Genomic DNA, 144179 nt, shown 5'->3' with positions numbered 1-144179 from the left:
CAGTTTGAGCTGTAAACTGTAACAATAGATAATGATGGCCAAATATGGGGGGGGGGGGGGGGGGGGGAAGAGAGAGAGAGAGAGAGAGAGAGAGAGAGAGAACGAAATCCCTCTTCCTCCCCTTCCCCTCATTAAATTTACTATTTTATGCTATGGGTGTGCGCTCTCTCTCCCCTTTTTTATATATATATATATATATATATATATATATATATATATCTACTATATATTTCTGAAAGCACTGTATGTCTGCGTCCCTAGCGGCAATCTCATTGGTCCCTTGGCCCGCCCGCCCTCGCACACCTCTCATTGGCCTGAGGAGGAGTGACGGGCCAAAGGACACACAGGGACGGACACACACACACACACACACGTAGGGGGGGTGTTACCTACATTAGCAGGGCTCACAGTGTTAGCAGTACCCGCGCGCACCTCCTCCTCTCCCCGTGTCTCCCGCGCTTTCACCCTGCCCCCCCCCCCTCCCCCGGCACCGCTACAGTCAGCGGGACACACACACTATTATTACCCCTTCAGCCCCCCCCCCCACCCAGTGTTAGCGGCCGTGCGAGACCCCCCCTCTATATCTCCCACCTCTCCCCCCCCCCACACATATACATGCCCCCCCCCTCCCCGGCGCTACAACTCACCCCTTCCCGGGCGGGGGAACAGCCAGTGGCCAGGCAGGCTGCCTCACGGCGCCGAGTACCCAAGATGGCAGCGCCCGCCTGGGACACAGCGGGGGAGCGGCCACAACACGCTGCCTCCCGCCTCAGATCCACGTGGGACCTGCCGGATGGGTGAGTGAGCGGCCTTCACCTCCCTTTCACCCCCCTTCACCTCCCCTCCACCCTCCCCTCCCCTCCAGTGTCTGTGTCTCCCCGATACCCCCCCCCCCCCCGGCGCCGCTACAGTCAGCAGGGGAGCGAGCGAGCGCCCGGGACACAGCGGGGGAGCGGCCACAACACGCTGCCTCCCGCCTCAGATCCACGTGGGACCTGCCGGACGGGTGAGTGAGCGGCCTTCACCTCCCCTCACCCCCGTTCACCTCCCCTCACCCCCTTTCACCTCCCCTCACCCCCTTTCACCCCCTTTCACCCCCTTTCACCTCCCCTCACTCCACTTCTCCTCCCTTCCACCCCCCCTTCACCTCCCCTCCATCTCCCCTCCACCCCCCCCTTCACCTCCCTTCCACCCCCCCCCTTCACCTCCCTTTCACCTCCCCTCCACCCCCCACTTCACCTCCCTTCCACCCCCCCCTCCTCCCCCTTCACCTCCCCTCCACCCCCCCTTCACCTCCCCTCCACCCCCCCCCCTCTTCACCTCCCCATTCACCCCTCCCCTTCACCTCCCCTCCACCCCCCCCTCTTCACCTCCCCATTCACCCCCCCCTTCCCCTCCACCCCCCCCTCTTCACCTCCCCATTCACCCCCCCCTTCACCTCCCCTCCACCCCCCCTTCACCCCCCCTTCACCTCCCTTCCACCCCCCCCTTCACCTCCCCTCCACCCCCCCTTGATCTCCCCTCCACCCCCCCTTCACCTCCCCTCCACCCCCCCTTCACCTCCCCTCCACCCCCCTTTGCCTCCCCCACCCCTTCCCACCGCCTCCCCCCCTTCCCACCGCCTCCCCCCCTTCCCACTGCCTCCCCCCCTCCTTCCCACCGCCTCCCCCCCTCCTTCCCACCGCCTCCCCCCCCCTTCCCACCGCCTCCCCCCCTCCCACCGCCTCCCCCCCTCCCACCGCCTCCCCCCCCTTCCCACTGCCTCCCCCCCTTCCCACCGCCTCCCACCCCCCTTCCCACCGCCTCCCCCTTCCCACCACCTCCCCCCTCCTCCCCCTTCCCACCACCTCACCCCTCCTCCCCCTTCCCACCACCTCCCCCCCCTTCCCACCACCTCCCCCCTCCCCACCACCTCCCACCTCCCCCCCTTCCCACCACCTCCCCCCTCCCCCCCACCTCCCCCCACTTCCCCCTTCCTACCACCTCCCCCTTCTTCCCCCTTCCTACCACCTCCCCCTTCCCACCACCTCCCCCCTCCTCCCCCTTCCCACCACCTCACCCCTCCTCCCCCTTCCCACCAACTCCCCCCCCTTCCCACCAACTCCCCCCCTTCCCACCACCTCCCCCCTCCCCACCACCTCCCACCTCCCCCCTTCCCACCACCTCCCCCCTCCCCCCGAGCTCCCCCCCACCTCCCCCCTCTTCCCCCTTCCTACCACCTCCCCCTTCCCACCACCTCCCCCCTCCTCCCCCTTCCCACCACCTCACCCCTCCTCCCCCTTCCCACCAACTCCCCCCCCTTCCCACCAACTCCCCCCCCTTCCCACCACCTCCCCCCTCCCCCCCTTAACACCACCTCCCCCCTCCTCCCCCTTCCCACCACCTCCCCCCTCCTCCCCCTTCCCACCACCTCCCCCTTCCCAGCACATCCCCCCTTCCCACCACCTTCCCCCTCCTCCCCCTTCCCACCACATCCCCCCTTCTCCCCCTTCCCACCACCTCCCCCCTTCCCACCACCTCCCCCCTTCTCCCCCTTCCCACCACCTCCCCCCTTCCCACCACCTCCCCTTTTCTCCCCCTTCCCACCACCTCCCCCCTTCTCCCCCTTCCCACCACTTCTCCCCTTTCCCCCCCCCCGCTCCCCTTTCCCCCCCCCCCCCCCGCTCCCCTTTCCCCCCCCCCGCTCCCCTTTCCCCCCCCCCCGCTCCCCTTCCCCCCCCCCCGCTCCCCTTCCCCCCCCCTCCGCTCCCCTTCCCCCCCCTCCGCTCCCTTCCCCCCCCCTCCTAGAGGGAGGGCAGGGCTGACAAAGGGGTGTGCCAGGGCTTGTGACAGGACATGAAGGGGCAGTGCCTTAGCAAATGGCTGTTAAAATAGAATACAAGAAAATTGGTCTTTCAAAGTTGTTTTTTTTAAAACAGAAAATGCTAAAAGTCTTTTTTCTTACTACAGAACTGATTTATTAAAAAAAAAACACACATGCAGGATATTGACTGAACTGCAGCTTTAACTGGCTACTCGTTTGGCTGAGAGATCAAAACCTGAGCTGCTTCCGGCAGACTCCACATTTTGTGATCCTGTTATAGGGTGGGGCACTACACTAGAACTGGGGTGTTAATGCTTTGATGGCTACATTTTCCCCAATCTTTTACATAATAGAACAAACATACATATGTGAACGATATACAAATGCTTTTGGTGACTCTAGCTTGGGAAAGAGCCTGCCCACCGGCCGAAGCTGGGTCAGGTGTCTCAGATGTCCCCTGGTTGTCCTGTTTGGGAGAGTGAAACGCTCGGACAATGGGGCAGACAATTGGGTAATTGCATTGAGGATCTTCCTTTGCCATTCCTTGCAAGCAGCAATAGTGACTGGGGAGAAAACAAATCAGGGAATGGGACCCCCATGTTGGACCTCTATGAGCTTCCAGACGATGGAAAGACTGTCAATGCTCCTACAGGCCAACTTTGTCCTACCTGACTGTGCAGTCGCCCTTCATTGGAACCATGAATCGCTGCTGGCATTAAATGCACACTATCTGCAAAGTCAGCCTTTCCCCGGATCTGTCGTAGAGGAAGACCGCCATGTAAGAGGTATCAGATGCAGTGCATTTATACATTTTGTAATTGTACTTATATGTATACTAGATTTGTTTCTTAAATAGTTCTGACAGGGTACACAGTATAGAATTTTGCAGGCCGTGTGAGTCACTCCCCCATAGAGCTTACAATCTAACTGTGGTGTCTGAGGCACATGGAGATTTCACACTGGGATTCAAACCAGGTTTGAGTCGCTTCAAAGGCAGTGATATTACAAGCGAGCGACTCCGTCAGTTCTAAACAAAATGCAAGTATTTTTTATCTATCAAAGAAAATGCTGTTCATCTTTGTACTTACACAGATCCTTTGTAATTTGCTCTTCTGAGGAGGTGCAGAATCACTGGAGAAAAGACAGGTGCTGACGTGATATCTTATAGGTGAGAAAAGCAGGTGTGGACATGGCATTATCTAAAGAGCCAGATTATGATTGTTGCTTTAAATGTGTTGCCTCCCTCCACAAGACTTGAAAATGGGGTGAGAATGAGATTTCCTTTTGGTAATAATTGATAAGACACAAAGAATAGCATATTTTACACTCGTAGGCCGGGGAAGCTGGCTTATCTGTGGAGCAGTAAACTCATTGGGTTTACTCAATGAGAAAAGACTACTGGTATAAACAAAAAAAATGACAGAAACCAGGTTATAGTGTACTGTAAAGCAAAATAAAGTGCATTAAATCACTAAGTTCACTAAGGTGAAAGTATCCATAGTGGGGGGTCTCTATGCAGAGCACCCCACCTGGCACCCACCAGTAAGCAAACTCTGCTCAAAGACAGTAGATGGTACTCACCCTAATAATATACAAATGTATTTATTTATAAAACATTTTACCAGGAAGTAATACATTGAGAGTTAACATCTCGTTTTCAAGTATGTCCTGAGCATAGTTACAATGACAAATAATTCATGGTTACAAATACATAGTAAGCCTTTTTTATTGAGAAGAAAATACTTGAAATTCTAAAAAAAAAAAAGAATTATCTGAATGTAAAATATCTCAATGTGATTGCTGAACTTGCGTTTCCGTGACCAGTTTCTCAATGCGAGGATTGATTTTCGAGATTGATAACAGGAGCAGACGGCGCCCACCTGAGCGTCTGTCAATACAGCGCTCTGCTTATTTTTTAACAAAGTTCGTTGCCGAAAACATCTGCTCACAAAACAAATATGGGGAATAACTTAAATTTGATTATAAATGAAATTATTTAAATTGATTTTGATTTATTGTATGTCTTAAATTGTTGAAGGGTATTAAAATTGTTCATTTTCAAAATGTATGTTCATTATTCCTACATTTTCCCACGGCATGTTTTTGCATTTGAAAGATTTTGTATTGTTCTTTTCCTTAATCGATTTTTCAGTCGACTTTTTCCTTTTTTTTTTTTCTCCTTCATCAGGCGTCCATTCCAAAGTGGCCGGCGGTTCGCAGGTTGACCACACCTGCTCTAGTAGAACAGACCTACCTTCCCTCCCCCACTCCCCACACAGCAGTCAGAAACTCTTATTCATTCTCAAAAAAACACCAGTAGTGTTATCGAAACATTTGCCAAGGAGAATTACTTTCTCGGAGGATGAGCAAACCGCTGTGACACTAGTTCAACAGTTTCCGAGGGAACGCAGTAGCTCAAAGTCTATTAGTGCAAAAAATATTGCAATCAATGTTTCAAGTGTAGCCCCCTGTAAACAGCACAGGCTATACCTATCTTCCTTCTACTGTGGTAAGTCCTGTTAAGATCAGGCACCAGTAATCATCATGGGTTTTCCCCCTTCATAGCCCTGTCCTGAGTGGTAGATGTAGGCCTGGACTCTGCTGCAGGCGTGAGCAAGAGGGGAGGTTCTGCTGACATCACGAGAGGTGGGGCTAGCTCTATATTTAGCAGACAACTCCTGTGAGTAGAGTTAGTTATACCGAGAGTCTGGAACTGCCGGTTAGTTATACCGAGAGTCTGGAGTTGCCGGTTAGTTATGCCGAGAGTATGCAGTTCAGTTAGTATGCTGTGAGTCGAAGAATCCTGCGGAGCGGTCCGAGGAGTGCAGGAGACCGAGGTCTCCCCTGCGCAGAGTGCAGGAGCAGAGAGAGAGGAGTGGAGAGATTCAGCTTCCTTTAGTAGAGCTGATAGCATTATAGACTTGGTGGACCAATGCCCTCACCCCACTGCCAGGGGTGATGGGGAGAATCCAAGACCCACCGCGAGGATAACCTCGGGGGTGGTCCACGGGGTATTGAAGCCCTAGCCCAGACCATCCTGTCGGAGGAGAGACTTGGAGGGAAGGAGAGGAGGAATTATCGGTGTGGGAGGAGAGCGGAGTAATAAGTACCGCTTGGCGGTTGTTGTTGCGGCTACTGGACGCCACTACCGTGGAGAGTTGCTGATCTGCTAATAAAAGAGACTATCCTTTGTTACCAAAGACTCTGTGTGAATTGGAAGCTATTACCCTGGGACCCAAGGGGTTCTTCTATATAGGTCCTGTCCCATATTCCTGGGAGTATAGAAGATGGAGGCGCTGCACCCCTAAGAGATCATGGAGGCTACCACCCCAGCCCTACATCCAAGCATATTTTAAAGCCATTCTGCTGGTCAAAAAGATAAAGTTAAACTAGTTTTTTTCAAATGTAACCCTTTTTGTGAACCGGCCGACCCACCCAATCTCACATTGGCCCCTCGTGGTCTAACCGGTCCCTTTCCCTGCAACACACCTGCTCCTAAAGGGTTACTGGTACTGCATAACACCTGTGGCTCCAGGAGATCTGAGCCTCCGCTAGCTGGGAGCCTGGGGAAACCCTTACCATTACCTGGTGCAGCGCCTCCACTTACCCAGGATCCCCCGTTATGAAAGATAGCCCTGTGTAAGAAATACAATAACACACGTATACGATAAACCAATAACGAACACTTTACTTAACACACACATATAACTCATTACATAACATAACATCACCTGATGCTCTACCCGCATCACCTCAGCCCAATGTCTGGTGTTCCCACCCAGTGTCCTGGGATCCCCCCACACCCAATGTCCCGCACTCCTACGGAAGGTCGTGGGTGACTGCGCAGTCACTAAATTAAGCTAGGGCCCAGTTGGTGCACTTAAAATACTTCAGAGGTACCTTCCGAGCACTCCGATGCTCGGGACCGCAACACACTTCTCAAAGGGTCAGACGTCCGTCTGATCCTTTCCAGGTACTTCTGCCGGTGGACCCCAACGAGGGTCCCACCGCTCCACGGGAACTGCAACCGGATCACGGCAACACCAACCGCATGGGAACAGCAACCGCCGCTATCCCTTCCTATCACTAACTACTCCTAGAGTGACAGCAACCCTAACCTAGGGCCTGTCCCTGATGAACCGCAACCTGGGATGGCTTGGGGAAAACTCCTAGGGCCTGTGGAACAATAACCTGCCCCCCTTCCCCTAGCTACCCAGTCCTATCTGTATCTGGCTAATCCTAACAGCCTAACTCACCTACAGCCTACACACAGCTCACACTGTCAGCCTGCAGGGATTCACACACGCTTCACACACACTGCACGCACTGCGCCCAGCACATGCAGCGACAACACACACAGACAGCTGCAATCACACACAGCCACCTGGATCCCGCAGCAAATCCACTGCTTGCACACTGTGCCTCTTTGCCAGTGCCCACAGCCCTCTCCGCTGTGGCACTGCCAAACTGCACCTTCCACACCTAAGGGTCACCTCCCTAGCTATGGCCGTCCCTCTTCAGTTACCCCCTGCCCTTCCCGGGAATTGGGGCCTGCCTGGGGATCAAGGGAGAACCCTTACCTCGGTACAGGAGCCACGCGCTCCCTGCACCCTTCCTACTCCTTCCTTCTCCTCTGCCTGACTGATGCATGCAAAGCCCGGGAAATGTATCTATATTCCCGGGCTGAGCTTCCTCCAGCCCTATTGGTCACACTCAGGCACCTGATGCCTGTCTCCCTAAGCCTCCTGGGAATTGTAGTTCCCAGGGGGCTGTCTAAGCATTGGGGCCGCGTGCGCGCTTGCCCTGCGCATGCGCGAACTCTCAATGGCCGCCTCAATCCTTTCCTCTCCTGTCCTACTCTCGCGCGATCTCCCTGGGGCCTTCCTGCACCTACGCGAGCACTGCGCATGCGCGAGACCCCCTTCAATGGCGGCGCCCTCTGCACAGGCCGCCGAGCCGGTGGCAACGCCCGATCGCGTCCCTGGCAACCGGCCTGCGCCGCAATGCATCGCGCTGCTCCCTGCACTGGCCCCCACCCTTGCGTTCTCCCGGCGGGTCCGTCAGAGACAACAGCGGCAAACGCGATCCCCCGGCACACGCAGAGCAGGGCCAGGGAGCGAAAATATACCTCGGGGATACATTCTCCCCTTCGCAGAATCCCAACGCCCTCGCTTGGGTAGCAGACATACAGTGGGTTATATAATGGAAAATGCATTGTAAACAGTACATCACATACAAGCAATTCCCCAATTGTACCCAACATACCCGCATGGATACCCGAGGCCAGCTGAGTCTCAGAGTGGAGTACCCCTAACAGACTGGGTGAGGGTATCCCACCTTGACTCCTGTCAGTCTTTTGGAACTCTAGACCTGTCCCTTGCACCAACCCACCTTCTCCCTCTCGCAGAAAAAAATGTACGGGGTCCTGGGTGTTGACACTTGCCGGATCCTCCGGTCTCATCTCACGGGAGACAGGAAGGTTCAGTCTCTATCCTCGGTCCACCACATGGTGAACATAGCGCTCCATCGCGCACCTGGGAGAGGCCACAACTACCAGAGCGGTCTCAACAGAGTCTTTGTCCTTGTCTTTGTCAGCAATCCCTTTAACGGTGACACCTTCTGCGGACGGCACCACTTCTTCGGGTAGGCCCGTTTGGAGACTCCTCTCACAGGAGTATGTGTCGCTCCGGTCCGCTACACCGGATACCTTGATGAGGTCGAGTTCATTCCACGATCTGCAGAGATCTTCTGGGGGAGACACCTCCACCAGGACGCGATGACGGGGTGAGCCCATCGCCCGGGTGACCCTACCTCTGGAGTCACCAGGCTCCACGATCACCGGGGAGCTCACACCCGACACCCCTGGGGCAGTCAACTTACCCCTATCGTTGTCGGCAGGTACTGATCCCAAGCCTGGGACCGCTGGTACCTCGGTGGTAGGCCGGACTGGCAGTTGCAGGGCACACGGGCCCACATCATGGTCTGCATCAGTTGAGGTGGTTGCCTCGGTGACCTCACTGGAGTGGTCCGCCGGCAGGCGCATCACCACGCTCGGTTGGTCGCTGGACTCATCACACATGGGCGGGGGTACAAACACCTTACCCTGGCCTTCCGGGATCTGTGGTTCTGGTCTCGGTGGTTCTTGCTCAGGAACCGGGTCTGGAACCGACATCTGGGGTTCCGACATCTGGAGCTCCGCCTTCAGCGGCTCCGCCTCAGCGTCTGGTAAGTTCATGTGGGCACACGGGCCCTCCACCACCTCCATGGCTGAAGTAGAAGCATTAGTAGCGGCTTCACCCACCTCGGTAGCACCATCAGGCGCCTCTTTCTCCGCAGGTTCCGCCATCAGAGATTCCTGCTCCTCCATTTGCACGTCCCCTTTGAGAGGGTCTGCAACAGTGGTCTGGACACACGGGTCCCCGGAGGCCTCTGGAATCAAAACAAACTGAGGACAAGTATCATTTACTGTAGGAGGGAGGTCCGGCTCCTCCTCTTCTTTCTCGGCTGGTTCCGCCGCCTGGGGCAGGATAGGCTTTAGGAACCAGGCCCCGCAACACTCACATTGGGGTTCCCACGCCAGTGCCTCCATCCGGGAACAGCCACATTTGAGGTCAAAACACTGGGTAAACGCTTCTCCGTCCACCTCAGTTGGCCTGAAACCTAGTTGTAACTGAGACGGTTCGACTCCAGCTTTAAGGGCTTCACTCAGGCAGGGGCACATTAGCATCGTGATCTCCATTCCTGGCAAATTCCAGGGCTCATACACATCAGGGTGTAACCCCTGGTAGTCTCTCTCATCCTCGGGGATGGAACACTCCATTTCTGCAACAGAGTCCTCTGCCGCTGGCGGTTTGGGTTGCAGGAACTGCGCCGCGCAGTCAGGACACTTAGGCCCTTGGGTCAGCTCGCCAACGGCACACTCACATTCATTCAGACGGCCGTGCAGGCATTCTTCCCCGTCTACCACGGTCAGCGTGAGGGCAACTGGTGACTCAGATGCTCCGTCCAGCCAGCCACCCATCGCTTTCCATTCTTTAAACGCACACGGGCACACCACCATTGGCAAGACTAAATGGGGGCCCCGTACGATTCTATACAGCCAAGGGTGGTTTTCTCGGCATCCCTTGCTTTCCTTAGGGGGAACAGAAATTTCTGATTTCTGCTCAAGACACTCCCTCCCCCTGGTGGACTCTAGAGGAGGGACAGCACAGTCTTTTGGGGAATGTTGCAAACTCGGTACTGAGTCACTCACAATGAGGGGGCGGGGCTCGGGCTTTCCCGCCAGTCCTGGATAACTGTTGGCAACATATTCCCGCACGGCCGGGAGCTTAGCACGTGGCTTCCTCCGCCTTGAGGGCTTTCCCATGGCGAAACAAAAATAGGACACAAATTAGAAAAAAAAACATACGGGGCACCCCAGGTCTGATATCTCAGCAGCGCCTCCAAATGTAACCCTTTTTGTGAACCGGCCGACCCACCCAATCTCACATTGGCCCCTCGTGGTCTAACCGGTCCCTTTCCCTGCAACACACCTGCTCCTAAAGGGTTACTGGTACTGCATAACACCTGTGGCTCCAGGAGATCTGAGCCTCCGCTAGCTGGGAGCCTGGGGAAACCCTTACCATTACCTGGTGCAGCGCCTCCACTTACCCAGGATCCCCCGTTATGAAAGATAGCCCTGTGTAAGAAATACAATAACACACGTATACGATAAACCAATAACGAACACTTTACTTAACACACACATATAACTCATTACATAACATAACATCACCTGATGCTCTACCCGCATCACCTCAGCCCAATGTCTGGTGTTCCCACCCAGTGTCCTGGGATCCCCCCACACCCAATGTCCCGCACTCCTACGGAAGGTCGTGGGTGACTGCGCAGTCACTAAATTAAGCTAGGGCCCAGTTGGTGCACTTATAATACTTCAGAGGTACCTTCCGAGCACTCCGATGCTCGGGACCGCAACACACTTCTCAAAGGGTCAGACGTCCGTCTGATCCTTTCCAGGTACTTCTGCCGGTGGACCCCAACGAGGGTCCCACCGCTCCACGGGAACTGCAACCGGATCACGGCAACACCAACCGCATGGGAACAGCAACCGCCGCTATCCCTTCCTATCACTAACTACTCCTAGAGTGACAGCAACCCTAACCTAGGGCCTGTCCCTGATGAACCGCAACCTGGGATGGCTTGGGGAAAATTCCTAGGGCCTGTGGAACAATAACCTGCCCCCCTTCCCCTAGCTACCCAGTCCTATCTGTATCTGGCTAATCCTAACAGCCTAACTCACCTGCAGCCTACACACAGCTCACACTGTCAGCCTGCAGGGATTCACACACGCTTCACACACACTGCACGCACTGCGCCCAGCACATGCAGCGACAACACACACAGACAGCTGCAATCACACACAGCCACCTGGATCCCGCAGCAAATCCACTGCTTGCACACTGTGCCTCTTTGCCAGTGCTCACAGCCCTCTCCGCTGTGGCACTGCCAAACTCCACCTTCCACACCTAAGGGTCACCTCCCTAGCTATGGCCGTCCCTCTTCAGTTACCCCCTGCCCTTCCCGGGAATTGGGGCCTGCCTGGGGATCTAGGGAGAACCCTTACCTGATGCAGGAGCCACGCGCTCCCTGCACCCTTCCTACTCCTTCCTTCTCCTCTGCCTGACTGACGCATGCAAAGCCCGGGAAATGTATCTATATTCCCGGGCTGAGCTTCCTCCAGCCCTATTGGCCACACTCAGGCACCTGATGCCTGTCTCCCTAAGCCTCCTGGGAATTGTAGTTCCCAGGGGGCTGTCTAAGCATTGGGGCCGCGTGCGCGCTTGCCCTGCGCATGCGCGAACTCTCAATGGCCGCCTCAATCCTTTCCTCTCCTGTCCTACTCTCGCGCGATCTCCCTGGGGCCTTCCTGCACCTACGCGAGCACTGCGCATGCGCGAGACCCCCTTCAATGGCGGCGCCCTCTGCACAGGCCGCCGAGCCGGTGGCAACGCGATCGCGGCCCTAGCAACGGCCCGATCGCGTCCCTGGCAACCGGCCTGCGCCGCAATGCATCGCGCTGCTCCCTGCACTGGCCCCCACCCTTGCGTTCTCCCGGCGGGTCCGTCAGAGACAACAGCGGCACACGCGATCCCCGGCACACGCAGAGCAGGGCCAGGGAGCGAAAATATACCTCGGGCTACACAAATATTTATTTGCACTTATAATTAGAGATTAACCCCCCACGGGTATAGGAGCATGGTTGATGACACCATTATGTTGCTACATAATGACATACAATAATGATAGCCGTCCTTAAGCATTCCTGGTCTCCAGCAGGGCCAGAAATAAATGACAAAGAAGGCGGTTTTCAACCTGTTAAGAATGATGACCACTTTCACATTTTTATCCATCGATGCAGACCCTCGCTTCCTACATGAAGTATCTAAAAGAGCAATCTACGCGAGCACATTTTATACCATGTATACAATTACAATCTGCCAGAACTTTAGAACGTTTATGTTAATTCGGTAAATAATTATTCTGCGTTCAAATGTACTATATGTATTGTTACCAACGTTTATTTTCACGCAGCCCCATGGGGGGCGCACGGGTGTAAGCAAATTAAGCAATTGCTTAGGTCACCGTATGAATATTGAGATGGAGAAATCAGAATTATTTCAAGAAACAAAATTGGTGTTTAGACATGAAACCTCAATTCTACCTCTTTTGGGGTACAATGTTGCTCTTATACCCCAGTTTGTATGAGGGATTGGGGAGGTATTGGATGACAGGTATTTGAAGGGCCTTCAAAAATATTCCTGCTTTTCAAAACAGCTAGCACAGACAGGGGTCTATAGCAGTGGTTCCCAAGTCCAGTCCTCAAGAACCTCTAACAGACCTGGTTTTAAGGATACCCCTGCTTCAGCACCGGGGGTTCTGTCAAAATGACTGAGCCACTGATTGCGCTACCTGTGATCAAGCAGAGATGTCTTTAAAACCTGTTCTGGTGGGCAGGGATGGACTGGAGGTGAAATGTGGCCCGAGGCATTTCGCTTACCTGACGGCCCTACTCCAGCACGATCACGTGATGACACGTTCTCATAGCAACGTGGCGTCATGACGCCAATGGAGGGCCGCTCCGAAAAAGGCAAGTCTAACAGAGGCCCCGCTTTCTCCCCTGGCAATCAGTTTCATTGTTGTGGGAAAGAGTGTGAGGTCTTTGCAACCGTGATGCATAGCGCAGTACCGGTCCACAAAGGGCGTGCGGACGTGCTTTGTGCCGGTGTTGCAGGCCTGCTGTGGCAAGCCCGCACGCCCGATAGTGCAATCTGCCCTTGCTGCTGGGTGCTCTTGAGGATTGGGTTTGGGAACAACTGGTCAACAAGAATAACTTGAAAACTACTCTCCCTGTCATTACCACTGATGTCAGTGAAGGCCCCTTACATTTGCACAGATGGACATGTTTGCTGTACATCACAGCATACTGGGGCATACTGCATGCAAAATAAGTCCCACCAACACTTCCATCACTAGACATTTTATATCTTATGCGTTTATTTATTGTTTCATAGAAGGGGTGCTTGATTGCTGTGGGTCTTTTTAAGATCTTCAGTGCAACATGCATTTATAAATAATGCGACTGTATCCTACTACGTCGGTATTTACTAAACAGTGTTATCAAGAAGATTCCTATATCTCTTTCCTCCCTCTTTCTTTGCCTGTCCTTTTCTACCTACTCCAAGAAGTTAAGAGGAGTACCTCTATCTGTATGTCCGACACAGTCTACCTGTTAGGCTCTTAATGACTTTTTGTTTTGTGCATTCTGTACCGGGTGCATATGACTTTCGAAAATGATATTGAACTAATGTTGTACTCCTCCTGGAAAACCAATAAAAATGTTTGTCATAAAAAAGAAGACATGCTACTGTACGTTAATTCTTCTAGACCAGAGGTGGCCAACTCCAGTTCTCAATGGCCACCAACAGGTCAGGTTTTAAGGATAGCCCTGCTTCTGCACAGCTGGCTCAATCAGTGGCTCAGTAATTGACGGAAACTCCCATTGACTTCCGTTTAATGCATAAACCCTTCTACCTGCAAAGTTAACAGATAACACTCTGCACACAGCTGGTTCAGTGAATACTGTGCAAAGAAACATGTCCCAAGGTACAGAACATACAATGAAGCTGTCACAAGTTTCTAACAAAATTTAATTGAATGGATGGAAACAAAAAAAGGATGGGCGTCTGTAATACACACATTTGTTTTTTTTGTTATTGCAAAGTAAAGTATTGCGTTTTATGGGAGGATAATGGACAATCCAAAAAAAAAAGGGATGGAGGGTGGATTCCATCAACGTCATAATACAGAAAACAATAAGAACCATGCACAATATCATGATTTAGACAAATAAAATAGTTAGAAAATGAAGAACGGGAGTAAAAGCTTAATCGTGTTAGGGTCATTCCTTTCACCCATTTATGTTTAATCTGACCTTGTCCTGAACCATCCCCAAAATCTTTAAGGCTTCTAAGGGTCTGTGTGGGTGGATATTTATCTTTGGATCCAAGGATCCCAAACATTATGGAAACCTGCCATATTGTGTCTTAGGAAAACAGCGAGCCTCTCCATCAGCATTATCCCATTGATTCTCTCTATAACAGTATTTATCGAAGAGGTGAGATGGTTCTTCCATGCGTCAGCAATCCCACACCTGGCTGCTGTAGACATATGAGTAATGAGTTTCATGTAGATGGGTTCACCATTTCGATTGGTTTGGCCAAGATAAATATAGTTTGTTCGAGAAGAATTCTGACCTTTCTTGTTTCTTCTATTCGAGGTTCTGTATCAATGTGCAAAATCTTTGAACCTTTGGACAAAGTCACCAGATATGTACCATATCCCCCACTTGACCACAATTTCTCCAACACCTATCTGATACAGATGGAAACGTCAGACATAATCTTTTTAGGGTGAGGTACCATCTGAACATTATTTTGTTAATGTTTTCATTGTGGTGAATATTGATGTTCTGGAAGGGTTCTCCCATATATCTGACCAATCCTCATCTGAGATCTCTAACTGAAGGTCTGTTTACCATTTCCACATATAGCTATGATGAGCAGACATTCAATCTCTAGTTAGAGAATGGAAGTCACACCTTTTTGGTACTGCCTTTTTCTGCAGACATTTTCATATGTGGTGCATCGTGGGAATTGTAGTGAGGGAGATAACAGAATAATACTAATAATAGCATGTTCTTGTATAGCGCTGCTAGATTTACGCAGCGCTTTAGAGACATTTTGCAGACACAGGTCCTTGCCCTGTGGAGCTTACAATCTATGTTTTTGGTGAGTATGAGTACTTGACACGAAGATCAGGGAATTTTAAGAGTTTTCCTTTAGATAGGTAACCTATGTCTCTAATTCCTTTATTCTTCCAGACATTGAAGGCGTTTGTGTCCCTCCCTAGGGGAATTTTGGAATGATCAAACAGTGGTGTAAATTTAAAGGGGGTGGCCAGCGGACGGAATTTGGGTTACATTGAGGGCCTTGGGTCTTACATCTTTGTCTATTCTTGGCCAAATTATAGAAGGAAAGGGGTAAGGATTTGACATTGCATTTTCTATATCTACCCATCTATAAACCTTTGAAGTGGAATGCCAATGTATGATTTGCCCTAGTTGGGATGCCAAGAAATAAAGTTTTATGTCAGGGACAGCTAATTCCCCCTCCTGTTTTCGGAGCGAAAAAGGACAGACCTAGCCAGACATGTTTGTTTTATCTTGACAGATCACTTTAAAAAACTTATTCTAGAGGTCTTTTAATACCTTTTATAAAGGGATAGAAATTAGGAGGGTTGGAAAATGATAAAGCAGTCTAGGCAAGAAGTTAATTTTAAGTGAGACTATGGGCCCCATTCTATAAGCCTTGATAAGCCACTTATTGTCCAAAAAGCCTATTGCTATTCAGTAAGCCTCGATAAGTGGGCAATAAAGGCATGAAATCGACATTTTCCAGCCATTAAAAAAAAAAAATCAAAAAAAAAAATCGCTGGGTGAGTGGAGATAAGCCCTTTATTGGCAGGTTCTGAAACTCGTGCAATTCTAGTAGCCGTGATTAGCTTATTGAGGCGAATCGCGGCTCTAGAATGGTGAGTTTCTCCCAAAAGCCTCATGCAAGGAAAAGTTGGTGAGAAGCTGCTGAGAGGCGGCGAGACAGGACTTGGGGGGGGGGGGGAAAAAGCATCCCCCCCCCCATCAGATTGATGCCGGGAGTCTCCGGAGCTGATATCCATTAATATCAGCACCGGAGACCCCCGGCATGAATCCCATGCAATAAAAATGCATTTACAGGCGACTTCATTACATTAGCGGCTAACCACTAAGGCAATGAATGGGGTTAACCCCGCTACGCACCCACCAAGGGCCAAATACCCCCTTCACCCACACAGTGCTTCCCTCCTCCCCCCCTCTGGTATACCTGGTTGATGGCACCAGAAGACGGGCCCAACTTCCGCCTGCGTGGTCGACTCCACCAGAGAGCAGCAGACTGTAGCAGCGCTGCAGCCCTCTTCACCACCCCTCCCCCCAAACCAAGGTAAAATTATATGGGGGGGCAAAGAGAATTGATTGTGGTGGAGGGGGGGTTGACTGTGAGAAGGGGGAGAGAAAGAGAGGGGGGTGATAGAGCAAAGCGTGAGAGGGGGATGAGAGTAAGAGTAAGGGGGACTCCGATGGAAACCAGATTTAGCATTTTTTTATTGGGGGGGCCTTAAGTGCCCCAGCCCTCTCCCCCCCAAACCCAGCACTGTGGTGTATTATGGGTTAAATCTGTCTGGGAGGCGAGAGGTTAATAGTATGTGATGAAGACAAGATATGATCTGTTTATTCATTGGCGTTTTTAAATAAAATCGTGCCGAGGCCTTACCCCCACCTTTAAAAGCGTGTCTTGTGTGTTTATTTCTTTTGTCTAGTTGTAGCCAGATTAAGTTTTTTTTTTTTTTTTTTTGCAGGATAAGTGAATCATACAAGTCCTATGCTGTCAGTTCTAGCAATGTCCTGCTGTGTTCAGCTGTTCTCACCAGACAAACTAATAAAGGTTATACTGTAGATTTAAAGAAAATCTTTAATTGAAAGTATTCTACCGAAAAGGACTTATTTGCATAGAGCAATGAGTTATTAACTTCTACTTGGACACCGACCCTGGGCACCATGCTCCTCCTGATTTCATACAAGTTGTACAGGCAACTCCAAGTGCAGTTTTTCACACTGAAACACACTTGTACGTTAAGGTAATGCAAATATATATGATACAGATGTCAAATGATAGCAAAATGTTGAAATAATAATTTGAAAGTATTTAAAGTTACATTGCAATAAGGTTGTGCCAGAGCAGGCACACAAGCATGGCCTTTGTGTTGTTATGATAATGGCATGTGATGTTCTGCAATACTGGCAGCTGTAATGATATCTTAGGAATGATCACATGATCCTGGAGCCAAAAAAAGGCTGCGGCACTGTTCCACTAAACAATTTGGCAATGACAAAGTGATAACCATGAGATTTTTAGGAACACATTCTTAGAGAGCTATGATGTATTAGTGGACACGGTCTGCGATGGTATATTGAACCCTTCATGGACAGTGATGCTTCTAAAATAGTTTTAGGTCCCTTAGCCAGGAAAAGGGTTAAAGCACCCAATATTATTACATGTAAACATTACGTTGACTTACTATACACATGCTTACACTTTTCCTATTAGGACATTTCCTACTTATTGTATTACAGTATATAAGAAAGGATTTGGAGAATTGAAAGATCTACAAAAGCAAATATTCCACTTTATCTGGCGATGTAAAAAACCCAGAACCGCTAGGTCAGTTCTGCTCACGTCAAGGGGGAGGAGGCCTTGGAGTCCCCGACATACTAAGATACTACCAGGCCACACAACTTAGACAGGTAGTAGAATGTGTAACCCTGCTTCCCCTCTTCCCCCAGACTCTACGGTGGTGTCTAGGGTGCATGAGGACGGATTACATGCGGTGTGTACCTGTAAGGAACAGGAGGGCCTGAGCTTCCTGCGATGTTGTGGGGGAGCCAGGACCGGGCTTCGGGGATGGTAGCCTCCATGATCTCTTCGTGATGCAGCGCCTCCATCTTCTATACTCCCAGGAATATGGGACAGGACCGGTATAGAAGAACCCCTTGGGTCCCAGGGTAGTACTTTCCAAGTCACACACAGTCTTTGATGATAATGAATAGTCTCTTTTATTAACAGAGCAACAATATCCCAACGATAGTGGCTTCCAACAGCCACAACACAATAGCCAGGACGGGTTATACGCCGCTCGCCTTCACCCAGATAATTCCTCCTCTCCAAGTCACTCCTCCGGCAGGATGGTCTGGGCTAGGGCTTCAATATCCCGTGGCCCACCCCCGAGGTTAGCCTCACGGTGGGTCTTGAATTCTCCCCATCACCCCTGGCAGTGGGGTGAGGGCATTGGTCCACCAAGTCTATCATTCTATCTGCTCTACTAAAAGGACGCTGAATCTTTCCGCTCTTCTTTCGCCTGCACTCTGCGCAGGGGAGACCGTTGTCTCCTCCAAATCCTCGGACCGATCCGCAGGATTTCTTGACTTATAGCATATTAACTGCACTGCATACTCCCGGCATAACTAACCGGCAACTCCAGACTCTCGATATCACTATAAACTCTCTAACTCTACTACCCGGAGTTGGCTGCTAAATATAGAGCTAGCCCCGCCCCTCGTGAGGTCAACAGGACCTCCCCTCTTGCTCACGCCTGCAGCAGAGTCCAGGCCTGCGTCTATCATTCAGGATAGGGCTATGAAGGGGGAAAACCCATGATGATTACTGGTGCCTGATCTTAACAGGACTTACCACAGCAGAAGGAAGATAGATATAGCCTGTGTTGTTTGCAGGGGGCTACATATGGAATGCTGAACCAGATCAATATTGCTGGTTAGATATAGAATCACAATACGACGGCACGCCCTCTCTGCCAGCTTGTCTTTGGTCTCGGAATAAGGGAGACATGTTACCTAGTAAATTTAGCCTTGGGTCAATGAGGCACACATGGGAGATCTGGACAAAAACTAAACTCAAATTTAAACTCGCAGCCACCAACTCTCAACTCAATCCAATTTTCAAAAACCCTAAATTCCCCCCCGGCTGTGAGCCCAGACAATTCGACCAATTTAAATCAAAAACATCAGAGTAATCGCTGACCTGCTGAGCTTAGGGCAATTCCTGAGGTATCAAAGACTTAAAAACAAATAGGAACTTCCAGAACTAAATGCGTTCAAATATCTCCAAATTCGGCACTATTTACAATCATTGTCTCCCACATTGGAGTTTCCCACTCTCACTAGGTTCGAAAGGCTGTGTCAGAACACTGCACCCCAGAAAGGCCTCATAACGCAGATCTACGCTGAAATGGAGACGGCAACAGATCCCCCTACCCATGACTATATGCATAAGTGGGAGGCGGAATTAAATATAACCATAGAAAGAGAGGACTGGGAAAGTATATGGGAGACTGCCTCAGGAACTTCCATATGTACCACGACTAAAGAAAATATATACAAAATACTGTTCCACTGGTATCTTACCCCAGTCAGATTAAGACAAATCTACCCTCTGGCCTCCGATTTATGCTGGAGAGGATGCGGACAAAAGGGGGACATGGCCCATATATGGTGGTCATGCCCGGAGATTCAGAAATGTTGGTCAACTATACAAAATATAATAAAAGAGGTCACAGGCCTCACCATACCTGTTGAACCGTTAACCTACTTGTTGGCCAGGCCAACAGAGATTGCTGACCGCCCAACAAGAAAATTAATCTCCTTCATTCTTACAGCGGCCAGATATGCGGTGGCCGTCTCGTGGAAGAAGGTATCGCCCACCCCAAAGCAAACAGTGAAGAGAAGAATTCACGAAGTAATGCTCATGGAAAAACTCACAGCCTTCTTGAAGAGATCCACATGGTCCTTTTTATAAAATTTGGGAACCATGGCTGACCCAACCCAAAGCATAGAAGACCCCATCTGTTACCAGAAGGGAAATAATGACCTACTAAATATAAACTAGATAGAGTATGTTTGGTTGACTAGTTAAGGAGGGAAGACATCCCCCTCACCCCCCTCCCTTTTTCTGTTTCTCCCCCTACCCTCTTTCTCTCTTTCTCTCCCTCGCCTGCCCTCCTTGATCTGTTAATAGGACCGGAGCCGCGGCGAGTCTATTGGTGTGTAAAAAGGAAAAAATCTTGTATTAGGCTAAGGTTATGTTGAAATGTATGTACATTGTATAAATGCCTAATAAATTTTTTTGGAAAAAAAAAAAGAAAGGATTTGGCAAATAGGCCAATAATTAATGCAAGCCAACAGCAGAGTTGTTTAGGACTAAAACTGAATGTCCTCTTGGTAGCACTCCTTACCCAAGATCGGTGAAATGCACCAATAAATTACACAATGCATCTTGCCTCCCATCTCCAACTTCCTCCTTTAATCTGCACCAATGGACTGCTTCCATCAGCCACAAGGATGGCTCCGTACCTGAGCTTGTCTGAACTAAAAACTGCTCAATCTATCTTTCCCCACTCCCTGACCATCACCTCACCTAATCTTTCCTCTCATTCTTCCCACTCAAGCTCCAGTTTCTCCTTCTTATACTCGCCTTCCATTGACCGTTGACCTTTCTAGAAAGTTTAGATTTTAAAATGGATCCAGGCTCTCTACGCCTCCATGTATCTCAACTATGATCTCATTACACCCCCTAAATCAACCTCTTACAGTTGACCTCTCCACCTCCTTTTTACCTCCAGGTTCCTCATCATAAAGCAGCAATACCTCAAATACAGTTTAATGACAAAGAAAAATAAAAACAGTTGTGTATTAGATACGTACTGCATTTTTTTAAATTCCCCCACCCTTTATGCCCTTTTTAGTGAGTGTTAATGTATTGAGCTTAGATTCAAAACGTACATTTCAAAGCATTTACAAAGTCACAGCACTTCCTCTTTTGAAGTAGGCAATCAGTGTGAGCCCAGGGAAGCACGATCTTTGCCGATCGATAGGCAGCTTAGATAATTACATTTCCTTAAAGCTAAGCAACTGCTGCATCTAATAAAAATGAACAAACAAAATGCAAACTGTATTGCCACTTTAAACCTTTTTCACTCATCTCTCTGCTTACGAAACACTCTTCCACTCAATATTTATCAAGCATCCCCTCTCCATTTTTAATGGCCAGCTAAAAATCCCTTTAAAAAAAAAAAAAAAAAAGCCTCATTGAATTCTACATTTATACTACCAGACACACTTTATCTCCCAGACTTTCACTTATCCTGTTAATAAATGCACTTCTATGCCAGTGTTTGTAAGCCTCCCACTATACCACTTGCATTTTAAGCTCTTAGGGATAGGACCTCCCCCATTGCCGTAAGCAATGTATATCCCAAGTCTATTCCATCTACTCCCCCCCCCCCCTGTAAAAACAGACAAAAATTGTTCCTCAAAAAGGCCCAGAGTTCAATAAGTATGTGTTAACTCTCTTCTACAATTGAGTAAGAAAGGTTCCTTAATAGCTAGTGCATTTAATGCAGGGTGGGAAACACCAGCAAAAGACAGGGGTGCCCAATGCTACATCCAATTGACAAAACATATAAAATAATAAGTATAAAGTTTGAATACTTCAATAATAATAATATTTACTTGGTTATTTAGTTAAACCCTTTGGCCAAAGCGTCTTAAGCCTGCATACCAGCGTCACGGTATAACCAAAAATGCAGGTCCTACACTACACTGTGAACCCTTCCCTTTAGCTCTGTATGAGGGGAAAGAACCATAGTAGATCCTGTTCTTTGCAGCAAGTGAAAAGACCTCCCAAGTTAAAGGTGAGGAGGAGTGAGTGTCTTTTTGACAAATATATATTCATGATGTGGTGGGTGTGGGAGTTTGAGCTAGTTGGGAATGTGTGTGGGAAACGCCAGTCCTCAAGGGTCACCAACCTGTCAGGTTTTCAGGATATCCCAGCTTCAGCACAGGTGGCTCAGTCAAAGACCGAGTCACCTGTGGCTGTAACTGGGAATGGCTGAGCCACCTGTGCGGTACCTCCGATATCTTGAAAACCTGACCTGTTGGTGGCCCTTGAGCACTGGAGTTGCCCAGCCCTGGGTTAAGGTCACTATCCAGTCGCAAGAAGGAGGAAAGACAAATACAAGGGACTCGGCCCTCAAAGACGGAGTCCGCGCAACGGATCAAATGGAAAAAAATAAATCACTGTGATTATTAAATCCACGTGATTGACAAAAATAAAAGGAAAAAAGGCACCTGTAAATTATTCTGAAAGATGAAGATATTTGTAAACATTGTAACCGGAAGTGCGTTTTAGTGCCCTTATCTCTCATCCCAATAGGTCATTTGACAGTCAGGTATGGTGGGGGAAATAATGTAAAAACATATACATGACCTTATAGCAGGGTTTATTTAAAAAAAAAAAAAAAGACAATGCTGTTCCTCTCTTTTTTCCTTTTTATTTCTGTATCCCAATTATTAAATTATGTACAAAACGTGTAAATACAAAGTACAAAAAAAAGCCAAATCATAAAATTCTTTTTTTATTTTAGTCCCATGAGAGTAAAAACTACGGGTGGGGAGGAACCCTCCTGTTTGAGACGAGAAACTTTCAATGAATCAAGTCCCACCAGTCCTGTAAATGCTTCCCGAATCTCCTTTCACATCATTTGAGCATGGATCCAAGCCCTACAAACCCAAACAAGCAAAGCAGAGAAATATTGGATTCCAAATCACTTGACAAAATAAGAAATCATTTGTTCCAGGTACATATATTTATGTATCAAATCAATTTGGGAGGGAAGTTGGACTGGCGTAGAAGGACTAAAAGAAAATGAACAGCAAGGAAAGAAATGCCGTTCCTCCAAGTCCCTTCTATTATGCTAGTGAAATCAATGGAGATGTACCAAATCAATGTGGGAGAAAACAGCGTCTTTTATCCTACAGAAAGGTTACTTTATTGGAAATTTTCCAATGACACAAATGTCTATTAACGGGAGTATCGATTAAAATTTTCTAGATGCAGAAGCTTGAAACCAAACAGACATTGTGTACTGTACAGTATTCAATTGTAGATCTGGAAAAGTGCTCAGTACAGCCCAATTTGGCTCAAAAACAGGGAACTTTAAAATGGCTGTTAACAGAACTGAATCACAAATAATATGAGTAATATAGTTTTTTTTATCATTGTTCCTAACCTTCAAAAATATGAACTGACTTGCTTTACATAAAGTGAGCAAAGGCATCTAAAGCGATTTCAGATTGACAATTTGGGTCTTCAGTTTACCAAATTCATGTCTGTGGTACAAAAAAAACCCCAAACAAAACAGAAGCCCCTTACAGGCAAATACAGATGATAGATACTTATTAGTTTGCAGACGACAAAACATTTTGTTTTGAAAATGATATTTAAGAGTGACCTATGACCTCCTATTGCAGCGACTAGGGTATAAATCCTGTCTGCACCAAGATAGACAAACACAAAAAAGGCTAGGGTCCTGCCGTCGGCCGATGGTGAACTCTGAAATGTGGCAATTTCCACTGATGAGAACAACTGTTGGAGAAGATCTTTGATATCCGTAGCCACAGCAAAACGATAATATACGTTTTTAACACCAGCATTACCTGTAGAAACCCACTCCCTCTCTCCCCCTCCCCCCCCCCAAAAAAGCAAAACAAACCAGCATCCCTGAAAGTAAATAAGTTGTGCTTATGAAGTGGTGACAGGCAAACCCAGCAGGTGTGGAAAAGGAATGCTATACAGTACTGTGCTACAGTGAAACAGGGACTGGTCACAATGGCTCTGATGCTAAGATAGCACTGATACCCATAGAGCGCTTATAAGACCACCAAGACTGCCCAGCACCAAAGCTGTCTGCGTGACAGCAACCCCCCCCGCTGCCTTTTAGACTGTGTGGCAATAAGAACACCATTAAAGAAGGCAGCAATTGAGTGGACACATTACGGGCAGCATCCAAATGCATCAAATACATAGAGACGAATAACAAAGTACAAATGAAGCAGCAAAGTCTTTTTTTATTCAACTTTTAGCAGAGCCTAAGCTTTGATACTGCACCTGAAGCACTGGTTCCTTGTTAGGCGTTCTATCTTCCTAGGGTCCAGGACTGGTGGGTCATGCGTTGTTAAGTGTGTCCTAATGGGTGAATCTTAATCCTAACGGGGTTGTAGCATCAGAAGGACAAGAGCGAGAAATACTTGTAATTGATCAAAAGAAATACTAACGTCACTATTACTACGTCAAGTAGAACTGGTAAACTAGGATCAAACTAAAGACCGCTTGTATTCCAGCCCAATGCTCTTACCACAGGCCTACATTATTTCACTTTAAAACATTTCCTTAGAAGAATAATTTATAAAACGATCATGATAAAAGCAACCTGTGACATACTTTATTAAGACATCCGTCATTTTATAAATTTCTGTGGTCCAAATTCCATTTAATTGCAAATGTAAACCATTGTCTGATGGGAGGGAACAAACAGGTAAAACCGTGCTCAAGAGTCCTGCAACACAACCAAGTGAAGCGTATACAGTATTAAACAGTATTTAAACAGTGGAAAATGTAAACATGGGATGGCTCAACCATGTGCAGCAGGCGTGGCCAACTCCAGTCCTCAAGGGCCATGGACCGGTCAGATTTTCAGGATATCCCTGCTTCAGCACAAGTGGCTCAATCAAAGACTGAGCCTCTGATTGAGCAACCTGTGCTGAAGCTGGGATATCCATAAAACCTGACATGTTGGTGGCCCTTGAGGACTGGAGGTGGCCACGCCTGCTGTACAGTATATCAAGTTGTGCATGTTCTACTCCTGAATGCAACATACAAAACAAGACAGCAGAAGGGTAAAAATAAAACCACGTTACATTAGACATTGACTGCAGAATGCGGAACACAAGAAAATACGCACTTGAGAAAATAAAAATATTGGAACAGTCATTAAAAATGTTCCAAAACTAAAGACAATAAATAAGAAAGAACACGCTGCTGCTTCCTGTCAGGAAATAAAATTGCATGTACACTACTGTATATGATGTGCTGCCAACACTATTATCCCATTGCGTGCAATTGTCAAAGATTATTTGATGCTTAATCTTTGAGACGGGATTAGAACAATACAGTCTCTTAGATTGGTTCCTGTCGATAACGGCTTTTGAGAGAATGACAGCACAATACATGGATTTCTGTTTAGACACAGCATAACATAAAAATAAACCATTACGCCTGTTACTTCCATGACATGGAAGCTTGTTACTGTCTTGAAGCTTGTGTCTTTACTTAACCACTGCGTTTCAACACAGTAAACAAAAAAAAAAGTACCACAGGTTTAATTACATCACTAAACCTCTAAAAATATCTTTTTTTTTTTTGTAGCCCACCACCTGTTGGTAAAACAGATGTCAGCTCGATTTCATCTTTCCACAGGAACAGGCGGGTTCTTGTTGGTGTTAATTTTCTTCATGGGTAATCCAAAATCGACATCAAGTTCTATCCTAAACCAAAAATGTTTTTCCCCCATTTTACAGAATGTGTATGACCAGAAATTACTTAAGAACCACTCGGGAAAATTACTTGCCCAGAACTCCAGTCCACAGAGAAAAAAATAATTATATATATATATATATATATATATATATATATATATATATATATATATATATATATATATATATATTTCTACATCTTTTGACCTGTACAACAATGTATTAATACACACGTGAAATGGTAATAAGTGGCAATTCTGTGCTTTATTATTAGGTGTAGATCTAACCGTGAGAAAGGCTTCGGTGAAGAAAATGAAAGTAGTAAAAAGAACAATAAATTCCTGGAAGAACGTCAGCTCTGAGGACCAGTTGGCAGTTTTTTGTGCGTCGTGATTGCAACATAGGAGAAATCCCCCCAAAACAATTTGAATTGAATATATGGAAAAGTTAGATCTAACATACAGTGAATGCCTACATTCCTTCTTCAGACGGGCAGAACAAAACAATATAATACACAACGTGTGCGATATCTTGGCTGCCCATATTAATGCAGATGTTTCGTTATGCTTACTTTGCCGTGTAATAAAAATGGGAAGTTACCTAGTGGCTCTATCAAATAAATGTTAAAGATGTTCCCCAAATGCAATGCTCGAGTGCAGTAGGTGCCTAGGGTTTTACACCACATGCACGTCACTATGTTGTACCAAACTGAATTTCTACATTTAAAGTCGAAGAGACGAGAGTATATAAAGAAGGTAAAAGCTTCGCCACACAAATCTAAAATATTTGCATGGTTAATAAAAAAAAAAAAAAAACAATAAAAACAATGTCTACCTCTGGCCAATACACAAAAAAAAATGGATATTTGGCCAATGTCCACTTTTTCGTCAGTAATCAGTATGCTAAGGTTTTCTAGTGTTATAATTCAATAGTTCACTGTGCTCAAAAAAACTTCCATTTAATACCATTCCTTGTAGGACTGGAGAGAACACTTGAGGCAATTCTGGGCTGCAAGAGTTCAAAAGTTTTTTTTTTTTTTTTTAAACCGTCCTCTTTTGCTTTCCAACCCAACAGCACTAGATGAACTTGAAACATTTTGTCTTGTCATGGGGAAGTCGAGTCTTGAAGAGAACAGAGTCCACGCGAAATTGGGTGTACAGGAGTGGCATGTATCCATACACCTTGACAAAGAAGTTAATGCATTTGTGGCGCTCGTGGAAGTGGGAATCGTCATGTGAAAGGGCTTGAGGGCAGCCGGGGCAGCGGAAAGTCCAGCGAGAAGTGACCTGAGGAAACACAGGTATTAGCTTAACGTTATAAAAGGCTCTTAAAGAAGCAATGTATCTACACACACAGCGAGTTATTCGCTGGAAATGATGGCGACCTTACATTTGACACAAGTGATTTCTACTCCCTGCTGTAGCTTGTACAATGATCATTAATCATTAAGGCAGCCACTCAAAGCAGGTGATACGGTTATAAACACAAGTCACACTGGACTGCAGATTTCTTCCAGCACGCGGCTATCCAAATCAAGCATGGTGGCATCTCATTACATTTCCCAGTATAGTGCCAATGTATGATAATTGTGTATTTTACATAGAAAGTCTAATTGTAAAAAAAATTAAATTTACTAATAATTTGTTTATCTAAAAAAAAAAGCCAATAAATTTAAAGCAAACTTACTTTCAAGGCAAAGACTAAATGGTAAGAACTTACATTTTTGAGGTATCGCATGCAAAATGAAAAACAATGCCAATTGTTCTCATCACTCCTGATAGTGTGACAAATCATTAAAGCTCATGTTTTTTTCTCAATCAAGCTTGTTTAAAAGATGGTTCACTTCCACACACAGCTCAAACCCTTCCAGGGTCTTTCACTTTTACAAGCACCTTCCTCAAACATTACTGGACAGAAATAGTGACTTATCAAGGTGCTTAATTACTGCCAAACCATACTCTCTCGTCTTCCTGGTTTCAGTTTCCAATATGTATTGGGTTAGAAAGCTTTCAGCCATCTTACTGCATATTTTATGGCAAATTAGTACTCTGCTTCACATATCCGCTCAGGAATAGTATCATACTGCAATTAGGTCTTTATTTTTAGTTGTCTGTAAACAGCATTAAAAATGCTGAGACACATGCTGGAGCTGAGAAAAGATCAGGTCTTTAGTTTTCTGTAACAGCATATGGGGACGTTCAAGAAAGGAAAGCAAAGTATTAGATTCAATTTGAGCAAGAAGTTGTCCGTTCCCTCAACCCCCCAAAATATCCCCGCGTTTTAAAACATACGTGTGTAGGTTTACCCCAAGGTTTGGTGGTGCAGTTCCACTTCCTCAATTTATGTTGTTTTAATATTAGGGCTTCTTAGAAATGAGGCTCTCAAACTGTGGTCAGTGAAACGTTGAAATCACCTCAAAATCTACAGTGATCACACACTCGCTAATGCATCATGAATTGCAGATTGCACAGCCTTTGTGTCTTCAGCATTAGTTTTTTAATTACATTCTAAAGGCCTTTTACAAATATCCACAATTATTAAACAGGCAACTATGGCAAGGTGGTGTGTAGCTACAACTGCAGGTTGTGTGGTGGCACTGAACCTTTAAGCTAAAGGATGTTTCATGTTGGGATCTCACTTGGTAGATAATCTGATGGGAAGAACACGATCCTGCCATGTGAACGGGGGAGGGTTCCATTATGCATTGTTTTGACAACATAATTAAAGTAACTTCCAAGCACCTGTCGATTGTTTTTTTAAATATAAGGAATAAGAAAAAGAACTTGTCCTTCAAGTGCACACCAATTTTACGTTATTAAAAAGTTAGAATTGCACAAACCATCCCTTATTTAGTGGGGTTAAAGACTAGAACAGCTTTCAACCCTACATGCATCTTACAGTTGCTTTATTAAAGTATTGTAATAGATGTACATGAAGATGATCATTGTGAAATGACAATATGATGTTAAAACAAAGCTGTGCCACCTGCAGCCGTTGCAGAATGATGCTGCGACGTTAACTAATTGTACCCGTTCCTGACATCAAAACAGTTCTCAGCACTGGTGGCCTGTAGTGGCAAATTTGGCATGTTGACATTTAGGGCCCTACGTAATCAGGGTCCAAACAATATTAAAGAGCTACTGGTTCCTTCTACACACAATCAACGACTAATCCACAGGTGAAGGTGTGCTTACAGCTCCCAGAATCTCTCTTGACATCCTTTGGGGCTCGAGCCTTTAAACTACTCTGCCTCATATGGTTCGAAATGCCTCCTCCCTCGACATTATTTAAAACCAGTTCAAAGTCTGTTTACCCAGGCATTTGATTAAGGCACAACCAACCACAACCAACAATTCAGCATTTAATACTGACATTTCCATTCTGTATTTTGTCACGTCCTATATGTGCATCCAGTGTTTGTGTCTATTATAGTTTTAAATGTTTTTCTTTACTTTGTAATTGTGAAGGGATAAAAGCTCTATATAATAAAGTTATAACTATTAAAAGGGGATACAGACATTTTTCTGCTAAGTATTGGCAATGTTTGCCTAGTAAGCAAGTAAGATTTGGACACGTGCCCAGCACCCGACGTTTGGGTTAATTACAAAGTATTTAAATATTTTGGGAATCTTTAAACATGCTACACTTGCTGTGAATGCTGCCTGCCCAAAATAGCCAATTTATCTAGTGACATCAATACAAAGAAGAAAAACAAACACTTGCAGCAAGGGATATGTACTTTCAACTTTTTCTGCAGTTCTATTAACCCCTTGAAGTGCCGAAGGGATCACAGTACCAATGCCACTGCCCCTCCGGCACTGGTGGTCACCTGACCACTACTTTGAAGCGGTCACGTGCTTGCTCCCCCCACTGATGACAGGGAGGAGCTCGCAGGAGCGCAGAACGCGCTCTCACCTACACCTAACACTTATTAATAATGTGACGTAGCTGCTATGTCGTGGGGCCCCAGGAGGGCCAGACCCCATAATGTGGTGCAGGGCGAGGCCAACTCCAGTCCTCAAGGGCCACCAACAGCTCCGGTTCTAAGGATATCCCTACTTCAGCACAGGTGGCTCAATCCACGACTGAACCACCTGTACTGAAGCAGGGATATCCTCAAAACCTGGCATGTGGGTTGCCCTTGAGGACTGGAGTTCGCCACCCCTGCACTAGTAGCTATGTCCTTGGGCACACAGAGGGTTAAAGTCATTGGATAGATCATCACCAGTTACTTACCTTGATGGGTGGTTTTCTAGTGATATGAGAAACAAGAAAGTTCATGGCAATATCCTCACAGTTAATGTATTCATCTACCATGTCTCTGATTGCTTGTGGCATCACATAGGAATACAGGTAGGCGTAGTACTAAGAATTAAAGAAAAGAAGAAAAAAAACACACCTAATAAAGCTGCATTTTCTTTGAAAACACACAGGAGGGGTAAATAATCAGTGAACCATTTTCACTCTTTTTAATGTTCCTCCTTAGAAGATACCACACAATTTTCCTTTTAGAAATATCTTCAAAGACACCATATTAAATAGTTTCACTTAATACACCGTTAAAAATAGCAAACACCACTAAACAGATTTTCATTAAAATGAAACATTTGCCCTAATTAAAATGCTTTCAAAGTACATACACCGGTGTTCCAAAATATTTCCAAAGTTATTTTATGGCCGCAACGATGAACAGTGTTCAGCTCTTTTTACCATCTTGTTTCTGGTTATCAATGTTTATATATCACTTATAAAATGGTATATCCATGGTACTCTATAGCAATAAACACATACTGTACAAACACATACAGTACTCATACAAACATTTACAAGACATTTATTTACACCCAATTTCAGCTCCAGTCAAGTGAAGCTGGGCGGCATAAACTGAGCTAAGGCAGCAAAACAAATCAGAACATCTTTAATTTGCTCATATAAAATCTAACGAGTGTAATGGGTCAGAAACGCTGAAGCTAATAGAAAGCCAAGGAGGTGGTTTATTTAAGAAATGTTAAGTCAGCAGCTCACCTTGTGAAAGAAGGCGGCACCTGTCAGCACCATAGAGAGTTCACATGAATAGTTAGAGTTGTACAGCCAGGACTGATGAGGGATGTCCCAGGCATGGTATCGCCCAGGAAAGCCAACAATTCGATCTCTTGCCTCTCTCCATACGCTTCAAGAAGAAAAGGTAAAGAAAACGGTGGTTATTTGTAATGACTCGAAGAGAAAACATTGCGATTCCTTGCATTTCCTCTGCTTTAGTGCATGCCATGTATACCTCACCCTCTTTTTTTCTACATTCCCTCAGTGACCCAAGTGAATAATTTGCCCTAAAAAATAATAATATATCTACCTTTTAATAAACAAGGAGCAATGCAACTTCAATGCACATGGGCTTGGTGGCATGAGTTGTAGCTCTAATACTTTTCATCCACATAATATACATATTTGCCATCTATTTTGAACTTATAGTATTGAATTGGAACACAAAGAACAGTTGAGAAAACTTACCTGTTACAACACTGAACACTAAAATGTGTGTTGGAACATGCAATAATCCTTCAAGGTGTTCATTTTGTGCGTGACCCAGTATTAAGTCAACAGCTGAACAAAGTTATTAGAGAGGAGGAGATGCCAAATGGCAAAAGCACTGTATTTTTTTTTTTTTAAACTTGGTTTTTATTGGAAGATGTTTCACAACAGTACAAACAGTTGGGGGGGGGGGGGGAGGAGGGAAGAGGTGAGGACGTGAAGGGGGAGGGGTAACAAGAATAATATTGGGGAGGAAGGGGGGCAGTAACTTGCGTAAGTCCCCTTAGATCAGCAATAAAACATTTTTTTGAGATTCCCATGTTATTATTTTGTTTTGTATATTTTGATCTGGTGGTTCACTTATAAAGGAACATTTTTTTTCTACACTGGGGACATACATGGGTGAAGATGGTGGCCACAGGTTATTCGTACCAGTGGCAAATAAATAATATCGTAGGAGCGACAGTTTTAAAAGCACCGACTCTGAAAACAATGAGTGTGTGAAGCAGGGGAGTCTGGTTTAGATCCCAGTGTCCACTTCTTGTTACCCTGGGCAAGTATGTATGTATCTGTATTTATATAGCGTCATTAATGTACATAGCGCTTCACAGCAGTAATACACGTGACAATCACATAAATAACAAATAATACAGATAACACATAATGGGAAGAAGTGCTTCAGACATAAAAGTAACATTTAAGAAAAGGAGTCCCTGCCCAGAATAGCTTACAATCTAATTGGTAAATTGGAAGAACGTACAGAGAAAGTAGGAAGGTGTTCTGGTAAGTGTGTCTGCAAGGGGCCCAGGTCTATGGAAGAGGGGTAAAGTATAAGTCACGGAGCTGCTCATATGCTTCGTTAAGGAAGTGGGTTTTATGGTGGGTCTTAAAGGTTGATAGAGAGGGTGCTTGTCGGATAGAGGGGAAGGGCATTCCAGAAGTGTGGGGCAGTGAGTGAGAAAGGTTAAGGCAGGAGAGGACATTAGATACAAAAGGGGTAGAGAAGACATTCTTGAGTAGAACGCAAGAATCGGGAAGGTGTATGGCGAGGAATTAGGGCTGAGATGTAAGGAGGGGCAGAAGAGGGTAAAGCTTTAAAAGTGAGGAGAATTTATTCTGCGATACGGGATTTGATAGGAATCACAGGAGAGGGATTTCAGCAGGGGAGGCGCAGGGACAGAATTAGGAAAGAGTAAAGTGATTCTGGAAGCAGCGTTTAGGATAGATTGTAGGGGAGACAGGTGAGAGGCAGGGAGGCCGGACAGCAGGAGGTTACAGCAATCGAGACGGGAGAGAATGAGGGTCTCTGTAAGAGTTCTAGCAATAGAGCAGCAGAGGAAAGGGTGTATCTTTGTAATATTGAGGCGGAAAAAGCAACCGGTTTTAGATACATTTTGAAGATGTGGAAAATGTGAGGGAGGAGTCAAATGTGACAGCTAGGCAGCAGTCTTGTGATACTGGGTATATGATAGTGCTGGCATCAGTAATGTAGAAGGAGGTAGCAGGGCCAGGTTTGGGAAGAACGAGGGGTCACTATCTCTCTGCACCAAAAATTAGATTGTAAGCTTTACAGTCAGGGACTCTGTGCATGCAAAATTCTATGTACAGCACTGTGTACACTGGCAGCGCTATACAAGAGGGGGAAAAACCCAATTATTATTATTAATGGGGAACAAATGATGTCCCCACTCAAGATTAGCCCGCCCAGCAGGAAACTGTTTTCCTGTGCCCAGGACATACTTGAAAACGAGAGGTAACTCTCAATGTATTACTTCCTGGTAAAATATTTTATAAATAAATAAATAAAATAAATAAATAAATAAGAGACTTGGGGGCCTATGCAGAGAGCAGCGAATTTTCGAAATTCGCCATTTTTTGGAGAAAATCGCGCAGAAAACAGCAGAAAATGGCGAGTTCCGAAAAACGCGCCAATTTTTCTTTTCTATTTGTAAAACTCGCCTCGCGGCTGGCGAGAACCTCAATCTCGCCAGTTTAAAAAATATCCGTATGCAGAGAGGCGCGAACGGCATCTAGCGGCTGTTCGCGCCAATAAAATGGCGCGATTGTCTCCGTTTTGCCTCGCCAAAAAAAACTGCCGCTCGCGGCCATTGCAAAGGGGAAAAAAAAGGCGCGAATTTGTTTTAACACATTTCTGAAGCGCGCATCTCGCCAATTTAAACTCGCCACACGCATCCATGTTAAACATAGCAGAATTCGCACTTTTCTGCATATGGAGATTAAAACTCTCCAAAAAAGCTACTTTTTAATAAATTCGCCAATTTTAAAATTCGCTGCTCTCTGCATAGGCCCCTTGGTCGGGAGAAAAGTTGATAATCCGAGTTCCCCAATAACTATACTTGGGAGCCTGGCTGCCACCATTTCTTTGTCAGTCTCCAGGGATTTTCCACTACCCCTCTGTAGTTCGAGTGGGAAACAGCGATGATAAATATCGGCGAGAATTCCCCAAGTCACCGTGCCAACACAAAGCGAGATCTCCCTCTTACAACCCCAGGAATGTCTGTTTTCAGCCAGGGTTGCTGCTCTAACAGCTGGTTCAGATCTACGCCAACTTGCCCTGGCCCTATGCAACTGAAACTCAACAAATTCAGTTTACTGTACTGAAAGTATTATGGCAGAATTAATTTATTCTAGAAGATTATGCAATAGATTCAGGTTGGATACTGGTAGGGAACAGTATGTGAGAAAACTCATTATTTAAATTAACTGCTCAAGTTCAATTTAGAATATCATTACAGAGTTATTTTATGGTAATGAGAAATTCATGTCATGCATTTGCTAGTAGGCCATTAGCTACCAGTGCATAATTAAAATAAGTTGCTCAGCAGTGCACAAGGGCTAGATTAGATTGTCTGAAAGTAATATCAAGCACACAGTGAACCCTACAGTTTAATATTTGCACAATTAAGACCCCATACCACTATTGTTATTTATAAAAAAAAATAACCTTACTAGATTTTAAAGCAGCATTTCCTCTTGGCCGTTTTTCGTTTGAATAAATGCAGCAGTTCCTTACATTTACGGCAATGTCATTATCTAAACTGCCTATCAATCAGCGAAGATCCTGCCTCTCAGGGTTCACAATATGGCCGCCTATGTCAAAAGAGGAAGTGCTATGGCATCAAACGGTTTCTATAGCAACCCAAGAATGTTTAATACATTTAAAGACATTATAAAGGACAAAGAGTGAAATAAAAAAGAAACAAAATGCATACTATACAACTGATTTATAATAAAAAAAACACACATCTAGGATTTAGAATGAAATGCTGCTTTAACAGAAAGTCTACAGATATAACATGCTAAAAGGTCATACTGTACATCATTCCAGTCTGACAGTGTATTTCCTCTATTTATAAAACAATCATGTCAAGTAAATGTAATAGGCCAATCTTAGGCATGTCAAAACATTTGCATTATGTGGGGCTGCCCCTTTAGTAAAAGGCAAAGTTAGCTCATGCTTATTACAGATTTCCCAGGTTAAAGTTAAATATCGACAATGAATACAGAAAAGCTAACTTCACATAATTTGTTATACAGTACTTGTAATGCTTCTCTGGTGATCTCTTCTTGTGTTTTCTTATTTAACAATATCCTTGTTATGTGGGGGAAGCTTAATTATAACCGAAACAGCATACATTTATACACCAAGAAGGGATCATTAGGTAGCAAATGAGTATAATCATTGGTTCCATTGGCGGTGACAACCTATTGTTACACTATCCAGCTCCACTGTACTCCGTGTCGAAGCAGCCAACTGCGAAATGCGTAGGAGGTCTTTACAGATGCGGAAGGACCCCCACACACTCAGCAATAAGAACGTGGTTCAAACAAGAGACTGCACTACCATGGGAATAGTTCACTACGGAGTCCAGGTTTATAATTTTTGCCAGTGAATTTTGATTATTTTTTATTTCACTAATGTCACGCTAAGGAAGTTATTTTTTGCACTTTTAGGTTCTAAATGTTTAGGTTATATATACTATAGCTCTCTCTATATAGATCTATATATATTATTAGACTTCGGAAAAATTTCAGGCAAAAAAAAAAGCTTTACAGCACCCCCTACTCTGTCAAGCTATTGAAGGGGGATTTGTATGTTGGGCCATCTACTCCCCTTAAAACACAATGTCACACCGTGTTCTCTGCTTTAACCCCTCCTTTACCTCAAAGCTTCCTGAACCCAACGGAGCTCTCTCTCAGCAGCAATACCAATACCACAATACCTGTAAGTAAATACACTTTGGATAGCACTTCATAAAGACTGTGGTGTAACTAAAAGTGAAAAACATACAACTGGGGCGGGGAAGGGGAGAGAGGGTGGGAGGGGGGGAAGTGGAGAGAGGGTGGGAGGGGGGGGGAGAATTCCCTTGGATTTCATTAAAATTTAAGCCCCACATTAAAATCAAGACAGCTTCGTTGCAGCCACTGCTAATTAGGTAAAGGAAAACTCCACAATTGTAATGAAAATATGAATTATTAAGTCTATATACCTCTGAACATTTTCTGCAATAAAAATTTCTACTTCTATTAAACTGTACTACACTTCAAGTAACGGAGAACAATTACAGTCTTTAATCTGTGGCCTGCAGTAACAACTGCATCTTGATTCAAAAACATTTGCTTCCCTCCAGCTGTGTGCACAGCTATTACGATGATCAAGCCAGAACATTGCTCCTCTCCAGCTAAACAATATTGTTTTTATATTATATGAAAACGCAGCCTCGGGCTATGGTGCTGGCACAGTAAGAGTTGCACAATATTCAATAACTGCTTATACTGTATTTCCCACACTGTTGTGGCAATGCACTTTCATTGCTCCCGGTAATAGGTTTGACTCCCAGCAGAGGATGTGACAAATGCGCTCGTCAGGTGTTGACAATACAAGCATTTTAGTTGCAGGTTTATTTATAAATTGGTTATCACAAAAAGCAAGTTAAATAGATAAGCTGCACTGCAGAGGGCACACCAGCAGAGGGCATGAAAACAATGTAGTAAATATTGAAAGAGAAGGCTTATACTAAACCAAATTGTACTGTACTGTTATATGCAATGAAATGTGCACATATACATAGCAAACTGGGTTTACAGCTCTGCTTCTCAGAATACATTTTACGCTACATAAAAAGGGGTATACATTTGAACGTTTGCCATTAATTCCAATATGGAATTGTGACAAAACTGTACTATGATATATTTGTTGCATTAATATAGATTTTGCATTTCTAGCACAATATCAGATACTGTATTATCAAAGAGAAAAATGGCCCGGCCTTTGAGTAGGGACCGTAAACCCATGGGGAGAAAGGTTCATAGGTTGTGATTCATTGTATGCAATGAACACGAATGTCTTCAGATTAGAAGATTTATAAATAACTTGAAGCATAAATAAGCTTCAACATAGACTCCTCGTCTCTCATTTTTGTTTATCTAAATAGAACAGACTACCCACTTATGATGAAAGTGAACTAATGGCAGCGACCTGTTTCTTGTAAGCAATACAATATCTTAAAAACAGGCACAAGGGGTTTTAAAATATTTTTGCGCATCTGAATTCTTCCACGGTAACCAATGTTTTGCAACCTTTATGTTATTATTAATATGTTAACGATAGTGCTAATCTTCCATGTTTGTGACCAGGACATCTCTCTAGTATCCTAGGAGAGGCTGGTGACAGGAACCCTGGCTAATGTGTTCACTAGAACCAATAGTTTAACAAGGGAGTGTGCAACAAAGGAGGAGATGAGTACAGAAAGCTTGGCTGGTTTCTTTATAGAAGGGACCATCGCTTACCGGAAACCGAACATGATCTCATCGTGGCGAAGATGGGCATCATCATCAATGGAAAGAACGGCTTCTGTCTCGATCTGGTCCCAGGGCAGGAAACGGTTATTTAAACTGTTCTTTTCTGTGCGGACCACCTATCAGCGGAAAGAAGTTGGTTCAAATCTGGTTGACATGGTTTTAGCCCTGTAACTACTCAATACTAAAACGTCATTCCCAGAGGTCTCTTTAAAGCACCACAAAGACCTGTGTTAAGATTACATACATTTACTTTATAGAAAAGTTAGCAATAGAAACAAAAGTTAATTTCCGATTATTGGTTTATAATATGATAAGGCTGCTTTAGGGCCTTATTCTATAGTGTCCAAAGCGGCTGTTTGGCCTGAAAATCCCTATATATAGAATTATTTCTTTAGTGGCTTAGAAACATAAACATAAGAAAACCTATTTCAACAAACATAGCTCCAATTTACACTACCTCTAAATCTCAATGTTACCTTAACTTGTCTTGTATAAACTGTGTATTTTTTCACATTAATATTTTTTTTACATAAAGGTTTGTAATCAAATGTTGCAGGAGAGCATGCTACATTGTGTGGTATTACTCCTTATCCATTTAAAAATGGAAGTTTAATGTAACGAAGGTAAAAGAAATACAGGACCCTTTCTTTCTGGAACACACATGCTACTCGTTGGGAATATGAGAAAATGGAATATGGCAAATAGGAAGTACCCCGGCAGCCATTTTGCTAGACATTTTGCCACTGGATACTTATGTGTGCTCTTGTTTTAAGTAAACCCTCTATAATCAGACTATATACTTTATAAAATGAAAAGAAAAAACAGAATGGCTGCTCAAAGAACGTTCTCTCCAGAATAACTACTTACACAAACTGTTTTATGTAACTAAACGAGTGCTTACTACAAGTGAAAAGCAAACCAGCAACGACATCAAAACATTGGATTAGGTAAGTAGTAAGACCAAATATGGTCTGCATGAAGTGCAATAATAGATATGAAACAAATGTGGTTACAAAAAGATTACTAAGCAAATCCGTGCTAAATAGTGGCCAAGTTATTAGATCTTACTGGGGATAAAAATGCAAAAGTATCAATATTTTCTTAAATTAACATTTAATGTATTTACTGTATATAACCAGGCTTGCAGTCCTGCTTGGTTTTTAAACCCAAACTTTGACATTCAATACATAAGTGTGCCAGACCAAGCAGTTTATGAGGCAAATGTATGTAACTGGGAAGAACAATGCAGTAGAAATGTATTTGTTTTCGATTCATATGGTATTTGCATTAGGCGATTACAACAACATCCAACTAACAATAGCAATAGAGGAAACAACTCCCATCTTTTGCTTCTCTTATACTACATCCTTAAACTATTCCTGGTTTCTGCAGAGCTAGAGGGCATACAACCACTTGTGAAATCTTAAATCACATTTAGCAACATATTTTGGAGTTGCAAAATAGTGATAGTGTATGCTTCGTGTAACAAGATTCATCTTCGTAAACGCTTTGGTTTCATAATTTAAGAAACCTTAAAGCTGCAGACCAAGCAAAATCATACTTTTTTTTAATATATAAATCAGTTCTGTAATGAGAAAATACTTCTAGCATTTTTTAAAACTCTGAATTACATTTTTTATGTATTATAATATAACAAGTCTTTTTTGTTTCTATAGCAACCATTTACAAAGTCACAGATACTGAGTTAATACTCCTCCACAGGCATTTAGTGAACACCCGAGCCGAATCTTTGCCGATCGATCGGGAACTTAGCTAATTATTTATTGTGTGGATTGTATTGATGCACATATTAAAGGGGGAAAACCAAACAAAATGGCAGCTTGGGCTGCTGCTTCAAGTAGCTTTGTAAATTTAGGCAGAGTCTGGGTCAGGATTGTACTATAAAATAAATAAAAACACAATAACCACTGTTACAGGAAAGGCTATTTAAGGCTCATACATTAAAATACAATTTTTAATAACAGAGGTAATGTGCAAAATGGTTTCAAAGTTGAAGTGAGGAGGATCCAAGAAGTTTAGAAAATCAGTTCTATGGGAGATGCAAATATCAGGATTTGATCCAAATAATAATAATAATAATAATAATAATAATAATAATAATAAGTAATAAAGGATATCCCAATGTGATCAGGAGGAAAGGGGACAAAAATAAGGCACACAAAACATATGACCAATGTCAAAGCGGCAACGAGGCTTTAAAGAGGCAAACTAAGCTGGGGATTTGTAATTTCTTTGTAACAGGATTGAAGCAGCGAGTCTCTGGAGCTGAACGCCATTCATTCCAGCTCTGGGGATTCCCTGCTTCCCGAGATACTTACCTCCATAGGGACCGGCAGTAGCGGCTCAGCTAGTAGGAAGCATGCAACGGTCGCCTTTCAAAGTTCCTACGCCTTACAGGCCAATAGGAAGCCGCGATGTCACCTGGTGCAGCTTCCTACTGGCCCGCATGACGCAGGAGCTTTAAAAAGCAGAGAGAGGAGAGAGGAGAGAGGAGAGAGATAAGTATCTCTGGAAGCAGGGGGTCCCCTGGAGCTGAAATAAATGGGACTCCGCTCCAGAACCCCCCCCCCCCCCGCTTCAATACGATGTTTAAAAAAATAAAAAATAGCCCGCTTGGATTGCTCCTTTAAAGGAATAGTCCCTCTCAGGAATAACATGCCCTAATGGCAGTGACATGTTTTGGGTGGTAAAACCACATACTGGACATACGTATTTTTAAATTATTAGTTACAATTGTAAACCAGGGCAAAGTAAAGGTTGGTACGGTTCACAGTGAAAAAAAACAAAAAAAAGGGGTCAAAATATTGCATTACATTTAATTTGGTCCCTCATTTCTGTTGTGAACGACTAGGAACCATCCAATTAGAAGGCAAACATACGTGTAATCTTGCAACATACGTTTTTTTTCCTCAAAAGATACATTCAAAAGTGTAGAAAAATATCTTTCAGATTTGAACAAAAAAACAAACAAAAAAAGTGCCAACTTTTTATGACTTGTAGCAAGTTTAATCGTGCGTGTATTCCAGATATTTTTGCATGTATGCGTATATCGTACATGTATGTGTTATATCAGGGGGGCGCAAACTTTTTTCCCTGCGCCCCCCTGCCGGCTGTCCCCTCACTCCCGCGCCCCCCCAACCCCAACTTACCCTCGCACCGGCGTAATGACGTCACGTTGCCATAGCAACGTGACGTCACATGACCTCGCAGCGTCATTTTGACGCCGCGTTGCCATGGCGACGCCGGGAGGAAGCCGCCGGAGCCACGGGTAAGTATGGTTTACAGAGGCCCTGCAGCTCCCCCGGCACTTAATTTAAGTGCCTTCGGGAAGCGCGCGGGGCCTCTGTAAACCCCGCGCCCCCCGTCGGCAGTCTCGCGCCCCCCCTGGGGGTCGCGCCCCACAGATTGCGCACCGCTGTGTTATATATTGCCTATATCCATGTCACGTGTGCAGAGTAACTTTTTACATTTATTTTTATTGATCTCACCTTTCAATAAACATTGTTTGCTGCTTAGTGACCTTAATAGACTTGGGAATGTGGTGTGCGGCTTTGAATTCAAATTGCAAGATTGTGCCAAAAGTATTGTATGCTTTCACAATGGGAAAGAAAATGTAAATACCAGAAAATAAAAAAAAAATAAACTATTCAGCATAGGGAAAACAAATTGCAGCAGAAATGATATCATATTGATGGTGCTGGCAGAATTGCAAACAAATGAAAGATGAATTTGAAAACTACAACAAAGGAATATACTATTGGTTGTATTGGAATGACAATGTATTGTTTTAAATAAAAGGGCAAATGGTGGGGGGGGGGGGGGAGTGATGTTTTTCTGTGGTTTATAAAATGTATGATCTCCATTCTCTAGTTGGGATCTGGGAAGATCCTTTATACGACTCCCTGATTATAATGGAGTCATTTCAGTTTTGCTTTTATTAGATGACATAGAAGCACTGTGTACTTCTTGCGTATGGGGATTAATCAAAAAGGTCACGACTGCGGCCTCTCTCTGCAGACACCACAGCTTCTGAAATATCCTTTCACTGTTTTCCCACTTCTGCCGAACAGAGGCACAGAGGGGAAACACACAAACCATTCACTGGATAGATACAGGATGCTTCAAGAGTAGCAGAAAAACAATGACACCAGCTCAATTGGCATTGTAGCAACACAATGCTCAGGCCTCGGTCCCGCTGCGCTCGTTGGCGCGGGCGGCGGGTCGCGAGTTCCCCACCAGCAGGGGAATCCTCGCGAGCCGGTCCCGGTCCCCCCTGGCTGCACAGAGCACTACACGCTGTAGCGCGTCAGCCGCTGGAGACACCAGAGAATGGTGTTTTCTAGCTTTGACGCGTGACGTGTGTGGCTGTGAGCCAATGGGGAGGGGAGGCTTCGGGAGGAGGAGAGGCTTCGGGGAGCGGGGAGGAGTGTGGAGTGAAAGCAGGTGAGTGCCTTTCTCTGTGTGTGTGTCTGAGTGCGTGCCTGTCTGTGTGTGTATGTGTCTGAGTGCGTGAGTGCCTGTCTGTGTGTGTGTGTGTGCCCGAGTGCCTGCCTCTGTCTGTGTGTGTGTGTGTATGAGTGCGTGAGTGCCTGCCTGTGTGTGCGCGCGTGTGTGTGTGTGTATGAGTGCGTGAGTGCCTGCCTGTGTGTGTGTGTGCGCGTGTATGAATGAGTGCCTGCGTGTGTATGTTTAAACTTACCTTCCAGCTCCAGCTCCAGCCCGAGTCCGTGGAGGGAGGGGGGGGAGAGTAGCGGGTCCCTCCGCTCAAGCCACGCCCCCCCTCCCTGTCAAACCGCCCACCTCCCGCCCACCTCCCTGTCAAACCGCCCACCTCCCGCCCACCTCCCGATCAAACCTCCCACCTCCCGCTCCCGCTCCCTACAGACCGCAGATCGCGGTCTGTGTATCTCAGCGCACCGCCTGTCAGCAGCGCAGGTGCGCTGACTCTGGGAGCGGGGCCTTAGCCTTAGTGTGCAACCCTGCTTTCCTTGGTGCTTCATTTAAACATGCAAGCCCATATAGGACCGATCTCAACTACTGGCAATGACATTATAACCGATGCCTGCTGTGAAGTAATTTTGAAATCAAATTGAGATACACTCATGGGTTCTTTAACGTTGCAATATTGTTGAGTGGTTCGTAACTTTTTTTACCCTCTATAAACGAAGTGCCTCTGTGACCTGGTGATCTTCCCTGCACGTTGCGACACCCCGGCAATCTGGGAGACGTTGTGACGTTCCAGGATAGTCTTTGGCCTTTTTTTAGGGGAGAGTGTTTACCGTTCTATAGGACGCGCGCGGGTTTGAGTTTGATCACAACAGGGATGTTGCGATAACGCAGCCGCTTCGGCACAGAAAGGGTTAAAGCCCTTCAAAATAAAACCTACGGATGTTTGAAATCTAAAGTTTAGTTTTCTTTCGCTTTTTATTTTCATTATCCTGTACGGTTTCAGAACTAGTAACTTGACGTTGAGTGGAAGTGAATCTAATTACCTTATCAGTGGGGTGGAACAAACAGAATTTCAATTCACTCCCTCCAATTCAGAGTCCTTGTAAATACACACACACAAAAAAAGGATTCCCAGATTTAATTTAAGCATTTTACTGCCATTACTCGACTGCGCCTCTCTCTGTAAGCCCTTAATTTACATGTTTTTTTCCAGGAACCACATGCTGGTGTTAGCCTCATTTTCAAAGTATTGTACCTGCTTTTTCTGGTTGTGTGAGTCACTTATCTATTGTACTGTGTATTTTAGTACTGATCATGCGTTCTCTGAAGCACGGTGACTCCAGAATAAAAAAGGTGACAAATTCTGCTCTGATTAGCGAGTGCATGTCTTCGTGATTTCTCTTCCGCTCTGCGCAGGTCAAAAGATGCAGTCGTCTCTCTAGCAGTTTTAGATTTTGGAGAACAGAAGCAAAAAAAATTTGCAGAGACTAATAATAGTGGTCGCCATTAGGAGTTTTGTAAAGTCCTTTAAAGGTCAGTCTTAGTCACCTGGGAATTACTGCTGCATTCCCCTCTACCAAAACACACACAACACACACAACACACACAACACACACAACACACACGGTCCTAGGAAAATACAGGGGTATTTAGGATAGAAAAGATTACTGCTGACCAAGTGTCACTTTTCCCCTTAGCATAAAATGTCTTCTTTGGGCTGCTTAATTTCTGCTCTGCTACTTTTCAACAAAGTCTGCAGTATTTCCTGCATTTGCTGAAAACTAGGCATCTGCTGTTTAGAAATTATATATATATACACATATTGTATTGTATGTCTTTATTTATATAGTGCCATTAATGTACATAGCGCTTCACAGTAGTATTACATGTGGTAATCAAATAAATAACAGAGCATGGGAATAAGTGCTTTAGACATAAAAGTAACATTAAGGAAGAGGAGTCCCTGCTCCGAGGAGCTTACAGTCTAATTGGTAGGTAGGGAGAACGTCGAGAGACCATATACAGTATATATACAGTGTTCGACAAATCCATTCACCTACAGGGGCGTGGCGACTGGATTTGACCCCGTGGCGACCTCCTCATGGCAGGCAGGGCGGGACTAGGTGGCGAGTAGATTTTTTGGTTCGGCAAGTAGATTTGTGGGTGATTTTTCAATCACTACACACACACACACACACACACACACACACACACACACACACACACACACACACACACACACACACACACACACACTACTGTAAAGCATCAGAACAGGCGGCATTGCGTTTTATTTTATTTATTACGGGTATGAAGCAGGGGGTCTTCAGACCTGAACTACCTCCATAGCAGTGTCGCTATCCCTGCAAAGTTTAAATGTCTCGGTCACGAAGGCCAATAGGAGGTGGCAACGCATAATGTCTCGGCTTCCTATTGGCCGGCATGACACGGGACATTTAAACTCCGCCATTATGTTAGGCGCACAGTTTGTCTGACTGCTGAGATACCGGCACCGCTACCGAGGTAATTATCGCTGGAAGCAGGGTGTCCCCGGAGCTCAAATTAACAGTTCAGTTCCCGGAGACCCACCACTTCAAAACTGTAATTAAAGAATATTTTCTTTTAAAACGCAATGCAGGAGGCGCATGCGCGACGGCAAGGAGTATGGACGCATAGGTTTAATGCTCCGTGCCTCGCTCAAGTAATAAACGATAAAAAAAACCCACAGAAAAGAGTAAAATACACAACACACAGCACGGCTAGAACACACAACAGTCCAGGATGTCCAAAAGAGGATTGCGAGTCACAAAGAAGAAGGGGCTGCCCGAATATTTTGGCAGAGCTCAGCCGAGCAGCGCGGAGTCAGAAATGGCGCCGATTTCAAACGTGGGCTCGGAGACGGAGCCAGACGGAGAGGAGGAAGAAAACAACAGCCAGGCCCTATAGGGATATAGTGATCAGGCTGCACCACTATCGGACAAAGGAGGCAGTGCTCCAAAAAATGAGGCCACTGCCAGCAGTGGAGTTTGAAGGGGCCCACTTACTGATATTCCAAGTTCTTCCGTCTAGCCAGTGTTACCGGAGCTAGAACTTAGGCCCAATAACCAAAGCACTGAGACAATGGCGTGAGATACCGGTGGACCTTCCCCTTTGGCCTGTCGGTAACAAGGGGCGGCAAGACTCTGATCATGAGGGAGCCGGAGGAAGGCCCTGCCTTCATGCACAAGTTAGGGCTAGGGGAGGCCCCCGCACACACGAGCCCCAGAGAGCCAAACCTGGACCCAATCTGGTCGCAAAGCCCCAAAGCTCCAAGAGCGAGAAAGTTCGGTATTTACTCTGTTACCAAGTTTGAAATGATCCCAGCAGTTACAGATGTGTTGTGCTACATATCAGCCAGTTCTAAGGTGATAAACACACGCCACCAAAGATTCACTAACCGCGACCTGCAAAAGAAATAAGTGAACCTGGAATCGCTGGCCTTCAATCCCAAGGTAATGAAAACGTGGTCCGAAAAGATGGCGGTGCAGATGGAGGCATCCCTGGATCCACGGTGAACCGCAGGAGCAGGAAGGTAAAGGATGGCGGGAACCTGGAGAGAGCGCGAACACCTCCGTCCGGTCGAGAAACAGAATCCAAAATGGCGACGGACCGGAAGGACGTCATCACCCCGAGTCGGAAGATCGGACGCCATCTTGGAGGTGGCAGTCACGGGAGTACAAGGCGGGCGCGGAAGATGTCAGACGGGGAGAGAGGCGATGAGGAGAAGGAACCCAGAGGTGGCCGAACAATGCCGAACCGGCTTTTTGCCTTGGGGAAGGGGAAGAGGCTGGCGGGAGAGAGTAGCGGAGGCAAGAGGGAAGAAACGGGAGATAGGAAGGGAATAGTAATAGTGGAGTAGGGAGGGAAGAAGGTAGGAGAGGCAGTACACAGCGGAAAGAACAGCGGAAGATGATAATGAAGGATAGAGTAGGTTAGGCGGAAAGGGGAGCTGAGGAAGAGAGATAGGCAGGTAAGGGGATAAGGAGGAAGGGGAGTAAGGAAGTAAGAGCTGGGGAAGTGATTAGGCGGGGCGGAGAATGATGAGAGTAGGAGGAAGTTAAGGCAGGGAGGCAGCAGGTGTACAGAAGGGTCAAGTAGGTAGATAGAAGGGTAGCATAAGGGAAGGGATGGGTAACGTTAGAGAGGAAGAGGCTGGACTAGTTAGAGTGAAATATGGGAGCTGGAATGAGACAAAGCTAGAAGGGAAGCTAGGCAAGGAGCAGAAAGTCGGAAGCAACAACGATCGTAGCAACGAGCACCAAAGCGACAGGGGGTCCAGGTGAGAAGGAAAGACCAGGGAGGAAGGTGCAGGATTCAGGAGCAACGGTGGTGGATCAAGGGTTTTAGGGTGGGATCAATAAGTTTATACGTGGTTTTAGTTTAAAGCTTAAGTTGTAGAGCGGGGCAGGAGTAGAGGGAGGTCCTACTCCAAAGTCCGCTTGGGCCGCACGTTAGGAGTGAGGAGGGAGGCTCTTCACTGGCCTAACGAAGTCCTTGGAGCCATCGCATCCGGAGGAGACTACACACACTCCAGGATGTCGGAACTAGCCCCGCAGACCGGGCTGAAGTTCAAAGGCAGCAGACTCGGAGCCAGAGGAGGAAAGAGGAGGCGCCGAGAAATGCCATTCTATGTGAAATGTCTTGTGTTTATGTTCCCCCAGGTTCCCCCATTTGTGTGTTCCCCATTCATTGTTTCCTCAGGGAGGAGGGTCAGGAGGAGTGAAAAAAGAGGAAGCGGAGAGGATCAGATACATGCGAGACCCATAAGATTACGACAGATCAAAAGGCAGAAGTTCACAAATGAGTAAGGAAATAGTCTTAATTTCACACAACGTTAAGGGTTTCAACAGCCCAGCTAAAAGAAGGGTTGCATTCAGGGACTACAAGCGGAAGGGGGCAGAAATTCTGTTTATGCAAGAGACACACTTTTCAAGGAATAATAGGCCCAAGTTTCTGGATAAAGATTTCAGGACGAGTTTCTTGTCCTCGGCACAAGTTAAAAAAGAGGGGTAGCCATCTTAATCCATAACAGACTACCATTCATAGCTGACAGAACACACACGGACAGGGAGGGACGGTACATAATAGTAACCGGGACTATCCAAGCCCACCCCATCACTCTGGCGACAGTATACGCCCCATGCGAATCTTCCACAGACTTTTTCAATGTATTTTTTTGCAAGTTACACAAAGTAGTGAAAGGCAATATCATATTGGCAGGAGACTTGAACCGAGCACTTAACACTGACCTGGACAGATGTTCTAACACTAACAAGGCCCAGAGACAGGACTTACTAACAATATCAAAAGGGTTGAAACACTGCCAACTCTTGGATATCTAGAGGGAACAACACCAGGGAGTGAAGGAATACACGTTCTACTCCCACCCTCACAACAGTTACAGCAGGATAGATTACTTCCTTGTGTCTAATAGATTGGTTCCTGGGGTCACTCGCTCAGAGATACATGATATTTCATGGTCTGACCATGCATCTATAGAGCGATGCACCTTAATTCCGCTAGACAGACCTAGAGCGAATTGGAAACTAAATGAGATCCTTTTAAAAATACCGGATTTAGAAAGAGAGGTGGGGGAAAAAAATCAAAGAATATTTTCTGGAGAATGAGGGGAGTGTAGACACACACTCCACGCTGTGGGAAGCCCATAAGGCAACCCTCAGGGGGATACTAATTAATTTGGCCGCCAAACGACAAAGGGAATGAGAGAAAAAGATAAGAGAGTTAGAAAAACAATTAGCAGACCTCTCAGCCATTCATAAAGCGAGCAAGCAGGATCATATCCTGAAACAATTACTAGATACCAAAACAAAGCTCAATCTCCTGCTCTCCTCCCATGCAGAGAAGGAAAGGACTTGGTCTAAATGCAAATTTTATGAAAAAGCTAACAACAAGCCAGATACCCTACTTGCCAACAAGCTAAAAAATAAGCTTCCAAAGTCCCACATTCACGCGATACGGACCCAGAGTCGGGGTACTGACATCCATTCCTGGGAAAATAGTAGAAGGATTTAAAACTTACTATGAAAAACTATATAATGGAGATAAAGTCACCCACAACCTAAAAACACAAGAGATGTTACAAACATTTCTGAAAGAGGCAAAACTACCCACATTGAGCAGGGGAGAGAGATAAGCACTACAGGCTGACTTCATGTTAGAAGAGCTATCAGAGGTAATTAAGAACCTAAAACCAGCTAAGGCCCCGGGGCCGGACGGCTTCTCGAACCTGTATTACAAAAAATATCTGAAATTATTAGCCCCCACATGTTAAGATTATTTAATGAGATCCTAGTGGGGGCCTCCTTCCCAACTCAAATGCTACAAGCCTCAATTTCAGTGATCCACAAACCTGGAAAGGACCCGGCAGACTGTAAGAGCTACCGGCCTATATCTCTGATTAATTCCGACATTAAAATATACTCCAAACTCATAGCCAACAGAGTGGTTAATGTTCTTCCCAGGCTGATTCATACGGATCAAGTAGGGTTTATCGGGGGTAGGCAAGCGGCAGACAACACCAGGAGAATAATTGATTTAATTGACCTGGCCAAGCAGAAAAATATTCACTCCATGGTGTTAAGTCTGGACGCTGAAAAAGCCTTCGATAGAATAGACTGGCCCTACCTAACAGCAACGCTTGGGGAGTTTGGTTTTGAAGGACGCCTCCTAAAAGCCATTATGGCACTATACGATGGTCCAACGGCACGGGTGAGACACCAGGGATTCCCCTCCGAGCAATTTAACATTAGAAGCGGAACAAGACAGGGGTGCCCGCTGTCCCTACTGTTGTTTGCCCTTTGTATTGAGCCCCTTGCAGCCCACATCAGACATAGCCCAGACATAGCAGGAATTTCGATTGGTGATCAACTACACAAAATAGCCCTGTATGCAGATGAAGTCATTTTGACGCTGTCAAAGCCTCTCACATCCCTGCCCAATGTATTCGGGATCTTAAGTAAATTCAACCAAATCTCGGGCTTTAAAATCAATCAGACCAAATCGGAAGCCCTCAACATAAATCTACCCAAAGAGGTGGAGAAATTGATAGAAATAAACTTTAATTTCAAATGGCAACCCTCCGCAATCAAATATTTAGGGGTATATATTACACGGGACTACAAAACGATATACAAAGCCAATTTTTCCAGGTTAATTAAGACTTTGAGAGAGGATCTCAGAACATGGATGAAAGGCAGTATCTCGTGGATTGGGAGGATTCATAGCGTGAAAAAGAACCTCCTCCCAAAGATGTTATATCTTTTCCAGAGTCTACCTATACCTATAGTAACGGCAGACATCCTCTCTCTACAGTCCCAAATTATGAAATTCATATGGAATAAGAGAAACCCAAGAATTGCAAAAGGGATCTTAAAGAGACCCACCATAAGAGGAGGACTAACGGTACCTTGCTTGATAGCTTACTACAAAGCGGCCCAACTAAGTCAAATTACACAATGGCACATGGACCCACACCTAAGGAGATGGGGAGAATTAGAGAAACGCTGTTGTGCACCTATCGATATACACAATTTGATCTGGATACCCAAGAGAGGATTAATCAGGATGGGCACGCCACTTCAGACCATAAGTCAGTTCACTAAAGGTATGGGAGGCCACTAAATTCGGATGCAATCTAACCTCCAAGGACTCACTTATGACACCGATTATTGGCAATCCAGACTTCGCTCCAGGGATGAATAGAAATAATTTGCTAGTTTGGGAACAGTCGGGTATTACACGGCTCAAGGATCTGGAGGGCAGAAAATATATACAAACATTTGACCAAATTAAGTCCACAAAGGCGATATCAAATAAGGAATTTTTTAGATACCTTCAGATCAGAGATTTCTATAACAAAACCCCAATCAGACCTGCAAGAACAAATTTCGAGCAGCTGTGTTCTAGGGGAACGGACACAAGGGGACTGACATCTAGAATGTACAGGGAAGTGATCTGTCCAGAGACCCCCAATGACCAACGACTCATGTACATTAGACAGTGGGAATCAGACTTAGGCGAGACGCTAGAGGACGAGGAATGGGACGAGATCATAAAGGGAGCGGCGAAAAGTTCAATATGCACCACATTAAAGGAGAACGCATATAAAGTCCTTATGCGCTGGTATTACAGCCCGTTAAGGTTAGCTAAATTTGTCAGGGGCTACTCCCCTCTCTGTCCAAAGCAGTGTGGGGAGGTGGGAGATTTGCAACACATGCTGTGGTCCTGCAACAGAGTGGCCACGGTTTGGGAACAAATTCGAGATTGGCTACAGAGGATTCTCGGCTTGGAGATCCCCCTGGACCCGTGGGTGTTCCTTCTGGGCAGGCGGATCCAGGGTATATCAAATGCGACGCATAAATTGATCGCGCACTTGGCGACAGCCACGAGATGCGAGATCGCAGCATTATGGAAGCAACAGGAAGTACCAATCATCCCCAAAATTAGAAATAGGATTTGGCATGTCTGTCGGATGGAACAATTAACAAGTCTAGTTACTGACACCGGCGAAAACTTTCTAAAAGTCTGGACGCCATGGCTGGCATAGACAGATATCCCAGGGGTAAATACCACAGCAATATTCCAATGATAGTAACAAATGCGTTCTCCTTTGAGGGCAAAGAGACACGACACCACATAGCGACGGACAGGTAGGCAGAAAACAGACGACAGCCCCGATCACACAAAGAGTACAGAAAAGCAGGGCACAGGCGGAAACCCACCGGGACAATGATGGAACAGGGCACCACAGGAACCCAAGACGGATCCAAAAAGCCTCAGCGGTCGGCACCATAGCTCCCCTTCGCACAATGATTCCTCCTACCCCCCCCTCCTCTTCCCCCCAGGCCCTATGTCATGTATGTCTGGTGTGTCGCGTCTAATGTGTTAGGTAATTCCCAATGTCTGTCATGTTCAATTACTGTGTTCATTGTTCTATTAGGAAAAGAAACGGTGTACTTTACAATGGGTTGTGATATATTGTATGCTTGAAAACACCAATAAAAAATTGAAGTTAAAACGCAATGCAGCATGTTCTGCTGCTTTAAAAGATTTTTTTAGGGATGGGTTTTACAAGAACATGTTTAAAAACTCACAGCCTGGTCTTTCTCTCCATAGAAATAGTTTCAACATCCTGGAAATAACAAAATACTTGCATACTGTACAAGTCATAATGTTCAAGGAATTAAAGAAACTGGGCATATCAGGAATATTATTATTATTATTAACAGCAAGAGGTGCCAATCATTTTTAATAAGCATAAAAGGTCCTACGTGAAGAAGAGTAGCAATCTCCTCCAAAATGCATTTAGGGAAAAGTTCTTTCTTGATGCTGCCGTGTTCTTCAATAATTAGCCTTTTTAAAATGTAATGCCTAAAGATGAATTAGTTTAATTTCTTGCTGTTTGGTTATGCGTTCTATGACAATCCCGTCTTCCCTTTTAATCCTTCCCCGGAGACTTTCTTTTTTTTTTTGGAGTCCTGGAGATTAAATTGCACACGTACAAAAAGGTGAGCAGAAAGGTGTAGATGAACAATTTGAAAAGGTAGTCACAGTAACAGATGAGACCATTTGTAATAATTTAATAAAAGAAAGAGGCTTAAAAAAAAAAAAAAAAAAGTTAAACATTTCACTTAATCACCTGCAAAATTGAGAGATCAAACGCTTAACCCTTTGCTATAAGGGCGCATGGGCAATAACATTGACAGGACGGAAGGACGACTACTCTTCCTCCGTTCCTCCTGGTAAAATTACGTCCGCGCAGAACGCGTTCTCCCGTACCAAAAAAAAAAAAAACGAGCAGGTACATTGACGTAACCATTACATAATGGGGCCCTGGAGTGCCATATACCACTCGGCACTTGACTGACAAACACTTCCCCCATTTACAGGCCCCCAAGAAAACCAACTGGCCCACTATGTGGGACTGCCCCTTTACGTTGCACAATTCTTTTCATAAGGTCTGGTTGAACCTCTTTGGCTCTGTGAGAACTAAAAGCCAATTTGTCAGCTAAGGAGGCACAAGTCTAAGTAACAAACTTTGCATGCCCAAATCTCTTACATGTATGACTTGTAAATACGGCTCATCAATAGAAGTCTCCGGTGGTTTCCAAAGCAAGGAACCTAAAATAGTCTTGTGAATTTTCCTATGGTGGAAAATGTTTACTTTTTTGGTGGACACGTGTATTGTATTGTCTTCAAACACTGTCTAGATGTAATATAAAAGAGGGCATAATTAGGATGTGTAGATGTTGTAGAAAAGTATTTATGCATATTTATTTCAATTTTATTGTAATGTACTTGCATTCAGTATTCAGCTGAATAAGTATATGGAAATATATTTTTTTCAAGAGCTTTTTTTTTATTTTTTAGGCGTGATGGTTACCAAATTTGCATTTTCTACCAAACCGAAACATAATGTCAGCACATAACTAAGTTAGAAAGAATTGTGTGCATGCAGGTGCCTGCCCTAGACAATACAATTAAAATGCCTTTACCACATGCTATAGCTGCTTGTCTTTCAATAGGTGAAGCTAAAACGATTCCCTTGCAAAGAAGTGTGGGACAAATTTCAGCAGTATAAATATTAGCGAGAATTGCATTCCAGCATCTACTTTACAATGAAAGCGTCCTATGTTTCAGCAGCTATTTTACAAGCGCAAGAACAAAGCTTTAATGTGAACTTGGTGATTTGCTTAATGTGTGGCAATTCCATATTAAAATAACTCCCACATTCTTCATCTCTGTGGGAAACCCTCAAATGTATTTACAAAATCTTTAAACTAAGTGCTTGCCTATGTAAGGGCCGTTCTATACAGCATGCGGCCGTGCATGCCTATGCCAATGCGCGTGCCGCATGCTTTTTGTATGTATAGTGTGTGAGTATACAGTGTTGAGTATATCCGTGTTTGTTTGTGTGTGTGTGTGTGTGTATATGTGTAATTTATTATTTATTAAATAAAAAAAACTGTTAGAAATAATATATTTATTAAATGTGTGTAGACTCACAAATACATACACACACTCATACACACACTCATACACACACACACACACACACACACACACACACACACACACACGTTAGCGGAGCGAAAAGATGATTTTCTTCATCTTCGCCGCCGTCTGTCGGCTCCCCGCTCCCTGCCGTGCGCGCGCACGCACGCGCGGCACATCTATAGAAAGGCTGACTAACGTCAGCCAACTAAAATTCCGTGCACGCGCACGGCACTATAGAACGTGCCTAAGGGGGTGAAGGGAAGGGGCTTGCTAATCCAGTAGAGATTATTATGGAATCCACTAAATGAAGTTTACAAATTATTATTATAGACCGTGGTGGACAAAAATCTAAAAATCTTGGGCCAGCCAGAAATTTTAGGTGCCAGATTTTGGCCGTCATTGCCCTCTTCCCCTCCCCATGTTCGCGGCTGTGTGTGTCAGTGTGTATCTGTGACACACGGACAGACATGACACACGGCAAAGTAATTATCAGAACTGACGATCTCTTCGTTCTCTCGTGATCGATCAGCAAAAGATCCTGCTTCCCAGGGCATGCAATATGACCGCCTACTTCAAGAGGAAGGGATGTGGCTTCCTAAAAATAGTTGCTATAGCAACCCAGGGAAGCTGAATACATTAAACAGGACATAAATTCAGTAGTATCCAATACTATACAACTGGTTTATTAAAAAAAAAAAACACACAGGAAATTGAAGGTCATGCTTTAAAATGAACAATTGGGCACAATGACATGAACTTCAAAAATATTAAAGAATATAACAACCCCAATCCTAAATATTGTGTCGATATTGTAAAAAAAAAAATTGTGTTTTTTTTTGTACAATAGCCAATACATTATTGATGTATAGACAATTGTATCAAATGTAGCTGGTATAGTAATCAGTCGCTATTAATTGTTTAGGAGTTGCCGTTATGTCGCAAGTCAGAGTAGTTACAGTCTGTCAGAGAGTGGAGATCATGGGATTTATTCTCGCTGTGCTGCTCTTTAGTTTTTTTTTTTTTTAAACTTCATTGCTTAGTCTCGAGGCTCTAGTATTCACGTGATTGATCTGTGGGCAGTTCACCGCCCGGATGTGTAGCCATGTGGTGGGGGCCGAGACCTTCCACATATACACTTGACTTCCAACTGCTGACAAGCTGCGCACACAGACGCTGCTCCTGATAAATCTGCTAGCACCTCTTGTGATCGCCTAACTTAACCTTGCATTTTGAAACCCTGAATTAGCCTGGCCAAACTAGCTTGTGGGCTCACTTATCCTCAATCTATGTGGAGCATACCCTGCATGAATTGCTGGCTGCTGTGGAATATACCGAGGTAAACAGAACAGAGACCTCACTTTCTAACAGGACAGACCCATCAAACTCCTCAAGTGTCCACTAAGTTTTACTCTCGCCGGCGCTTTGTCAGAGGCTGCGTGCAGCATAGATGACAGGACTCCATGTTTAGGCCCTAGGGAGCCTTTTGCTTCCATCTCTGATTATAGGAACGCTCATTTGAACCGTGATATTTAAAATAAATAAATAAATAAATCCTGCCTGAGGTTGCACCGTGCGCAAAAGGAAACGTTGAAGACACTGTTCACATTTATAAGCAGATGTAAATGCAGAGCATAGAAGTTTCCCCTTTTAGATTAAAAGGCGCTATATGAAAGGCTGGTGTAGCCCCGCCAGCCCAAATAAAACATGTAAAATATTATGCACTTTTAATGTTTTCTTGCTTTGTCGACACTTATTACTCAGGATTTATCAAAGCAGGAATAAGGATGGAAATCGCGCGTGCAATAAAAGTCCAAATGGTTCTCTGTCAGATTTAAGTGAGATTAGTCTGCATTGGTTGTCAGGCAGGTAGGGGACTGCACAGTAAGAATCATGGGGCATCATTTATTTCCATGAGGATACGTTGCTATTACAGTATGGGAAGGTTCCTGGTATTTTAGTCAGCTTTTGAAACAATATCCTGAGAAACGGAGGTTGTACCCTCAAACGTAGTGCTTGTTTTTCTACTCTGCATATGATCTAATAAACAGGGCAGTTTGCACATATTAAACAAACTGTTTTTAAACACTGACCAGACTGTACCAATGGTATTTGGGACGAAGGTTACATTTCTAAAGCTTCCAATGATGGAGCTCCAGATCAGAACCAACTCTAATACCATCTTAACCCGTTACTAGCTTCAAATATCTGGGCATATGGTTGGACTCCCATTTCAAATTTGGGTTGCACATTGATACCCTAACATCCAAAACCTACAGTATGCCAAACTAGGGGTACTTTAAAGGAACAAATCCTTCCTAAGTCAGCTGGTCAGAAAGCGCATCGCACAGCAGATGTTGATGCCAATTATAGACTATGGAGACATAGTAAATGGCACGGCCCCCCAAACCCACCTTAGCAAACTTGATGCCCTCTACAACTCAATATGCCGCGTTATCCTCCATTGCAACTACACACACATCACTGTAAAATGCTCAAAGAACTAGATTGGTCATCACTTGAGTCTAGGCGCAAAGTTCATCTTTCCTGTCTTGCCTTCAAATACCTGTCTATCTGAACAAGCTCCTCACCCCTACCACATGCAGCACGTCTCAGATTTGACTCCAAAAGACTGTTCGTGGCCACTCCTCCTTTTTCCGCGCACCCCACAACGGGAACAACCTACCGGAGACGCTGAAAGCCGCCACCAATCTAAATTCTTTCAAAACTAAAGCCGTCTCACATTTTAATCTTGTCTGTAACTGTTACATACGCCTATAACATATCTTTAACTGTGCATGCAATGTCTTGTATATAATGTACTAGCTGAGAGACCCGGCGTTGCCCGGGATGTATCCCCCTTCACAGCTGGCTGGCCCCCACGTTCACAACTCCGTTCCCCTTCAAAACTCCGCCCCCCCCCCTCTTCACAGCTCCGGCCCCCCCTCCCTGCCCCCCACATCACTCCCCCACCCTTCCATCTCTCTCCCCCTCCCCTGGCTCCCACATCACTGTCCCCGCCTTGCATGTCACCTAACTCTCCCCCCCCCTGCACCTCACATGAGTCTCCCCCCCTTGCACCTCACATGAGTCTCCCCCCTTTTGTACGTGACATCACTGTACCCTCCCTTGCACCTCACATTAGTGACACCCCCCTGCATGTCCCCCGGCCCCCACCACACAGACTGTCTGCCATACACACACACAGTGAGACACATACACAGTGTTACGCGCGTGTAGGAGGGCCGCAGCCCAAGTGTGCTTCTTGTTAGAGAATAGCTGGTCTAACCAACTGTATCTCTATTTTTGAAAATTACTAAGGGGATTTTGTTTTTTGCTTGCATTAGAAGGCTGCCCATGAAGGATTTCTATAACTCATCATATGTGATTACAAGTACAAATATTTTAGACCAAAATCAGGTAAATAACATTTTCCGATGTTTGTAAAACATTAGGGTTTAGTACTAGACTCAATAGCGATAGGAACGTTTAGAAGGAAAAATTGCTGCTGTTCTTTACCTCAACAAAAGGTTTGGATAAATCGACTCGCTCATGTGTAGTTAAGAAGACGTTAGTGAGCATGACCAGGCAATTAGGGGAAACATGTTTTGACCTGGATATCATGTTGTATAAATACAAGGCTTGAAAATAGTTTTTTGTAATTTCAAGTATCTTAGACTTTTTTTTGTTTTTCCCTTTCATTTTTCACATGACAATGGACTAATCTTCAGAGTTTAAATGGAAAACCATAAGAGAGAGCATAATATGGGAGAGCATATTCCAGAAGATAAAAAAGAAGGAATTAATTATTTCTTTGCTGAAACGGTGGTACAGTAGATAAATGGAATACTTTTCCCAGCAGAAGCAGTTAGGGCAAATATAAATCCGAAAGCTAAAACCCTACAGAAGTCAGAAAGATGTATACAAAATGGACAGACCGTGACCTAGGAGGTGGTCACTATTCATGGGCAGCTGGGTTTCTATTTTGGAAAACAAAAAGTTTGGCAATTGAAATCTTACAAATAGCTTAATTTTTTATTTTAGCTATACTTTTTTTTATTAAAGGCTCAATAAATAGAAGTACATAAAACCTTTAAACCATGTGTATTCTTTAATATGTGCATATGGAAATTTTGCTTGGAAATGTGACAATGTTATACTTGCATAAACTAGTCAATAAATACAGTGATATATTTTGTCTGTATACGAGGTATCCACCACTTTCAATCAAAGAATTTTATGTTCGGTAAATACAGCGTTACTGAAAACAAAACAAAAAAAGATAGGAGTAGTGAACCGTCTCAATATTCAATCTTGTTGAATAAATGCAAATAGCACTCAATATGTCCTACATGTTTTATTTGGCAAAATAGGGGTTCCCCAGGCACACTATGAAGGCAATCAAGCAATGCCAGTGCGCCTGCTTAAAACAGGCCTTCCTGGACGGAAAGTGGTATGTATAGAGCACGGGTGGCCAACTCCAGTCCTCAAGGGCTACCAACTGGTCAGGTTTAAAGGCCATCCCTGCTTCAGCACAGGTTGCTTAGTCATTGACAGAGCCACTGATAAAGCCGCCTGTGCTGAAGCAGGGATATCCTTGAGGTCTGGAGTTGGCCGCACCTGGTATAGAGTGATGAAGCGTGCAATAGAAAAAAACCGTAATCGGCCAAAAAATAAAAAGTCCAACATTTCGGTTGCAACACCTTGATAAAGGTTGCATGTTGCAACGGAAATGTTGGATTCTTTTTTATTAAATCTGTTGTGTCCTCCTCTCCATCACTCTATGCACACATGTTTTATGGAACATATACAAGACTGTGAAGCCATAGAGCGCAGCCTATTTGAATGGAGAGCAGAGGCTTTAGTGACGGAACTGGTTTCCTTGCCTACTTAATATACTTGCAATGCGACGTGTGGGAAATGCAAAAACCACAACCGTGTGTCTCAGAGCCGACAACCACTCGCAGCTAGAATTCAATACCCCACATGAAACCGCAGCCTGCACAATACAGTAAATAGGTTAAAGTATGTCTCTTGGTACGCCACCAAAGTAATATGCTAAACATTTAATTAAATACATATTCATGGGGATTTTGTTGCACAAAGCAACGTTGTTTTAACGATCATACAGAATTCCAGCACCTACACAAAACGTCACTTTAATATACAGCAACTAGATAACTCAATATTAACAAAATGTAACATTCAAAAGTACGGACAGTTAAAACAGTACGGCTAAACTGTTGCTAAATATACTTAACTTGGGCAACATTTATAAGTAGCAAAAATCTAGAAAAATACAAGGGAAGTGTAAAACAGAAAAGATATGTAATAAAGTAGGCATGTAATAAGTGATTTTGCACTCATTTGTATATTGTGATCATAAATAGACTATGGAATGCTCCATATATCTGTTAAGTCTGGTCATAAGGAGTATTTGAACTGCATGTTTAAATTCCATAATAACATTTCCTTTCAGAGCTCAAGTATCACTCATACATATGCTGTATACAGGATTTCAAGAGCTGAAAGGAGGTAAAAATACACATGAATATTTGTATATTATTCTGACTCACCTAAGATGCGCTCAGTCTCTTAAAGCTGCAGTTCAAGCTGCCGTTTTTAATTTTATTCTCCATTCAATATTTGCATCAATACAATCTGCACACTGACAAGTGATTAGCTAAATTGGCGATTGATCCGTTCTCCTGTAATCAAATCGCTGAAGATTCGGCTTGGGGGTTCTTTAAAATCACTGATAGGGCTGCAGAAGATTACCCAAGATGCAAAGTTCTCAAGATCATGTGACCAGGCAGGCACTAGTTACAATTGGTACACTGCTAGAGAGAGGGCAAAAGGGGTGTTGCCAGAGCCTGTCTCAGTAGAGGAAGGGGATGTGTATTTGTAAATGGTTGCTATAGAAACAAATACTTGTTACATTAGAATATATTGTCTTAAAAAAATGCTACAAGTATTTCTCAAAGTACAGAACTGAATTATTAAAAACAAAACAAAAAAACCCACAATGTAGAATATTGCTTGAACTGCAGCTTTAATAAATGTACATGCTGAGTACATTCCCATACAGGGATTCATTCACAGATGGAATTGCACCAGCTAACGCGATATTAACAGCACAGTTTATCGCACTGCCACAGAAAACAATGGTAATGCGCTCGCTCCTTAACACAAGTGTTATTCTTTGTGGGTTTCTCCTTAATGCACGCAATAAAAAGATGCAAACACATCTGCTACATCTGCATACACTTCTGTCACCTGCAAATGCTGGATTTTCTGCGAAATAAATGATTACACATTTTTCCACAAGGTAAAGCCAGATGCAAAATGCAAACAAAGCATGAATTGCAGTGTTTAGTAACACTAGGAAGGCTGCACAGGTTACATTTCTATTGAAAAATCACCTGTTTTTCTATGGATTGCCAAAACAAGTTCACCAATGTGTCCGACAACCTTAATTAACACGTATGGAGTCAGATCTGGGGTGCATTTAGACGGATGTGTCTAAGAAATAAATACAAGTCTTGCCTGGGGAGGTGTCATTAAAGGAGGACTGGTCATGTTATTTGCTTAGCTTAACAGGAATGTCAAGTGTTATATAATAATAATAATAATAATAATAATATATTCTCAAGCTGGAACAGCTTTAAATCAGCTCCTAAAGTTTGAAGTTTCTTATCTACACATGAAAGAAGTGGTTTGGTGGGGTGGAGATCGGTGGTCATTGGAGGGTCAAGGGGCTAGGAGGGACCTTCCATAAAAAAAGTAACTTATTCAAAAAGGGTTTGCCCCCTTTCAGTGCCCTCATATCGATGCTCTACCTCCTCCATGGCCAGGGGGGTTGCGATCATTGGCCTTAAATGGGGCTGCGTGGGGAGCAGACTGTCACCCGTGGGTGAAGTCAGAGCGCGGAAATGAGACCAAGCTGCAGGACTCTGACTACAGAGGTGGTAGGGTGCAGGTCATTGGGGAAACTAGGTGTTACTTTTTTTTTGCACCTCGCCCTGACACCCTAGGACTGACAACCCTCCCTTCTCCCCCCCCCACCAGTCAAGGTGGAGGCGGGGGGGGGTGTGAAATCATAGTACAAGGGGGAGAGAAGGAGGGACCCTCCATTTACAAACTTTTTTTCTTTTCAACTTCTATGCAAGCAGAATTTTTTTTTTTAAATAGAGGTCCATCCTCTCACGCTGCCCCCTCTATGTCCAACAGCCTCACAGTGGCATTGTAAATCATTGGTGGCCAGGGGGAAGAGGACCTCCACTCAAAAAATTACTCCCCCAAGGTGGCTGGGGGAAGGAGATTATCATTGTTGGGTGGAGGGGGGTTATTGTAGAGTGGAGTCAGGGGAGTAAACCACACAACACATTTTAGAGATTGTGTGTACCACAAGGACACTGCCGCAGATGGGGGGGGGGGTGAGGGGGGGAGGGTCTTTACAGCCAATCCCCTACCCTCCTTCCCCCACCACCACTTTTCTTCAAAATTAAGGTCTTAAGTTCTCTTTATTTTTCTCCACCTTTTAAACCCATATTTCTGATCACCACAAAGCAGTGCTTCCCTCCCCCCCTCGTACGCACTGCGCATGCTATGTGCTATAGGAGGGGTCTAATTCATCACTGAAGATCAGAAGAAGTTAATAATTCTGAGGGTAACCCCAACAATTGAGAGGGGAGCCCACCCCCTTTGTGAGCTGTGTGCAATGCTTCTACTTTTTCTAAGGACAGGCAAAAATGGAAAATGTAATATTTATATTTCTTTGGGTTTGAGGGAGTCGGGGGGGGGGGGGGTTGAGAAAGGGTCACAGTGACAAATTCCGAGACAATTTTATTATTATAAGTACCATTGATAGAGGACTGAGTCCCTGTCAATCATGGGTACTTCTAATGTCGGGGGAGTAAAACTGTTAATATGGTTTCTTGTGGCAATTAGCTACAGAGCCCGCTGCATATACAAATTGATTTCAACACTTCTATTTCAAAAGACCCAACAGGGACATTTTTTATAAATATGGAGTCAGCCTTGGTTGACATTGGTAGTATACTGCATCAGTTAACAATAAACTCCATATTTGTAGTGCTAAAACCTCCACCATTGCATAAAAGTATATGACAAAATGTAAATGATCTGTTATAGAAAGGTACAGTAACATTTATGAGAGACAGCTTAAAGTGACCTATCCCAGGATTCCTCTAATTATCTACTTTCACAATATATAAGTAGTGTCTGGGTGTATTACTGCTCAGTTACTGTAATTAAATACGAAATTACCTGTGCATCAAATTCTGTCTAATGCTACTTTGCAGCATTAAAAACATTAACCAAGCAAAAAGTTAAAGTAAAATGTATTACATGTTATATTTTCTAAAGTAGACAAAATGTCGCTTTGTGGTGAGCAACAGCTCATCCAGACAAAATTTGGATAGCCATTTTACATACTGCATTGCAAAGTTACAAAAAATAAAATGAATTAAATATGAATTTAAAATTCAACTTTTTATATGCTCTAGTCTGCCAAGATACACCACAACACTGACACAGAAATCCCGATTTAAAATGTTTTATTGCAAATTTTTTAAAATTACAATAGCCTCATAGCTTACAACCACCCTTAGGCTGCGGTCCCAGTAATTACTACAGCGCACGTCATGGCGTGCTCTGTGCGATTAAACTCCGCCCCCAGTACCTTCGGTCCCAGTTGCTACCCTGACGCGCAATTTCCTTCTGCTCTGCACGACAGCTTTTCAGGGAGGCAGGGGAAATTGAATTCACTCCTAGCGACAGAGGCGTGGCCACGCCCCCACCGGCGGTTCACCCAATGAGGGCGAACCAGCCACGTGACGTGATGGCCACGCCCCCGCAAATCCCCGACCACGCCCCCTCCCGTCGCAAGCTCCCTCTCCCCGCAGACCGCTGTTAGCGCTGTGCACGCGACGCCCCCCCACCCCCCCGCCGGGCGCGCGTGTCACAGTCATGACTGGGACCGCAGCCTAAGGCTGCGCTTATAGTGCATTGCGACGGTGCTCCGAAACAAATACATTTACTCCGTTGCAAGCGCTTACAGTAAGCGCGACGGAGCAACAAAAAATTTTGAAGCCGGGTAAATTTGATTTTTTAGAGACGGCCACCACATGTGACTGTCTCTAAACCAATCAAATTGCGCGGCCCGCCCCTTTTAGTGACGTCACTGGCATTGTCGCCAGCGACGTCGCTAAAAATCAAATTACAACTTTCGCCAATGCGACGGGTGAGGTCATCGGTCGCGTCGCCGTCGCCAGCACTATAAGCACGGCCTTAGTAGTGAAGAGTTAATTCCCGGCAATATATTCTCGTAGGAAAGACAAAATACCCATAAAATCGGCACTTCATTGGGTGTGTACTTTCAGAAGATAAACACGTTAGTGGGGGGTGTTTTTTATGCTATACTGTAGCTGCTTTTGTCTTGCCAAACAAATATCAAGACCACGGTTTTCAACAAATAGCCCTCGCTAGAAATATTTTTGGGGGAGAACATTACCCACGTCTAACAGCTTATCGTGTATACACGTAAACAATAAATACTTTAATTAGGATATTTTTATGCTAGAGTAGTTTTGCTTTCCCAGCGACTGTGAGCACCTTTTGCGTTCAGCCCTGAAACATTCAGGTGTAAAGAGCCTTACAACGTCTTACTAATTTGGAGCCTTTATTTGGCCAAGTAGTATGGAAAGCTATTCATATCTGGTATCCATGTACTTGGGGCGATAGATAAAATAAGTATTCCTTTCCATAAGTACTTCCAGTGCAAGTAATGTACATAGCACTTCACAGCAGCAATACACGTGACATAATAAAAAAATAACAAATACAGCACAATGGGAAGAAGCGCTTCAGACATAAAAGTAACATTAGGAAAAGGAGTCCCTGCTCCGAAGAGCTTACAATCTAAGTGGTAAATAGGAAGAACATAGACAGGAGGGCGTTCTGGTAAGTGTGTCTGGAAGGTGCGACAGTCGATGTATGAGGTGTATAGTATCAGGGGTTTTAAGATAGGACTTAAAATGTGGCTAGAGATGTCTAAATTATTTTGGATGTGTTTTCAGAAAATACTTTTATATGTGGGTATTGTTATGCTAGAGGGTAGTTTAGCCTTTCCAATCACGTTGATAGCCTTTTGTCTACATCTGCGTCGCCCCAAAAGGTGGACGCCTGAAAGGGTTCCCCGAAAGCTGCTCCTGTCTGCCCAGAGCCAGCATGCTAAGGGTTAACATCCACGTTTGCTTATTGCTGTGTTTTGTCAACCCCACCCATTGGAATGTTAATGACCCAGGAGAACAAGGACTCTCAAACCACAACTGCATTCATTCTGAACCCCTTCAGTCTACATCTACGCAGCCCCAAAGGCAGACAGCCTTTGGCGCAGCCAACGGGTGTGAGACGTTTACTGCCATTCGCTGATGTTTGTACTATTAAAGCTGCTCTACTGCAGTCTGAAACTCCCCAGCCCTCTCATCCCCTGTACCCAATGTTTCAACTTACGCGGCCTTATAGATTGTAAGCTCCTTGAGGCAGGGCCTCCAACACATTGCAGGCTTATCCTACCTCTCCTAACACCATTTTAATCCTGTCTGTAAATGTTACTTATGCCCATAATCATCTCTCGTAACGGTCCATGAAATGTCTGTAAATTGAATGTATAACCTCTGTTCATTTATTGTAACCGTGAATTGTTTACCATAGCTCTGCACAGGACATAATTGAAAACGAGAGGTAATGCTCATTGTATTACTTCCTGCTAAAACATTTAATAGAAAAACAGAGTTGCATGGTGCTCAAAAACAAAAATCACAGCAAAACATTGTAATGATTGGCTAGAATTTAAAGCGGATTACCCCTCCAAAGACAGCAACAGATAAGGCTAGGATGTTGAATTAAACCCACACACCTATTAGATGTGTAACGGGAAAATAAAGTCCCACAGGCAATGAGGTAAGGACAATATGCACCTGCCGGTGTCCAGCACTAGAACAACATCATGGTGATAGCATAGGGTAATTAACAACAATCCTTGCAGCCACTTATGGAAAAAGGAGGGTGGAAAAAGCTCACTAAATAGTAGATCTCGCGTAGTTTGGGAGCCTTGTCATCCACTTCTCCTGGGGTACACCGTGCCTCCGTTCATGTAGATAGACAGGAAAAAGAAGAGAAAAAAACGAAGCACTGGTTCCACTACTAGCTAAAAATAAACACAGAGGTGCGTTCCCACAATAAAAAAGTTTAATGGATCAAAAAAGTACAAAAAACAGAACACCTACGCGTTTCGGGCTTGTGGCCCTTTATCATTATTATTATCTTATTATTATCTTATTATCATATCTTGATAAAGGGCCACAAGCCCGAAACGCGTAGGTGTTCTGTTTTTTGTACTTTTTTGATCCATTAAACTTTTTTATTGTGGGAACGCACCTCTGTGTTTATTTTTAGCTAGTAGTGGAACCAGTGCTTCGTTTTTTTCTCTTCTTTTTCCTGTCTAAAACATTTAATAAACACATTTTGCATGATCATTTCAGGTGTAAAAAGTACTACTCATTATTACTAATTTGGGATCTGTTTTTGACAAAATAGTATGTAAAGCTATATATATTTGATATCAATGTACCTAGAAGACACAGGGCGATACCATTTTGTATTTATGTCCAAGATTGGCAACTGTCTTGAATGTTTTCCACTTTTGAATAATCTTTCTCACTGTAGAATGATGGACTTTAAATTGTTTGTTTATAACCCTTCCCAGATTGATGGGCAGCAACAATTGCTTCTCTAAGATCATTGCTGATGTCTTTCCTCCTTGGCATTGTGTTAACACACACCTGAATGCTCCAGACCAGCAAACTGCTAAAACTTTGGCTTTTATAGAGGTGGTCACACTTGCTGATTATCAACTAATCAAGGGCATTTTAATTAGCAGCACCTGTCTGCTACTTAGCATCTTAATTCCTATGGAAGCAGTAAGGGTGTACTTAGTTTTTCACACATGGCTTCTCCATTTTGGCTTTATTTTTGTTAAATAAATCATGACACGGTGTAATATGTCATGTGTTATTGTTCATCTGAGGTTGTATTTACCTAATTTTAAGACCTGCTAAGGAACAGATGATTGTTATTATGTCCTGATATGTAAAACCATAGAATTCAAAGAGGGTGTACTTTCTTTTTCACACGTGTGCGTGTGTGTGTGTGTGTGTGTGTGTGTGTGTGTGTGTGTGTGTGTGTGTGTGTGTGTGTGTGTGTGTGTGTGTGTGTGTGTGTGTGCGCGCACACACACACACTTGTGTGGCGGTATTTTTCTGCTAGGGGTAGTTTTGCATGGATAACGATGGCATGCACCTTTTACATTCAGGACTAATCATTTCAGATGTGAAAAGTATTGCTATTTTGGTGTCTGCATTGGCCATAAAAGTATGTAAACCTATACGTATCCAGTATTAGTGTAATCAGAGGAAATAGGGAAATCATATTTAGTATTCATATTAAATTAATTTGTTACATATCTAGGACAATATTAAGTACAGTTGATTTTTTTTCCCTTCACCTTTCATATTTAGTACATTTCTTGGTCACATGATAAACAATCCACCAAAAACATGTACCAATTGAAAGCTGAACTGAAAAACAGTTTTCATAGGTACACATGAAGCCTGGGACAGGAAACATATTAAACAAATGCATACCAAAAGTTAGGAAGTGTGTGTGGCCACGCAGGTAGTAAACACCCTTGGCACTGAAGGGATTAAGAAAATTTGCTCATTGCTAGGAAGCTGGCAGGTGGGCATTGTGGCATAGGGAAAATGCCCTTCTCAAATAACATTTCACTTACAATCTTTGCCCACCACCCCCACTTCCTTCTGTGGGAAAACTTGGAGAACTACTCAGAAAGAAGAATACACCTGATAATGAAATGCTGCCACGGCTCACAAGCCTTTTAACAAACCTTTGCATTAACATTTGGTCTTGGCTACTAAGACGTTTAAAATGCATGTAATACGGACACACAGAAAAGCAACACAAAAAAAAAGCGTAACTTGAACATTGGCATGAAAAAGAAATACTAAAAACATTCAGCTCCTCCACGAGAGACATATTCTGAAACGCAGCTATTCCCAGGAGTTACACGGCCTCTTTGAGGCTGCCAGGCTTTCCCCCCCTTTAGAGATAACAGCTGCCAGAATTGGTCTGCACAAAAACGAGAACGGAAAACATGGGGAACAAAACCGTCAAAGTTGATGCTTCAACCAAGAAGCCTTTTTGTAAATCTTTGCATGGGTGATCCTCAGCTGGCCTAAAACAAATACTGAACTTTAAAAGGGAGCTAAATGTGAGACAATTGATCCCCGCTGCCTCCGAGCACATCTCACTGCAGGAAGTATTCAGTCTTACCACCGCTACACACTACATTTCTAATTCAGCAGCTGCTGAGACTGCAAACCCACCATGCAATGAAACTCCGCACCCAGAAAAGCAGCTGCCCAATTCCATTGCGTTCGATCCAACTTCTATTCCTATACCGCGGTTGTCTTTTCTATATGAAGATTTTCAGCCCTCCTTACCATCTGCTTGTGCGTTTCTGTGTATGTATTTTGTATTTACAGTGGGGTGGGGGAAAAAACAAAAAACAACTTAGGAGCCAGTTACAATTTTTAGGAGGCAATGTTTCGTTGTGCGGTGGGAAGCAGTAGGGGGGTTGCTGGCTGTTTCTGCTTCCCATCGTTGGCGGCTCCATGTCACAGTGTGTGTGTGTGTTTATCTATCTATATATATAAGTCTCAAATAATGTTTGTGTGTGTATGTCTGCTGGACAGCTCATTGGCCTGCGGGCCAGGCAGGGAGGAGCCAGAGTGTGTGTGGGGACGACGACGACGACAGTGTGTGTGTATGGGGAGGGACGGGGACAGTGTGTGTGTGTGTGTGGGGGGGGGACAGTGTGTGTGTGTGTGGGGGGGGGAATGGGGACAGTGTGTGTGTGGGGGGGGGGGACAGTGTGTGTGTGGGGGGGGGGACAGTGTGTGTAGGGGGGGACGGGGACAGTGTGTGTGTGTGGTGTGTGGGGGGGGGCAGTGTGTGTGTGTGTGTGGTGTGTGTGGGGGGGGGGGACGACGACAGTGTGTGTGTGTGTGGGGGGGGGGACGACGACAGTGTGTGTGTGTGTGTCGGGGGGGGGGACGACAGTGTGTGTGTGTGTGGGGGGGATGACGACAGTGTGTGTGGTTGGGGGGGGACCACAGTGTGTGTGTGTGTGGGGGGACGACAGTGTGTGTGTGTGTGGGGGGACGACAGTGTGTGTGTGTGTGGGGGGACGACAGTGTGTGTGTGTGTGGGGGGACGACAGTGTGTGTGTGTGTGTGTGTGGGGGGACGACAGTGTGTGTGTGTGGGGGGACGACAGTGTGTGTGTGTGGGGGGACGACAGTGTGTGTGTGTGTGGGGACGACAGTGTGTGTGTGTGTGTGGGGGGACGACAGTGTGTGTGTGTGTGTGGGGGGACGACAGTGTGTGTGTGTGTGTGGGGGGACGACAGTGTGTGTGTGGGGGGACGACAGTGTGTGTGGGGGGACGACAGTGTGTGTGTGTGGGGGGACGACAGTGTGTGTGTGTGGGGGGACGACAGTGTGTGTGTGTGGGGGGACGACAGTGTGTGTGTGTGGGGGGACGACAGTGTGTGTGTGTGTGGGGGGACGACAGTGTGTGTGTGTGTGGGGGGACGACAGTGTGTGTGTGTGGGGGGACGACAGTGTGTGTGTGTGGGGGGACGACAGTGTGTGTGTGGGGGGACGACAGTGTGTGTGTGGGGGGACGACAGTGTGTGTGTGGGGGGACGACAATGTGTGTGTGGGGGGACGACAGTGTGTGTGTGGGGGGACGACAGTGTGTGTGTGGGGGGACGACAGTGTGTGTGTGTGGGGACGACAGTGTGTGTGTGTGGGGGGACGACAGTGTGTGTGTGGGGGCACGACAGTGTGTGTGTGGGGGGACGACAGTGTGTGTGTGGGGGGACTACAGTGTGTGTGTGGGGGCACGACAGTGTGTGTGTGGGGGGACGACAATGTGTGTGTGGGGGGACGACAATGTGTGTGTCGGGGCACGGCAGTGTGTGTGGGGGGGAAGGGACAGTGTGTGTGTGGGGGGGGAAGGGACAGTGTGTGTGTGGGGGGGAAGGGACAGAGTGTGTGTGTGGTGGGAAGGACGACTGTGTGTGTGTGGTGGGAAGGACGACAGTGTGTGTGTGTGTGTGTGTGGGGGGGACGACGACAGTGTGTGTGTGTTTGTGTGTGTGGGGGACGACGACAGTGTGTGCGTGTGGGGGGACGACAGTGTGGGGGACAGTGTGTGTGTATGTGTGTGTAGAACACTGTGAGGGGGGGGGAACGGAGCTGCGCAGGGGGGGGAACACAAACAGAGAGGGGGGAGCGGAGAAACAGACAGGGGGAGTGGAGAGAGAGGGGGGAGCGGGAAATTGTACTCCCGGGCAACGCCGGGTCTCTCAGCTAGTCTGTGATACACTCGCTGACACTCCTCCCCCTTAACAGAGAGCAGGGGCGGGCAGAGTCCTGGAACGCTTGGCTTTGCACTCTCCCACAGCCCTCGTGCTCCTCCGCCTCCCCCTCAGTAAGCGGTGTCGTGCCAGTAAAGCACGATCCTGCATGCTATTTCCCGGTTGTGGCGGTGACAGCTCGGTGCTGTTCTGCATCACAGGCACCAGTGGCAAAACGTTACGCACTCGGGATATTCACATACCTGAATGACATCATACTTCACGGGGGGCAGCACAATATTCAGAACACTGGTATCAGTGCACATTGGAACAGACTTGTTAAGTGCATTGTGATAATGAAAGAATGGGAGCTTTTATACAGTAGCCCAATTTATTCAACACTCTTATCCCTGGTCCTGCCTCACCCTTTCCAGTGCTACCGTTTACCAATGATATACCCTCTGGGTCGCTCTCTTGCAGACAGAGTCCTCCAGGTCTCCGTTGTTACAAATCAGAAACACAACAGCATCCAATAATGTGTTTTGGCTCTGCACTTTATTCCTGCTTGGGGAATTTGTAAAGCTGAAAGTCATTTCTGTATCTTTTATTATAGTTCGTGTCTTCGTAACAACGCAGACCAATCATTCTGTAGACTTCACAAAAGTTGGGGTTTTAACCCAGTAGCTTAATAGAATTGATATAGAGTTTATAGACAGAGCATCAAATTATCTACCTATGAAAGCAGCATATACTGGTATCCTGAGGTACTCTGCAATAAAACATTGTAAATGATACAGAAACTATTATTGCGGCACCAAGTGTAATTGCACCTTTGTGCAACCTTTGTGTTTCTGCAACTTTAATCCCTTCATGGGGAATTATTCACTCATCATAGTGATGAATTACTGAATTACTGAGGAGTATATAATAGAGCAGGAGCCGCCAACTCCAGTCCTCAAGGGCCACCAACAGGCCAGGTTAAAAGGATATCCCTGCTTCAGCATAAGTGGCTCAATCAGAATGACTGAGCCACCTGTGTTGCAGCAGAGATATCCTTAAAACCTGGCCTGTTGGTGACCGTGTAGGACTAGAGTTGGCCACTCCTGTAATAGGGTGACGTAACTGAGAACATTCTGTGCTTCTGCCCCAGAACGGAGGGCTGGAAAACATTTCCTAAATATTTCTAAGGTTTCTAATCACTTTGCAGTCCCCAAAGCCACAGGAAATGTCTGCTCTGCTCTTGGTTTGCAAACACTAAAAAAAAAAAAAAATGTTCAAGATTGTTAAAAGCATCAAAAGCTTTTGGGTACCAGAATTTATTTGGCTTAGAACATAACTCGAAACAGTGGGTTGCTCTGCAGCTGAAATGCTCAAGGATAATTACCGGTTTAGGTACCAGTGTATCAGCTCCAACACGCGGAATCAAAATGGCAGAAAAATCCTGTGGGCCAATAAGCGGCAACGTCATCAGAGGGGATGGCGTTGCAGCTTCCTATTGGATGACTGTGGGCACCATCTATAAAAATCCAAGAAGCAACATCAGCAACTAAATGGATAACACATTTTAACTCTGTAAAAAAAAAAATACATTTGTAAAATAGGTAGTAGCAATTACTGCATACGAACAGTCATACTGTATAAGCCTGTATCTGTAACCAAATGTAGGACGATTTGTAAATGAGACTGAACTAGTATGTCTTTTTTTCAACCTCATCTACTATGTAACTACGATCATCCAACTATTCTAAATTAAACAGGCAAATTAGCAGTCATGAATACCAACAAAAAACGAATCTTAATAATTAAATCAAATCTCATCAGTCGTATACACAACAAACTCCTTTCCGATCTCAGGCATTACAAGACAAAATAGAACCAAAACGAACAGGAGAACAGACTGTGTATCTGCCCACAGTGCTGGGACTCAGAGGTTTCAGTGCTTCCTTCAAAACGATTCTTTGAAAACAGACTGAAGCCCTAATTAGAGAACAAAAAAATCCGTGTACAAGCTCCAGGTGGCCCGGCTGGAAATGCATTTATAGCATGGTGATAAATGTAATATAGGGAGCGGACACCGGAAAATAGGGAATAAAGGGTTAAGCAGTTTTGTAATAATTACGGATGACTGGGGGTAACAGGAGGGGAACAAAACAGGGACAAAGTAGTGTGAAATATATTCACGTAGTCCCCATAGCCCCGGCAAGCCCGGTGTGGAGTAACCTTTACTCACGATAAGACACCGTCCTGATCCTCCTCCTTCAAGTTGCTTCCCTAACGCTGCCAGAAGCGTGTCCCGTATGGCCTCCGGTGGTGTAGCAGATCCTCTCAGACGGCAGAGTAACAAGGTAAGGATCACATGAACTACCGCTCCAAGAAAAAGGTAAGGCGCTCACAATGAGTGCCTTACCTTTTCCTTGGAGCGGTTGTTCATGTGATCCTTACCTTGTTTCGCTGAAGCACTAATTATATTTCTCAAGTGCTGCTCAAGGGAACCAGTCCCATAAATATATGTCAACATGGAAGCTACACATTGAAAACACAAGCAATTTTACAAGCTAAAAAAAATAATCCACACCAATAGAAGCCGTGTTTTCCTTTATATAGTTTAGTACACGTTCGCGGAGCATCCATATTCATCCATATTCATTGTTTACAAGACAAATTCAATCTGCTTCAAGACGCTACCAATTTCCATCGCTTTTGCATATTTCCTCACCATAATCATGTTTTGATCCTAATACAAGCTGGGAAAATGAAGTACTCAGACAATAAGAATGACACTATCGGAGGCATTTTGAGCAGATTGAAATAAGAAGCCTGTCGGTCATAACTGCTCACTTTCGATTTTCTGAGAGTCTGACCTATAATGAAAGAACTGTACATTTTGTGGCATAAAAGCAAATCTCAGTTTGTTAAACGCCGTTTGAGAGATGCATTACATTCACAAACGGGACTAAAGAAGTGATAACATTTACAGTGCAGTTGAATTTATATTGTGACATACCAATTCCATGGGAAACAAACATGTGGATTTCTTTTGCATCATGCGGGCCAGCTACATGACGCGGGCTTCTAAAGACCAGGCAGTACCAGCGCTACATATACTGGAAAGTATGCTGGGAACCAGGAGACCCCTGGAGTTAACACTGTTGGCTTCCGGAGACCCTGTGCTTCCGGTTCTGGTAACAAATAAAAGGAAGGGAGGGGGGGGAGGGGGATGGGGGGACAGGGGTGCAAGAATCTGCTCCTTCAATTGTGAAATCCTCCAGTTCTAGTCGGGAAATATTGATTTGATAAAACCTGGTTTGTAACAGTACAATAACTGCAACTTTGAAACTATTTTTGCATTATTTCTATTTTTGTGCTAGTTACACACGAGCCCCTTACTAGCTTTTAGCAAAGTCAGAACTGCTTTTGTCTCATGTTTACATGTACTAATTGCAGCTATCCTAAATAAAAGAATACATATTGAAATGCTGCCCGACTGCCGTGTCCTCAGAACGGACGGCTGCTTAGCACAGGTAATTCCGGAGCACACAAAGTACAGGCTATTTTTGATATAATCCTAAGGGATGCAGGACCAAATACTAGAGGTAAATATTAAAGAGCCTCTTGAAAATAGTGAGCACAATGTTACTGATAACAAAATGAATGATGTTGCAGAGTAATTAAGCATCTACACGAAAATGATCATTTTTGGGCAGAAATTGCGAAATAAAGTTAAAACAAATAAGATATTCGGGAAACATGGTCTATTTGTTTATGTAATTGATGTCACTGTACTACACTACAGAATATGTTGGAGCTTTACAAATAAACGATAATAATAACTACAATTCCCGAAGACAACAAAATAGGAATTCGCAACGCCATCCTTGGTGGCTTAATATGTAAGCAATGAAATGAACAGGAAGCAATGTAATTAACTTCACTGGTGTTAATTGGAGGAGGGGGCGGAGGAGGGGGCGGAGTGAGGTCTCGAGCGGAAAAAAAAGGGGGGGAGGGGGTGGAGTACAAAAAAATAGTGGGATTGTTGAAGTGTAAGGCTGAGATTATAGTCAGGGGCGCGCACTAGGGGCGGCCTCAGGCATTCTGCCTGATCATGTCGCGTGAGCGCCACCACGCGGACTATAATCTCAGCCTAAGAAGCAGGGGCACTATAAAAAGACACTGGTCCCCACAATGCCATTTTATAATAAGGTGTGCAAAAAAAAGGAAGTTTAGTCAACTGCAGAAAGACCTATTTAACACCTCATTTGTGTTTAATGGAGAGGGTGCCAAGAGGGATACCCAGACAAGAAAGCCATACCCTTTTCACAGACCTCTCTAATTTAATGGTTTTCAAACCTCCTCTGAGAGACCAGTCTACAGCAGGTGAAAACATCCAATCTGCATGTGGATAGTATGTTGTTGGTATGTCCGGCTCAGGATCTAGAGGAGAGGTTGGAGAGCCACTGGAAAACATATATATATTATAATATATTAGTAAAGGAGTCAGGGCACACAACATCAGTAATAATCCAAAAGATTAGAGGGCGTGCTACTGCTAACATACTAAATTGCACCATGTAGAAAAGGATATATATATATATATATATATATATATACATACACACATACACACATACACACCAAATACCGTAGTACAATAAATGTGTCTCTACTAAGCTCAATGTGTCGGTTTCCCAATGGAGCCTTTTTCAAGAGCTCCACTGGGAACCCGAAACGTTGAGCTAGTAAAGACGCCTTTATTGTACCATTTGGTGTGCGTGCTTTTTGACACACTGACACACACTGCCCTGGTGCACATGTAAAAAGTCAGCATTCAGCAGTAAAGGACGACAGGCACTCACGGGTCTATATGTGAGACAATCCAGTTTGTAATTATCATAACTTTTTAGCACATTTTAAGATAATTGAACACTCTTTAAATAGGCCTGCGGATGTACTGCAATCTCGCCAATCTGTAATAATCTAAAGTATGCAGGGAAGCAACAAAACACCCACACTGCCTCCAGTTTCACAACTGCAGGTACTGCTTGTATTCAATTCCAAACTGATCGCGGTATCCAAGAGTATTATCAGTAGGAAAGCTAAACATTGTTTAGATCAGGGGTGGTAAACTCCAGTCCTCAAGGGGCACGAACAGGTCAGGTTTTCAGGATACCCCTGCTTCAGCAAGGATGGCTCAGTCTTTGACTAAGCCACCTGTGCTGAAGCTGGGATATCTTGAAAACCTGACCTGTTGGTGGCCCTTGAGGACTGGAGTTGGCCACCCCTGGTTTGGATCCTTTCTTCAGGAATCAACTAAGAGAATACTGCCATTGTATCTGCAAGTACTAGACATACTTTCATAAATTCCAAGAGTACAGGCAATCACACCCTTTTTTTGCAGTTGTAGTTGCCAACGAATCCACAATACAGATGAAAGGCACCAGATAAGCCATTTGCCAGCCCACCTGGTTGAAAATGTACAGTTCTGACTAATGGGAACACAGACAAAGAAAGATAAGGGAGAAAAAAAAGCGACTCAGAAAAGAGTTCTGAAATTTGCACACACGCACAGGTCTTTGTTACTTAAAATAAAATACATTGGTATCCCGGTTTTATAATTTCTTGGAATGTATCTACACCAAGAAAGCTACACGGAGATATACAGATGTAGACAATATGGTTCTCTCTCTCTCCCTGTATTATATGCACAAGGAATTATCCACGCATTACACTTTTAGAGCAGTTTCCTTCAACATATTGAGCCTTGCAGAAATTTGGTATTAATTAAATGCAAACACACACACACACACACACACACACACACACACACACACACGTTGATCAATCAAAAAGGAAATTAAAGTCACGCAGTATTTGATGTGGTTTTTAAACTGTGCAGTGAGATAAGGCTAGTCTGCTATAATTATTGCATATGCAGTATATTAGTATTGCAGAGTAGTATTTAAACCAAAATATGAAAACTCCTTTTATATTCATTCTTGAAACAAGCACATTGCTTGCATCAATGTATTGGTGCATTTTAAATATTTTCTTATTCGTCTATTTTGTTTCAAAGGAAACAAACGTTTATCAAATAAAAAAAACGGACATTTTTTTTGTAACAGAAGGCCTCTGTGGTACATTCAAGTTGCAATACAATGACAACAACTCAATATTTAAACAAAGAAATACGAATTGGTTGTGTAACATTCGGTAACACTTGGAACATTTGTTTAAAGCAACAGTCCCGTCTGTTTTTTTAAATCTTTTTATACAGGATAGGAACCTCTGGAACTGATCAGCTTTATTTTCAGGATTAAGGACCCCTCAGCTGCCGAGACACTTTTGTGGTCACAGTATTCTCTCTCACTGGAGAGAGAAAAAAATTGCTGCAAAAATTAACAGATCCTGTGGGCTAATGGGAAGCCTTATCCATTGCGGATTCCTATTGGATGGTCATTTAAATCCCGAGCAAGAACACCGTAACTTCATAATTGGGGGCCCCTGGAGGCGAAAATAACCCGGTTCAGTTCAGTTCCAGAAGCCACCCCGACTCCCATTCTGTAAAAAATAAAATATCTGTATCAAAGGGATTGGCACATCAAAAATATATATATTTTAGTCAGCTCAACGTTTCGGAGACCCTCTGGAGTCTCTTGATAAAGGCTTCAGAGGGTAGCCAAAACATGGGGCCAATAAGACATTTTCTTGCATATTTTTGGTGTGCCTATCCCTTTGTTATTTTTGTACTGTACCTTACAGTATATGTACTCTGATAGCAGCACCCTCTCCAGTAGTCTGATCAATACCAAGTGTGTGCCCCCATACCTAGATAGATAGATAGATATATATATATATATCTATCAGACACACAATTCTTTAAGTGTTAAGGATATGTTTAATAGATTTTAAATTTAGGGCCAAGCAACATTAGGGTTAATAAGAAGGCAAACACCAGAGAATGTGCTATGTATCGCATGCTCTATCTGGGGACAGAATGATGGAGCATTTGCTTGTTTCAAGAGGTACAAGTCCTACTTATTAGGTCCAAACAGATTCTCTTTATAACCAGTCTATGTATTATTCATTATGATCACATATATTTGAGTTCAGAGTATTCTTTAGAATATTTTGTGGGATTTGTAATGACGGCTGCTGCGGTTTACTACTTTCTGTACAATTTGCATCAAACTATTATAAGCCAGTAAAAATACCTTCTTACGATTTGAATCCACAACAGAAAAGATATAGATGTGTGAAGTAGAAGCCAATAGATATGTACTTATACAGTATTTACAAATCACAATTTACTGCAAAGAATACACTATCACCCCTGTTCTACTCCATAGCATTGGAACATGTCCTCACCACTAGTGTTAATACTTCAAATAATCTTTCCTGTGCCCTATCAGACATGGTCCTTAAAATGACCAAAGTGACATGTGTGACGGTGAGGGGGTAACCAGGCTCACAATAAAAGGTTAAACCGTTTGGTTACCTCTGATCCATGTATTGGGGTTCGGGAGTGTCAGCTCTTGAGCCCAGTGATTGTCCATGCTTGTTGTAAAATTATGCGACAATCAAGAATGTGTGTGTTTTTACCTTTTCAGGAGAGCCAGCAAGCAGAGATTGCTAGGCTATGAGTTTCAAGGGGGGTTTTACGGAGAAAGCGTTGTCAGAATGTGCGTAGCTACTCGTGGTCCAGAGTTGCTGGATACCCCAAAAATGTACCCGGGAATCAGGCTGGATTCCCGGACACATATCGGCCCATTGCTCAGGCAAAGTCTCCCCTTGAAAACGCTTGCGCGACTCACCGCTAGGATTCCCTGCTTCAACACAGACCAGAAATGTGAATGGGGCATAGGGATGCGAGGTGTCCCTGAACTTGTCAAGGGGTCTCTACATTAAGGGGGGTGCCCAGGTCACCCAGAACCTGTATAGGGCTTCTGGGGTACTCCAGCCATACATAAGGTTGTGAGGGATTTTATAAGTCCAAGTCCATGTTATAGTGTGTGGGGAATATGGCTAGTAAGAAATAAAGTGCAGCTTTTTATTCTATTCCCCATACCAGAAATACGTTGAAAAATATCCAAAGTGTATATATTTATTAAACAGTGTGTTTTAAAACATTTATGCTTGTGCCCAGTAATATGAGCTGGGACTTTCAGATCCAATGTTCTGGGTGAGTCACTGGGCTACCAGCTTGGTGCCACTGTGTCTACCCAGACATCAGACATGAAAGCCACAGAGGATGCCAGGACTACCATTTGCCCCACCAGACTGTGTGGAGCCTAAACCAGCGGGCGGCTTCTGAATACCAAGTTGCAGAGGGGGCAATTTTGCGCATTCCCTTGGTTGATTTAGAAAAATCGCTTGCCCGTCTTCAGAAGACTGGCATCGCTGATTGGTTGGTGAGAAAGTTCCCACGCTAGGATTGGCTGTAGCATTTCATGAATGAACTCTGAAATATTATAAGAATCCCTCAGCCAATCCGGACATTAGATTCTTAGTGCCAGAATAGCAGCGGCAAATTTGAAATTACCAAAAGATGCTCTGACAGAAATAGCAAAGACACCGGCTTCAGAAATCCAGAAGTCCAGCTTTTTGCAGCTAACTTCTGAGAATTGAACGTAGCGGTAACGGCTAGGATTGCAAGCCGAATTTATTTCCAGGACGTTTGGATTAACTTCCGGTCAAGTGATTTCAGCACGGAGGAAAGAGAGCGGTGGCGTCAGGAACTTCTTGCTGATTTGAGATCCAGGACATTTCGGGCTAAGTCCCGGTCAACTAAAGACTCTTGTTTTGTGCTATATTAAACTAGGAAAGTCTAGTTTTTTGCCCCAGGTCTCAAGTAAGTGTGCTCTTATGTAGTTTGTGTTCCACAGTGTGTATGCCTTTTCATGCAAATACATTTCCAATTTATTTCACTTATCTTGTTTTGCTCAGTGAATGATCCCGGTAAAAAGGTGTAAATGCTTGGTCTCCCGTGACATGATTTCAGGCCATCAGATGGACCTTGCATTCCTGAAACTAGCAGAGACCTACATATATACAAGTACTGTAGCAATGATCGGTAGCCAAAAAGTGGCACTGTTGCTTACAAATTAATAGTACTTATAAAGGAGCTGTTCAAACTCAGGTGGGCAAGTACGTGGGTACGTACCACACCCAAGTTGGAACTGTACATTTTAAAGTACCATTCATTTTTCTCTCACTTTTTTTTTTGTAGGGTGGGAACAAAAACTGCAGTATTTTCAGCTCTGGGGACTTCCAAGTTCCTGGGAAAAAATACTGGTTAAATTACTGGGTTTAAATCTCCCTCAGGAGAAAATCTGCCACATTTCGGGACAATAGGAAGCTGCAACATTATCGGTTGTGGCTTCTTATTGGACGGCCATCTAAATCCTTTTTAAAAATAAAACAAAAGTAATACCAGCAACTTCACCACAAGCTCGGGAACAGGAGCTTCCCCCCAGAACTGTAATGTGTGCGGTTCAACTCTATGGGAGAGACAGAATCCCTAATGATGCACTCCCCTCCACTGAATGAAAATAAATACATGTTATTATATTCAAAGAAAACATATACTAAAGTTAAAACCTCAAAACTAGCGCTTGTGTGCACGCCATAAACTTTTAAATGAGTCGTCTTCACCACAAGGTGTATTCCCCTGGTTGATTAAACCAGAGATAGATATTGTCCCCCGGGACAATCACGGCATGCATATAGTACTCTAAATCATATACAGAACCACTTTGATCTAAAAGCTAAGGGTATAACTGTCTTCCTTTTTTACCCAAGTAGCAGTACCTGCATCTATTAGAACTGCTTTAATTGTTGGTAGGGAATAGGTTATCGTTTATTTTATATGGTATAAAAAAAAAGCAACAAAAAAAACCCCCCACTGTAGGAGGAGTCTACTATAAAGTAAGTCCATCCAAATGATCATGTGCTAAAGCTTGCATGTAAACTGTAATACAATTATTTTTAACTTTAAAATCAAGTCTCGATGTCATTCCATATAATGAGGCTTTTTTCATATCCGCTCTACTGATACCGGATCGCCGCTTGTCCTCGCGGTAAAATCGATTGCACCGGAAGTGACGAGACGCGTCACCGGAAGCACAGCAGACCAGGAGGCACTAACAGCAGGCGGATCTGTGAGGATACCAGATTTCCCAGCATATGCAGTTTTGTACTATGGTATTTTTTTCTTCTACATTGAGGAACATCACACCCAGACCTTGGACCATCTCCGAAACCAGGAAGTGAAGCTTAATGATCCAGAGCCACATTTATTGTGAGACATGCTGGTTTTACATTAAGAAAATGTGAGTCCCCATTCTATTGAATTCCTAATTGAAGCATATTGCGCGCTATGTAGTGTTTATTTGCTTAATTTTCATATGGTGATACCTGCGCTCCCCAAACCTTCCAGTACATCCATATAATAAAGCAATGGCAGGCAACCAAATTCAATTACAATGCCACAGGTGCAGCCCTCGCATACCCCATAAGATATGCAGTTGATGTTGTCTACTTAGATTTTGCAAAGGCTTTTTATACGGTTCCACACAAGAGGTTAGTGTACAAAATAAAACAAATTGGACTCAGTAATAATATATGCACCTGGATTGAAAACTGGTTAAAGGACAGAGAACAGAGGGTTGTCATTAATGGAACTTTTTCAGGTTGGGCTAAAGTCGTGAGTGGAGTACCTCAAGGATCGGTTGGGACCCCTGCTTTTTAACTTTTTTATTAATGACCTTGAGGTTGGGATAGAGAGCAAAGTCTCCATCTTTGCTGATGATACTAAATTCTGTAAGGTAATAGAATGAGAGCAGGATGTAATTTCTCTTCAGAAGGACTTGGAGAGACTGGAAACGTGGGCAGGTAAATGGCAAATGAGGTTTAATACAGATAAATGTAAGGTTATGCATTTGGGATGCAAGAATAAAAAGGCGACTTAAAATTAAATGGAGATATATTGGGGGAATCCTTGATGGAGAAGGATTTAGGAGTGCTTGTAGACTGCAGGCTTAGCAATAGTGCCCAATGTCATGCAGTAGCTGCAAAGGCAAACAAGATCTTATCTTGCATCAAACGGACAATGGATGGAAAGGAAGTAAACATAATTATGCCCCTTTACAAAGCATTAGTAAGACCACACCTTGAATATGGAGTACAATTTTGGGCACCAATCCTAAGAAAATACATTATGGAACTAGAGAGAGTGCAGAGAAGAGCCACCAAATTAATAAAGGGGATGAACATTCTAACTTATGAGGAGAGGCTAGCTAAATTAGATTTATTTACATTAGAAAAAAGGCGTCTAAGAGGGGATATGATAACTATATACAAATATAGTCGGGGACAATACAAGGAGCTTTCAAAAGAACTATTCATCCCACGGGCAGTACTAAGGACTCGGGGCCATCCCTTAAGGTTGGAGGAAAGGAAATTTCACTAGCAACAAAGGAAAGGGTTCTTTACAGTAAGGGCAGTTAAAATGTGGAATTCATTACCCATGGAGACTGTGATGGCAGATACAACAGATTTGTTCAAAAAAAGGTTGGACATCTTTTTAGATGGGAAAGCTATACAGGGATATACCAAATAAGTATACATGGGAAGGATGTTGATCCAGGGATTAATCCGATTGCCAATTCTTGGAGTCAGGAAGGAATTAATTTTTCCCCTTAATGGGGTTTTTCGTTTGCCTTCCTCTGGATCAATAAGGAAGTATAGATATAGGATAAAGTATCTGTTGTCTAAATTTTGCATAGGTTGAACTTGATGGACCTATGTCTTTTTTCAACCTCATCTACTATGTAACTATGATTCCATGCACAATAATTCCCTATTTACATTTAAAACGTTAAGGTATAGAAACCTGTATCTAAACATACCAAGACTTACTACAAGTCAAAATACTTTTTTTTAAAGTTTCCGAAGTCCGCTGGTTGCCCTTTTGCAGCTCATGTGTAGCCGTTGGGTTGTAACGGACCAGTCAGGCTCATCAAGCATCAACTCCATAAATCTCTCTGTGCCCTGCAGCACGCGCTTTGTAGTCTCAGACATACGTATTTCATTAAATAACTCCACTGAGCAATGAATTGGGAGTCTAAGGACCATATTCAATAAGCTGTGGATCATTCTCCGTGTTGGAGAAGTGATCAGCTGCATTAAAAAAAAGAATGGGACTTCTGAATATTACAGAATATTAAATAAAGGGCCTACGGTGCATACGACAGCAACGATGTTCAACCAGAACAACTGCAAGACTGAAGATTCACAATCTATACTAAACTACAAAATTATTATTCATACTACACATTACATTGGAATAAAAATAAAAAATCTGTTTATTGCAGTTTTTTTCATTTGTTGCGCTTACAGTATTCAGTCTTAGTTTTAACAAGCAGTTTGAGAAATGCTAGTGTGCGTCAGGAACTCATGTTAACTTTATCTACCAGGTGCAATGTGCGATTTGAGAACTTAAAATATATAATTCATAAAAATAAATGATCTACAAAGCAAAACATTAAATCTATATGGTTCTTGACATGTCTTCAAGGCACAGCGTATACATATTCTGCAATTAATATTGATTCAAGATAAATTGTACAGATCTCTACCTCCTCAAGCGAAAAAATAAATATATTGCTATGCAGATGTAACGGTTTAAATACTGTACCTTTGCTGATCTAAAAAAAACATTAATTTTCAGCTGTTAACTAGGAGTGTTCATAAAGAGTTAATTAAATAAAATCTAAATCTGTATATTCACAAAGCACTGCGAACAAATATAAAATGTTGTGGGGAAAAAAATATATATATATTACAACACAAAGCAGATATATTTTTATTTAATAGAAATTGTAATAAGTTGTCCATAAAACTTACCACTATAGGCACACCAATATCAGGCCATAGCAGGTCTTCAGATGGCAGCTTTGGAGAATTCCACACTACCACAACTTTATTTAAGTAGGGGAGTCCATTTAACCGCTCCAACGAGTTCATCAACACTTCCTCACGCTCATAGGTTAACATAACTACTGTGAACTGTTCTCTAGGCACATTTCCACCAAGGGCAGCTTGAAACTCTTTTCCCGAGCCACCAGCTCCACCACCAATTGGCCGAAATCCAGTTCCAGAACCCAGAAACTTAGCTTCAGAGGGTAAGAGAGGGTCAAATGGAGTATGAGGAAAAAGGTGAAAAGGACCTGGAGCTGTATTCCAGTTTCGGTAGATATCCATTGCAGTTAGTGTGAAGTTACGGAGATATTTAGGAGATGCATATGGTGGTTCTGTTTCAACTGGACCCAAATCTAAGTCTCCATTGTCTGCCATATTTGGGTCTGTACCTGCAGCTTTACCAGACCGATGAGGAATCTCCACTGCTGGTTCTTCTTTAATGGGAGCAGCAGGAATTTGGATTCGAGTCCTTACAGCTGCCAAGACAGTATTAAACACTGTATCAGATGTGGAAAAGTAGGTCTCCCACAAAAAACGTCCTTGTCTCCGCATAGAGAGAAGGTCATTATCAAAAATGCTTCTCAAGAGAAAATGCACTTCTGTGATACGTGGTTTTGGTATAATTAACACTGCCTCGTTCCACCGAATCAGGTCGTGATAGGGTAGCTGGACTTGCTCACCAAGAATGACTGGAATGGCCCCAACCTCAAGCGCCTCAAAAAGTCTCATGGCACTGCCTGCAGATATTACAAGGTGAGAATCTCCTGGCGTAATGATCAGTGCAAAAGTGGATTGCTTCAGTAGCTCTAATCTGTCTTCCCTTTCCCCACAAAGAGCCCACTCAGTGGGCAGACTTGCCTTTGGCTGGTTTTTACAAGTAAATTCAACCATGACAAAATCCAACTTACTGTCCTGGACAGCCTTAAGAGTGGTAATGATGCGGTCATCATAGTCAGCTGGTGCATTGCCTTCCATTTCCTCCTCAAATGAACGTGCCTCCTGCAAACTCGAACGAAGAGATTCAATTTTCTCTCCCTGGAAGCTGAACAGGAACTTCCGTTTAACTGGCACCTGGGGTGGTATTTCCAGAAAGTTAGGTTCAGACATTGCATGGACCAACGGCGATACCACAATATCAAAACCAGGTCGATACTGTAAGTCATAAAATGTGGACTGAGCAATCATGGCACGTCCCGTGCTGATGTTATAAAGAAAGTTCTGAGTTTCAGATTTTCTGGACAAATTAATAATAAGATGGTTGTGTCCATCAGTCCTCCAATATGGCAAAGAGTGCAACTGTTGCTCCAGTTCAGTAGGTTTTGGCATCATTGGCTCCTGCATTTCTCCCATTAAAACTACATATATACAAGCAATATTTGCATTTTCAGTCACATACACATTAGTTCTGACACTTGCCTCCAATGATTGCTTGATTAAAGGATCTATGAAGTTACCAAAAGGGTATTTATCACTGTCGTAGACAAACACCGGAAAACCAGATGTGAGTGGGCAACGTGAATAGTCAAAACAATTCTGTAGCCTGCAGTTCCTTTTGGACTTTGGCAAGGGTATGTTAGCATCATCTTTCTCTGGCAACAGCCGTATTGGCAATGAGAGCTTTGGCTGGTTTTGTGCCATCAGTTCTTTATATGAATGCTCCGTCTGACTGATGACATTCTTAAGCTGAAGAAGATCCTGCTTAGCATTTTCTATGCTTTTTTTACAAGTTTCAATTTTTAAGTTTAATTTAGCAATCTCACTATTGAGATCCTGACGCTTGGCCTCCAACTGGAGGAGCTCTTCGCTTACAGACTCCCGGATCCGGCACAGGTACTGTACATGCTTCACTTCACAGAGTTCATTCCCTGTTCGTGGGCCAAATATTCTCTTGCCTGCATCATCTGCATCGTCAATGGTGGTGAGGTAATAGTGAGCAATCAGGGGGAAAAAAACTAAGATGATGAACAATGTGAAGCTGAGCCAAGAGAGTCTGATTCGACTGGACCAACGTAACATCCAAGGCTGACCTCCGTTCCCCAATCCCCCATTTCGCAGCATGGTATACCCACTCATGAGTCTAAGAGTGATCCCAACCAATCACGTTGGATCAGTAGCCATGCCCAAAAGATTTTGGATTAGCAAATTTTGAAAAGTAATTACTTTGGTTGGGTTATTTGCGACCAATAAAATGGAAATTTCATTTTCTTTCACATAGAATAAACACTAATGAAAAGCTGGTTTTAAAACAACAAATATTATGAAAGACATCCAGGGCCTGCTCAAGTGTATTTTATCCAAGATTTGATGACAGTGTTAAGTTGTTGTTATGGTGATTCAAACTAACAGGTGGCGGAGTGAAACCCAGCTGGAATAAGAAGACATTTTCTGCTGCTCTTGACATTATAAAGTGTGTGTTAAATAACTGTGTAATCAATATCCATGGTACAAAGTAAAAATGAGGGGAAAGGTAAACGTCCACTTATGGTCGCTAATACTGGACTCTTCTTCAACCAGCAGCTTTCCAGACCTAAGAAAGAAAAGATTAATAAAGTTAAAATGTTAAATGATCTGCACAGTTTTAAGAAGATTATTGGCATTAAAAACAAGGAAAAGTACATATCGCACACAACTCATTAATCCCAAGCAGCAAGAACATTTCAAGGGAAGGTTGAGCGACAGTAAGATAGTGATAGAACGCATAAACATGTAAGCACTTCAACAGCTTATGTTTATTTTCAGAATGTAGTGCTAAAAACACATAGACTTTCCAATATTAATGGTTATGTAACACAAAATGCTTTATTTTGAGAGCAAGCTAGATCCTGTAATTAGTAGAGGAAAAATATTGCTGGTACATACTTAAATCCCCAAACCTTTTCAGAAATGTTTCTCCAAATTAGAAAACTACGAAAGGATCTAACAAATTAAGTCTGTAACCATCCTAATAAAAAATGAGGCACCATTTGTAAAGAAAATGAATGTTTTTGGAGTCAGTAGAGCTGCCCCTTTAACTGATTCGTTTAGTGGGACTCAACACTACCTAAATCAAATAAAGACTTTTTGTATTAACTTATTACCAGCCCTATGAAACCGACACTAAAAATGTCAGTGTTAACCAAACTCACAAACAAGTACAAAAATATGTATGTTAAATAATGGTTGACGTATACAGGCAGTCCTCGGTTATCCAACGGAATAAGGTCAGTGATAAAGTGGCTATCTAATCCCCGTTGACGGTGTGGCTGTGGGTATGCCTATGCACATATTCATGAATGTGCTCCACCATCAGGGATAGTAGTGCCACTTACTGGACTCAGTGAATGGGGAAGCAAGCCAAGCTCTGCCCTCACCGTATGCTCCCGAGTGAACTACCAAACTCCAGCCCAGTCTGGAAGGGGGTGCACGCGTGCGGTCTGGCAGCTACTCGCTCTGCGAGGTAGGAGGCTGCCACGTCAATACTGACCGCGTGCGTGCACGTGACGGGTGCCGACGCGCGCGCGTTTCGCAGATGAAACGCTTTCTCAAGGCTTAGGTATGCGTATCACTGACCTTTTTCCATGTTAGCTAGACTTTTACTATCTAGGTTACATTAGCCTTTCATGGGCAGTGTTCAGTGAAGTGTACCTATACCTAGGGGTGTGCATGATTATTGCAATTACCGACAATTGTGGAAGTACAGTACCTGACGGTTGAGCACATTTACTAATATGTGCATAGGCATACCCAATTGCCACACCGCTACCAGGTATCTGTTATCTGCTCCACGCCTCAATTGCACTTAACCCATAGTTGCCTTGGGTCATACCTGTCACTCCAGACAGGTTTGCACCGCTCCCTCACCCTTGCTCGCACCAAAGTAACTATACCTAGGGAATACTGCATATCAGCTCCCTCTTGAACATTTGATCTAATTCACCTCATCTGTTCATACTCTTATATAACCCGGAGTGTCATATACGCTCATCTTAGGGTTAATATATATGTGTGTCTTTTGCTGTATTTTAACACTCATTATTTTAATCAGTTTAACATTAAAGATTATATTTTAATATTGTCACATTACATTATTTTGAGGGTACTGAGTGCTACTATTGGGTTCTTGTCTCTTTGCTGTTTACCTTATCTACCTTATTTACTTATCTTGTCCATGTGTCTCCAAGGGTCAAATGACGCCGCGGGTCACGTGACGTCACGACACCACAGCGTCATTTGATGCTCCACTGAAGGTAAGGGGGGGGGGGGGGCGAACGTGAGAGGAGCAGGCGCAGCGCAGAAAGTTTGGGCATCCCGGCGTAGAAAAATGGCGCCATAGAATTGCAGCGTGACGCATTGGATATGCCGTCCGTCGTAAAGTGAAACGACGAATAGCGAGGACCGCCTGTAACGCCTATCTTTCTTGATACATCAATTATCTTATTTCAGGCTCATGTATCTACAATTCACAAACACGTTGTGGATTGCTCAACACATAAGCAAGTAACTTTAAGCATGGAAGTGATAAGAATCCATTGATGGGGTACCCTTTATGTATCAGAATAACGAGGCAATCTCACATATAATCAAATCAACTGGTAGTATCCCATTTGGCATTATAGTATGGTAAAAACACAATAAAGTGTCCAGACACATATATAATAATATAGTGTGACGAAATGATGAATGAGATATATTTCAAGGACTCACGTATAGTGCAGCATCCTTGGGTGGTAATCCACGTCCTCAGGTACAGGTGTGCTTCCGTCTTTAATCAGGTACAAAAACAGGAACAAAAAGACACAGCACTATTCCAAATAGGACAGATCAAAAAAAAGGAGAGCGTTCCCAAAGTGAAAAAAGGCTAATTTATTAGATTCATGGAGAAGAAAAACAGCATACACAGGCAGGAGGCCCACACCTACGCATTTAAAGCGTTAGCTCTTTAACAAGGTGGATCACCTTTTTTCACTTTGGGAACGCTCTCCTTTATTGATCTAATCTATTGGGAAGTAGTGCTGTGTCTTTATGTTCCTGTTCATGTATCTAGTGTCTATTTATATTTAATTACTCTGTATCTCTTCCTTTATGTTTTGTTTTTACTCCATACATCCCCATGTTTTTCACCACAAGCTTCCTGAAAGACTTAGGCCACCACCACGCCAGCACCAGACAAAGAATGGTTTGAAAGTGAAGTCAAGATACGCCTGAGCTTCTCTAAAACATAAATCAGTCTCAGTGAGCTAGCCCAAACCATACACACATATAAGCATTGATATCCTGATGACAAAATAGTCATATTCTGCTTTAAAAAGAGAGTAAAAAAATGATAACCATGGCAGATATTTCAGAGCAGTTCCCTGGTAGGTGGCGTGCCTTACAACCTATGATAAAAAAACAAAAAGGAATTTAGGTCATTACCTATTCTAGTGATATTTAAAGTAGAAGTGATCTTCAAAACACAACTCGTGTGGTTCGGAAGAAAAAGAGAACCCTTCTAAAAAACGAGAATAAAAACGAGTTTCAAATAAAAATAAATAAAAAGGAAACAAAACAAGAGTGAAAAGTGAATAGAATTTAGATGACCGTAAAATAAGAAGCGATTGTGCGCTGGCAAGTGATTTCTAAACGATGGGTATAAATATTAAGGGATCATACTACTGTTTGTTGGGACAAATAAGATTATTACGATTGAGGGAAAACTTGTGGCGGCAGCAGCAGGTAAGAAAAATAATTTTAATTTCTTTTTCAGTAAAATACATTTTATGAAGTTCCATACTAAAATGTCCTGAGATGATTAAGTAAGACAACAATTTTCTTCAAGAACACAGCATTACATGTATGTACATGGAAACATTCCCTAAAACGCTCATGTACAGTAAAAAAAAATCTCAACATCAATTGTGAACAGGAACAGGGAATGACATTTCCTCTATTGCAGTTGTATAAACAATACGAGCAGAAATAAACATACATTTATTACCAGTATTTACTGCAGATGTAAATGTTTCTTTTTACCATTGCCAGCCTAATTTAAGATAAGCAAATTCTGAAAAGTAATTACTGTAGCTTGGTAGTAAAGAACCAATAAATTAAAACAATTCAAAATTAACCATTCGTGTATAAATACCAGTGCTAAATACAGTATGTACAAATACTATCCTTAACCATGGAGTCACAAAATATATTATACAGCAGACCCTCTATTGATACTACACGATACATTCACATTACAGCCCTTCCTTACATACAGTACAGCAAGTGGAAAAGTTTCTCCCTTCCTAAAACATAACCACTGGTTCACAAGCTATTTTTAAAAGCATCAGAAAAAAAAAACTATTTAGGCACTTAAACCTAATCTGGAACTGTTTTGCAGTACACGTTACAGCCCCAGTAATGCTGGGTCTCAATAGACCAACATGCCACAAAGCGGTTGTTGCTGTGGAAATCCATGTTTGCACAGCACCCTTTATGAAGGTCTATGCTACAATGAATCCCAGCAACATCATCTTCACCAATATTAACAAAACATTAGCAAGTTACAAAATTAACTGTGCACTGAAGTGGAAAATTGGGATCAACTTCTGTTGTAGACATTAAAACCTAAACCAGTGCCATCAAATAATAAACATTTTATATTTTGGGTGAATATGAATATAGTACAAAATTATTATATTGCTTCAATAAGATGCAGAAGTATGATTTTTATGTGACTAGGCATTAGGTTAAAACCATATCACATATTACTGCCATGCCGTGTCAAACAACCAACAATTCACAGTAAACTCAGAGTCAAAAAAAAAAAAAATACTGTTTAAACAAATATCATTGTTAATGGATTAGCACATAACATGAATTGTACGGTCATTAACAATAGGAATAAAACATTGGAACTCCTGGATAAGTGAATAAGGCTGGGGCCATGGTGCCGCAGACAGTGTGGAGGCGTCCGCACGCTCCGCGGTCAGACTGCCTTAAGGCAGTGATCGCGTCCACTTTGATTTCTTGGCGCGACAGGCCGGTCACGTGAGCGGTTAGCCCAATGTGGGAGAACCAGCTCCGTGACGCCCCTCGGCACGCCCCCCACTGGCCACAAAACGCACACGCTTCACGCGGGTGACGTCACGGCTGCGCACGCCTCTGCACGGGCAAAGGCACCATGGCCACAGCCCAAGACAGAACTCCTATACACATACTCGCCTCAGCCATTGCTTTGCAATACAAAGGAGGCAACAATTATTGGATTCATTTAGTCAAAACCTCTTCACACTTCAGGCCTATTTCTCCCTACATTTTTGCAAGACAAACAATGTCAGCTATCATTAGACAGACAATCACGGATAAATTTCATCCCTTCACAACAAGAAACCATCTCCACACACACGATTTTATAAATGTTGATGCTTAACAAAACCCCAACCATAAAAACAAACATTAAATTGCATCCGGTATACAATTATCTTAAGAATAGCTTTGCGAACAAATAACATTATTTAAAATGAAAATGAGTGTTCCTTGACAGATCACCTATAGGATAACTATGTTTAGATATGATTTATTTTTGTAAAAACACCTGTCTAGATTACACAACCACTTTAAAAACCTTGTCCATTTCCATATCACTAGATTCGAAATCAATGTAGGACAGGGCTCTTCAACTCCTTTCCCAAAGGGGCTGGATAAAAAAAAAAAATGGAGCAGAAAGGCCACAAGTGCTGTATGCAATTTTGATACATTTAAAAAGGATTGAAAATTGATTATACTTTAACATTTTGCATTTATAACTTCTCCACTGTAAGTATTTATATTATCGTAGCTTAAAAATGAATGTGAAATATAGTATTTAGCTGCCTAGCTGCAAAGAAAATAAGCAGGAGCACAGTCCGAGGCCCTTCCCAGGATGCATCTGGCGCACAGGCTGCAAATTGAGATCTGCTGTAGATTCAATAAAAATAGATTTGTTAACTTACTTTATTACCCTTTACATGCATCCAACTTTAGTCATGCTACAAAAAGGGGCCTAATCATCAAACTGATCATTTCATTTCTGGGCAAAAACGACTGTTTTCGTATGGACTGGCATTGTGTCGTAGTCATTAAGCGTGCATTGCATTTCCAGTCCATGTGACACCATTTGGTTACATATTCATGGCCTATTGATTAATCTGCAGGTAGGCGAAATGGTGCGCTTGTTGGGGAGAGAAATGAAGGAGGGTGCCCATTGACAGACATCTAGGCAGAAAAATATACCTCTAATCCATGCAAGGAAACAGAACACACCTGGGAAATATGTACATCTATATGTAACATTTATTAAAATGATGTATTTGCATATCTCCCAGCTATTTTCATCTCCCCACATAGCGTATCGGTTAATCTATTTGGAGGTAAATAAGTCAATGGGCTCTGTCTCCAAGAATTCTCTATTGACCTATTATTACAATGGTCGCTTTAATAGAAATACCATTTTATTAAATCTGAACATTTGTCAGCTGCTACATACGTAAAAGCAAGATTAAGGGCATTAACTCCTGTGTCTATAGCTACACCTTGGAAAATGGAAAGAAAGGCACACACCGGAGAGAAAGTTACATAGTTACACAGTACAGTAGATGAGATTGAAAAAAGACATGCCTCCATCAAGTTCAAAGTTAAACAAAAAGAGATACACAAAGGAGAAATGGTAGAGGCACTATGCAGAAAGAGAGAGCCACAGAGCATGAGATAAAGACCACACAAACATAGGAGAGGAAAAAATAAAGGGAAGAGAGCATTAAACAAACGCAGAAGAGCACTGTAATTGTACTGCTCCCTGAGGAGTGACCAGGACATCCGCTGTGCACAGCTCCAGGGAAATGCAATGATATATTGTGTTGTGCCTTGTTATATTGTTTTATGTTGCCGTGACATCAGTTTTGCAGCATTGTATTACATCCTGTGTTCTACTATGTTGTTGTGTAGTGGTTTATTTTGTCAGGGCCTGTAGTGTTAGACTCTGTTGTGTTATACGGCCATGGTGTGTAGTGTTATATCATACTCAGCCAGGGTATATTGGTTCATGGTATGTATGTCTATTGCAGGGGTAGCCAACACCAGTCCACAAGAGCTACCAACAGGTCAAGTTTTCAGGATATCACTGCTTCAGCACAGGTGGCTCAATCAGTGGCCCAGCCAGAGCCACTTGTGCTGAAGCAGGCTCAACTTAGCCACCTGTGCTGAAGCAGAAATAGCCTGAAAATCTGACCTGTTGGTAGCTCGAGGACCGGAGTTGGCTACCCCTTGTCTAGTGTGTTATTTTGGACGATAGTATGCAGTTTTATATCACATTCCGCTGCATACTGAGAGACATGGTGTCACTTTCCATCATATTTAGCAGCGTGATATAGGGTGTTCTGCTGTCATAATGATGTTATAATCATTAGCTTTGTTATATGGTTGTAACTTCTGCGGTTAAATTTAGTCACGTTCTGTCAGGTTATTGAAACAGGAAGCAGACAGGTAAATGCAAGACAGGCCAGGAAGTTTATTGCATCTTACAGGCTCAGGTTTCAGCATTTTGGTAAAGACTTCTTTGTCAGGAAAAACCTCAAAAGGCAGAGATTTTACAGACGAAACAGCAAAACATGACATGTTCGTGTAAGGTGGAAAAAAAACTCCCTGGAGTATCTTGTGACTTACGGTACCTGTTTCTCTGTGTGAGTATGGGCAATGATGTATGTATGTATGTATGTATAAATGTGGCTTGTTTAGAAAATTTGACCACAGAGCATCAGGACCCGTTTTCTTTTAAGGCTTGATTCCTAAAAGGAGTTCATGATTAAACTACACGAGTACCCATCGGGGCACCACCCCAGTTTAATAAATAACCGTTACGTTTCCCTTCTTTTACTAATGTGCCACAGCACTCCATACCATTGGACTTGCACCAAGTAGTGATGTGCACATTTCTCCAACTAAAATAGGTTGAACGTTGTGCTGTAACATGCACAGGTTTAATCGGTTCCCACTGTCATGCTTTGTTAGTGATGTTAATGTCAAGGATTGGAATTCTGCGTTATATCATTTTAACTCCCCCTATGTTAAACAGAGTCAGGTTGCGCAGCATAATATATTGCGCTATATTGAATTATTGTTATGTTGGGTCCTCTTGCGCTGTTATTCAGTAAACCTTGTGTACAGTATCATACGGCGTTTCCCCAAATCGTGTTTTAACTTCAGTTATGTTACATGCCACCATGCATGTGTATGTTGTCTTGTTAAACTCTGTGTTAGATTGTGTTCCGTTGTCACGCTGTGAAATAATGTGTGTGTGATATATATATGTGTGTGTATATATATATATATATATATATATATATATATATATATATATATATATACACACACACACACACACACACTGTGCTGTTGAATTACATTGTGTTTTTTTCCTTCAGCCATACCACAACGTAGCTAGTGTTGTTCTGCTGTATGAAGTCATCACATATTAACACGGCTACCTTCAAGCTGTGATGTTGTGCTGTTACACTGGAGTGTCACGCCGAGTCATGGGCAGTGCTGTATTATTATATTTCTATGCTGTGCTGTTACAGTGTGTGCCTGTTTGAGCAGAGTTATCACTTGAGCTGTGGTGTTATATACCCCCTTATATCGCCCTGGTGTATGCTCTATACGGTGAGATTGTCACCAAGGCACAAGCGGAGACAATACTGTGTGCACCGAAGGGAAAGTCCCACTGAGATCCGCAGGGTGTATGTGTGGGGTACACACAGGGCGCAGCCAGGCTGCCCCACTTCTCAGGGTGTATGTGTGGGGTACACACAGGGCGCAGCCAGGCTGCCCCACTTCTCAGGGTGTATGTGTGGGGTACACACAGGGCGCAGTCAGGCTGCCCCACTTGTCCCTCCGTGCATTTGCCGCCATGTGTTTAATAGCGCTGCTGTGTTATCTGGGATAGAGGGCAGCCTGCGCTATACCGCGCATCACACAGATTCCTCCCTGGGGGTTGCGCCTCCGCTGTTATCCCCCCCCCCCCCCACTCCCCAGCCCATTACCGCCCCGTCCTAACCCCCGCCTCTTACCGATACCTCAGCCTCCTTCTTCTCCTCCTCCTCTGCCGGCGCTGCCGCTTCCTCTGCCCTCCCTCCCGCTGCTAGTGCCTGTGCGCGAGACCGCGCCGCCAAGCCTCGCGAGACGGGTATGTGCCGCCTCCTCCTCCTCGGTTGATCGACACTGCACGGGCCGATGTAGTCGCGCGAGATTGGTCGCGAGCCGCCAACCGCCGTCACCATGGGGATGGTGAAAAAGTTCTATCAGTGCAGGCAATGGGAAGAGTAGTGTGTGTGTGTGTGTGTGTGTGTGTGTGTGTGTGTGTGTGTGTGTGTGTGTGTGTGTGTGTGTGTGTGTGTGTGTGTGTGTGTGTGTGTGTGTGTGTGTGTGTGTGTGTGTGTGTGTGTGTGTGTGTGTGTGTGTGTGTGTGTGTGTGTGTGTGTGTGATGCAGTTATAATAAATCAGACACAATCAAATAAAAATAATCCAATAAGAAATGTGCTGCATTTTGCTAACAAATGTCCCTGAATATATTTATTTCACATGCTGCCCATAATAAGCCAGACCCATATGGTATGTGAATATTAAAGCTGCAGTCCAAGTTGCGCTATAAATCTGCCCTCCTCCTGGCAGTAATCCCTAGTAAGGGTAGGTGTGCCAGGAGTAATCATGGGTTTTCCCCTCACCTTGCAGCTCAGTGAGTCAGAGAAGGTAGTGCAATCAGGCCTGCTGTCCAATCAGGGACAGGGGTCTGGTTCTTACTGGAACTGACTTAGGCTGCGGTCCCAGTGACTGCCACATGCGCTGTGCGCACAAGGACCGGCCCCCCAGTCACTCAGGGCCGAGAACATGCGTCGGCGCACATTCAGCAGCCGCGCTGTACTGCAAGATACCACACACACAAACAAATTGTGTGTGGAACTTGTGACGGAGCCGTGGCCACGCCCCCGCTGGCGGTTCAGCCAATGAGGGTGAACCAGCCACGTGAGGTCCTGGCCATGTCTCGCAAACTTCCCAACCACGCCCACTCCCGTCGCAACTTCTCCCTCCCAGGACCGTGGGTGCGGGTGCAGCTCTGTGCACGCGCCGCCCCCTCCCCCCCCCCCCCCCCGCCTGGCGCGCGTGCACTGAGACCGCAGCCTTAAGGAGCTGCACTTCCTATATTTAGCAGTTGTGGCCTCTACCGTGATAGAGGTGTAGTCTATCCAACCTAGTGTAGCAGGGCTCTGCTTACTGGGGGCCTTCCCTGCGGGGACAGGTGGAAGACTATTCCCCTTACCCTACCAGGGGGCAAGGGAAGAGCAAGGGCTGGTGGCCGGGAGTGTAGGTCCAGGGACATCCTAAAAGGTGAAGACCTGATTGATAAGAATTGATTTGGTGTAAGCTGTACACTGTTCTTGATTTAGAGAGAAAGAGCCAGAATAAAGATCATCTGTTCCACATACTTCTTGCCTGAGACTGAAATCTATCAGGGAGAAGAAGAGGTAGTTCTCCTGCAGAGATTTCTCCCCACATCTCTGGGGGCTGCAAGAAATGGAGGCGCTGTCACCGTGAGTACGATTCGGGCAAGACCCCAGAAGCCTATCCTGACCTTCCCCATAACACCAGGCGGGAGACCCAGGGCCCCCTGTTACCATCAGGTATGCACCACACTACCATGAGTAACTTGAGCAGGTTTCTCGGGATAGACCTTATGTGAGATTGGGTGGGGGAAACTGGGTTACATTTGGAGATGCTGCGGAGATGAAAACAGGACAGGCTTTCAGCGAAGCAGAACAGAAAGTTTGGATGTATGCTTTAAGAGCAAGTGCTGAGGAAGGAGGGAGTCTAGGTGTAGTCAGGAGGCACATTAACCTCGCAAAGCATGACCTAAGAGGTGAATAGAGCTGGCAACAGGGCTATAGCTGTTCTAGTCCCCTGAGGCGGGTAGTCGTATGACTGCCAGGGCTTGCTGGCAGTTGGAGCTGGGACACAGATAGGGGAGGTTGTATAGGTGCAGGGGTCTGTGACCCTCTGCACTAGGACAGAGACCCCCCTAGGCCCCAGCTAGGCCCCATTCATTTATATATTTTGTGGCTGCTACAGGGACAGGCCCTTAGATAGGGACCCTGCCCCTTTAGTATTGATTAGGTTGAGGGACACAGCTGCGACGTTGAGGAGCCTAAGAGAGGTCTGGGACCAGACCTATTTGGAAGGACAAAGAGACTGTCTTCAAGGGATCACCCCAAAAAGGACAGCAACCCACGCGGAGACCAAGACGTCCCGGAGGATATTGCCGGATCAGCGGATCCCTTGCTAGTTCATCTGCGTGCCCGGGTGCTAGAGCACCCGGCAGGTACCTTTATTAAAGTGCACCAACCAAAGTACACACACTTAGTGGCAGCACTGACCACAGGACAAGGGTGGGGGTTATATTGTAGAACTCAAGTGTAGAGTGCCCAACGGCCTCACACTGAACAGTGGACACGGTGTAGGGTACACAGTGGAGGGTTATGGCCTTGCCGGGTGCGTGGGTAGTTGTATCCATAGTACATATCAATATAGAGTTTTAAGATCGTTAAGTTGGCCAGTAAAGGTTACTACTATATCATACGTTGTGTTGGTTTGTATTGAATTGTGTCCTGTGAGGGGCTCCTCCCACTCCGTTGGGATCCCTCTCAGCTGGAGGCGCTGCGCCGGTATTTGTAAGTATATCACCCCAGGCTCTCAGTGGCAAAGGTTTCGGCTCCTGCGAGTCAACAGGTATAGAACAGCATCAGTAGCTTCTGTGTTCAGGGGAAAACAGGGCTACATGTATGTAACCCTCCTTACCTGGCTCTAAAGGAGGTCACATCAGATTGACTATACACATAGATAAGAACCAGCACTAATGCTATCCTAGCCCCTGTTACTAGTTTTAAATACCTGTGTAGACGGACGTTCACGGAGGTACACAATTGGAGGCTTTTATAAGGTGAAATTATAATAAGGCTTTATTGTGCCTTTTCCTTTTCATCAGGAAATCATCCAAACACAGGGGGGGGAACAAAGCTTCTATTCACTTGGGAGTATCTGTAGTGAAAATACCATATAATTAATTCACAACTCCCTAAGTCAAGCATGTCTCGCAGCCCCAAAACATATAGCATGAAATAAGCAGATATAAGCAGTCTCTTAATAATGAAAGTCTTATCTGTTAGCTGCTGTAGAGTAAGCTTCTCTGCTCTCCTGGAACCGCACCCGTGCGTGCACAGAAAATCAGCATCCAGGTTTAGAAGTCTTATTTGGTGTCTTGCAATCAGCTATGCTGGGCAGAGCTCAAGACCGGTCAGCTCCAGAGATCTGTGTTCTCTTGGTCAGTCTCTCCTGGGAGACTCAAGAACACTGCTCTGTCTCCAAAATTCAGCTCTCAGTCAGAGCTAAGGAGTCACTTCCTGTCTCAACAGACAGGCTTTTGTAAGCAACCAAATCAGGCAGGTAGTGTTTATTAATTGACTACCAGCAGTTAACCACCACACTGCTAGATTAAAGGCACATTACCTGAACACGGATAACTCCCCTGTTACAGTGTCCCACTTAACATCAGGAAACCATCCAAACAGGGGGTAAACAAAGCTTCTATTCACTTGGGAGTATTTCTAGTGAAATACTATGCAGTTCACAACTCCCTTAGATAAGCATGTCTCCCAGCCCCAAACATATAGCATGAAATGAACAGATATAAAAAGTCTTGTAAATAAAAGTCTTATCTGTTCCTTGTGGTTTGGAGGGAAAATCTTCTCTGTCCCTGGTTGCTACCTTTTCTTCAGGGTTTGTCAGCATTCAGGTTTAGAAGTTTCCGCTGTGTCTTGAAAGCAGCTCTGCTGTTTCTTCTGGAAGGGGCTCAAGACAAGTGTCTCCAAGTTCAGCTCAGGTGTGAGCTAAGGAGTCTCTCTTCCTGTCTCAAAAGACAGGCTTTTCTAAGCCATCTAATCAGGCAGGTGGTGTTTGTTAATTGACTACCAGCAGTTAACCACCACACTGCTGGATTAGAGGCACATTACCTGAACACGGATAACTCCCCTGTTACATACCTCCCCTGTTTGTGGGAAGCTCGGGCTTGCCACGGCCAAAGCCCATCCTTCCACTCTCATTCTAGATATCTCAGTGACTTGAATGAGAGTGGATGGAGGAAGAGAACCCTCAGTCCTGTTGGGATTGGAGCCCTTTCTCCAGTTTATTCGTGTCTCCTCCTGAAGGTGTTTGAGATCAGCACCCCTCAGTCGCTCGAGGAGGACTTTCTCCAAGTATAGTCTTTTTTCTACTTCCGCGGTCATGAGATTTCCCTCGCGTCGGGTGCTCGTCTTATTGTAGGCATACTGTATGGCAGCAGTTGCAGAGCGTTTAAAAACAGCCCTTTGAGTTTTCCGCTCTTGAAGCTGTCGCTCTGCCCTTTTCCCACTCAATGGGGTTGCTAGTTCAGCCCCTTTTAGATTAAGTTGCAATTCCACACCCACTTCCAGAGAATGTCCCATCTTTTCAGCTTCATCAGCTAAGGATTCTTCTGGTTTTAATTCAGCACGTGTACCTTCTTTTGTTGCCTGCTGGGTGGCTGAAGGTTTTGCTAGTGCTTGTTTAGGTGGTTCAAATTTTGCAACCTTGTCTTTCAGATGAGCGGTATTCCCAGCTCTCACTGTACCCTTGTCTTCATGGGTTTTTGAGGCTGTGGGATACTGACGCTTAGTCAGGGTCAATACTTGTCCTTGTAGGACTGTAATCTCATCCGCGAGAGATCCCTGGTTTTTGAGTGCGTCTTGCAAGTCTCTTCTCAGGGAATTTATCTGCGCACTTTGCTTTCTCTGAGTCTGTATCAGTGTCTCCTTCATATTCTGGAGCTCTGTAATTTTTGTCGTCAAGGTTGCCGCTGCGTCTGTTTTCTCCTTGGTGTACTGACTCAAAGGAATGGAACAGTCTCTCTGTCTCTCCAGCTCTTGCTCCAGTTTCTGAGCCTTCTCACGCTCCCTCTCATACAGAGTCACATGGTATCGAAGCTCCGCCTCCAATGATGCTCTGGTGACATGCAGCGTGGCCTTTAGCTCCTCATACTGCTCTGTGGGGACGTACTGGGTATTCAGACGTTCCTGCAGCACTTGTACCTCTTTAGCAGCCTGCAGCTTTTCTTCCTGCAGCGTTTGCTGCTTCTCCTCAGCATACTGGAGGTGTGTACGCAGACCTTGCAGTTGGTTCTGCAGTCGGTGCTCTGCGTCCCTTGAAATGTCCAGCTCCTCAGTGAGACTGTGTAGTTCCTTTCTGGAAACTTCCAGGTCGGTGCGGCAGCTGTTGGTCTCATGATGTGAGGCATCCAGTGCTCTGCGGAGTGTCTGAACCTCTTTCTGAGATACGTCCACCTCTATCCGGACACTGTTGACCTCCTGTTGTGAGGTATTCAGCTCTATGCGAAGAGTGTGAACCTCTTGCTGGAAGACTGTCATCTGCTTCAGTGCCTCCTCATACTTCCGCTTTAGCGTAGCCACCATTTTATCAGATTGGCTCTGCTTTTCATTCATGACGGAAATAGTAGCATTTGCAGTATCTAGCTCAGTCTTGAGATCGTCCAATTCTGTCCTGGCTGCAGAGTACATTGCGAGCACATATTCCTGTAGCTTCACGTTATTTTTGTGTAGCTCTGTGTAACCATCTTCCTTTTGTTTCAATTGTTCACGGAGCATATCACAGTCATGCCTGGGATTTTTCAGGGCATCTTCAGGGTTGGTGAAGGGATCGTCACTCACTGGTTCCGGCTCCACTTCCCTGGGATGGTTGGTTGAGGGTTCCTCACTGTTGGCACCGGACAGACACTTCTTTGGGGTACACGACTTCTGCCTTGGGCCCTCTGGATATTCGGTTACCCGCGGGATAAATTCTCCATTTTCTCTAGGCTGCAGGGCAACTCGGTCCCCCTTTTCCTCCACAGGATCTGCGGACGTGTCTGTTCCTTCCACGGTAAGTGAAGAACCGCTTTTCTTTTTCCGCCTTTTTGATTTGGATGACACTGCCCCTTCAGGGATATTGGGGTCGCCATCTTCATTTGAAATTTTAGCAGCGTCACTGGATTCACCCGGCTTTTCTTGCAACTGTAATAACTGACGGAAATATTCGGTGATCCACTGCTCCCGCTCTGTCTCCTGCTGATCATATTCGTCTGTTACGCCGGTGCTGCCCGCAGACCAGACCCGTCCCTTATACTGAGGTGGGGACGTATAGGAACACACACCCGCAGCAGAAGTAGCGTGTCCGGAGAGTGGTGAATTAGGCGTTGCCAGGCCAGGTGGTGTTTGCTAGCAATACTTGCCGGTGCAGGTTAAAGAAGTTCCGTAGTTGTAGTCCAAGCCGGTTTCGAGGGGTATCAGAGTGAGCGTTGTCCAAGGAGTGCCGAGATCGAGAGCCAGAGGGGGTAGTCGTACAAGCCGTGTCAGAACCTGTGAAAACACTAAGAGAATCCTGAAGTACTTCCATGCAGAGACTATGTCGAGCAAAGACTGAGAGCAGAGAGGAGCTAGATAAAGCAGGAAGGTCCAATTAGGAACGGAGGCGGGACAGGAAGAGCTACAGGGAGACACTGCAGATTGGTGCAGGCATGACAGACCAGGTGAGACTTGTTGGTAACCTGAGTATGTCCGTGCAGCTTGCGGGGGCAGAGCCTGAGGTCCGGGGGACGGGAAGAAGAGTGTGCAGACTGAGCGCGCTCTGTAACGCGTGTACGCGTGTGGACCGAGCCAGTGGATGGTGCATGTGTGCGCGCGGGAGGGCGTGGGCGCGCCCGGCGCTGAGCAGAGGAATCGCCGAGGGAAGTGAGTACTCTGTGTGGGGAGCGCGGAGAACGCCGATTCCTGACAGTACCCCCCTCTTCAGGAACGGCCTCAGGACGGTCCATGAACGGTTTCTCTGGAAACTTTTTCCTGAAGGACTTAAGAAGGGCCGGGGCAAGAATGTCCTTTAAAAGGTACCCAGGATCTCTCTTCAGGACCAAAGCCCTTCCACTGCACCAAGAACTGGAGCTGGCCCCTGGATAGGCGAGAATGCAAAAGAGAGTGAACTTCGTATTCCTCGTTATTTTGGACAGTAATGGGGTCCGGTTTACGAGTCTGATCCGGAAAGAAGTGACTGGTGATGAATGGTTTTAAGAGGGACACATGAAAGACATTAGGAATCTTCATACTGTGTGGTAGTTGGAGCCGGAATGCCACAGGATTGATTTGTTCACTAATAGGGAAGGGGCCCAGGAACTTAGGTGCCAATTTTGGAGATGGTACCTTGAGGCGGATATTCTTAGAGGAGAGCCATACCAAATCCCCTGTCTTGTAACTGGGTGCCGAACGACGACGACGATCGGCCTGTAGTTTCGATCTGCGGGAGGAGTCGAGAAGGGTAGACTGAATCCTAGACCATGTGGTTTGGAGGGTAGTAATGCGTTCATCTACGGCTGGAACTCCAGAAGGGGTGTTGGAGATGGGTAGGCAGGGGGGGTGGAACCCATAATTTATAAAGAAGGGCGACTCCCGGGTGGCTTCATTTTTAGCAGAATTGACAGCGTACTCTGCCCAAGGAAGGAGTTGAGCCCAATCATCCTGGGAATCGGATATGAAACATCTCAGGTATTTCTCCAGGGATTGATTGATTCTCTCTGTTTGTCCATTGGACTGTGGATGATAGGCGGAAGAGAAAGAAGAAGAGATGCCCAATCTCTTGGTGAAAGTTCTCCAAAATTTGGATACAAATTGAGAACCTCTGTCAGAAACAATGGACGAAGGAATCCCATGAATCCGGAAAATCTGCTCCGTAAATATATCAGCAAGGGGCGGGGGATGAGGGTAATCCCTTAAGTGGAATAAAATGGGGCATCTTTGAGAACCTGTCCACGACCACCAAGATAGTGTTCATTCCTCTGGACCTGGGCAACTCCACAATGAAGTCCATCGAAATGTGGGACCAGGGGCGGTCGGGAACTGGAAGAGGTAACAGAAAACCCTGAGGCTTTTGATGGAGAGTCTTGCTTTGAGCGCACGTGGGACAGGCGCGGGTAAACTCCAGAATATCTTGAGACATCCTTGGCCACCAGAAATTCCGACGAATGAGATCAGTAGTCTTCTTAAAACCTGGATGACCTGCAGATTTAGAGGAGTGACCCCAAGACAGGACCTCTGGAACAAATTTGGAAGGTACGAAGAGTTTGTTGTCGGGAACGACCAAGTCCTTGGGAATGCGTCTCTGGGAGTGCAAAATCTTGTCAAGATTCTTGAAAGTAGACGTGGCGAGAATCTTCTCTTGTGGAAGGATGGTCTCCAAAGGTTCCTCTGGTCTCTCTTCAGAAGAATGTATTCGGGAGAGTGCGTCTGCCTTTACATTCTTAGTCCCGGGGATATAGGAAAGGTGAAAATCGAATCGAGAAAAAAAAGAGCCCAACGAGCCTGTCGTGGACCAAGTCGTCGAGCATTTTCTATGTAAAGAAGGTTCTTGTGGTCCGTGAGAATAGTAAACGGCTCTTTCGACCCCTCCAGCAGGTGTTTCTACTCTTGAAGAGCCATCTTTACGGCCAGAAGTTCCCTGTTACCCACGTCATAGTTCCTCTCGGCAGATGAGAATTTCTTGGAAAAATATGCACAGGGATGTAACTTATCTTGAGGCGTGGGTCTCTGAGAAAGAACGGCTCCAGCGCCGCAATCAGAAGCGTTGACCTCCAGGATGAAGGGAAGTTCAATGTTGGGATGACGGAGAATAGGTGCGGATATAAAAGCTTCCTTGAGTGTCTTGAAGGCGGAGATGGCCTGAAATGACCAAGCAGAAGGATCAGCTCCTTTTTTGGTGAGCGCAGTGAGAGGTGCCACGATAGTAGAAAAACTCCGTATAAACTTACGATAGTAATTAGCGAACCCTAAAAAATGTTGTATGGCCTTGAGAGAATTGGGTCTTGGCCATTCAGTGACTGCTTGAAGTTTACCGGAATCCATCATAAAACCTTCATCGGAAATTATGTACCCCAGGAACGGAGTAGATGTCTGATGAAAGGTGCACTTCTCCAGTTTGGCGTACAAATGGTGTTCACGGAGACGGGAAAGGACGTAGGAGGTATGGCGTATATGGTCCTGGAGATCTTTGGAAAAAATCAGGATATCATCCAAGTATACAATAACAAAAATATTGAGTACCTTACGAAAGACGTCGTTGATGAAATCCTGGAAGACAGCGGGAGCATTACATAAGCCGAAGGTCATTACAAGATACTCGTAGTGTCCGCTACGCGTGTTGAATGCCGTCTTCCATTCATCCCCCTTCCTGATGCGCACCAGGTTATAAGCACCACATAGATCCAACTTGGAAAAAATGTTGGCCCCCTGTAATTTATCGAACAGTTCGGTAATAAGGGGGAGGGGGTAACGATTTTTAACAGTTATGCGGTTCAAACCCCTGTAATCTATGCAAGGCCTCAAGGACCCGTCCTTTTTCTTGACGAAGAAAAACCCAGCCGTTGCTGGAGAATTGGAGTGACGAATGAAGCCTTTCTTGAGATTCTCCTGGATATATTCATCCATAGCATGAGATTCTGGTAACGACAAGGGGTAGGTCTTGGACTTGGGTAGGGAGTAACCTGGAACCAGATTGATCAGACAATCGTAAGTCCTGTGTGGCGGCAGAAGGTCTGACTTTACCTTATTGAAAACGTCCAGGAATTGGTGGTAAACAGAAGGTAGAATAACCTCAGGAACAGAGGTATTGGCCAGCAGTCGAGGCGGAAGTATGGCTGGTGGAGATGGCTCCTCTGACCTTGACCTCCAAGTAATAGGGTCTTGGGATGTCCAGTTGATTAGCGGGTTGTGCTTCTGCAACCAAGGTAAGCCGAGAGTGACTGGAGTTCCGGGAGCGTGGATTACATCAAAGGCCAAGGTCTCCTCGTGGTAGTGAGAGGAAAGGGTGATGGGTCAAGTCTCCAAGGCAATGTATGCTGGGGTGAGCGGACGGTTGTCGATCCCAACCAAGGCAACGGGAGACTTTTTCCTAACGAGTGGAATCTGGTTCTGTTTAGAGAAGGTTTGGTCCATGAAATTTCCTCCCGCGCCGGAGTCGATAAATGCCGCAGTGGAGGTGCGGAAGATAGGACCCGAGAGAGAAACGGGAATGGTCAATTTTTTGGGAAGTTCCTTCCTGGAAAGGGGACAAGGAGATTTAGCACCCAGGGAGTGCCCCTTCGTACTCACTGGGTTCGGTCGTTTCCCGGGCGTAGTGGACATTCACGGACCAGATGCTCGGAGGATCCGCAGTAATAACATAATACACCGGCTTGGCGAGCTTGCTGCATCGGTGTCCGGGAATGCTGGACTCCAAGTTGCATCGGATCAGGAGCCTCCAGAGCGGGTAGCGGGGAGATGGCAGGTCCTGGGGTTGGAGAGAATCTGGGAGAAGGAACACGGAAGGGCATAAATCGGGGAAGCTGGCGCTGGAGGCGGCGTACCTGAAGGCGCTGATCCACTCGATTGGCTTGGGAGATGAGTTCCTCTAGAAGCCCTGGCCTGGGTTGTGAGGCGAGCTCGTCCTTCACGGAATCCGTTAAGCCTCGCCAGAAGACTGAGACCGAAGCCTCCAATACTTGCCGGTACCGGTTAAAGAAGTTCCGTAGTCGTAGTCCAAGCCGGTTTCGAGGGGTATCAGAGTGAGGGTTGTCCAAGGAGTGCCGAGATCGAGAGCCAGAGGGGGTAGTCGTACAAGCCGTGTCAGAACCTGTGAAAACACTAAGAGAATCCTGAAGTACTTCCATGCAGAGACTATGTCGAGCAAAGACTGAGAGCAGAGACTTGTTGGTAACCTGAGTATGCCCGTGCGGCTTGCGGGGGCGGAGCCTGAGGTCCGGGGGACGGGAAGAAGAGTGTGCAGACTGAGCGTGCTCCGTAACACGTGTACGCGTGTGGACCGAGACAGTGGGTGGTGTAGGTGTGCGCGTGGGAGGGCGTAGGCGTTCCCGGCGCTGAGCAGAGGAATCACCGAGGGAAGTGAGTACTCTGTGTGGGAAGCGCGGAGAATGCCGATTCCTGACATCGTCAAAGGGAGCGGTCTTTTCTGTTCGTGCCGAGTTCAGGCACCCCCACCATTCTTGGGGTGTTTTGTGGGTGTGACTCGGTTCGGGTTCCCCGTAAGAGATGTCTTCCTCTTTATTGGACTGGAAGGGCCACTCTTCCGTGGGGTAGGGTTCATTACAGGAACGCTGCATCTTGTCCTCCATTTTTAGGCTATCAGGTGTAATTTTCTTCCTGACCTCAGGAGGCGCTATTGCAGCTGTTGCCACTGTATTGGCTAGAACCCCCAATTGTGGTAGTCCTACAGATGGGCATATTTTGCTTGTAGAGGTCGTAGCTCTCACAGGCATCTCTGTAGACTTTTCTTTCTTGGGTAATGTTTTTTTTTTTTTAATATCAGCAGTACTGTGCATGCATTTTCTCTTATCAGGTATACAACATGTGCAGTTGCTAGGTAAAAACGTCTTTGCTTTACACCATTTACTAGCTAGGTGTAATCTTTCATTAGGTATGCTGAATGTGTGGTTGCTAGGTAAAAAAAACTTCTGTTTGCTTTACACCATTTACTTGCTAGGTGCAATCCCCCCCGCTTCAGCAACAGAATTTGGTTTTCTGCCTGAGTTCAGTAATTTTCAGTCTCATCTTTGGGTATTATGGCATTCACACTTCACACTTTGGGTGTCTGTTTTTGCTCCCAAGATATATATAGGCAGACTTTTTTTATTTGCAGAAAAAAAAACCATTCTTTGCAGTGGACTATTTCTTTCATTCCCGGCAGGGTGACTCAACACTCGGCATTTGTTTGCTAAAAATTCCCCTGCTTCAGCACAGTCTTGTATCAATTTTCACACTTTTCTGCATATACGCCATTCACAGCTGGTAGCCCTATGTGGTGTGGCAACCTTTATTTGCAAAATCAGTACCACTCGTGGGTCACCATCTGTATTCACTGCTTCAGCGAAACTTTTGAAAACAACAAACACCTATCCCTTTTAAGGGCTGACTCACTTCTTGAACCCTGACTATGGCTGGAAGGCAAAACCCCTATTTCAATGACCATATTACACTTTGTGATAGGCAAATAAGGATTAGCTGTTTCAGCAGTCTCTCCTCTTGGGATTGGGGCAAAGAGTCCATCTGTGGTTTTGTAAGTTTCAGTGCAGTGTAAGTTTCAGTGGTGTATATCCCTTTAACTCTGATGTCTGCTGCATGAGGGTTTTTTTTTTTTTTTTTTAAAGTTGCTCAGACTGTTTGTAGGCAAAAAGCATAACAAAAAAAATTCACAGAAAAAATCTCCGGCCCTTTTTAACTTCAAAGACACCTCTTATCCCACTTTTGACACCATATGTAGACGGACGTTCACAGAGGTACACAATTGGAGGCTTTTATAAGGTGAAATTATAATAAGGCTTTATTGTGCCTTTTCCTTTTCATCATGAAATCATCCAAACACAGGGGGGGGGGGGAAACAAAGCTTCTATTCACTTGGGAGTATCTCTAGTGAAAATACCATGTAATTAATTCACAACTCCCTAAGTCAAGCATGTCTCACAGCCCCAAAACATATAGCATGAAATAAGCAGATATAAGCAGTCTCTTAATAATGAAAGTCTTATCTGTTAGCTGCTGTAGAGTAAGCTTCTCTGCTCTCCTGGAACCGCACCCGTGCGTGCACAGAAAATCAGCATCCAGGTTTAGAAGTCTTATTTGGTGTCTTGCAATCAGCTATGCTGGGCAGAGCTCAAGACCGGTCAGCTCCAGAGATCTGTGTTCTCTTGGCCAGTCTCTCCTGGGAGACTCAAGAACACTGCTCTGTCTCCAAAATTCAGCTCTCAGTCAGAGCTAAGGAGTCACTTCCTGTCTCAACAGACAGGCTTTTGTAAGCAACCAAATCAGGCAGGTGGTGTTTATTAATTGACTACCAGCAGTTAACCACTACACTGCTAGATTAAAGGCACATTACTTGAACAGGGATTACTCACCTGTTACAACCTGGGCATATGGGTGGACTCCAATTAAACATTTGGGTTGCACATTGACACCCTGTCATCCAAAACCTATGCCAAACTAGGTGTACTTTATAGGAACAAATCGTCCCTAAGTCTGCTGGTCAGAAAGCGTATCGCACAGCAGATGTTAATACCAATTATAGACTATGGGGACGTAGTATATGGTATAGCACCCTAAACTCACCTTAGCAAACTAGACACCCTCTACAATTCAATATGCCACTTTGTCATCAAATGTAACTACAACACATATCACTGCGAAATGCTCAAAGAACTAGATTGGCCTTCACTTGAGTCTAGGCGCCAAGCTAATCTCTACTGTCTTGTCTTCAAATACTTTCTGGGCAAGCTACCCCTGTATCTGAACAAGCTCCTCACCCCTACCACATACAGCACTTATCACCTTGAATCTGACTAAAGGACTTTTCATGGTCCCACTGTTCAACAAAGTATCTGGCCGCTCCGCCTTCTCTTTACGTGCACCCCACAACTGGAAAAATCTACCGGAGACTCTGAAAACCACCACCAGTCAAAGTTCTTTTAAAACTAAAGCTCTCACAATTTAATCTGGTCTGTAACTGTTACATACGCTTATAACTTATTTTATCTTTAACTGCAATGTCTTCATATTTAATGTATTACCCTGTTTACTTAACGTAATGCAATGTCTTTATATATAATTTATAACCCTATTCGCCTAATGTACCCATGTATTTGTAACCATGTATCTGTCATCATAACTCTGTGCCCAGTACATACTTGAAAACGAGAGGTGACTCTCAATGTATAACTTCCTGGTAAAACCTTTTATAAATAAATTAAATAAATACGCAGTGCTCAGTCTCTCAAACCATTGCAGGGTGCTGGATGAGTGCAGGCTAGGCGTGAATGTTTGAATAAAACAAGGATGGGTGCCAGGAACTTCTATAAACAAAAAGGTGCTTCATTGGACATCCATCAATAATGCTTCACAGGCACTGACATGTTTGATAAGAACAGAGCGAGGTCCAAGAGTTCTCAAAAGGCCCCTAATGCAGTGCACTCTCAAAAGCCCCCCACAAAATATGAGGCAATCTATTTTGGATTCAAGTAGATACTAGTTACTTGACAGACACTCGTGGCAAACAATAATATTCTGGACTTCATCCCCTGGTAGCTCTCACTCCTACGCTGGGGAGGTACTTAGACTTGTTACCCATAGTAAGGGATAAAGTGACAGTCTCTTGCATAGAGTCAGTAATGCCCCATATCGAATGGGCCTCTCAGGAATTTGGAGTCACTTTGGACGTTTCTAACTGAAAACAACAAACGGTGACAGGACACATCTTAATACACTTGGCTATACACACACAAACCTATTTTCAGGACTCACAGTGAGGACCCAAGCCTGAACTCTGAAGAACCTGCTTCTAGAACATAGGGTGGCGCTATATATACCCTCTATTCTCCCTATAGTGGCATGGGTCACAAGACATATAAGGGAGTGGCAATCCTTCTGTATAGTCATCCTACATTACATGATGGGGGAGAGGAGTTACCTGAGATAGCCTACACAGTTAACCCATTAAGGTCGTTAACCCCTTTACTGAAATAGTAGTACACAAAGAAAGGGCTACATATGAATTCACAGACCTTATTATTGTTACCCCAACATTAAGTTCATCGGTGATAAGACAGATCCACGTAGCAGTTTGTCTGACTTCGAGGAAAAGATGAGGGCCTTGATCATACTGTGTCGGTACAGAAATGCAAAAAGCTGCTATGATAATTGGACCTTTAGAATCACAGCTCTTATGATCAGGAGAGTAGCAGTACTCCAGCAACTATTGTCAAACCAACAGGCATTATCAAACATATAAAAAGGCAGTGCACTGAAGAGAAGAAAATTATTAACTCAAGAAGAGCAAAGCCAGTATGAACATGCAACCACCATGGAGAACTGCAAAGAAGGGTGCAGAGGTGGAAAAACACTACGGATGAAGAGAACAGTCTATTTTAAAGTAGAGATATGCTGGAGACTGTCACGGAAGACCAGACGACTTACACAGGTACCACAGCACAAGGCACAGTAAAGGGTTAAATGAATGGGTTTATTCTGGCAAAAGCCGACAAGGATCATCATAAGCGGTAAAAGTTAAAACACACACAAAAAACAGTGTAAAACAGCCAGATTTGGCACATACAGGATTAACAGCGGTCTCTTATCTCTCTGGGTGCTGGACGTGAAATATGCCCCCTTACCCAGGTCGCCACCCACAGATCTAGCCTTGTCCGTGGCTATAAAGTCCTCTGTTCCCTGCTGGCTCATATTTCCAGGCAGCCTCGGATCACTGAGACTACTCACAAGCAACATATGACTGCCTGGAACTATCGAGCAGTCTGGCATTTGTAGATTTCCCCCTTGCCGTTTGATTGCATGGAGAAATGGAGTTCAGCGAATGACAGGAGAGGTGGAGCGGCTACAGGTCTGGCCTACGGCAGCCATTTCCAGACAAGATGATCCGAGCTGGAATTCCATGAGGGTGAATTGAATGGTGCCGATTTGACAGTCAAGAAAATGTTTCAGCCTCCAGTCCATGTGCGAAATCAGCGGCGGTCCTTTGGTCACAACTTGCCCTGGACTCTGTCCATTCCTCCTGACCCACCAAAGTCAGCCTATATGTCCTTTCATAGTTGTCTCCCCACCCTCCCTCCGGTGTGTCTCCCCCCAGCCCAAGGAAATTAATTGTCCAGCAGGAGGGCATGATTCACAGGGAGAAAGGGGTCTTTGACCTGTCCTCCTAGGTTCAGCAAGGTGGTACTGCAGCCCCGCATGTGTAAAAGCACTACATACACAGACCACTGTTTTCAAATACAATAATAAAGTTTACATTTTACAGAATTTTGGGAAATACATTCTTAGGCAAACCCAGTGCTTTTCAATAACCTGTGAGTCATGGGCAGTGACCCTGAAGAAAGGGACCGCAGGACCAAGCTTAACCATTATTTTAAGCATCCTGCTGCCCTTTTCTTCACACCTCTCCCCTTTAAGAAGAGACCTCTGGGGTAGCAACCCCAATGGGTTGATCCCTTGGGTCGAGTCCAGACATAGGTTGGCAGGCTGAACTGTGGTCATCCGGGAGAGTCCATTGGCATTGCCATACTTGCTGCCCTTCTTGTGCTATATTGTAAAGTCATGGCATCCCTATTGCAGCGGCTACAGGAGGGAGCACACAGAGGAACGCCAGAGACATTCTGTCATCTGAACAAAGTGCAGAATAACCTCTTTCTCCTTGCTAATTACTGGACGTTCTGGACAGTTGCTATTGGCACATTTATTGCCACAGTTATTGCCCTTATAGACTTACAGGTGGTTACTGCGGCGGTGAAAATGTGAACCAGGTCAATAATAAAGGTATTATGTCCGGCTGGTTAACCCTAAACCTTGTTGGGACTGAAGGGGTTAATTGTGTGGCCACCAAAATGCCATGTTTTCCCCTACACTATCTTTATTGTCCCTGTTTTGCAGCCCAGAGGTTAGCTGCAGTATTATGAATGAATGGAGAATGTGTAAACTGTATTCGCGACACAAGGGGGAGCTTCTAGCACTGTGCCAAGCGCTAATTGCATAAGTGTGCCTGCGAGTAAGTGGCTGCATTGAAGATGGGTATCATTTCCTAGACCACAGACGTCGAAACCACAAAGTCAAGAGAATAAGTGGTCCGCGGTCTAGCTGAAGTACAAAGCCGATCAAAGCCAGCACGGATACATTGTATGCCGACTTGTAACCCAGAACGATTATAGGTCAAACCGCAACCCACATCACATAGCCCCTTCAATTAAGTGGATAACTTACGAATGGAAAGAGCTAGCACTCTAATTTTTGGAGTGCAGCTAGTTAAAAATGTACCATGAACATACATATATTGGTTTTATATTTGTTGCACATACAGAACCTACATATAAAAATAAACTGTATTCCAATGGTGCTTTAAATGTAAAGGCCGAAGCCCTGCAATGAATCCAATTAACATGCCCATATTTTATGGATGAATGAGTTGAGGGATTTTTCATCTCCATGCTTCAAAGGGCACACTGCTAAGTTGATGCCCCAGTGTCTAGAGAAGTCCAGAGTGTTACGATTGTGCTCACCACAAACCGGGACCGGACTGCGGGGCTGAGGTGGGGTTATATAATCACCGACCTTAGTCCGCGCAGACTGATCCGGAGTGCGCAGTTCGTAGTCGTACATAGCAGGGTCAGGATTGGAGAAGGCAGCATCGTCGTTATTCAAGCAGGAGTTCGGCAACAGGTAGACAGGAGTTCCCCGCTTCAGCTTAGGAGCGTGAGCGCGGGAGTGACCTCTGCGTGAGGAGTGGCCTCGGCCCATGATGCCGGTCTCAGCAGGAGGAGACAGCAGGCTGGCCGAAGTACACCGTGGAGCAGCGTCGGGGATAAACCAACGCTTCAGCACAGAAGTCCAAAGCAGGCCTCTGCGTGGAAGGTAGCAGCAGGCCACAGGAAACACAGGAACACAGGCCTCTGTGTGGTACTAGCAGCAGGCCTCAGGTAACACCGGAACACAGACCTCTGCGTGGCGAATAGCAGCAGGTCTCCGGATACTCAGGAACTAGAGATGAGAACTAGCGACGTTAGTAAACAAACGAAGACAAGCCAGAAGGCTTGTGGCAAAACACAGTAACATCCAGAGAAGGATAATGCTCGGCACTGACTCAGTGCCAAAGCCCAGCATATAAAGGGCGGAGATCCAATCACAGGGAGGAGGTGTGAGAGCATTCCTCCAATAACGAAGCACAGGGCTAAAGCTGCAATGAGAGGCAGCACGTGTGCCATTGATTGCCAGAGGAAGCCTTTATAACTTTAGAGGTCTACAAGGCTAGAATCAAAGCCAGGAGTGGATTCCTTACACAGAGTTGAAAAGCCTCAGAGACCCTGGTCAACTGGCTGTTGGAGCAGGATCCTGTGAGAATTACTCCCAGACAACAGGTTATTCCCTTGCAAATATCTAATTTTACAGGGCTTCACACACTGAGGACTGTTGCCTGCTTGTGCCTTAGAGACTCATTGGTAGTGACTGTTGCCATTACTTGCAAAGACTGTTTTTCATTAATAGTATTCTCATTTATGTGCTGTCTGCTCTCAGGCTTTAAGCCTACAAGGGATTGTCAGATATTTGGTGCACTAGCTAAGTACATATCAGATGACATTATTCATTGAATTTAATACTGCTTGGTAGTATACACATATATGTGATCTCTGTTTTCAGGCTCTTAGCCTACAAGGGGTTGTCAGGTGTCTAGTGCATCAATTTAAGGGCATCAGCTAAATATATATAATATACATGTATGTCAGATCACATAACTCATTGAATTTAAAACTGCTTGCATCCGCCTGGACACTTTTTTTTGCATTTGTTTTAACACTGGGAGGATTTTGCTATGAGGGAGTCGGGAAGTACCATAGTCCCACATTGTGGTGACTATAGGAATGGGCCTGTAGAGGGGGTAAGTGAACCCAAAACGTTGCCCCCTGCATCTCACCACACCCACTTCCTTCCCTGATGGGAATTTCTTTATCATATCCCTCCCTTTTTAGTGATGTCACATTTCCCCGTTCCCTCACCATCCCTCCCCCTCCTGTTCATTTTATTGCACACTGTCAATTCATGTTCTTCACTTTTGCTCATTAATACAAATCAACATTTCAAGTATCTTGATTCTTTTGTATTCATTCGGAGTGTTGGGAACACTTTTTGTGTTCTAAATGTCCTTAGGAGAGATTAGGGGTCTCTTCATTGTTCCCCAGCACCCACCACCTACTTATATCCCTTATATATTTAATACATTAGGTAGTGCAGCCTATACAACATACTTTCTGATCTTGGACCTGTACTGTAGTTCAATCTATTTGTTCAAGACTTGAATACTGGATTTCCCAGAAAATCCTGTTTTTAAACACTGACAACCCTATCACTATGGTATTTGGAACTACATTTCTAAAGCTGCCAATGACAGAGCTACAAATCAGAACCAACTCTATCACCATTCTAGCCCCTGCCAATAGTTTTAAATCTCTGGGCATATGGCTTGACTCCCATTTAACATTTGCGTTGCACATTGATACTTTGACATCCAAAACCTATGCCAAACTGGGTGTACTTTATAGGAACAAATCCTACCTTAGCCAGCTGGACAGAAAGCGCATCACACAACCCATGCTAATGCCAATTATAGACTATGGGAACATAGTATATGGCACGGCACCCCAAAACTCACCTTAGCAAACTAGACACCCTCTACAACTCAATATGACACTTTGTCCTCCAATGTAACTACAGCACACACCACAGCAAAATGCTCAAAGAATTAGATTGTCTGTCCCTTGAGTCCAGACGCAAAGTAAATTTTTCCTGTCTTGCCTTCAAATACTTTCTGGGCAAGCTAGCCGCCCAATCTAAACAAACTCCTCACCCCTACTACACCCAGCCCTTATCACCTGAGATTTGACTCCAAAAGACAGTGCACAGTCCAAAAGTTCAACAAAGAACCCGGTCAGTCCTCTTTCTGTTATCGTGCACCACACAACTGGAACAACTTTCCAGTAACTCTCAAAACCACCTCCTGTCTAAGTAATTTCAAGACTTCGGGTGTCTCACATTTTCATCTGGTCTGTAACCAGGGTTGCCACCTCCTATTGAAGGCTAAACCGGAGATAACATTTTGTACATTGATCTTTTTCTTATATATTTATTAATCTTACCTTCGGCTGCGGCGGCGTCTCCTGGCATCATCCCGGCATCGGCATCCTCCCCTTCAAATCCTGTCAACATGGCTGCGTGGTGTCACGTGACGCCCGTTGTCATGACAATGAGTTGCTCTGTGACGTCACGACATCATGCCTTATGGCGCTGAGACGTTATGTGACGCTACGTTGTCATTGCAACGTGATGCCGCGTGACGTCGTGATGCCCTGGAGCGTCTCGTTGTTATGGCAACCAGTGTTGTGATGCAGTGATGTCACATAGTGTCCCGTTGTCATGGCAACACAGTGCCATTTGACGTCGCCCAGCCATGTTGACTTGATTTGCAGGGGGAGATGCCAGAGAATGCTGGAGAATGTGCCCATAATCATATATTATCTCTTATGTTCTGAAATGTCTGTAAATTGAATGTATAACCTCTGTTCATTTAGCAGGTGTGCTCAACTCCAGTCCTCAAGCCCCCCCCAACAGGTCAGGTTTTTAGGATATCCCTGCTTCAGCACAGATGGTGCAGTCTTCGGCTGAGCCTCTGATTGAGCCACCTGTGCAAGCTTGAAAGCTTGAATGGACAGAATCAATGGTGCTGTATTTCAGTGGTGTTGTGTATAGATCTGTGTCAATAACTATAGTTCTCCACAGATATCCCTGCTTCAGCACAGATGGCTCAGTCATTGACTGAGCCACTGATTAAGCCATCTGTCCTGAAGCAGGGATATCTTGATAATATAACATGTTGGGGGGGTCTTGAGGACTGGAGCTGAGCCCTCCTGATTTAATGTAACCCTGTATTGTCATAATAAATCCGTGCCCAGGACATACTTGACAACGAGAGGTAACTCTCAATGTATTACTTCCTGGTAAAACATTTGATAACTAAATAAATGTAACAGGTATTCCCCCCCCCCCCAATCGCAGATATAGTGTGGGGTGCAAGGGAACATACAAGGTTACCATAGGTGTGGTGCATTAACTGTTGGCTCGCAGGAGGGCTGAGCTTCCGCCACGGGGAACCGGGGGCAATTATACTAGGGGTACTCACTTACAACGATGCAGCGCCTCCACCTGCGATGGCTCCCACCAGAGGGGGAGTGGTTCCTCACAGGACAATCAATAATACCATAGACAGTGATTTATATATTAACTAATACCATTTACTGGGAACAGCATATAACACATCATCACATCAATACCATAACATATCAGAACAGGTGTCCCTCTCTCGAGGAGACACTTACTGCGACGTCCAGCAGGACGCTTCCCCAACACCAGGTAATCCCACCCAGTGTCCAAAGAGCCCCACCCAATGTCCCGCACTCTTGGAGAGAACGTGGGTGACTGCGCAGTCACAGTTACACTAAGGGCCCGTTGGTGCACTTATGACTGTATGGTACCTGCCGAGCACTCCGGTACTCGGATCAGCAACTGGCTTCGCAAAGGGTCAGACGTGTGATGAATCCGTCTGATCCTCCAACCAAACTCCTTTGTACGCGGACCGCCAGGGCGGTCTCACTCTGGAATAGTCTCTGTGGACCCCAACGTGGGTCCGAACCGCTTCACAGGAACCGCAGCGTCCGCTGAGTCCCTAACTAACACTTGACTCTAACGTGACAGGAACCCTAACCTAGGGCCTGTCCCTGTAGTACAGCAACCTAAAGTGGCTTTGGGGAAAACTCCTAGGGGCCTAACAGGGGTTAATGACCTGCCCCACTCCCCTAACTCTTCCCAGCCTTGACTGTACTTATTAATGCCTAACGAATCCCAGTGCCTACAGCAGCAAGCTGTAGCTCACTGGATGCTGGCAGCCAACGTGCTGCGCAACAAGGTGCCTGCCTGTCAGACCTCACAGCACTAACAGCCGTGACTCTGACAAGGCAGCACTCTACACTAAGGGCAGCGTCCCTATCTTGGGCCTCCCTAAGCACTTACCCACTAAGCTAGTGGGGAGTTGGGGCCTACCTGGGGTGTGGGTACCTATATGGGGCAGGAGCTGCACTCGCTCCCCGCACCCTTCCTTCCCTCACAGCTCCCTGACTCCAACTCTCTTTACCCTTTCCTTCCCAGCTCCCACTAATGTAAGTGGCAGGGTCCCTAACCTGAGGGCTGTCCCTGGCAACACTCACTTTACTGGGGAGCTGAGCTATCTCGGGCCCTGGGGGTGCTGGCCTAGTACAGGGAGTCCCTGACTCCTGTACCCTACCTCCTTCCCTGGGCTGCTCCGGTCTCTGACTGACTAGCCTGCTCCAACTGACAAAAACCCTGTCTGCACACAACATTGTTGCAACTCTGCAGCATGAGAAGCTGCCAGCTCTATTGGCTTCAATGCTGCCTGTGACAAGGGTGAAAGTGCAGTCCCCAGAGGCTGCTGGGAATTGTAGTCCTTGGCAAAGCTCTTTTCTATGGGGACCGCGTGCGCGATCTTTCTTGCGCATGGGCGAAGCTCGCGCCATAACCAAGAGGGCGGGGCCCGCCGGGAGAAGTCGCCGTCCCCTTCCTCCACTGCCACAGGGGTAAGGCAGGGGGCAAAGGAAGATCAGAGGAACCGGGGGTGACCCCCTTACATAAATAAATAACATTAAAATATCCCTTGAAAAGTACAGATGCAGTGTAGCATGTTTCTGGGTAAAACTTGCTATTCACTACAAAACGTCAGGGAAGGGACTCCTGCACAAGGTAGCATACTATTTTAGTTACAATTACTGCTCCAAGGATGGAAATGAAATGCTAAAACCCTCCCGTGTGCAAAATGTGATCTGCCAACGACAAGAAAGACGGACCATTCCATCCAAACGATCACAGCAGACAACGTACGGAGGTTTGTTAAAATAGAAAAACAATAGCACTTCTTTATATGGGTCTTTCCTTTCTCTAGATAAAGCGTAACCAGAAAGGTGCTTATCGGTATTGTAATCATTTTAAAATGTCACTGTACAAAACATGTGTAACTGACTTTTATTCCTCATAACAAAATCAGGGGTCACTAAGGTCAACTGGAATTTCCCCGACTTTTAACGTCCGTCGTCCCTATCAACCTCTGATGTAATCAGCCAATCGGAAGCCTGCGATTCCGGTGTCGTTGTTGTGAACACGCCTCCTACTAGTTTGCAGAAGGTTTTATTTGAATCCCTTGGCAAGAAGGGACAGTGTGGGAGAAGGTCTGCTGAAGTGCAGAAGCTTAAAGACATAATGCACAGCCAGAAAATAGGCATGTCATGTTTTGGCAAACGTGCATAACCAGCTGTCCCTCATTATTTCAACAGAAATAACAAGATACAGTCAGGCACCGTCATATTCTGAATAACTTTGTTCCTTTTTCTAGAATTTAGTAGCTATGTCAAGCTACCCATATCCACCATAATCAAGGTTTTAGCCCTCAGCTACAAAGCTCCCCAATGCACACCAAAACATTGCCTTTATACACTCTCTTCCCTCCCACGACCTCCTGCTCTCTTATATCCTCCTCTCACTTACTGATATTATTATAGCTCTGGTCCCCACCTTAACACCTGTCACCTAATGGCCAAAGAAAGGCATTCTGGCTACTAAATGTAACACTGTTTCCCCCCCCCCCTTTCCCTCCCCCCTTTCCCTCCCCAACAAGACTGACTAAATCTGATACTCCCACTTTGAAGTCTCTGGAAGGGACAGGCTCATGGACTGTACCTATCCCTGATAGGCTTACACAGGTCATGAGTCACCACCTCACTTCCACCACTTACAAGTGGAGCATAAGGGGGGGGGGGGGGTGTCACTAGCCCATAGAACAATCTGTTACTGCCCTGAACATACTAGGGGCTTACATAACAGGGGAAAGAGAGGTATTATGGGGCATACCCTGTTACATAAACATACTGTCCGTTCACAGAAATTCAACACCAGCAGCCTTTCTCTCCCCTAACATACTTCCCCCCTTCTTCCTTTTATATTGTAAGCTCTTAGGTGCAGGGATATCTGTATCTGTTGTACTAGTTTGTCTTCATGTAATATTTTCGTATGTTATATTGTTATTTTATGCTTCTTTCAGTATATAGTACTGGGCCAATAAAATATGTTGGCAACTTTATAATGAGGTAAACAAAAATATGGGGTAGAGGACCCCAATCACCCAGTGCTACAGAGCTTTGTAATGAGATATGTGGGTATATAGCACACCAAAACAGTGCAAAGAAATGCAAGAAATGCGATACGTACGCACAATGCCGGAGCTCCTGGTTCAAGGATGGCCTATCTGCAGCAATCCAAGTATACAGCAACAGGAAAGATGATCCAGGGCTCCACGGGTTTTTAGCAAAAGAATTTATTCATAATACACAACGTTTCGGCCTCACTTAGGTAATGTCTCATTACCAGTCACTTGACAAAGGCCTAAGTGAATCCGAAACGTTGTGTATTATGAATAAATTATTTTGCTAAAAACCCGTGGAGCCCTGGATCATCTTTCCTGTTGCAGCAACTTTATAATAACATTATAATACCCTTATAATAGTAATCTAAGAGACCTGGGTCTGTTTAAAAAAAAAATATCTCTTCATTTATATATATCTTTTAACGTTTCCCATTGTTGAACAGATACAGTAACACATTTAACAGCAAACATCTTGTTGAAAACACTATTAATACTGACAAAGAATGTTATACATAATGGGAAAACAATTAGGGGAGTACAGGGAGGGGGAGACAAAGGGGGCAGGGGGGTTGACACCACATTGTATGTATGTATGTCTTTATTTATATAGTGCCAAAAGTGTACTCAGAGCTTCACAAAGAATACAGTACAGGGAATTATAATACAATAAGCACAGCAAAGTCAGACAAAAGGACAGGAAATCCCTGCCCCGAAGAGCTTACAATCTAAGAGGTATGATGGGAGACTTACAGAGACAGCAGGTGAGGGAATAAGTGCAGTAGATGACAGTGCTTGGTCACAATGGGGGGTAGGAGTGACTGTGGGTGTGGGACAGTAGCCAGGAGTGCAGGCTGTTGGGATGTCTGATTTGTGAGGCGAGTTTTAAGGTTAGTCAGTATTAAATTAGATACTGTAGGTTAACACCATTAGCAGGGGAAGAGGTGGCAAGAAGGCGTGGATGAGAGCAGGTGCTAATATACATATTTTTTATCACCAACACACAGAATCGCACAGCAGCTTTCGTTTTGTATGCTGGGTCTACATTTATATTGCCCCTGTCACTTATCAGGCACAGAGCGCCAACCATCTCTCACCTAGGGCTGCTTTTAAAGATGGTCCATGAGGGCTGTGGTGATCTGGAGCATCAGGTTGGCATATCCTAGAGGAGGGCAGCACAAGCAGGAGAATGGGTTCCAGCGACAGTATAATTGATTGTGAGAGGCCAGGGAAACAGTTTGGGTCTCAAAGGGGACCAGGGCCAAAGAAATGAGTTGGACAGGGTAACTAGTGGGCCCCTGAGTCACGTACACACTTACTCATGTGCATGTGTGTGTGTGTTAGAAAGGGGTTAACAACAGCTGACTGTCTGGTTGTCCAGCCCACCTCCCTGTAGGGCACGATAAATAAGCAAAGTGCTGCCAAAGTTGGATCTCTTTTGTGTGACTCAAACACCAATTGTTCTACCCCACAATTCTTAAATCTGTGCGAGACTCCAGATACCTTTACACACCCGTATGGGTGTGTCCTGCCAGCTATTTGTCACGTTCCCTTGATAAGAGACACTTTTTCTGACTGGATATCTGGGGGAGGGGGAATTCTTTCATTTTGAAGTTCATTAGGGAGTATCAAATACTTAATAATTCTCTCTCAGTAGTGAACAGATTCACGGTCCCCACATTATCATACTCAGAGGAATCTGCCAGACGTGTATTTGTTTAATTAAAGAAACCCTTTGCAACCTTCAGGGTGAAATTCATTATCTGCTACGTGTCATAGCGGTATTCTAGCAATTTCAAATGACTGATTAGGGCCACGGCACACATAATAATACATTGTCCCGTGAACAACCCTTAGGGCCTCTGATTTTAAGGAATGTATACAGTATGAGGAGCTTTGACGCTCGCCCATCCAGATAACAATAATACTCCTCTCAGTCAAATTAATATAAGAGGTTAGAACAAGTTAGTTCCTGAGAAAACAAAATGCATTTCCTTCATTGTTATTTTTTTTGCTAGTAACTTTAAACGAGAAGTAATAAACCAAAAGAAAAAGTTAACCACTCTCTCTGCTGGAGCAGGGAAGATCACTTTTTGTTAGTGTAACGGGTATTCCCCCCCCCAATCGCAGATATAGTGTGGGTGAAAGGGAACATACAATGTTACCATAGGTGTGGTGCATTACCTGTTGGCTCACAGGAGGGCTGAGCTTCCGCCACGGGAACCTGGGGCAATATATACTAGGGGTAACCACTTACTCAATTCAGCGCCTGCACCTGCGATGGCTCCCACCAGAGGGGGAGTGGTTCCTCGCAGGACAATCACAATAATCACATACACGGTGAGGTATAATAACTAATACTATTTACTTAGGAACATAAGATAACACATATCATGACAATACCAACATAACCGGTGTCCCTCTCTAGAGGAGACACTTACCACTGCGTCGCGCAGGACGCTTTCCCAACACCAGGTGATCCCACCTAGTGTCCATAGAGTCCCACCCAATGTTCCGCACTCTTGCAGAGAGAAGCAATGGGTGACTGCGCAGTCACAATTACACTAAGGGCCCGTTAGTGCACTTATGACTGTATAGTACCTGCCGAGCACTCCGGTGCTCGGATCAGCAACAACTTCACAAAGGGTCAGACGTGCGATGAATCCGTCTGATCCCAACCTTGAGTTATTCTCTGTGGCCCCGACTTGGGCCCGAACTCTTTCCCTGGAACCGCAGCGTCCGCTGAGTCCCTACCTAACACTATAACAACGTGACACACACTATACTATAGGCCGTCCCTACAGCACAGCATCCTTAGGTGGCTTAAGGAAAACTCCTAGGGCCTGCGGGGTTGCCTATCCTATGCAGGTAGGTCCCTGCACCCACCCTACTCGTAACACGGGCCCTGGGCCATGGCTCCCCGGATTGGTTACCGCTATGAACCCCCCAGTTGCCTCACGTCGCTTACCTCACCTAATTCCTGCAGCAACACTCTGCAGACTAACACTCAGCCCACTTGTCCCTTTCTATTCCCAGCTCTAACTACAGCAAGTGACAGGGTCCCAAACCTGAGACTATCCCTGGCAACACTCACTAACCTGGAGGGGAATCAGGGCTAACTTGGACCTTAGGGCCGCTGGCCTAGTGCAGGGAGTCCCTGACTCCTGCACCCTACCTCCTTCCCTGGGCTGCTCCTGACTCTGACTGCCCACGTAGCTGCAAGCCCGCGAAATGTATCCTTTTCTTCTCCTGGCAGTCTTGCAGCCCTATTGGCTCCTATGAGGCACCTGGTGCCTCCCTCGCTAGACCCTATGGGAATTGTAGTCCCGGGGCACCTGTAATTACATTGGGGCCGCGTGCGCGCCTTCCCTGCGCCTGCACTCACCCCTAATGGCCGCCACAACATCTCTCTCACTGTCCCTACTCTCGCGCGACTCTTTCCTGCCCTCGCGCGACTCTCTAAGAGCTGTCTCAACTCCCTACCTAGTCCTGCGCATGCGCGACTCTGTTGGCCCGCCGGGAGCTTACTGCGCATGCGCGAACCGGCGCGACATGGCGGCGCCCTGCGCGAGAGCCGCCGGAGATCTCCTGCACTCCGGTGCGCTCCCTGCTCGGCCCCCACCCTCCGGAATGGCCGTCGGGTCTGCCGCTTGCCTCCGGCAGCACCCGCCATCGATCCTGGCCACGGAGGGGATGGGGGTCGCAAGGTGAGAGGGGTGACCTGGCTACATCAGTTAATCCCTTGGTTGCTATATTGCACATAGAATCTTTACATGTCTTTACTGTGACATTCTGTGTAAGGGAAGAAAGTAGTTGGGTGCATTGGAAGATTATGAGATAGCAAGAAGCTAAAGAGAAAGAAGTAGGCAGACAGGTAAGACGTTCTAAGACTTGGGGAGGACTAAGTGGATTTAACACTTAAATTGTCACGTAAGCCTACTATCATTATCCCTATATATATATATATATATATATATATATATATATACAAATGTAAATACAACTGTATGCTCATCTGCATGTCTTAGGCAGGTCTGCAACCCCGCCTTTCCCCATTATCACCCAGCACACAGCACTTCCACTGCAGCAGGGGTTCTGGGAAATGACATGCAAATGAGCACACAGTGCCACTTTTTGCTTCAAAAACCATTATTACATATATATATATATTTTAGGTAGTTTCCCATGTCAAACCAGCTAATAGGCTACTAGCTGGCATACCCTACCATGAATTACACTGAGACAAGGTAGGTTGGTGTGACGGAGCAGCTTGTAGGCGAGGTCAGAGAAGAGTCCACACATGCATTTATGGGTAAACCATAATATTTGCGTGATTTTATTCTCCACAAAAAACTAAAACATTGGGGCTACTGCCCCTTTAAGGCTAAAAACAAATCATAAAACAAACACCTACTCCATGTAGGAGACTAAAGAAACATTACTCCTGATCTTCCTATCTGACTGGCTGGGTAGGCCAGTTCCAAGTCCAAAACATATAAAGACAATAGTAGGGAAAAAATATATTTAGTCTTATCTGACCAAGTTTTAGGGGAGCAGTGGATGTCCAATATGTGGGAGAGCAGAAAACAAAGAAAACCAATGGTGGAATATCGTCACACTAGGTCTGTGGTCTGCGAATTCATTTGAAGTGTTTACTCGCATGTAGTTGGATTAAATAAACATATCCCATACTATGGCAAACTGTGTGTCCATCTGTAAACTGCAATCGATCTCAGAGGAAAGTGGAGAAAAACGCAATAGTACAGATAGTATAAACACATTTTATCTAGACAAATTTTAAATATGTGCACTCACATAGAAAAAAACTTTTAAAACATTGCGGCGAAATCTCCAAAGTGACAAACTCGCCGCGATCTCACCGCCTCCACTGCCTTTTGCCGTCTCTTGGCATGTCATGTGACCGCGATCAGCAATTCTGGTTTCAGCCGTCCAGGAAACACAGACATGTCTCATCAGTTCTCCCTGCAAACAGGAACTTCGGTACTCAACATGTGTCACTGATGCACTCAGGACACTCTGGATACATAAGACGCCAAGAGACCCTGAAAGGCAATGGAGGCGGTGAGATCGTGGTGAGGCTGTCACTTTGGAGCTTGGCATGGCAGTGGAGGCCTCCACACCCCCAAGGTAAAATATGTGTGTGTGTGTGTGTGTGTGTGTAGGGGGGGAGGTATGGAGCATGTGTATAGGAAGGGGGGTTATTGAGTATGTGTAAAGGAGGCGGTATTAAGCTTGCAAGGCCACCAACATGGGAGGCCCAGTGAAAACTCTAGTCCTGAGCCCCACAAAAGCTGTTGGCGGCCATGTCTGTACTGTGTGACTGAACCTTCTCAACTACCCGTAGGCTTCACAGCTTACCCTTGTTGGGTGTACTCTAGCTACATGTCACTCTCTATTATAACACAATACTCTGTTATAGGCTTGAGACCACCCCAAAGTAATAGTGTGTGTGTGTGTGTGTGTAATTGTGTGTATGTGGGTGGTGGTGGGGGGAGCGTGGGTTGGGTGTTGAATGTGCGTGTTGGGGGTATTGTGATGGTATTGTGTGTGTGTGGGGGGGATTGTGTGGGTATTGTGGTTGTGTGTGTGTAGGGGGGAATTGTAAGTTTGTATGTATGTATATTTTTATTTATATAGCGCCAAAAGTGTACTCAGCGCTTCACAAAGAATACAGTACAGTACAGGGAATTATAATAATACAATAACCCGCAGCAAAATCAGACAATAGGAAAGGAAATCCCTGCCCCGGAGAGCTTACAATCTAAGTGTTATGATGGGAGAGTTACAGAGACAGCCGATGAGGGAATAAGTGCTGTAGATGGCAGTGCTTGATCACAATGGTTGGTAGGAGTGACTGTGGGTGTGGCACAGAGGGGTTAAAGGTTAGGCATAAGAATAATAAAAAAGTACAATATTTATTGCACATTTTAAGCGCCCCACATTTGAGAGCTATTGAGAGTTAATAGCCACTCTGATGTTTCAATAAAAAAAAGAAATGGTGGTTAAATAAAGTGGATGGATCATTCAAATGTGGAGTCTGCCAAGCCTGCAAATGTATGGAAATTACAAAGGAATTTGCTGATCCGAGATCTCAGGGGAAATATAAAATCTAAAGCTTCATAAATTGTACAGTCTGCTGTTGGGTCTGGAGATGGAGGAGAGGTGCCGGGACAATGGAGAAAGTGTAGTGGCCAAGACGGGCTAGGGGGGCCATCCAATCATTAAGCGCAACAAATGGTTGCCTCCCCAGCCAGAGCGCCGCCAGCGCAGCTCGAGATATCCGGTCGGCCGCGGGAAGCCGTTGCTGAGTTCCTCTGGTAGGCGCTGCTCCCTCCACCATCCCTTTAACTTTCTAAACACGCCCCCAGCCCTGATTGGCCAATGCAGGTGAGCCCTCGGCTCCTGATTGGTCCGTGAACAGCACCCACACTGTGATTGGTTGCCAGCCCCTCTACCATGCTTTCCTGTGGCAGCAGGGAAGCTCGATAAGGGGAACTCGAGCAGAGCTCCACAGTTCATTCGGATCCTAATGTGTAGATGATCTAAGCGGTGTGCTTCGAGGCTTTGCCCGAAGATGAGGCTGAGAGCCTTGCCAGCGGGAAATTCAGAAGTGCTTTATGCTACGGGACTGTAGCTGTGCCGGAGAAGCGGAGAGCAGGACGTTTCAGCGGGACTTTTGATAGTGCTCTGCTGCGAATTGTGCCAGAGAGGTCTGGATGTCCCTAACTCATCGGAGAGTGGAAGCAAGCGCTGGGTAAGGTCGCGGCCAGGATGAAAGTGCGCAGGCACTCAGCACGATGAATCATGTTATGGCAGTGTGATTGGCCACAGTGTGCGCGCGCGCACGTGCCCGTGAGCGTTCCACGGAGAGCAGCTTGAGGAGACAAATTATTTTGTATTTGCCACGTGATGGTCGGGTCACGTGAGAGGTGTGCCCCAGCTTCATCAGCGCGTGACAGCATGGTGCTCGAGAGCGAGCGCTTTCACCCTGGCCGCGGCCTAAGCCTTTGATGCGGCGCTCAGCACCTAGTCAGCTAAGATTCTCTCCTCCCCCTGTATGCCCCGTTTTTTGTGAGTATAGCTCTGATTTGTGTGTTGTGTTGTGCTTGCTGGCTCTGGCTGAAATAAAAATTCTTTATTGATCTGCTTCGTCCTAGCTGGTGCCTTCATCCCTGGGTTAAGTTCTGGTCTCAGAAGGATACCTTTTAATTGGACGAAATGTTTGTTGGTAAATGACCTGCTTTTCAATCACATTCATCATCAGGCAGGGCCTTCTTTTATGCTGTAATTGTGTGGACAGCGCTTACAAAACCTCACAGGCTCTCTGTCGCATCATGTACAAAATGTGGCACTAACTACACTCTCTTGCTGGTCTATTAAAAGGTATCACAATCTATGACAAATCACTAGTGGAATATAAAAGATGTAAGCAATGCAGATACTGTAGGTAACCCCTTATCTAACAGTGTACAATGTCATAAATGACCTTGCAATTGGTGTATATAACATGTTCAGCTTTCCTATGAGTTCATGTATCTTTTCCCATATGAATCGCCATAGATAAGCGGTGCGATGCTCCCAGACAATTTGACCCCTCTCCAGACTTTTACACCTGATTTCCCGAGGCAAGCTGGAGTCAGGAAGGGTTGCATGCATTTATCTGTGCCTTTCCAAGCAAGAATGAATGATGATGTTTAGTTTATTTCGGCTACTTCCATTTCTTTTGTAATAGATTCCCTTAATATCCCAGCAGCATTCATTACCAGAGGAGTTTCATTTCATCCGGAGTAAGAGATGATTGCCATACTCTCAGCAGTCAGCTAATGACAAATTATTGTGTGTAGGAGATTAGAAGGCAACTCGGGCATTATAGTTATTTCCCTGTGCTCGCTAAATGGAACATAATAATCCGCACCTCTGAGAAGAAGAAGTGGATCCGTGAGACTGTTTTCCAGGCTCTGTTAGTGAACTAAAGCAGTGGTGCTCAACTCCAGTCTTCAAGACCCCCCCTAGAAAAAGCAGGCCATGGTGGTGCACTGCTGGATGAATAACAGACCTGGACTGCCAGTGCTGATTGCACCATGACTTTATTGGCACATGAACACCACGACGAGAGCCCCTCTAACGCGTTTCGCGCCGACACTGGTGCTTTATCAAACGCGGTGTTCATGTGCCAATAGAGTAATTTTAGGCCTCCAGGTGGTGGGGTGGTGGGAAGGGTAAACCCATTCATTACCTTAGCGATTCGTAAAGCATTACATGGCAATTCTTTACTAGCCACTATGGTGGTCAAGGGCGGCTTAGTCTTTATTATGTTATTAATTGTAATGTATTTTTTATTTCATGTATTTGTTGATGATTTTCAGTGGGCAAAAATCCTATTAACCTCATTTGGCTAATGGGACTATTGCTAATTACTGTGGGAGAGGGGGTAAGGGTAGTTGCCCTGGGGTGGGTGGTTAGGGCTTCCGGGGGAGGCTGAGAGAGGGTAGAGGTTAGCCCCTTTATTACTTGACTGTTAGTTACTAGCCGCTAAGGTAATGAAATGGGGTAAGTAATGTCGTTTAGTATTATATATTTTTTTCTAGCTTACCATTGATTGCCAATGGTAATCTAGATGCTTAATGCCGAGCATTTATTTTAAAACTATTTTTTATGTATTGGTGTTTAAAAAAAAACAAAAAACATTTGTTTTTCCAAAAGCACTATTACAGTAGCTGTATTTGGCTAATTGGGCTATTGGCCATAAGTCTAGAAGGGGTAGAAGATTTGTTTGGGGGGGGGGGGGGTGGATGCTTTACTAGCCACTAAGGAGGCCAAGGGGAGCAGGTAGTGGTTTTTATGTTTATATTAACCTCTCTATGGTTAGCTAGTCATGGAAACTCATGACTAGTTGACCCATGGGCTACTACGGGGTTAATATGTGCAGTTATGTATTTTAATTACTATGTTATCATCTATTTCAAGTTGGTTTAGCTTATCTTGCCTATGTATATATTGGCCATTATATACATACTGTAGCAAAGACAGGGCTAACGCCAGCCTGGAGTTGATGCTGCCGGAATCTTTCTGCTGTTTAAATGTCCCGGTCACGGTGGCCAATTGGAAACCGCAAGGGATGACATCACGGCTTCCTATTGGCCCGTATGACGGAGTACATTTAAACAGCAGAGAGATATGGGCTGCACGAATATTTAACAACCTGCTCAGATTTTTTTGTGCCAAACCCGCAGGCATTTTGGGGTGATGGGGGGATCAAAGTTGGCCTTAAAAATCTGTGAAATTCCAGGAAACGGCTTTGGACTGGTTCGCCGATCTCCATCATCAGTAGGGAAATGCAAATTTTTTATTTTTTTATTTCCCGAGATGTTTAACCAAGTTTTCTTTCTTTTCCTCTCAAGCAAAAGCCCTGTTTGTCTCCGTCTTACTCAATTTTGGTGAAACATACAAGTGCTTGCAGACTGTCACACAAAAGCAAGATTTATTTATTTATTTATTTATAAAATATTTTACCAGGAAGTAATACATTGAGAGTTACCTCTCGTTTTCAAGTATGTCCTGGGCACAGAGTAAAACAAAATAATACATGGTTACAAATACAGTTACATAAATGAACAAGGTATACATTATATACAAGACATTGCATGCACAGTTAAAGAAAATATATATTATGAGCGTATGAAACAGTTAATTTCCAGATTGAATTTCCATCAAAGTGCTGTGAACATTTTGCATATATTTATGCATCTAAAAGTATCTGTTTGTGTTCCTACACAGGGCTAGTAATAAAAATACAAATATTTCATAAGTAATTTGTTTACATCTTTAATTAGATTGCCACAGAAACTTTCCTTAGTATCTATGTGTTTTTAGAGGAACTTGTACTAACTAATACATTATTGTAGAGCAATATCCCGCGGGCCCTTCCGGCAGCAAAAGGGTTAAATTACAGCTTTCTTCCGGACTGATATGGCTACTTCCTCTGTATACTACACTGCTACAGCATTAGGACGAGGCAAAAAAATATATGACCTAAGAAAAGATACAGGACAGTGTGTGTATGTGTGTATATATTGTGAGAGGAAAGGTGGTAAAGTTGTGGGTGGGAGATACATAAGTCCTGCGTTTGCAAATTCTACCTGTCCCTACTAAGGGTTAAAGGCCCAGGGGAGGTTCTGCAAGTGAAGCCAGGTGCAGATCACGTGGCCTTGATTAACAGAGTTTAAAAAGGCCAGGCTGGATCAGTTCTCCCCTCTCCCCTATTCCAGCTAAGGCCAGAACAAGAGCCGCCCTTCAATGGGGCCGGGCCCCCTACAAGGGGTGGCCACCGCGTTGCGCGGCCAGTTTTTCCTGAAGACTGGAAAATTGAGCTCAATACTCGCGACGAGCACGGTGGCCACGGCCCCCGGCGGTTCAGCCAATAAGGGCGAACCTGCTGGGCGTCCCCTGCCACGCCTCTGTCATGCCCCCAACCCCCCCGTCTTTCCCCCTGCAGCTCACTGCAGACTGGGGATCAGAGCTGCACGCGTCGCCAGACTGGCAGGCGCACGTGTAGCGCCGACACTGGGGCCGTAGCCTAAGAGGGCTGAATGCTTCAAACAGGCACTTGTCTGCAGCAGGTTTGTTTATGATACTTGTATTTTATTGTTTGGTAAGTGGGGAAGTCACCCAAAGATAGCTAGAGAATTGCTGTTTAGTTAATGCTCAGATAGAGTGAGGATTTATTTTTGATTCTTTTGTTTATCTTGATTTTTGTCTGCTGGAGTGCAAAAGAAAATAAAACACTTAAAGCAGAGCTGGATTGTTCTGCGATTGTGGTTTATCCTAAAAGACAGTGGGTTTTAAGGGTCCCAGACTGAAAGCCTTCAGCCAAAAAGGGTATTTTGTCACTATATATATATATCATTAAATATACGGTTTTATACTATGGGGCGTGCGCTCTCTCCTCTCTCTTTTATTTATATATATATAAATAAAAGAGAGAGGAGAGAGCGCACGCCCCATAGTATAAAACCGTATATTTAATAATGGGAAAGGAAGGGAGGGGGAAGAAATAAACTCACAAAGGTACAAGGATTAAAAGCATTTCGTGACAATATCACCACCATCCGGTATCTGTACTCGAATCAGAAGTCCATCAATCTCTCAGAGATGAAGAGACAGTACTCCGTCAGGTTGTCCAGGGTGCATCCGATATTTCCCAGGAATCCCAGAAAATGTCTCCTTGCTGGATGGCCTCTGTATTGTTTGGCGCTCGAAACGGCCTGTTCCTGCGCATGCGTGATGACGTAATGTCCGTGCGTATTGCGTAATGACGCTCCCTGACGCGTTTCGTCGCACACGGGCGACTTTTTCAAAGGGCAGTGAAGAGGGGATGCAGGAACATGTATATATACCCTAATGGTATCTTAGCAACCCCTCAATCCAGCTGATAGTAAGTGAGTGAATGGATATAGACTCAATAGACTAATAGATACCGCACTAATAGTAAGCGGAGCTGTGAGAAAAACAACAGCAAGGCTAATACTATACCATGTAGCTACAATCAATGGATGAAATAAAAAACTGAAAAGAAGCTCAAAATATTATAAAAATACATATAACTATACACACATGTCATATAGATAAAACATATAAAAAAATATAAAAAAAATATATAAAAAAATGGGTAAGTGACATCTAAAAATGAATATATCCAATACCTGAAACAATATATCAGTCAGTGTATCACAAATAGGCACCAACTGGATACCAATTGATGATTGATGACAAAGGATATAAAAAACATAGGAAATCTATATCAAAAATAATAAATGATAAATAATAAATATATGTACTTAAAAAACCATGCAGTAATGTATAGTATATTAAATGCATAAGGAAGTGGATGAAGAAAAAAAGTATATATATAATTAAATAATATATGGTATAATAAACTTGATGAGTGGTATATATAAAAAAAACTATGGGATATAAGATGAAGTATAGGGAATATAGGGAGTATAGCTAGCCTGACAAGAGTCATGGGACAATACGATATGTGCTTATAAATAGTAATATATAATATAGTAATAGCAAACTACATATCTAATATAGTAATAAATGAGGTATGGGCCCCAGTCAGGGAGATGGGATACATATAAACAAACATGTATACGTTATACATGTAATGATAGTTAAAATGAGAACAATAACAGAATACCGGCTTCCAAGATCAGGAGAAGATCTGGGAAGGATTCAGATAGATGGATAACAGAGGAATGCAGAGGAGACCAGGGGAACTAGGAGAGATGTCCACAGGAAGAACTCAGACCAGCGTACTCACATCCAGACACTCGTTCAATCCACCAGGGGTCAGAGTACCCAACTGATGGATCCAGAACGTTTCCCGTCTGCAGAGGATCTTGAAGCGATCGCCTCCTAGAGCACAAGGAGAAATGCTCTCAAGTCCCATAATGGTCATAGACTTGGGATCCTGGTTGTGTATAGATTTAAAGTGTTGAGAGACACTATGGGTATTTAAACCCTTAATGACATTTCTCCTGTGCTCCAGGAAGCGAGTGCTGAGAGAAATGGTAGTGCGGCCAACATATTGTTGACCGCATCCACACTGAATGAGATATACTATATAAGTGCTCTGACAATTTATGGAGCTTGTAATAAAATGTGTGGTACCTCTGCTTGGGGAACAAAATTAGGATTTAATAAGAAGGTGTCTACAAGTGATACACCGGCTGCATCCACATTTGTGATTACCCAAAAGACCCCCAAGAACAGAACATTCAATCTTCCTGTTCTTGGGGGTCTTTTGGGTTATCACAAATGTGGACGCAGCCGGTGTATCACTTGTAGACACCTTCTTATTAAATCCCAATTTTGTTCCCCAAGCAGAGGTACCACACATTTTATTCATAAATTGTCAGAGCACTTATATAGTATATAGGATAGATGAACAAAGTTCAATAATAGTGCTCTAATGACCGTGATGGTTAAACATCTATGATGCAATAAATGCTTGATTGAAGATGGCTAGGTGCAGGTATATAGGTGAGTAATGAGGTATATATGGGTGAGCATGAGTGTCTGTGCCCAAATATAATGTTCTTGTGAGTGTGGATGATGGAGATATATGATCCCCACCCCCGCACTACCAATGTGGACAGGGTCTGACAACTGCCTGATAACACCAATAAAATACCCCAAAGTACATTTAAAGTACCAACTCACGTGACCATGCCCTTGTAGCCTTCCAGGGTGCGTGCTTCTGCAGGTAGGAAAGGATATGGTAGCCACAGATGCAGGTGATGCAGAGCACAGCAAAGCAAAGGTACAGGATACACTGGAACAGCAGCTGTAAAATAAAAGTCCTTTATTTTCACTTCATGGGGCAGACAGGGATGGGTGCAAAAAGCCTCCTTCTCTTACGCGTTTCACGCCTATAAGGCGCTTCGTCAGAGAGTGTAGGTAGGTGTGCCTTGTTCCCCCTCTTATACTGGTCTGAATTAACCACAATTGAAAAATCCCCGTTTGCAGCGAAAACCGGAAGTGACGCGGTGATCACCCAAACCGGAAGTGACGTCGCGCAATGTGCGAGGCTATGTGATGGATACTATAGCTTTGTTGGTCAAATATACATGATCATTTCTCAACATATGGTAGCAAGAGAGCTGTTTGAGAGCTAAACTCTTTCTCTGCCTCTATGTGAATGAGTTACTGCGATCGTCCTTCCAAACCGGAAGTGACGTATCGCATTGATGCAGGAAATGATCTATGTGTATAAACAATATGGGTTGTCATAGCAACCCAAACTCGGCAAACTTTACAGTGGGGAATATAGAGAAACTGTTTGTTGAAGGGGGAATATGGCACAAATATCTTGCTAGATAATCAGATGACTAAAATAAAGCAAGATATATTAAAAACAACTAAGAAAAAATCAATATGCAAATCGGAGGACATAATGACATCACAGTTCCACGTAAAAAGTAGAAAGATGCTAAATTAATCTATATAGATGTGTAGTAGGAGCAGAATATTGCAAAGATTAAATGCACTTTACAACCATATATACCGAGATGGTGGGCTATGTAAATCCTATTTAAAGAGAGATTTCCTGATCACACTCATTAAACCAAAAATACACCTTAGTCATTAATCAATACAGAATTATGATAGGAAATGTTTCAGTTCCCAATCTGTATTTATACCCCCGGGTGATAATGAGTTGCGACACTGCGACACATTCCTAGAGACACTGTTTTTAAGTATACCCTTTGCTTGCTTCATTCATTGTAACATCGCTGGAAGAAGAGATCAGTGTATCTCGAAAGCTCGCACAAATAAAAGCATTTCGTTAGCCACAGAACGGTATCATCTATTTATTTTTTGATTATATATATACACACACACACACACACACACACACACACACACACACACACACACACACACACACACACACACACACACACACACACACACACACACACACACACACACACACACCCTGTGTATGATCTTTTTGAATTAAAGATGCTCACCACAGTTCTTCGTCTGCTCCATGACAATTCGTGAGTAGTAATTCTCACTAATGAACCATTACAGGGCCTTTTTGAGGTTGACAGGAGTCAAGTAAGGCTCTGTCAGCTCCCCAACACTCTTCTCGATATTAGTCCCTGCGAAGCCTCATCTGACCACTGACAAGCTTCCAGTTGGAGTGGAGCTAAACCACAGAATGGACGGTAAACTGTGTAACAACACGCTGACTCATCAAGAACCAAGGCAACCCCAATGTCAGTCATCAAACGCCAGCACACGAATGATGCTCTAGTGTGCTCACTCAGAAGCGGTCCTTAAGATAATCGTCAATGTCTTCACTGGGGCTTATGAGAAAATGGTTTTCTTGGGAGGTTCCGAGGTGCACAAAAACTCTCAGGTTCACAGAAATGGAAACAAATCATAACATAGTGTAACTCTGTGTACAAAAATGTATATATGTGATCAATGTTTGGGTGGTACACTCACAAATCCATAGGAAAATCAAGCGTAGTAGAAAACGATGAGGTTCTTAGAATTTCTCTGGGGATACTTTCCAAAAGAGAGAGATCGCAGAAGGGGCTACGAGTCAGGATAGGAGCAGCAGCATTCCCGGTGAACCCGACACTTCATTGCACTAAATAATCACATTGGATTGATCAAAGTGGTCATCTGGAGAACATTGATTTATTACTTGTTTATTTAACGAGAAAATGGGATGCCTAAGGCTGCGTTTATAGTGGGTGCGCAACGGAGTCTGTCCCTCTAGCGATTTCTGCTCTTTGGGTTTGCGCGACAGGGAGGCGTGGTGGAGGTGTGGCGGAGGCGTGGACGTGACATCACGTGAGCTGTTCGCCTTATTTGGCTAAAACGTGCATGTGACCCAGCCGTCTCGAGGCAAAGACAAGATTGTTTGTCTTCTGAAGAATCGCGCGCGCAGTTGCGCTTCATCGCTCGCGCGGTCGTGTGCTCTATGGGCGGTACCATAGACAGGAGGTTTGTTGTTTGCACCACGCATGCGTGCATGCGCCGTTGCTGCCTCAATAAACGCGGCCTAACGCTAAAAAGACTAGAGTCCTCTATCAACAAGCTCTCAATAAGCAGTTCCTAACTTCTGCAGTTCAGATTCACAGTAAGAAGAATCCCCAGAACATTGAGCATTTACAGTACCATGGAAGCCATCTGCCACAGAAGGCTGACATTGACAAAGAAATCCAAAACCTCCTCAAATGTGTAAGTGCAGCCTTCGTCGCATGAGGAAATAAGTGTTCGAAAATCGCAACATCAGATCCAAGACCAAGCTTATGTTTTATCAAGCAGTTACAGTATGATCACCACCCTACTGTACGGAGCTGAGATGGAGAACATCCAGGACACACCTCCAGGCACTAGAGAAGTACAATCAACTCTGCCATAAAAAATACAAAGAAGCATAAAGAAATATAACACTGAATTGCAATTTAAAGACTGAATAACCTTATCTTGAAACATCAATGTGAGAAAAACGAGGTAGGAAAACCATTCTTTTGAGATATTAACATATTTGTTACATTACTTGACTATATTTGAACGTATGTTTTCCTGCTATTTAACCTGGTTTCTTACTGAATTAATAATACGTTTCTCATTGCTTTCACGGACAAATAACCATGCATTGTTGGTGTTTGTTGAGCACTCGTTTCAATTACCGGTGCTGTCTACTGCTTACAGCTGAGGAGAAGAATTGAATGAGGCAGCTTTGCTGTGCCCTGTGGTCCACATTAAAGCATCAGTTTTAAATTACATGGGTGTCTTCCCAGGATGTGTGATGCTAAGACAAATGGGCTTGATTCTTAATAGACTGTAGAAAAGGTGTGAAGTGAGCTTTGCGAAATAAACTGATAACAAAGCTTTACATAAGACCTTCTCAGGACTGTTAAGGCTTCATGGTTCTGTCCACCCTATATGGGCCATTGTAAAAATGAATGATAAAAGAAACCAGGGAGAGAACACAAGGGCCATTGGTGCTCCGATCATGAAGTGTTCCAAGCTTAAATTGTATGCTACCGTACAATATTTTAAAGAATTATCAGTCACGACTTCTGGTGTCTTCTGCCAGGATGGACCCCCTGCTGTTTCACAAGTAGAATCTTTTAACTGAGAGCGGGAGAATGGGGAGAGAGATTGGGGTGGGGGGTAGTAAATAAGGGAAGAAAGGAAGTGTGCGTGTGAGAGAGAAAAGTGGGGGAATTGAAAATGGGGGAGGGAAAGCATAGGGAGAGAGAGAATGGGCAGGGGGGGAAGGGGGAAAGGGGGGAAGGGAGGGCGAGAGGGAAGGAGTGGAAGAGAGAGAGAGCAGGAAGAGAGAAAGTGGGGGAGAGAGGAAGGGGGAAGAGAGAGAGGGAGCAGGGTGAGAGAAAGGGGGGAGAGAGGGAGCAGGGTGAGAGAAAGGGGGAAGAGAGCGAGGGAGCAGGTGATAGAGAGAGAGAGAGTAGAGATGGGCTGCGAGAAAGAGAGAGAGGAGGGGGAGAGAGATAGAGAGGGAGAGGGCAGAGTGTATTATGTTAGGAAACGAAAATAAATCAATAGTACAGCATAAATGGGAAACTATTAGATAAATATCATTATCATATTTCTTTTTAACTGATGTAATTTGTTTTTTTAAATATTTTTTTTTATGTGACCTGGTTTCCACTTATGAAAATCTGATTACCATAGTAGCAACTCCAGTATGTGTTGTGAAATCAGACAGCACTTTGTATCCATCCGTGTACAGACAATTCCAGCATTATTGGGATTACATTTCTGTGTAGAGTCAGCCTGCATTACATAGTATCATTACTGATTTAAAAAAACATGCCTGTAAATGGTCTTGGTTTCCATGGCATTCCGCTCTTGTGGAACCAGTCGCCGGCAATTTTACCCAATCACCAACCTTTGACAGTGTTCAAAGAAAGCTGTCATCGCAGCCTTTTATACGAACGTGTTTGCAAATTCAGTAGTTACATTCCATTTATTTATCTTGAAAGCTTCTTTATTTCCGTGACGGTCCTGGAGGACACCAGACATACGAGCCCCGATATACTAAGCAGTGCTATTCCACAATACATCTTCCAGCTCCAGAAGATACCTGGACGGGGTGTATTTTGGCTTCTGGTTCTGGCTCCAGAAAGTGTTTAATGGCAAAGCGCTGCTTAGTAAATATAGGGCTCGGTCAGTGTATACTGCTAGAATGTACTACCTGAATGCACATGTGACTATGTGTGTTTGGACGTGCATACACGCACCGGAGCACCCCGCGTTCCCTTGTTCTATTTGTATTCGCAGATTGTTAGCACTGCATGGCAGTTCTGCTCAAGGTGTCAAGGGTTGATCTACGGCTGGAGTGAATCCCAGTGGCAGGAACAGCTGGAAGCGGTCGAGTCACAAGCAGAGGTCGGAGGCAGGCGGCAGATAGCGTGGTCGGGGTCACAAGCAGGAGGTCGGAGGCAGGTGGCAGATAGCGTGGTCGGGTTCACAAGCAGAGTTCGGCAATGAGGAGACAGGACAACAGCAAAAGCAATAGCAGCAGCAAATACAGCAACCTAGCAGGATCGGGAGGAACCAGTCTAAAAGGGCAAGGGAGGAACAGGAAAGGGACTTTTAAATAGGCAGGCTGAGAGGTAGAACACAGGTGCAGAGGTGTCAGGTTTCAGGGTCTGGAATTTTATTTGAGAGACCTAGCAGAGTAGCAGCAATCCCGGTGGATAAGCACAGGTACTGCAGGCTAGAACATGGCATTACTCCCCTCTCTCAAGAGCATTCTCCGGACCATCCTTCCTAGGCTTGTCTGGATATCTCCGGTGGAAAGCTCTGACTAGACGTGGAGCATGTATGAAATCTTTGGGTTCCCAGTACCTCTCCTCTGGGCCATAGCCCCCCCCCCAGTGGAACAGGTCTCCCTCATCCTTGAAAAAGAACGCTGTGACGTTCGAAACGCGTTGGTTGGGTCTTTTGTCACATTAAAGTGCCCTTTTAATCATTTTTTGTCCTGGGTCCTTCCTGCTCCGTTTGTGCTGGTGCGCTTTTTGGTCTCCTTTCTCCCTCAGTGTAACCTGGAGTCCAAAATTCTCTACACAATGAATTCCTCTTTGTTATCCACAAGGACAAGGTCAGGAGGAAGTTTCCGTCCAGGAAACGGATTCTCGCGGAATAGCTTCAGCAGGGAAGTATGAAAAACAGGGTGTATTTTGATGGCCTCTGGAAGCTCTAATCTAAAGGGCACTGGATTTATTAGTGCTGAAATGTGAAATGACCCAATGTATTTTTGTCCCAATTTAATGATTGGAACCTTTAATCGTAGATTTCTTGTAGAAAGCCAGATCTTATCCCCAACATGAAATTCTGGGGAGGGTCTGCGGTGTTGGTCTGCTGCTCTTTTGTACCTTACTTGAGCCTCACGAAATGTCTCTTTGAGGATCTCCTGGACGTCTCGCAAAATCTCAAGTTTCTCTGTAACTGCCGGAATGGAACCTTAAGATGGAAAACGAGGAATAAAGGTTGGATGAAATCCAACATTTGAGAAGAAGGGACTCTTCGGTGTCAATGAATGATGTACGTTATTGTAGGAAAATTCAGCTAGTGGTAGAAAATCAATCCAGTGATCCTGAAGATGGCAAACAAAACATCGTAAGTATTGTTCCAATGTCTGATTGGTCCTTTTGGTCTGGCCATTGGATTGTGGATGATAGCCAGATGATACATTTAAACAAATTCATTGAGAGGAATAGAAAGTCCTCCAAAATTTTGAAGTGAATTCCACTCTTCTATCAGATATGCTCCTCTGGCGTTCCATGAAACTTTGCTGTCTGGTCTGCTGAAGAGAGATTCTGTGCAGCAATGAAGTGAGTCATTTTTGTAAGTCGATCCACTACTACCAGGATGGTATTATGTCCACTTGATCTGGGTAGGTCAACAATAAAATCCATTGATTTGGACCCCCCAGGACGAGTAGGAATCGGAAGAGGCTGCAAAAAACCCAGAGGGGATGCTCGAGGAGTCTTGGTCCTAGCACAGGTCTTACAGGAGAGGACATAGTCTTTACCATCTTGTGCTAATTTAGGCCACCAAAAAGAGCAGGACAACATTTCAGGTGTCTTGAGGACACCTGTGTGACCAGCGGGTCGGGAGCTGTGTATTAAATGGAGCACCACTAATCTAACCTCCTTAGGTACGAACAGACGGTCCTTACAGTTCCACAGACCATCACATAGAAATAGTTCAGATTCCGGGGGAGGTTTATTAAGAAAAGAGTCGTTTGAGTATGCTCCCTTAATTTGTTTAAGGAGATAAAACGGAAAACGGAACCCCAGAATTTTTTTTGGGGGAAGATTAGTTTCTTCTTGTTCTTTATCTGAACAAGGGTTAGGCAATAACCGTGACAAGGCGTCTGCCTTCCCATTCTTGGAGCCAGAGCAGTATGAGATGTGGAACTGAAATCTTGCGAAGAATAGAGCCCACGTGGCTTGTCGCGCAGACATTCTCTTTGCGGATCAAATTAATTCTAAGTTCCTGTGATCCGTAAAGATGGTAACCGGGTGATTTTGCCCCTCAAGTAAATGTCTCCACTCTGAGAATGTGGCTTTTATAGCCAAACGGTCCTTGTTTTCGATGTCATAATTTCTTTCAGCTGTTGACATTTGGTACAAATAGAAAGCGCATGGATGAAGGAGCATCTTGGGCCCAATTCTTTGAGAAAGAATGGCACCAACAGCAGAGTCAGATGCATCCACTTCCATGACAAATGGTAGTTCTGGATTTGGATGAATGAGGATAGGGGCAGATGTGAAAAGTGACTTCAACTGTTCAAATGCCACATCCACTCCAGAAGACCATTTGAAGGGGAATTCTTTCCGTGTGAGTTGGGTGATTGGGGCAATAATGCCAGAGAAATTTTTAATAAAACGTCTATAGAAGTTGGCAAAGCCCACAAATCTCTGAATGTCTTTCTCATTTCGAGGAATTGGCCATTCCACCACGGCTTGAATCTTGCCTGGGTCTTCTTCCCCGTGTCGACAGGATATATCTTCAAGAGATTATTGAGGGGCTTGGCTCGGCTTGAGTAGCCCTCAAACCGACGGTAGTAGCCACAGAAGCCGAGGAATGATCGTAGTTCCATGACATTCTCAGGAAGAGGCCAGTTCACCCCCGCTTCTACTTTGGCCGGATCAGTAGCGATTCCTTTGGCCGACACTATGTGTCCCACTTAGGTCACCGAGGTATGACAGAACTGACATTTGTCGAGGGACAGCTTCAACCCTTCTTTGCTAAGACAGTCCAGCACCTTAAGCAACCGTTCCTCATGCTCCTCCAAGGTCTTTCCAAAGACAATAATGTCATCCAAGTAAACCAAACACTCTCTCGGGTTCATGTCGCCTATAGTTTTCTCCATTAGGCGCTGGAAGGTGGCAAGGGCCCCACATATGCCCTGGGGCATGCGTGTAAATTGGTAGAACCCATGGGGGCAGACGAAGGCTGTCTTTTCCTGGTCCTTTTCACTCATCGGTACCTTGTAGTACCCAGATCGTAAATCGAGAACACTGAACCATTGGCTTCCGGTGAGTGCATTTAGAATCTCTTTGATGCGAGGAAGGGTGTATTGATTGGGTACCATGCGATGGTTCAGGGTTCGATAATTGACGCACAGTCTCACGGATCTGTTCTTCTTCCTTACCACCACTATGGGTGAGCCGTAAGGACTTCAGGACTCTGTCACAATCCTGGCGGTCTCCATTTCTTGCAGGACGTTCCTTACATCATCCACATCCCTACAGGCGATACGACGGGAGCGTTCACGGAAGGGAGTGGTGTCACTCAGTCTAATGGTGTGTTGGGTGCTGCGACTGCAACCCACATCTATCTCACTCATGGAGAACACCATCCGTCGCTCGTTCAACTGGGCTGTCAGTCGATCTTTCCATCCAGTAGGCAACATCGAATCTCCGAAGTTGAAGTTCAGTTCGGCTGGCTGCTCACTTACTGCGGCGGTGCTCACTTGTGGCGTTGTTTCCACCGTACTGACCGGATATATGCAGCCCAAGCTTTGTCCTGCATCGAGTTCCATCAGGAATGGGGAAATATTCTGAACATATACATAAGTTCGGGGAGGAATTTTTGTTGTCCATTCTCTCACTTCAGGTACTGTATTACTTGGTACCCCCTCTGGACGTCTTCCTCTGGGGTGCTTTCCAGAGAGAAAAGATGGTTGATCTCATCTCGATCAGGATAGCAACACCAAGCGGCCATGCATTGCACTCCCCCTGGTAAAATGGTTGTCAGTCCAGCTAACGGTTGTAGAGGTCCCCGTGACGCTCTAAAGCATATACCCTGTTGCACTCCTCACGCAGGCCTGGATTGAGTAGTGGGTTGGCCATAGGCAGTTCGTTGGTCTCTTTCAAGTATGCCCTGATTACAGCTCGCACTATGTCAGTATTTGTTCCCAGGATGATCGGGTACTTGCACTGCTCTTGAGGTTCAGGGCATAACATGGCTTCTATATACATGGGGTGTGTCTTGCCGGTGTTCAGTTGGACTATCTCCAATTTGACCTGTACGATCCCATCAATGGGGTAATCTTCATTGCTCAATCCCCTCACCTTCATATGCTCCGCCGACCGCAAGGGGCGATGAGTAAGGTGTTGATTGTAGAATGTTCGGTATATTATGGTCACCTGAGATCCGGTGTCCAACAAGGCAGATGCGTATACTCCCTCTAGCACGACTCGCGCGATGGCGGATGGGCCCACCCGACTGTATTCATCCAATGGGGGAGCTTCATCACTGGCTTGGTTCAGGAGGGGTATCGTCGGGTCCAGGAGGAGTTTCCGAAATTTCGGTCCCTGCCGCCTGTACGTGGCAGACCATGGACTTAGCCGAACTTCTTCTACTGGGAGGTTCTTCGTCTGGGTCTCCCTGTTCTGGACAGTCCCGGGAGAAGGGGCTTTTTCGACCGCAGCCATAGCAGACGACTTCGCTACGTTCCAGATGAGCCTTGTATGTGGGAGAAGCTCTTCCTGATGGCCTGGATTTGGCAGAGTGTCTTGGGCGGAGTTTCCTCCTCCCGACTTGGAGATTTCTTGACCTTGGTAGCGGATGCTCCCTGGGTGTCACTCTTGAGGAGTTCTTTGGTCTTCTTGGGAGTATCTAACCTAGTGTAGGCCTCATGACCCTTCACTATGTCCAGTAGATCTTCTAACGTAGGTGGCTCCCCTTTCAACAGTGAGCGTCTAATCATCACTACAATATGGTGGGTGGGTATAGCTCCCTGCAGGAATTGAGTGCGCCGATATTCATTCACTTCGGAAGCCTTAATGGCATTACGGGAACGTAGGTCCCACAAAATCAATTGGATCCGATGGATAAAATCTGATAGATCTTCTCCCTCCCTTTGGCTGAGGTGGTAGTATTTGGACATCAGTTCACTCACGTCTTCCTCTCGTCCGTAGATTTGATTGAGAGACTCCATCATCCGCTGCGCCGTGACCTCTGCATGTTGATTCTTGTACATTTTTATCATAGTGGAGGCGGACGGCCTTAGACATTCCATGATCCTCTGCCTCTTCACAGGGTCAGGGCACGTCCATTCGTCTAAGACCTGTAGAGTGTAATCTTTCCAGACTTCGAAAGCCTCTTCTCCGGTAGGGGTAGGGATGGTCCCAGAAAAGATTTCCAATTTGCGATATGGTGTCTGGAATGGGGATTCAGTTTTGGACACTTCCAGTTGGTGTATGACCTTGGCTAGTAATTGTATATCTCCCATACGACTGGAACAGGGGCTGCCGACACTTAAGCACCAATTAGAATCGGATATGGTGCTGATGTCATCCTCACAAAAGCTCCCTGGGAAAGGGGGCGACAATTTCATAGCAACCTCTTTTAAGTTCGTATGAGAGCTGCTAGGCTCTGATTTTATAGGCATTTCAGGATAGATGACGGGGCATCTGGAACTTAGCTCTCCCACGAGCCACAAGGTATCGGGGCCTTCATCTTTAGTTATAACGTGTCCCACATTCACTAACACTGAGCACCACACTTTGTTGGCGTCTTTGCGCCGGCACAGGATTTTTATTTTTACGGTACTCTGTAGGTTTGGGTGTTGCTTCAAGGCCACTCGCATATCATAGGTGGCAGTGTCCACGGGGACTTGTCCCACAGCTAGCGTGTGGAGAGGTGGGACTTGCATCTCCAAGGCCCATTCGTATACCTCCTGGCGTGACGGCAAGGATACTATGGAGCACGCCATCTTTAATTGAAATTGCACAATTTTACACAAAAATAGAATAGGGCACCCCAGGTCTGCTCTCAGCAGCGCCTCCAAATGTAGCACTGTTTCCCACTGAACACAGAACTACTAATGCTGTTATAAACCTGTTGGCTCACAGGGCCTGAGCCTCTGCCACGGAGAGCTTGGGGTGGTATATTTCTACCAATTGGTGCAGCGCCGCCACCTGGGAGGGATCCCAACAAAGTGGGAGGAGCCCCTCACAGGACACAACCACAAGAATACTGACTAGCATAAACAAAACAGTCTTTACTGAATGCACATCTATATCACTTATCACTCTATAATCGTCATAAACAATACTCTCCCTCATAGAAAGTATAACCCTTCCCCCACCACCATGTACCCCCACACTGTGTCCACAGTAATGTCTGAGGCCCTTGACCACTCTGTCCCTTAAGTGTATCAAGTGTAACCTCCACTTTATTAGGCGTGATCAGTGCACTGGTGCACGTAAAGATACGATACCTGCCCAGTGCGATGGCACCTGGGCCCTTAAATGTCTTCAAAAAGGATCCGCCGACCTCCTGCGCGACATCCTGGTTTCACCAGCACGGTGATCCGTTAGGGGCGATCCCACCCTGAAGATAGTCCTGCTCTCTGTAGAGTAGGCCTGATCCCAAACCTCTTCGCGGAGTCCTCTATATCCCTCACTGCCACTATATATATATTACTAAGGGGGCAGGGTCCCTAATCTAAGGCCTGTCCCTGAAGCACAACAAGCTGTAATATGGCTCAGGACCTAACTGGGGCCTAGGGGGCTGCTGGCCTAATGCAGTGGGTCACAGACCCCTGCACACCTCCTACCCCTAGCTCTTCCTGGTCCTGACTGCTAGCGTGGGCTCAGCGCGCTAAATGTATCAATATCAGCCTGCCGAGATCCCTGCACTCCTATTGGCTCCCTGGCATTAGGAACTGGGAGGAAAAAAGTAGAGCACTGCTAATAAAAATAAGAAAAAGGGCCAGTAGCAAAATAATAATTATTTATTGGGCATATAAGCCAAAAAAGAGGGACAGACACACTAACATTTAAAACTCTGACGCGTTTCCCGCCGTGGAGGCGCTTTATCAAAGAGACTGGCATTATGTGGTGCGCTCCTGTGACTCAAGGGACTTGTAGTCCCTGCTATAGCCTCCTTGCGATTGGCTGCCCTTTCGGGCGCATGTACTGCACATGCGCAAATTAACAGGGGCCTCCCACCGCATCTCTACACTGCGCATGTGCGAGGAACACACATGGCGGCGCCCTGTGCTGTCGGGCTGCCGCGGAGCCTCCGGAACACCGGAGCGCTCCCTGCTCGGACCCCACCCTCCAGAAATGCCAGTGGGTCTGCCGCTTGGCTCCGGCAGCAATCGTCATCGCCCCCGGCAGCGGAGGTACCAAGGGGGTCCGGGGCTACATATATATATATATATATATATAGGAAAAAGAAAAGACTGCACCTAGTATATCTGGATGTAATGACTAGTATGGTGTATAATTGGATGTTGATTATATATGAAACACCTCTAGTGTGTTAAAGAATAACCACAATATGATGCTAAATATTGACAAGTCTAAAGTGCACTAGATCAATATATACTGTAATATATTACAATGTATAGACTGTCATTTTACAAGTGCTCAGAATTAGTGCCAGTTGTGGGAGTGAAGCCAGACCCTGTTCCTGTGTATTGAGACTCTATACCACAAAGGGAACTTACATCCAAGAGACGGGAGTTGCCGGAGGAACCTCCAAGGTGTAACACCATCTGAGAGGCGTGACGTCAGTCCAGAGCATACCCAGTGGAGCAGAGGCGCCGTGGCGGCAACACACGACGGGTCGGAGCATGAGTATTACTTATACAATGCTTTTTATATTTGGAATCTTGTGAGTTTTGAATTGTGATGTCCATGTTTTATTACATTTTATTTACGTTAATACACGAAGATCGGGTGCTTTTTCTTCTTTTTTTTCTGTTATATAGCCTAGCCCTCCGTCCGCTATCCTTATTTTGGGCCCTCACAGTATAAGCCCTGTTAGGTAAAGGCTCTGTGAGGGAAAAGCTCTTTCAAAAGGCCTAGTTTGCTATTGCAGCCTGGATGCATTCTTACTGTATCCAGGGGCAGGCCTAGCAACAACCAGAGGGTGTCAGCCTTGGGGGGATATTGGTTGGTTCACATGAAGTTAAAGTAAGCCTGTCAGTATCAGACCTGCCCTGTTACGGGGCAGGGTTACAAGCCACACCCTGGGGATATACTGACACTCTCCCAGAAATCAGGCAATCTGTCTACCCTCCCCCTGCGGAGTGGGGGTATGGTTATCCTGTGTGCCATCAAGGACAAGTAGCTGGATGGGGCCTGGAGGGCCTTATGAAAGAGGGAGTGTTACTCCAGAAGGGAATGCTGTGACTTGCTCTGTAAGGACAATAAACATCAGTTAATCATCTATCTGTGTGGATAACTGCCTTGTTCACACAAAGAGTGTCAGCATAGACCATCCTGGTCACACCGGGTTCCTCGCTGGCTGGAGGCACTGTCACCTGAGGGATTAACATTGAAAACCTGTCCTGATGTCTCCCCATACCACCGCGGAGTATCTCAAGACCTGCTGTTCCAGCCTCACAGGTACGCACCGCACCATCAACACAGGTCTCACTAAGGGTGGGGGAAACAGTGCTACATACAGTATATTACTACTGTCTAACAACATGTAACACATGTTCCCCCCCTCTCTGGGAGATTCCGCCATGGCTACTGCTGAGTGTGGTGCTGGTACCTGCAAGGGACAGGAGAGGTGAGTCTTCCCGCGATGTTATGGGGGAAAACAGGGCTGTCATAAGGGTCTGCCATGGGTCCTTGTCATCCTGGTGTCAGCGCCTCCAGCAACGGTAGGCCACAGCACAGCTGCAGACAGCCCCTACCATGACGGTTCTTCCTCCACCACACCTGGATAAAGGACCGCACTCAAGCCAGAGGTATAAATGAGGGTCTTTATTGATGCTCACTGATAGATGAAAACACAGCGTAGGCATCAATGAATGAAGGATATCAGGTCCATGGATGGTGCATGGCCAGCGGTAGAATTGAAGGCCTCGTGCGGAGCACTGGTATTGCTCCCGTCCCTTATAGATAGGGAGACTGGAACACCTTAACCCCGAAAGGGTAGGCTTGCCACCCATACCCCAGGAAGGGCACGACACCTGAACCCCAGGCAGGGCAGGGGTCGACTGACTCACTCACGCCTCAGAGGTGGACTCCTAATTATAATTTAGGGAGCCTCCTCCCGGATGCAAAAGGGGAGGGTACCGAATCTGCTCCAGCATTGGTTGCCACACAGACCCAAGGTTACCAAATCTTATGCCAATCAGGGAGGCTGCGTGAGGTGGTAAACCCATAGGATAGCCTGCCACGGCCTGTGGCTACTAGGGCTTACGTGACAGGAGGAGCAGAAAGTTAGCTGGACCAGCCATCGCTATACACATATTCACTTAAAAAATCCCACTTTAAAATGCAACACTCTTAAAATGCAATGCTCAACCTTGCAATGCTTCCCCCTAGCAGGGCTCTTCAATTTGCGGTCCATGGCCTTGTCCTGTCTTCTTCTGCTAATTTCTTTGCAGATGTTGAGACAGGTAAGTGCAATTTTTCACATGAACTCTCACTTTTACACAAAGGTACTTTAAATATATGTTAAAGATCTTATACTGTAAATGTTTGCAAAATGTTCAAATATAATAATTTTTAGGTCTTTAGATATATTTTAGTTTACATTATGTTATTCTTTTGGCCCTTCTACTCATAATCAGTTTTCTGGCTCCTTTGGAGAACTCTGAAAAAAGTGTCATGATGACACGAAACCTTCGTCTGTCGCCGCTCTGACGTCATAACATCAGCGTGTGATTCTCCTAGGGCAATCAGACACTACACTTGCTTCTCCGATCGACAGCGCAACCGACGGGGAACTAGCAAGAAAGTGCTTTTGTGTATTGCTTCCTCAGATTGTCTAAAAGACTAGAGTTATAGGGTCCTCTATTCCCCTTCCCATGATTTGATCAGGGTTTAGAACAGGACTGCAGGTGCTCAATACCAAAGTGCTCCTATTTATTACTACTACAATACGTACAGCTGATTACACAGGAGCTCTTACACTAGCAACCCCAACAGGGGCTATATACCTGAGCTTCACTAGCTACTATTATCTATCCTAACCATAGCTATTCGTCAATCTTTAGGACAGCAGTCCAGTTTTCACCTTTACAGGATTGCTTTGTATATACACTTTACTTTATGGTGCTGAGCTTATATGGGACACCCGTTTCTGATTAACTGCCCTTGGTGCAATCACACCTGTAACCCGTGTCGCCCATTGTATATACATTTCTGTATTTCACTTATTATTCTTTTGATTTTATTAGCCTGGCCTTATTTTATCTTATACCCAATAAAAGTTCATTATTAATTAGTATCATTACCCTACAGTATTTTCACTGCATATGAGAGTGCAGCACACAGTGACCCTTGGAAAACTACTGTAGTAGAAGAGTACATAGCGTCCTATTGGAGATAATTGTACACCCCACGTCTGCTGAATGCAGCACCTAAGCAAATGTGGGATATTATGATCAGGAAAAT

At 44.8% G+C, this 144179-nt stretch overlaps 2 protein-coding genes across 4 annotated transcripts; both read right to left on the bottom strand.

The window, feature by feature from the left end:
* Positions 1–24285: 24285 nt before the first annotated feature.
* On the bottom strand, positions 24286–91989 carry EXTL3 (exostosin like glycosyltransferase 3). 3 transcript variants are annotated; one of them, XM_075598668.1, is made up of 6 exons: positions 91835–91989; positions 80700–83301; positions 36741–36868; positions 30426–30570; positions 29637–29765; positions 24286–26686 (listed from the first exon to the last, which is right to left on the bottom strand). In XM_075598668.1, the coding sequence occupies exons 2-6, from the start codon at positions 82845–82847 to the stop codon at positions 26477–26479; spliced, it is 2760 nt and encodes a 919-aa protein (XP_075454783.1). In that variant the 5' UTR covers positions 82848–83301; positions 91835–91989; the 3' UTR covers positions 24286–26476. The 3 variants fall into 3 exon arrangements, 2 of the variants coding, with proteins under 2 accessions (XP_075454783.1, XP_075454782.1); XM_075598667.1 differs by having other exon boundaries at positions 91829–91981; XR_012801232.1 differs by lacking the exons at positions 24286–26686; positions 29637–29765 and adding an exon at positions 33900–34040 and having other exon boundaries at positions 30450–30570; positions 91829–91981.
* Positions 91990–138256: 46267 nt separating this feature from the next.
* On the bottom strand, positions 138257–139525 carry LOC142492445 (paraneoplastic antigen Ma2 homolog). The gene has a single exon (XM_075595082.1). The coding sequence runs from the start codon at positions 139523–139525 to the stop codon at positions 138257–138259; it is 1269 nt and encodes a 422-aa protein (XP_075451197.1).
* Positions 139526–144179: the final 4654 nt, after the last annotated feature.

This window comes from Ascaphus truei, chromosome 4 (assembly GCF_040206685.1).
Source record: "Ascaphus truei isolate aAscTru1 chromosome 4, aAscTru1.hap1, whole genome shotgun sequence".
Lineage (NCBI taxonomy): Eukaryota > Metazoa > Chordata > Amphibia > Anura > Ascaphidae > Ascaphus > Ascaphus truei.
This window is presented reverse-complemented; position numbering and strand designations above follow the sequence as displayed.

What these genes read in the sequence shown, in the direction of transcription:
- LOC142492445 (XM_075595082.1), bottom strand. Translation starts at nt 139,525, where the DNA reads ATGGCGTGCTCCATAGTATCCTTGCCGTCACGCCAGGAGGTATACGAA.
- EXTL3 (XM_075598668.1), bottom strand. Translation starts at nt 82,847, where the DNA reads ATGAGTGGGTATACCATGCTGCGAAATGGGGGATTGGGGAACGGAGGT. An exon ending in ATATTGGTGTGCCTATAGTG is followed by an intron (nt 36,869 to 80,699) that starts GTAAGTTTTATG and finishes TTCCGCTGATAG; the next exon opens with GTGGTCCGCACAGAAAAGAA. An exon ending in GAGATCATGTTCGGTTTCCG is followed by an intron (nt 30,571 to 36,740) that starts GTAAGCGATGGT and finishes TTCTTCTTGAAG; the next exon opens with CGTATGGAGAGAGGCAAGAG.